At 42.3% G+C, this 144,179-nt stretch overlaps 3 protein-coding genes across 5 annotated transcripts in view; 2 read left to right on the top strand and 1 right to left on the bottom strand.

The window, feature by feature from the left end:
- The window catches only part of TMPRSS3 (transmembrane serine protease 3), an 18,331-nt gene extending 2,848 nt beyond the window's left edge, over positions 1-15,483 (top strand). Inside the window, exons 3-13 of the mRNA XM_065675699.1 lie at positions 851-961; positions 1,829-1,945; positions 3,016-3,139; positions 4,218-4,343; positions 5,039-5,082; positions 5,838-6,003; positions 6,856-7,025; positions 8,626-8,721; positions 9,807-9,949; positions 11,435-11,587; positions 13,889-15,483. Of these exons, the coding sequence (XP_065531771.1) occupies positions 851-961; positions 1,829-1,945; positions 3,016-3,139; positions 4,218-4,343; positions 5,039-5,082; positions 5,838-6,003; positions 6,856-7,025; positions 8,626-8,721; positions 9,807-9,949; positions 11,435-11,587; positions 13,889-13,909 (1,271 nt within the window). The 3' untranslated portion in view covers positions 13,910-15,483. The remainder of the gene's footprint in view (positions 1-850; positions 962-1,828; positions 1,946-3,015; positions 3,140-4,217; positions 4,344-5,038; positions 5,083-5,837; positions 6,004-6,855; positions 7,026-8,625; positions 8,722-9,806; positions 9,950-11,434; positions 11,588-13,888) is intronic.
- An 18,347-nt stretch (positions 15,484-33,830) lies between these two features.
- Positions 33,831-37,865, top strand: LOC136012606 (trefoil factor 2-like). Its single transcript, XM_065675698.1, has 4 exons — positions 33,831-34,002; positions 35,146-35,292; positions 36,848-36,997; positions 37,655-37,865. The coding sequence occupies exons 1-4, from the start codon at positions 33,831-33,833 to the stop codon at positions 37,660-37,662; spliced, it is 477 nt and encodes a 158-aa protein (XP_065531770.1). The 3' UTR covers positions 37,663-37,865.
- A 10,821-nt stretch (positions 37,866-48,686) lies between these two features.
- ABCG1 (ATP binding cassette subfamily G member 1) lies at positions 48,687-116,748 on the bottom strand. 3 transcript variants are annotated; one of them, XR_010612221.1, is made up of 16 exons: positions 98,884-99,044; positions 95,674-95,917; positions 63,946-64,063; positions 63,422-63,554; positions 61,990-62,040; positions 60,038-60,183; positions 59,217-59,340; positions 58,091-58,205; positions 57,236-57,384; positions 56,962-57,063; positions 55,662-55,830; positions 55,374-55,474; positions 54,766-54,924; positions 53,251-53,369; positions 51,084-51,866; positions 48,687-50,995 (listed from the first exon to the last, which is right to left on the bottom strand). XR_010612221.1 is itself a non-coding variant. In XM_065677018.1 (15 exons), exons 2-15 carry the CDS (start codon positions 95,891-95,893, stop codon positions 51,638-51,640), a joined length of 1,935 nt encoding a protein of 644 aa, XP_065533090.1. In that variant the 5' UTR covers positions 95,894-95,917; positions 116,725-116,748; the 3' UTR covers positions 51,022-51,637. The 3 variants fall into 3 exon arrangements, 2 of the variants coding, with proteins under 2 accessions (XP_065533090.1, XP_065533089.1); XM_065677018.1 differs by lacking the exons at positions 48,687-50,995; positions 98,884-99,044 and adding an exon at positions 116,725-116,748 and having other exon boundaries at positions 51,022-51,866; XM_065677017.1 differs by lacking the exon at positions 48,687-50,995 and having other exon boundaries at positions 51,022-51,866.
- Positions 116,749-144,179: the final 27,431 nt, after the last annotated feature.

The raw sequence follows: 144,179 nt of genomic DNA, 5'->3' as shown, positions 1-144,179 counted from the left end.
CCTTGATTCCAATTCCAAAAGGACTAATGACTTTCCACCTTCTTGTCTTGAAAACCTATTTAGTCCTTTCTTTTCCTAATATCCTGGCTCCTGTTCAAATCTTTAGGCTCTTCTTCCTAGTTTCTCTGCCTCAGCTACCCCAACTCTGGAGGAAGGTATTGAGCATTAGACTTTGCTCCCCAGTGCACAAGGCAGAACTATGTGGTCTCCATCCTCCTCCTAGGATTTCCTTTGTCCTGGACACTCAGTTGTCCCAGTGCTCAGAGAAGCATCCAGCTGGCGCTACAGCTGGAGGGAGCGCCGCGACCGCAGGCTTGGTACCAGCAAGAGTCAGGAGGCATCACAGGCAGGAACAGTCATAAGAAGGAGACTCAAACAAGGTTTTGCTACTTCCACTGAAAGAATTTATTGGTCCACTTGAGCTTTCTGAAGTCTTCAGAGAGTATACCTGTACCTTCCACACAGGCTTGTTTTCACAGACAAAACAGGTCCGAATTTCATTTTTCAGTGTGACGTAGCCCATGAAAATTAATTTAGAGCTCATATTCTTGACTGCATTTAGAACAGGCCAGGTGCTCTGTAAGAGCATGATTCAAACCCCTCTTAAGGCAAATGCTGAAGAGGTGTCTGAGAGCATCAGTCAGCCCCCAAACACTTTGAGCATTCTCAACCCCTGAGCTCAGGTTCCAAACCACTCTCGGTTAGGTCAACTCATGAAGTATATGAAGGAGTTACTACTGCCATCTAGTTTAATGTTAGATAAATGTTTTTCATTGCAAACTCAATCTTTTCATTGTAAACTCACTCTGGTTTAACTTCACAGAAGATGTTCTGTCTGTTTGGCTTCTAGGAGATATCGAACCACCTTCGATGTGCCAAGTTTTTATGTCCCTAAAGTACTTTCCATATATCTGTGGTTTATTCCTCACAGTAATCCTAGCAGTTGCCATTGGCCTGGGTGGTGAGTATAATTAGTTATTCATTAACTTCTCGCTTAACCTTTCAAATGCTTAATTTTTCATGAGCCTTTTACTTAGAATGGAATTAAACTGCTACTGTGGCTTGTTTGCTGAAGTAAAAATCTCGTTGGTGTGACGGCTTTAAATTTTATTTATGTGTAGGGATAAAACAGATCTGGCGCTCATGAGAGGATTGGTGTGATTTTTACAGCACAGGGGAACCCACAGCTCCAGGAAACCTTTCTCTAGTAAAACTTTGCTGATTCCTTTTGAGTAGCAAGCTATGGGGGAGGCTTCAGGTGGCACACATCATATTCTTGTCCTGTAATTCACATCTCTAAGTTTCTTTTCAAGGAATCAAAAAACTTTACGCTTTCACAAGCAACTTTTACAAACAGAAAGAAAATACAGAATGAGTTTAGTTGTGACTGGAAAGTGTGACCTACTCACATCTAGATGCTAAATGCATTGATGCTAGAGCAGTACCTTCACACCATAAGCCTATGGGAGGCTGAGGCAGCTCCTCAGGAAGGAAGTGCACTGGCCGTATTTTGCAAGGGTCTCCTTGCTTTGCTGCTGAGAAGCTGAGGCCTCAGAAACTTGCCCTGGAGCGAAACATAAACTGGGTAGAGAGATCTGGGAAGCAGTCAGCACAGATAGCAAGGCTGACTCATCCTACAAGTCATCATTAATGGATGAATTTAACAGCACCATGTAGCCACCTGAAGGTTGTATTTCAAAAGTTCCTAGAGTACGGGAGTTATCTTTTCCTTAGCAAGACAGAAATCTGTCCAGATAATGGAATTCAGAAGTGTTAAATTAATATCCAAGTGTATTTTCATCACCCTGTTTTCTTTCATTCTTGTTAGTCCAATACAACTGCATTGGGAAGTTTCGCTGCAGATCATCCTTTAAGTGTATCCAGAAATCAGCCAGGTGCAATGGTGTCTTCAACTGTAAAGAAGGGGAGGATGAGTACAGATGTGGTAACTTAAATTTGGTTATAAATCCCTCCTACCTCCTCCTGTAGCATCTGGCACATTATCAAGAAATTCATGTTGTAAAGAGTTTGGGTGAGACAAGATAGAGACTGATGGACTATCTAAATCACCACTTCAGAGGAACAATCTCTCTGAGGTATTGATTTACACTTTTTAAGAAATCAAACTGCTCTTAAGATAAATGTGATGATTGCTGAATACTGCTACTGCCATTTTGGGCATGTTTCTCCATTAGAAGTCTAGATCCTTCTCGACTGTTAGCATTTCCTCTACCTGCAAAGTGTACCATCACTGCACTGTGGTGTGTATATACAGTACTCTGTACTCACTGGCACACAGCTGCACTTGTCAGCTTTGAAAATTGCAAAAGCCAGTAATTATCTGAAGGAACATGGGAACAGGAGAGATCAGCACTGCCTTTTATGCACTGAGTACTGCAGAGTTTGCTGCTTCATATGCAAAACGTATGCCCCCATGTCTGAGTTTCTCTCTGTCATGAGCTCCAAACCTGTGCATCTCTCTTCTCCCCAGCCTTTATATGCTTATCAGCCCAGACGCACCAGCCCCATTTCAGGAGAGGGAAGCAGATAGGAAACTCCACAGGATTCCAGGGGTGGCTGGGAGCAAGTGCATCCACCTCTCTGACAGTTCTGTGCAGCACAGGATATACTGACCACCTGTCATCACTTATCGTGATTGTATGTTTCCTTGATGCCAAGGCATCTGTAGCTCCAACTCACTGCAATCAGCAAGACGTGCTTAGGCTCACTGGAGGGCAAGGCAGTCTTCTGTATCTGTATTAGAGCTAGCATCCCCCATCCATTGCCATGAGCATAGACTTTTTATTCCTGGCTGTTGCAGCTCAGCATATCTTGGTTCCTTCATTAAAGAGGGGGAAAAAAGTCTGTCAAAGGATCCAAGTGATGAAAAAGACAAGCAGTAAAAATTCAGTGAGCCAAGAAATGTGGATGCCACAGTAGTACATTGACACTGTCGTGTACCCGGTGGTTCTTCTTCACAGCTCACTCAGGCTTTTCTTTTCCACAATCTCAAAGTCAGGTTGAGTGGCAAGAAAGCAGTGCTGCAAGTGTTCACTTCTGGATCCTGGCGAACAGTCTGCTCTGATGACTGGAAAGCAGAGTATGGAAACACTACCTGCAAACACCTGGGTTTCTCAAGGTAGGAACACAAAATGGAAGAAGCTTTATTTGGCATTTTGAGCAAACTCTGGGGTTTTCAGTCTTTCTAACCAAACCTTGTATTAGTCTGTGCTTTAAAAGAAAAAGGACTTACCATTCCACCTCTAAATGATATGGTTGAGGAGATTTAGAATGATGTGAATACTTGTGCACTGCAAATACCATTTATTACTACTATAAATCTGGGATGATGGCTAAATATAATGGTTTCCTTAAATCTTCTGTATGGGATGCAAGTGCCTGAATCCTACTTGTCTCTCTAGTAGCTTACAGCCTGTCGGGGAGGCACTAAAAAACATACAAGCATTTTCCATTTCTTTTACTTTCTCTGCAAAGTAGAGAATAGGAATTAGGAATAAGTAGGAAATAGGAAAGTAGGAAAATTGTATATACAATTTATGCCATGACATCTGTTAGGAATTAAGCTCCACGTCACAATTGGAGAAGAACATGGCAAGGTAGTTCTTACTGGATTGATCCCATTCCTGAAAAAGCACTATGTCTTTCGCTAACTTTCGCACAATTGAGAAAGAGTTTGAAGTTGTGACTTGCAATGATGCTGTTATTTCTTCTAATGGTGTCATTCTGTTTTCTGCACACTGTAGACAGCAGCATAAAGCTTCTTTGAATAAATTCTTGCTGCTGTTAGAATAAAATACATCTCAATTGTTCAACAAAAAAAAGGACAAGAAAAACCACAAATTATTTATCCTTCCTGCTGCAAAACTTAAGTCTAGAAAAAGGAGTCAGTGAGCTTGCCAGTGCTTCAGGAAATGTGCTACCCAGTTACAGTGAAGACTTTATTGCAATATGAGAGTTAAAATTTACTTTCTCTGCCAGTTAAATGCCTCTCAGCATGTTGTGACTTCCAGACAAGGTTGTGGCAAAAATACATGCATGTTATATGTTTCTTTGGGGAGGATGCAATTACTTTATCAAGTGTCCAAGTCTGATTATTGTGGTTGCTGCACTGGGTTTTCATTAGCAGAACTGCTGAATTATTTAAGCAGATTACTGAAATGCTGCCTGAGGAAGCTGTGCTTATGGTTTATTTGCAGTTACGTGAGTTCAGGTTACCTGCCCGTGGCTGCTGTTGAAAAACAGTTTCAAAGACATTTTGTATCCCTCAGTGACTGGTTATCAGCTGATCAAGCTGCATCCCTGCACAACGCAACAAGCCTCAGGTATGCCTAGGTTTGTTCATCCTGACAGAAAGAGAGTGGTCAATAGAAGCAGAATTATCAACAGTTTGAGATTGTTGTCAGTTTTTTTCAGGCAAGTGGTAAATGATTGGTAGTGTTATCCATCATAGACCAAGGTTCAGTAGCAGTCTTACTGGAATACAAATTTGGAGCCTGATCCAAGGCCCATCAGAATCAGCAAAAGCTTTAAACTAAGCTATTTGAAAAGCCTGGTTGTCCCATGATTCTCTTTTTGCAAACAGACACCAGACACACATTTTTTTCCGTTGTGAAGCAGTTTGTTTCAGTTTACATATGTTTCCCAGTGGGCTCATGAACCCGTTATGGCCCTTTTCTTCCTCCTGAAAATGGCTTGTTTTTCTTAGTTACCTTTCACTGAGAAGCAAGCTATGGATCCAAGGAGTCTACAGATCACATGCTGAAAATCGCTGACAATCCTCCCCTTGCAGAAGAGCGAGACACTCTTCAGTGGGGCAGCATATGGTCTGCAGGCTCCCAGTGGTGTCTAAGCCCCTAAGCATTTCAGCTAAATGCCCTAAGTACATGACTTTGTACCTCTTTCAATACGAGTTACTTGTATTTACGTGCACATAGCTGTACAAGAAGGTGTCACGATATTGAAAAAACACCCAGTATTTACGAATTGGAACTAATACTGCACTGTCTTTTCATCTTAGAGAGGAATGCACTTCTGGCAATGTGATCATCTTAAAATGTTTGGGTAAGAATCGGGAAACAAAATCTGAAACTGTTCTTCATCTGCTGCATTACAAGAGTTGGGAGGAGCTGTGTATGCAGGGAATACTATATATCAGTTTATCACACCAAGGAAAAATGGTATTTCTTTTATAAAATTTAAACGAATTTCAGAAAATGAGAATAGGCTGAGAGGGCAGATTAGGAGCATCAGGTTAGGAGCAGGAGCGTTTTGGTGAGAATCACAGTAGAAAGTATATGTTTAAGATTGTGACTTGAGTGCATGGACTAATGCTGTAATTCCAGTTCTTTGCCATCTCATCAGGAAAAGGGAAATCTTGTTTTAATATTTGAACTTTCATCCCACATCTCTCCATGTCAGCTAGTTTTTGGATTGGGATATGAAAAGTCAAAAAAAAGAGCAGCAAAATAATCATCAGGGGAAAGGACATGCTTCAACTTGCCTGTCTGGGGCCCTGGCACCCTGTGCATTTAACAAGAGCAGAACCACAGGGTTACAGCTCAGCTGAGCACTGCATCTATGGGGAGAAGTGAGATTCACAGCCCCCATATGGGCTGCCAAGCACGATGCTGCAGGGATTGGAGGGAGGAGGAGAAACCTCTTGAGCAGCCACAGCTCAAGATGTAGGCCATGGGGAGGGGGATGGTCCTGCTGCAGAGACCTCCCAGCCTCAGCGAAGCTGAGGGCAGAAAGGCTGAAGATGACAGAATCCATGCCAGTGTTTCCTCCATGGACCCCAAACCTTTGCTTTCTGGCAGCGTGTGGGACACGGGCCAGCTACAGGCCACGGATCGTGGGGGGCAACGCGTCCTCCCCCCAGCAGTGGCCCTGGCAGGTCAGCCTGCAGTTCCATGGGCAGCACCTCTGCGGAGGGTCCGTCATCACCCCGCGCTGGATCATCACAGCTGCCCACTGTGTCTACGAGTAAGTCCCTACACTCTCTTGCTCAGGGTGTCCCACTGACCCCACCTGCAGCACGTCTGTGTGTGTGGCCGCTGCAGAAGAGGGCTAATGCACTGTGCTTTCTCTAAGGAATAAACTGCAGAAGAGACTGGGCTATCCTTAATTCATGGGCTTGCTCCGTTACTTTTAAACCACCTCCCTTCTTGTGTAAGTGCAAGTTTCTCCTGAAAAAGAGAGTTTCCCCAAGAAGTTGGCTAAATCAGGGGACCCACTTTTCAGATGTTATTGGCACTCCTGGATTCCTGGGAAATCAGCTTAAAACAACATTGAAGAGCTAGATTTTAGGTATCCTGATCTGCAGTTTCTGTATATTGCACCTGAGTTAACAGGTACAAGAATTTGTACTTGGTTGCTCAAATACCTTGGAGCTTTAAGATAAATTACACAATCCTTTTCAAGTTCACAGGATCAATCAGTGGTAGTCAGTAAGTTGTACTGTGCTTAGTGCCCTTTACCACATACTCACTGCTTCCTCTTATGCCGTTCAAACAGTCTTTGAGTTGTAAATAGATGCTAAACTGTAATTTAGCCTTCTCTTCTTTGTTTAATTATAAACATAGCCCTCTCTTCTATAACGAGTTGTCTGGTTTTGCAGCCTTATTTGTTGCTAGTAGTGCAGGAGGCTCTTCTCACTCCTACAAACTCCAGGCCACTTTCATCTTACTTCACTTTATTAGTACATAGGTTAGCAATTACAGCAGACTGTTACTATTTGCCTGTAGAGTTTAATGTGGTTCGTAAGTTCGGAGGGCAATCAGACAACCTGAAGGCTTTCTTGAAGGTTTTTCACTCTCTCCTACTTCTTTGTTTCAGCCTGTACTTGCCGAAGTCATGGAGTGTGCAGGTTGGTTTTGTGACTCAGCAAGACACCCAGGTTCACCCGTATTCAGTGGAAAAAATTATATACCATCGAAATTATAAACCCAAGACAATGAGAAATGATATAGCACTGATGAAACTGGCAGCACCGCTTGCCCTCAATGGTAATTCTTCCCCTTAGCTTTCACTTGGCTTTTTAAACTTTCTAGCTAAAAAATGAAGGGTCTTTCCCAGCACAGACAGGGAAACTTCTGTTGGTGCCCTATGCCTGACCCAGGACAGTTCAGTGTATCCCCACCACCTCTACAAGCAGTGATGGATGCGCTGTGTGGATGTAGCCAGTTTGCTGCTGTGACAGCAAGGCAGTGAGCCCTGTTCAGACTTCACTGGCAGAGACCCCTCAGAAATCCTCTCAATATCCACACACAGAAAGCAACAACACTGTCACAGCGCTCTGCAAATTGTTCCCAGTCTATTCTGGTATTGGCTTACTGAAGGCATTTAATAATAGGCAAACATCAACTTTATTCTTTCTAAGTATTTTTCCTATCTAAAATAAACACCCCACCTCATTTTACTTGGAGATCACAGAGATTTTTATCCTTTCTGTGAGTACGTGGAGATCCAGCAGCTTCCAAAGCTGAAAGTTAAGCTTAAATTTCAAAGAGAAGAAAAGGCAATTAAAATATAATGATGCTTTTAAATTAAAACTACTTTTGTTGCCTCAGCAGGATGCTACCTACAGCTGACACAGCTAGTGAATTGAAATGTGTATGAATTGAAATGATCACCTGCCAATACCTTCTAATCACTGTGAGCTCTCTGCAAAGGGGAGCTGGCTCTCTGACACATATAGACTGTCAGTTCCTAAATCAGTTCTCTTGAAATACTCTAGACTTCCACCTTGAACGAAAATTAATCTTGAGTTTGTTCTGCTTTATATCTCAGCTAGTGCTGTTTTCTTTCACCTGGGAAGAAGTTTGGGAGGCTATCAAGAGCAGCGATAGCACTGCACCTGAGTGAGATACCTGTTATGCCCTGTGGGGACTGGGGGCAGCCCAGGGGGCTTGGAGGCTCCACAATGGGTGTTTGGTATCTTGAGCTGGGATCATTGCACCGTGCAAAGCTGAATCACTAGGAATTGCCCAGTAATACCTTGTATCTTCCTTCCCTTTGCTCAGTACCAGGCGCCTTAGATGTCAGTTTTATCCTGCAAGCATCAAACGCTGATTATATTGCACTGCATTGCGTGCCCCAGGGCATAAGCCAAAGGGTGTGAAGCAAAAAAGATGTCTTGTTGCCCTTTCAGAAGAGGGCAGAGATGTGCACATGTGGCTTTTCTTGTGCCACTGCACAAAAGCTGTTAGAAGGTACTCTGCAGTTGTGCCATGATTAGCTAAAGCCATTTCTCTGCCCAGGCAGTGTGCTGTGGCGTCTCTGATCTACCCGTCAGCTGCACACATGGTGCATTTCTTGTTTGCTCATTCTTCAATTTATTGATGTACCAACACTTCCTTTTGCTGCTTCATACCTGAAAATAATTAGGCCTGGGGTAGGTATTGATTCAAACCTATGGAACTGGCCATAAGACAAAAGACCTGCAGAACTGCCAAGCTGTTTATGTGGGGAGTGGGTGGTGTTCATTAAGAAGTTCACTGCATGCTAAATCTTTTGCCAGTTTTCACGGCATGCCAGAAGTTTTACCGAGTCACAATATTTTGCTAAATTTTAAAAACAATTTTCTCTTTTCATTTTTTAAACCAGGTCACATAGAGCCAATTTGTCTGCCTAATTTTGGTGAACAGTTCCCAGCAGGGAAAATGTGCTGGATATCAGGATGGGGAGCAACCGTGGAAGGAGGTATTTTAAATGACCTGCTGTTGATTACACTACATCTCACATACAGTAAATACAGGATTTGGTTGTTCAACATTACATATTCGGGAATATCTGGGGAGGGGGGACAAGACTTATTCCTAAATTTTATGCTTACCCTAATATGTAAAAGTGCTGTACAAGCCCTTATCATGAGGAATGGATGGGTACACTCTGTGAAAAGGTTGAAAATGACATGAAGACGGCGTCAATGTTGTACTCAGCCTCAGTCGAACAGGTGGTGTCCTTTATAACTTCAAGCATAGAAAGCACAGGATGAATGCAAGAATCGACCATCCATTTTCTCAGAGACAGCATGTATGCATTTTTCAGGCAGGTTGGATGGTGTGGAAATCAGATCTGTGAGTAGGGAATTCTTTTTTTTCTCTTACCGTTACTCACAGCTCATATTAATCAATAATCTATAGTGAATCACGTCCGTGTGAAAATGCTTGTATTCTAAGATAACGGGGTTTTATCATTCTTCATTTGTCTCAATTGACATGTTCCCGTTGTTCAGAGAACAAGAACAGTATGTTACCTGACCTACTGGTAACAGTGAAAGGTGGGAAAAAAATGAAAGCAAGGTTTACCACATAAAAGTCAGCTATAAATGGACAATAGACGTTGTGCAAATACCTCCATTTACAGAAATGATCCGTTTAGACTCGGAAGAAAATAAATATTTATAAAATAAATCAGAGATTTGCAGATGATTTGCTGACTAACAGAACAGGTGATAAATGTGAAATGAATTCTGGCACTGGTATAGAAGACAGTGTCCAATCAACTTTGAAGTCCATTACCGTCATTGATTCTCTGGTCTGAAGTAAAAACACATAAGGTGCAGCTTTGTATTACATACTGTGACAATCCACATCTCTACACAGCCGCTAGTTACTGGATTTTGTGTGTGATGAGACACCCAGTTGCCTTTATTTGTTTGGTGTCATTTTAACCACACTACTTTCACCCTTGCTTGCCAATTCTTCACCTACTGAAACACTTTCTGTGTGTAATTAGAGATTAGTTTCTGCAATAGAGATTTTTTTCCTTTTCTCTTTTAACAGGTGATACATCTGACACCATGAATTATGCAGGTGTTCCTCTGATTTCTAATGCAATTTGCAACCACAGGGATGTCTATGGAGGGATCATAACTCCTTCAATGCTCTGTGCTGGTTTCCTAAAGGGAGGGGTAGACACGTGCCAGGTATGGAAGTTTCCAAATTGCAACTGAGCTCATTAACAGCAGCAATGGAAAAACATGACTGATAAGTTATCAGAAGGCACTCCCAGGCTTTTCTTGGACAAACATTTGGTTTTGTGCCATTTACTCTGTTTACCATGAAAATCAATCAGTGAATGTGCTTGCATTCATACACTACAATTCCCTTCTTATGTTTCTTCTGTGGCCCATATCTGCTACTTCTGAAGCCAAATTTACTTAAGACATTTTTTAATTTCTTGTATGTGGTACAGTGTGGTGCCATCCTTTCCTTGCCCTGGCTGTGGCCTCTGCACTGCGCTGAATTGTACTGCACTGCACTGTGAGCAGCTCCGGAGGCCTGCAAGGCGTAGAAACCCCATGGTCAAAAGCAGCAAAAGTGTACATCAATAAAGAAACATGAGATTTTGAAAAGAGTAGAGTGAGGCAGGGGACGGAAGAAAGGGAGAGGTGTCTGAGTAACTCCGAGGCCTGGTAATGACTCCGGAGGAGAGCATTCATAGCAGAGATGAATCAGAGCATCCTTCACAACACAGTGTGGTGATGCTTCGAAATCACTGTCACAGTCATGAGAGTGCCCACCTTGTGCTAGGTCTCATCCCCATACACGCTAATGTGGACTCACTTAGCTAGTCATGAACGAAGCATAGGAACTAGAAAGGAATTGGTGTTCCCAAGTGTGCTCAGTCCCAGTTTCACAGGGAGCAAGACAAAGAGAAGACATAAGGTGCATAGATGTTAATTTATGCCCCTGCTTGCACTCCCCCGCCCCATCTCATCACTATGCCTATGGGAGCTGCCCAAAGGCAGCACACTCAGCACATGGCTCCAAGCAACAACACAAGCCATACTCACCAAAGGGAGAGGCTTGTTCCAACTTCCCTTGTCTTCCATTGTTGTGTTGACTCTGATGCTCATAGGGAGACTGCCCCAGCAAAATAAATCGGGAGTTTTCAGTACGTAGATGTGAGTCCATTGAGTTGAATCTGCTTAGCAAAGTGCCTGGAAAGGGACAGAAAAGCGCTGTGTAAGACTGCAGGCAGGAGCAGGCAGGGAAGGAAGTGGGGTACAAGCTTGTTGCAACCCTGGGCTCAGCTCAGCTCAACAGCTAGGAGCTCTTTGAGAGAAGCAGCTGTGAGAGAACAAGGCCATGGTGTGGAGACTGCAGATCAGCAATGCCCTGTTGCAGGACAGGCATACTCCCCAGCACCTAAATGTTGTTTAACAGCAGGCTTCAACATCACTTCTCTTGTACTGTACTGCTAATTAGGAAAAGAAAGGTATGATCTAACACACATTTCTAAGAAGTCTCCAACTTCTGCTGTAAAATATGCTTTTCCCAGTACCCAGAACAGAGCAGATACAGAAGACTTTGAATTACTACACTATGCCTTTCCCCATACCCCCCCAAATAGGTTTTCCACTCCATTTCTGAGGCACTAACATTTGTTCTAATTCTTTGTCCTCCAGGGAGATAGTGGGGGCCCTTTAGCATGTGAAGATAGGAGTACCTGGAAGTTGGTGGGGACCACCAGCTTTGGAGTGGGCTGTGCAGAAAAGAACAAACCGGGTGTCTACAGCCGAACCACCTCTTTCCTGGACTGGATACATGAACAGATGGAGGTCTAGTTTTGCCCTGTCTCTCTCTCTTTGCTTGCTGCTTTGCTCCGCCACATAGCTTAGGTTGTATTTGTCACAGCTGAGTTGTGTTGTATGGACACATGCATCCTGGGTGCACATGTAGGGATTGCAGTAGGTCCACATGCAGGGCAGAGAGAGCAAGACGCAGGGAGTGCTGGGCAGCGGTATAGAGGAGAGAAGAGCATGTATCAATATGGGTGGGAATGACTGGGGAGGTGACCTGGAAGCACAGAGCAGGGATGTGTGAGAATGCTGAGTGAGGACATGAGGGCAGAGAGAAGGGAACCTAGGGGACTTTACCTGAAAGCTGTTAGGCTGCTACGGAAAAGCCTGGGGAGTCGAAGCTGAGTGGGCTAAAGGAACTGGGGAAGGCGGAAGACAGTGTTGGCTGGAAGGAGAGGACAGCAGAGTTAAGGAAATGGGGGGAAACTGCAGCCGCCTTCACCTGACCCAAGGGTGACCCACTCTCCAGAGACCAGGTTCTCTGCTGTCAGTATCCCTCCAGTGCTGCCAGGGGGATACTGTCTCCCACAGCATCCTCATAGTTAAGCTAAGGAAGTGTGGGCTTGACGATCAAGTAGTGAGGTGGATCGAGAACTGGTTGAAAGGAAGAAGGCAGAGAGTTGTGGTCAATGGCGCAGAATCTAGCTGGAGGTCTGTGACTAGTGGAGTTCCTCAGGGGTCGGTGCTGGGACCGGTGCTGTTTAATATTTTCATCAATGACCTGGATGAGGGAACTGAGTGCACCCTCAGCAAGTTTGCTGATGACACAAAACTGGGAGGAGTGGCTGACACACCAGAGGACTGTGCTGCCATTCAGCGAGACCTGGACAGGCTGGAGAGTTGGGCGGGGAGAAACTTGATGAAATTTAACAAGGGCAAGTGTAGAGTCTTGCATCTGGGGAAGAACAACCCCATGTACCAGTACAGGTTGGGGGTTGACCTGCTGGAAAGTAGTGAAGGGGAAAGGGACCTGGGGGTCCTGGTGGATAGGAGGATGACCATGAGCCAGCAATGTGCTCTTGTGGCCAAGAAGGCAAATGGCATCTTAGGGTGCATTAGAAAGGGAGTGGTTAGTAGGTCAAGAGAGGTTCTCCTCCCCCTCTACTCAGCCTTGGTGAGGCCGCATCTGGAATATTGCGTCCAGTTCTGGGCCCCTCTGTTCAAGAAGGACAGGGAATTGCTTGAAGGAGTCCAGCGCAGAGCCACAAAGATGATTAAGGGAGTGGAACATCTCCCTTATGAGGAGAGGCTGAGGGAGCTGGGTCTCTTTAGCTTGGAGAAGAGGAGACTGAGGGGTGACCTCATCAATGTTTACAAATATGTAAAGGGTAGGTGTCAGGATGATGGAGCTAGGCTTTTTTCAGTGATATCCAGTGATAGGACAAGGGGCAATGGGTGTAAACTGGAGCATAGGAAGTTCCACGTTAACATCAGGAAGAACTTCTTTACTGTAAGAGTGACAGAGCACTGGAACAGGTTGCCCAGGGGGGTTGTGGAGTCTCCTACACTGGAGATATTCAAGGCCCGCCTGGACAAGTTCCTGTGTGATGTACTGTAGGTTACCCTGCTCTTGTAGGGGGGTTGGACTAGATGATCTTTTGAGGTCCCTTCCAACCCTTGGGATTCTGTGATTCTGTGAGATACTGGGTTGAATCAGATGAGCACAAAGAGTTGTTGTGCTGCAGAGATCTGTTGCCTAAGCAGAGGCATCTAGAGCCATTTGGAGACCTCAGGCTGTTCTGCCTGGCTCACAGCTGTCTCTGCAGAAGGGAAAGGATCTGCAGCTAGCTCTGGGTTGTATCTACCATCATCACAGGGATGTCTCATATAGCCTGCTAATGAGCCTTCCAACTAAAAGGAAACAGAATAAACCCCTTCAAAGCTTCAAAGCCCACCCCCTCCCTCTATGCATGAGACCCATGCGTGCAGTATCTACCACTACTACTACTATATTCCTCCATCCCCTGTAAACATATTTCTTCATAAGCCTTATGTTCCTATCTTAGCATGGGTTGCAAACTGGTGAACTAAAGTGGTGGGAGAAGCTGCTGGCATTTGCTTGGGTTCACAGTGCACACAGCAGGAATTGGACCACATCACACCTCTTGTGGTGGTGGTGTGTTTTCCTGACACACTTCTGCTGGTAGTCCTGGCTCCAGGAGCCCTGCAGTTCCTTTGGTGACCTTAGTACAGCAGGGGAAAAATATTCATTCCCTTTCAGACTTCGATAGGCAGCAACACGAGCATTTGGATAGGTGTATAACTGGTTTTGCTTCACAGAGAGAAGAGCTGCAGACCTGAGGAGAGCGGTGGTGCTTCTGAACACCCACAGCCCTACAGAAGGACTAACCACACTCTTCTGGACACCTGCTCCGATCTTTGTACCTTCACAGACTACTTTGTACCATTTATTTTTGGTACTGGTAGCTGTATTTAATGAAAACTGCTGCACATCCAGCCTCTTTTGAATGGAAGAGGCAGCTGGATGCTGGATGATGAGCGTGCACATTTACTGTCAGCTACGAATTTCACATGTAGAAAAAGCTCTAAGACTGATAACCCAGAATGCTGTATCCCAATAAAGTTTTTCAGGAACAATGAGTAAAAGACTAGAACAACTTCAGATCAGGTTGTTAGCTGTTACTTAATACTCACCTTCCAAGAACCAGATGACAAAAGGACTTCTTTCCTGGAAGTATTCATGTATAAAGTCCACGCTGCTGCACAGGGAGCAGTAGCTTTCTTTGAAGCCATAAAGCAAGCAGGAAGTAGCAGTTGGCAAGCAGTTGGCAAGTACACTCAACTCTTTTTAGAAAAATTCTCTGGATTTTAATCTTTTATCATGGGGCTATGAACAAAGTCCCTAAAAATGAGAGTGTATTGAGGTGTATTCTTGTGCTAAATAACTCTGGAATGAGTAACACACAGGCTGTAACTTCACTGAAAAATCCTGAGATACTGAAAGTCTGAAAGGGAAGAGAAGCTTCTTTACTGCTTTTCAATAGGCTAAAGAGCCAAAATCATTGCTGTATCTCTGATGCATGATGCAGTGCAATAGCCACTGAATAATCCCAAGCGTGCATGATGCAGTACAGCTCACCAAGGCACTCATGCTCAGTCACCTTTCATGTTTTCATTCTCTTTCTCTGCAGACAGGACAATATAGATCCCTCACTCTTTGTACCTGTTAGTGACATCAGTACGCTATGCAGATGAGCTGATGTCAGCCAGGCAAAGGACAAAATGTCTGAAGTGCTGCTGTGGTTTCCTGTTTAACAAGCTGTTTTAATGTAACAGCCTCATGTTGTTGGGTTGGAAAACACCTGATCGTTCTGCACTTGCTCTTTGTAAAAATCCTGGGTGGAAGTTGTCAATTTTAGAATTGATTGCCTGGGTCTAGGTGGGCTGAATAATGGATTATATTGTTACAGCTTTTCAATATCAGCCAAAATTGATCTTACCATCTTATCAAGTGTGCTAATCTGCTTGAAACTTGGTTTTGGGTGCAACCTGTGTGCTTCTACATCAGTATCCATATCACCACTGCCATCCACCACTGCTGCAAGAAAGTGCTGGTGAAACTGGAACTGCATTTTCACTGCAATGTGTTGGATCAAAATTAAGAGAGAACAGCAAACCCACACGAACTGTCAACCTCCATGTTGTTCTAAGGATACAGACTTTGATCTCAGAGGACACTTCATCAATACTTTTCACCCTGGCTAAAGAAAATGCAGTACAATGGAAACAGCACTTACAAACCTGGCACGTTGTTGAAAAGGAGAGGGAAGCATTATTGCAGAGCTGATGTAAAAACTGGAATGAAATGGGAAATTAGACAAAACCATGATGAAATTAAAACAAAGTATGTTGAACCATTGTGTAACTGGGAAGTTTTCAGGAGAGCTTTGATGCTCACTGGTTGTTCTCATAACGTTTTCACAGCCTCAGCAGGGCTCGTGTTGTAGAATTATCAGCAGTCTGGAGATGAGGGCTCTGCTGTCTGAGCTCATGGAGTTGTTATTTCGTGTTTCTGAAAGAACCCCTGAAAATTTCGTTTGGACTCCTTTTATTTCCATGAGAAGACTGTACAATGAGTATCCATTGTGATCTTTATATTAAAGAGAAATCCAACGTAAAATGTAGAAAGGTAGTGAATCCTTCTCAACAAGAAGCCACGCTGACCCCCACATCAATGACAGACACTCATGAGTATACCTAGCTCAGGTTACCAAACCTTTTCCTTTTTTCCTTTGGCTTTTCTCCTCTTTATTCAATGAAAATAATTGGCTACACCACATGTGCATGACAGAGGCCTGCCAAACCGGGCAGGGCTGAAGGCAGCTCTAGTTTAACTAATCCTGATTAGATTTATGGTAAACACCTTGGAAGTATTGAAGATCTTTCTATTAGAGGGGTGTATATCTGCTACGCTATTAAAGAGGCTTCTGAAACAGCTTCTAGCTTGTGAACTCAGGTCTCTTGTTAAAATAGTTGCTTTATCGTATGATTATGTTACAGCCATAGTGTCCCTTTGAAATACAACCTGCTTTTATGCACAGCTCGTGGAGAAAACTTGCATCAACGTGTACTAGACCCTCAGAAAATGTACCCAACCTCACAAGAAATGTCCAGCGTGTGAAGAAAAATTCCTTTGCCGTTCATTCACCTGTTCCTGTATTCATGATACGTAAGTGTGGAAATTGAGACAAAGCTGGTAAGTTTCGATAAACCAGATGTGACTTATATTCAATGTGCAGTTTTCCCAGACACTCTGAAAAAGCATCCCATGGATAAAATCTCCTGTGGCCAACTCAAAACTCATTTTTTTTTTCACTTGAGAGGTACAAATAAGAAGGCAATTTCTGAAGATACAGAGATAAGACTAAAACCAAGCACCTAAGTTTGGTGTCCAAGAAAGCTGAAGCTGTTTCCTGAGAGGTGACGTGCTTTTAACATGCTAATACATAGCGCACCAGGAAGCAATCAGTGCACAGAGGTGGTGATGCCTCACAGCTCTGTTTGTAGAGGCTGTCTCACTGACAAGATTCATATACCTCTGTAAATGGAAATTCAAGAACTGCACATTAAACTTAAAAAAATGGATCTGGCTGGTCCATTCATTTTTTTTACTGTCTTCAACATCGAAACAAGGCAGGTTGGAATCTTATAATCTAAGTGTTGCACCATAAATCTTGCTGTAGTTTGATCCCTGAAAGGTACACCACTCCAGTGTCTCTGTGAGCGTAGTACCATTTTAAGATGTGCAGATGAAATCTCTTTTCTTCAACAAATAGCCAGGCAGCAGGAGCCTGAGATTACATCAAGCACAGTAAGAAGTGAGCTTACTTGAGCTGTTTAAGTAAGGGACAAGGAAAGGTATGAGGAAGTATTTCTTATTGGAACTGAAAGAGTACACTCAATCATTTCCTTTAATCTTTTGTGTGTTTTATGTTAGCAGAGGTTTCTGTGTTTGTTTTGTTGCTTTTGTCACGTGTTCTTGCTGTAAAGTACAGCAGATTGTGTCCCCACCATTGACACTGGTGGGATGGGTAGGATTTTGAGCAGTTTGCTTCAAGATTTGTCAGGGGAGAGGTAAAATTGCAGCCTTCTGGATGGCACAAACCAACCAGACCAATTTTTCCTGATTAAAAGAAAACTGATTCCTTAACTGATTCATTTTGCTGAAGACCACTTTGTTAGCTGCCAGTCTAAGCAATACAAGTGTAAAAGGCAATGGACAAGCGAGAAAACATTAATGATCCCCATCTCCTTATGCTGGAGTGCATTTATGCAAGGTAGATCAAGGCACATGACTGGCAGCTGAGTGAGGAGCCTATCCTTGCCTCTGGTACCCACATCAGACCTCTGCTCTAGGGCTGCCAGCACACACCTATGTGTCCCCATAGCCAGGGCTGGGTATGGCCACACAGCAAAAAACAGGTTGGCAAAATGCTACCTTAGAAGATAAGGCCAAAGCAACTGCTTTAATTCTTTAGCAGATGACTAAATAAATGGAAATTAGCTGCAGCAAGTGGGATGCTACCCTGCGCACCCATATTTCAAGGACTGCTGAGCCTGGTACAAAGCAGGGTGGTGGAGCTCCAGTGGCTGGGTGACCTGTGGCTTTCCCAAAAAAGCATTTGCTTAATTCTTGTTGGGATAAACGTTGAACTTGATTACCTTAAAGGTTTTTTCCAACTCAGTTGAATCTATGATTCTATGAATTAAAGTGGCTTGCAGTGGCAATAGCAGGAATGAAGACTTTGTCTCTCAGGTGTGGTCCTAAAACAAATATGGTCTCTCTGAAGCTTTTAGGTAGGAGAGGGAGGGAGTCAGAAGTAAGAAGAGTAAAGAACAAGACTTGTGTTGAAGCACTACAGCATAAAGCCCTTAGGGGAAATAATTTGCACTTAAAAATAAACTTACCAGTAAATCATAATTCCTTCTTACAGATTTCCCACTTTTTGAAGCACATTTTGCAGAGACGGTCAAGTGCAAGGAGGCTTTAAATCCTTTTTATACAACTAGTGTGATCGTCGTGTACCATTTATTTGGGTACCCTTACTCTCAGCAGCATTACCTCTATCAGAAATAAATTTGAAGTGCTTACGAGTAATATGAAGCCCTCAGCAGATGGCAGCATACATCAAATTTTTGTCTGTATCCTCTGTTTTAGAAACCCCAAAACTGAACAGTTCATACCTCAGCCATCACAAGCAGGTAATTAGAACATGGTTATGGTCCCTATCACACTCTTGGCTATTCAAGGAAATGTTACTGGAGAGATGAAACTCCCTGGTCAGAGGAGGGGATTCTCAGGCACCTGGGAGCATGGTGAGAGCATTCACGAGCCTCATCAGGTCTCTGGTGAGTGCTGGCCCTGGCTTCCCAAACTGCTTAGCTCTGCTGTTCATTAGTCCTGCTGGGTCCTCATGCTATGGGATGCCTGGAAATCACAGCCTTAGGCCTTCTCATGCTGTGATATTTTTAAATTCTTTGATATTTTAAAATAATATTATTTTTAAATTATTAAAGAGTTACAGTGGAATAGCAGTAAGATGTTAACTGCAGAGCTGGTTTTGATCTAGAGAAGTCTGTTGTACAGAATATTATCCATATCTCCAACTACTTGGCTGGACTTGGCTATTCTCAACTGAGACTGAAACCGTAACTGGATAACAGTGAAAAGGAACCTTTTCCCTGCAAATTAGTTTGTGTCACTCAGCAATGGCAGGAAGAAAAAAGTTTATTTAGAGATGCAGTAATCTTCCTTTTTACTAGCACTTTTACTAGGACCCAGACAGCACTGCAACTTTACCGGCCTCAGGGCAAAAATATCACTGTCACATAACAATATTTCTGTGCAGGTACCCTGTGCTGGACACTTACAGCACATACAGATACCCATCGGCTTAATTTTAGCAAACCCTTAAAGCCAGTAGGAAAATGGAAGCTAAGCTTCTCCAGAAGCAAATGACTTCATCGCACTGTGGCTGTGGCGAAAGTAAAGGGAAAGCTGTTTAAGATTTCCTTCACCTTCTGCTGCTGCTTCTCCCTGTGGGAGGAGTAAGGCACGGATGTGCCCTCTGGAGCTGCAGCCAGGCGCTGCATCCCTGACCCTCCATGGGTCTGTGTCCCCACATCCACACACACCAGAATAATCCCTGCTTTTTATAGTGCAATGCCCCTAGATCCTCTCCACCTCTCAAGACCTCTTTCTTTTAAGCCTTTTGCTGCCTCCACCCACCTGTATCCCTAAATATCCATCTTCCCTCCCCTGCCCATGGCATCTGGCTGGGCAGGAGGCAGGACAAGCAGGAGCCAGCCAGTCAGCCCAGTGTCTGGGGTGCTGATGGCACACCAAAGCCTGAAACCTCCCTGCTTCTCCTTCAGTGGGAACAGTCAGTCAGATCTCTTTCTTCCTCCCAGCTTTATCTTTATTGCTGGCCGCCCTGCCTGCTGTGTAATGCCAGAAATACTTCATGTGTGCTACACTGGGATCAGCATTTCCCACCTTTCTGAATCTGGGGGCCATGGAATCATTTTAAACGAAGCTAGGGACCATCTGGCACCATGCAGCCAAAGCGATTTTACACTTGCAAGTAGAGATGCTTCTTTATTTATGCTGGTTTCTCTTCCTGTTCATCCACTTGCTTGCTTGGGCATGTGCTCATATTTATGACTTTTTTTCCCCCTTTCTTTTTCAGCAGCTGCTGTGCAGTTCACCCTCTGGTCACCAACAGGCTGGGACTGGAGACTCAGGAATGCTGCTCCAAATGATGAATTAATTCCCCTTCATGCTGCAGTAGGACAGTAGGGAAATGCTGACCACTGACTCCTCTGGGGCCTGAAGCTCCTCATCCATGCCCAAGACATGAATGAGCTGGAGGGGAGAGCAGTGACTGCTGATTTCAGCAGCCTTCTGAGTGCTGCAAGCATCGCTTTGTGAGACACCAGGGATAACAGGTATCTACCTGACACAGTTAAAAGAAAGGAGAGGTAATAAAAAGTCCCTCTGCAAATCCATTTACATTTGGCTCTATGCTTATATGCCTCACTAAAGAAGAAATCCTATTTGTTGCTTGTTTGTTTTCCCAACACTTCCAGCCTCTGCTCATTTTGCCCCTGGACTGAGCATTATTTGAAGGCTCCCCATTACCTACATAATTTAAGAAGTAAATAAAAGATATTGCTGAGTACACACATAAAGGCATTGATTCGGTGGTTCACCATACTGCAGATAAGTTATTTAGCAGCTGGCAGAACACACACCCAGTAATGCGGGGCAGTACTGTACAGAACATGAAACGGCTCCAGCTGAGGGTCTTAGAGCCCAGGCAGGGTGCAACAAGCTGTCGTGACTCAGACATTCTGGCCCAACCTCTAGTGCCTGGGGCATCCTCAGCGAGGTGCCTGCAGCAGAGCTTTTCCAGCAGATGGAGGGGGGAAGGCCAGTTTTTGCCTCAGAGGGGGCTGAAGGCAGGCACCCCAGCAGCAGACCCCATCATCACCGCTGCACTGGAGCTGAGACTTTCTGTGTGAGCCCCCTTTGCTTTTCACATGGATCTTCTCTGACATTGCTCACAGTTTCAGTGGCATCGCTCTCATATCACAGTTAAGTCATACCCTGCTTCATGTTTACACCTAACAAGCTCTTAACACCAGATGTTTACAGCCTGTCACCACTGCCAGCAGTCTGTTTCCACAAGGAAGCAGAGCAGCACAACGTCACCCCCTCAGAGGCTCCTCGGGGTGACATTTAGAGGCAGACCAGCCTGCACAGCAACATTATGGCCATACGCACAGATAGGTGCCAGGGACTAGTGTGAAGAGAGAGAGACCATTAAACTAGGAAGATTAGCATACTTCAATTCTGGTAGCTGGCCAAGACTAGATCTTGCTTCACTAAGTAGCCCTTTGCTTAGAGGATTGACCTGTGTTGGGCCTACTTGTAGTAGCAGGCAGAGTTCACAGCTATTTTTGACATTTGACCAAACAGATCAAATATCAAAGGCAACCCTTGAGTGGCTGCACTGATTAGTTAGGAAAAATATTTCTATTAATTCTATGCTTTTATATATTCTTACATAAATATATATATTTATGTGTATGCATGTTTGTGTAGCATATAGATATATATACATGTTATTTACCTTATCCTGTGCTTTAGATAGACTGTAAGTACTACGATGTGCACCCAAAAGCAAGGGAAAACCACAGGCTTCTAGGCATCACAGAATCATCACAATGCTTAAAACTGATGTGCTGCTTTGAGTCCACTGTCCCAGATGTGCCCTGGTGCTTCAGACCTGTCTCCAGGCAGTCAGCATCCACCAGAAGCCTGCCAGTTGTCCTCAGTTTTTAATGACAGGCCCTCCTGTTGTGGGTTTCTCCCAGACCTGTGCTATGCTGAGGGCTCAGCACTGGTGATCTGCATTTTAGATCAGTGCTGGACCTTACAGAATGGATCCCATGTCAACTAAACATCACACCACCTGCAGCTCTGTTGCTCTCTGGCTGGTGGCACAATGCCATGGGTTGAAGGAAAGCAGTATGTGCTGTAGGAACACGGTTTAGTGGCGGACTTAACAGTGTTAGGTTTATGGTTGGATGGAAGGGGGGGGCCCTTTCCAGCTCAAATGATTCTGTGACCCTATGATATATCTATATGGCTACCTGCCAATGTGCACATTAGCAAGGGCAGGTATGGCCCTCCCTGACGTGAATGGGGGGCCAAGGAGAGGCTGCTCCTTCCCCTGAGCTGATGCTGGGCCCCTGTGACGTGCAACTTTCAGGTCCTGCCAAGGAGACAGCCTGTGATGTGGTGCAACCTCAGTGCCTTATCTACCGGGCTTGCAGCACGGGAGGAGGCACTTGGGAACACTGGGGAGGCAAATCCCACTGTGTACTCGAAGTGAGTACAACGGAGGAGCAGGAACAAGTGCTGGGAGGAACTCAGGGTTATCCATGTATTGACCCGAGCCAAAGGGAACCAGTTCTACCTTGAAGCCATTAAGTACACAAACTAACCAGAAACAATTGGTTTCTTTCTCTTGCAGCAAGTGGTGTGGCTCAGGCAGGGCTGTGCTCAGAGGGTGACGGAGGGAGGGAGGGAAAGGGAAGAAGAGGAGGATGGTCCTTCAAGACCCTGATACCTGGATTACAGGAACCATTTAAACAAGCAGCATTGTGTGCAGGGACACATGACAGGGAAAACGCAGATTGGGCTGCTCACACCTGCGTATTGGGTGCCCTACAACAAGCATCCCAGATCCTGTATGATACTGACCAGCACCAAGGAGTGTTGAAGATGCCATGGGGTAGTGCAGCTGGCACCAGTGGTGCAGACAACCAAACTGAGCCCTAATACAAGGCTCTCAGAGACTGTGGCATGCCCAAACCCACAAGCAAGCGCTATCAGGGTAATTTCCACAGTACAACCCACATAGTGGTGGGGTTTCTGCTTTGGGAGACACCCCACTGGGGTCTGCACCTATGCAGCTGGAGGAGGAGATTCATATCAAAAGAGGCAAGTGGTTTCCCCTGCAGAGAGGAGTTGAAGCCCCTTTGGGTGGGTGAGGATGGCTGAGGAGAGCTGGGATCAAAAGGGGCTCAGAGCAGGCAGGGCCCCCCATTGCCAGTACCTGCAAACAGCTAGCAGCCCTTCTGCAGGGGACCACCACCACTGTCTCTCCTCTTCCTCCCTCTGCACAGCTAGTCCATATGCCAGAAGAGGGAGTGCAAAGCCAACTCACAAGCAGGACTCTGTGCTTTGAATGATCAGTGCTTCCTAGATTCAAATGTGCTTAATTTATAAAGACCTCTATCTCTAGAAATTAATCCCTTCATATTTCCTGTTCCAATATAGCTGACAAAACGAAAGCAGGAGGAAAACACGGGGTTTGCAATTACCAGCCATTCCCATGGAACCCTGAAGGCTGGCAGGGCAGGAGCAGCTCTCTGGAGCTGCAGCAGCTCTCCTGGGTCATGGATGGCCCCAGGTCAGGAATGGCCCCAGGTCCAGGACTGCAGGCAGGCAGGGCTGTAGGCAGGGCTGTGGGCAGGGAGGTCAAGCCATAGCTGGTGAAGCTTCTGCCCTCCCTGTAGCTCAGTTAAAGCTGAACTGCTGCTGCCTTATCCCTGCACTCTTGTTTTCAGGGGAAGGGGGCAAAACCACTCAGACAGCACATGGAGAAGACAGATCTGCTGACAGCCCCAAAAGCTGGAAGCCTGTGGTCCTGGCTGTGCTCTCTTACAGGCAGCAAGGCATTGGTGCAGGCAAAGGCTGGGGCAGCAGAACCATGTGCTGGATGCAGGGTTAAACCTGCTATATGCAAACACTGTGACCCCATCTCTCTCCATCTCTTGCAAGGATCTTGCATTTCAGAGAGGGTTTACTCCTAAGACTTCAACTCTGAATAATTAACCCTACCCTACAGCCTGTGGAAGAGGATTTCACAAACAGTTTTGCTAACTTTTAGGCTCAGAGGGCTTGTTATGGAGGACTGGAGAAGAAAGACATCTTCTAAGTTTAACTGAATGGGAGGGGGCTGAGGTAAAGGACCTGCTGAAATCCACTTTTCTTGTGCTCCTTTCTTGCAGAGGGAGCTTGTTATCTCTGCCTCTGAGCACACTGGGCTATGCAAGACCTCGGGGGAAAAGCTAGCACCCAAAGCAGAGGCCTGATCCAGCATTGAGTCCTTCAGGCGCGAGCATTGACCCAGTGTGAATAAAGGGTCTTGAGGCACCGCTGCTGCCCCCTGGTTTGTGAAGGCAGGTGAGAAGGTGGCTGCCCATCTAAGCCTGGGGCTATGGTTGCCTTTCCCTGGACACTAGTCCAGGCTACATCAGACTGAAAGCCGCTAGCCCAAGCAGGAATGAGCCAGCAGTGTTAGCGTAAGCCTTCTGCTGGGCTGTTTGAATTAAGATATTGGCAGAACTTCTTCTTACTGCTAATGTAATTTCACTAAGTAAAAGTACTTTAAAGGGGCAAAGGGACTGACCCAGGAACTTACCTCCAGTCCAGGGCAGAGGAGAGAATGAAGGGAAAACCCCCAACCCTAAAACCCTCAGGTGAAAGCATCTGGCTGGGGTTCCCAACTTCCAAGGCTTTGCTCTGACTCACGTAGCTCCCCTCTCAGTTTTTCCCCTTGCAGGTGGCCCTCCTTAAGGCAAACAATTAAATGGGCATTAGGTGAGAGTGGCTGATCCTATTGCCTAATGAGAAGGGCATGTGGCAGGAAGGTAACAGCACCTGGCTTGTTCAGAAATCAGGCCCTTTCTTAGAGGGCCTCATGTTCTCCACATTTCTAAAGTTCTCCTTTGTTATCAAAGAAACAAATAAAGAGGTTTTGAACCTCTACAAGCAAAGTGCAGCCAGCCTGAGACTAAAACCCAGAAACAGTGCATGTAGAACAGGGTAACAGTGGCTTCCAGCAACCAGAATTTCACTGTCCAGTTTATATGTGGTTGAATCTCACTGGCCCTCTCATCAGCAATGAGTGCTGCCATTGCAAAGCCCTCAGCTGCAAAGGGCTGTGTGCCTGTGCTCTGCACTGGTAACTGGCTCAGAATGAGGCACAGTGGGACTCTAGGGGGTGGATTGGGACACTTGCCTCCAAGGAAATGCTTTCTGTGGGGCAGGACTGGTGAGAGGTCTGGGCTGCTTTCCATTATCTGCCTGGTGTGAACATGCCTGTAATGGCTGGGCAAGAGCCTGTTGCCTCTTTGGGGAAATTGGTTTCACTTTGGGAGAAAAGCCATCTTTGATCTCTGGATGGTGAGATGGTAAATACCATGGGCTCAGCCTGAAGTCCCTTGGGAATGTATAAAGTTCATCAACGAAAAGCCTGTCCTTCACATGTTCCTTCACAGTATTTGTTGCCACAATAAGCCATCCAGAAGCCTCAGTGGCTGTTGACAACAGTCACTGGATCTCACCAGCACTTCTTGTCTAGCCTGGATGTGGTTAATGTGCATTAGCCTACGAGCAAGATGCAGCTGAGAGCTATAATGCAGATACTACAGGTGTTGGGGATCAACAGCAGAAAGTTGGGGATGGATGGGTTTCTGTGCAGAGCTGATTGCAGGGGCACTGTCCACATCACCTGCAATGATGTCCTCCTTCAGCCCAGGGTGCATGTGACCCCCAGCAATCCCATGTCATGGTATCGCCTCGGGGAAGCAGCAGCCCCCAAACTCCCGAAAAGCCTTCTGCAGAGCCTGAGCTAAGCCAGGCTGCAGCGTGGGCTGTCAGGAAACGGCTACATGTTGGGTGACTGCCTGGGCAGCCGAATGTCCCTGGGGGTAACAGGGAGCCCACACGGTCTGGGGCTGTGTCTCAGTATTTATCGTCATCTTCCAAGCAGGATCTGTGATGTTACTGGACAGCGATGCTTGGTGGGATGGTTTCCTGCCCCTTTAGTTAACCAAACCACAGATGCAGTCCCTTCCTTTCAGAAAGGTAAAAGCCCACAGGACATCTCTGATTATCCCACCAAAAACTCTTCTGGAGCAGCATTAGTTAGCACTGACACCAGCATACCCCCAGCCCTCTCCCCTCCTCAGCACACCAGCATCCAGCTGTCTGAAACAGTGCCCAGCCTACTGCCTCTTCCCTTTTTCTCTCTGTTCTTACTTGTAGTCCCTTCATCATTAGTTCCCAGAGGACTATCAATAGCGTATTTGTCTGACACAGACAGTTTCACTGCTATGAATTCTCCACAGATCATTGAATAGAGACTTTTTAATTAGGTTTTAGAATTTTTCCATTAGCAGAAAGACATTGAGATTTCTGGTCTCACTTCTGAAAAGCAAAATGCGATAGACAGGGAAGCTGCTTGATTTATTGCAGCATTAACATTTTCCTTCCTGTATTTATGGGCACAAATCAATTGCTGTTTTGCCACTGTGGGCATGAATGTGTTTGGCAATTTCTTTTACTGTGCTACAAAAGAGAGATTTAACCCAGTGAGCCTTCTTGGGCTGCTGTATTGTCTGTGTAACATATACAGAAAATGTGAACAATATATTTTATCATCAAAACATGACTGCTTTCCAATTTGCATCAAAATGTCTGTATGTTCTCACTATTAAAGGGTTTTTCTGGCTTTAGCTCTCACTTTTCCTTGCAGATCTGAGATAGGACTTTATATGAAAGTAGAAAACATTGAGTTGGTGCCACCTCCTCTACAAGTATGAAAGAGCAAAGCCTTTGGCCCTAGACACCAGCCTCCATGGTCACGAGGAGAGGGCAGGCATTTGTTTCTAGCATATTCCCAGTTGCTGAGCATTCCAGAGTGAGGGAATTCATGAACCAACTGTGATATTTTCGGTTTTTTAAAAAGCCTGGATGGATTTCTCCCTTCCAGGAACTGTTGCAGATGGCTTTGTGTTGAGCTGAGCGAGAGCTCTCTTGTTTACTGTCTGTCCCATCCAAAACCACCTTCAGAGTGTGAAGAACTGTCATGGCATTGTTGATGAAGGTTTTATTTCAATCTACTCATCCTGACAAAACTTTATGTTTTAAAAAATCCCTGCCAACTCTAACGAGCAATGTTTTGATCCTGCTGGGTACACTTGATCCAGTTCTTGCACCTCATCTATAGCCCAGTGTGTTGCATCATCTTTTGTTGGGTTATACTGGGTAAGAAGGAGGCAGCAAGGGCAGCCTCAGGTGTCGTCTCATCTACTGTGGCATCCTTCATCCCAGCTGGAGACCACCAACATGCTTGGCTGGGCTTGAGCTAAAGAACTTTGTGGCTTATGCAATGCTCTCACATGCAGTAACAAATGATAAAAAACACGGTAAAGAAAAATGTTCTCATTAAGATCTTACAGTTTCAAGGGGAGCAATTTCTTTTTCCCCTTTTGTGATTCTTGATCAAACTTTACTTCATATGCTCGCTCACTCTCTTTACAATCCTTAAAAGGAAAGTTTGGAAGGAATTTTATAGCTGGCTTTCTTCTTTTTTTTTCTTCTGAAATTTCTACTTTTTCTGTCTACTTTTACATTTCATTATTTTGTTAACTCCTGTGAAGAATTTAAGTATATAGACATTTTTCCTCTGAAGTAGCACTCCCGTTAATCCTCATACGCACTTTCTAGCACTAGAGCTTACTATTTCTCCCTCTAGTTTTAAGTGCATATAATTGGTATAGGAGAAACACTTCCTGACCTCCACTCACTGTCATTAATCGAAAAAGCAACAACTGAAACTTGCTAAAAGCAGCAGTTGCCTTGACTCCGCTCTGCCACCACTGTAGGCAGTTTTTCCTAGCAGCTCAGCTGAGCCAGACTGCATCGCTTTCTGCCCTCTCATTTTTCCACAGACCCTGACACACTGTACCTGCCACTAAGCCTTCTCCAGTCCTCACCGTTATTCACCGGAGACAGCAGTTTAGGCTGTATCTTCTTGTTACCCATTTCTGAAACAGGTAGGGTGAAACTTCTCTGAAATGGCCGTTTCCTCCCACACGGTGCCTTAGCCTCGCTTCATATTTTCCAAGTTTCCTGCTACTCCTATTTCAGGATTTTCTCATTTGCATTTATCTCTTTAACTATTTGTGCCAGAAATAACCTAACAGCCTTTTGCCTGCATTGCCTGGTTTTCACAGTTTTGATCACCCACTGTTCCCATGGGAGAAAATGAGAACTATGGATTACTTTCTTTTCCTCATATGTCCTGAATGATATTCAGTGCTTGACATGTAAAGTGAAAACCAAACTTCACAATCTGCTCTAAGAATCTCAAGAAAACTTTAAGGGGAACATCTACCTTTAGCTTCGCAGGATTAATGGCTGCTACCTCCTGCGGTCTCCTATTTATGTTACTACTTGCTCTGACATTAATGAATTAATTATGCTGAAGTGATACAATATTTATTAGCTGTTCCATTCCATTGCCTTCAGCACATCCGTGTTTGGAGCTCTCTTGATGCCTCCCCAGACCTTGTGCAAGTTAGAGTTGTCGGCCTGCTCATACCCCTTTGCTACCTACACCACAGGCGGTGCAATTTCACTGCACCTCTGAGCATCCCTCCCTCCCGCCAGTCACCATGGAAGGAAGCCAACCCAGAGACCCTCCCCACTTCACAAGTAGTGCTAGATTTGGGGCTTTCTTCTGGTAATCACAACCAATTCACAGGGGTGAGAGGGTTTAGTGAGTCTCAGAAGCATCTGTGAACCTCCACCCATCCCATCAATTCCCATTTCTCCAAACTGGGACGTTTCTACCAGATTCAGTATTAAAACCAAACTAAATTATCTTGGGTTTAGGCTTGAAACTTTGACCAGGAGATTCAGCTCATCAATTCAGGGGAGTTTGAAAAGATGCTCCTGAAAAAAATGATGAAAATCAAAAGATGCAATGGTAAAATCATAGGACAGGCCAGAATAAGATAAATCCATCTCTACTGCAGTTCCCCATGCCATGCATAACCACTTACAGGTGCTTACAAGAAAACTTCAAGAAAGAGCAGAGGGAATACAGTCATACACCATATTCTCCTCATTTACAACTCCTGCCTCATCATTTTATGGGATTTGTTGTATTCTGAGAAATTATGAGTAACATTATCTCGACATGTCCCGACAGCCACAGGCAGTGATACTTGCGCAGGTTATGCTTCCAGTCTCCAGTGATTTGCAGCTTAGACCTTTCCTGAGATAGATGTGTAGTTTGGGGGTTTAATAGCCCCAAAGAATTTTTCTTCAATGGGTTCATGCAATTGTTTTTCAGACCTGTGTGAAGCCTTAGCATGCACAATGTCCTGCAGAAGGGAGCTCCACAGGGGAACTGCGTTGTACCCACATGCTCAGCGAAGAACCCTCTTTGTGTGCTTCTAACTTGCCACTCAGACTTTATGTTAGATGAGATAAGGACCTCTGCCTCCTGTGACTTGTATGGAGCTCATGATCTGGAGAGAACTAGTGTATGTGGTCATTCCTGGTGTGGATGCTGTCCCACACCGCCATCTCCATCATGGGACCTTTTACGGGCTGGACATGGAGAACACGGCAAGAAAAAGTAGCTGTACTGCGAGTTCATAAGATGCTATAACAGTGTGAATCTGTGTGAGTCTCTGTCCCTCGCCTAATAATTGTTAACCTGTCACTTGCTTTTCTTGTGGTTGCTAAGCACTGAGCTGGTGTTTTCATAAAGCTGTCTGTTACCCACCATATGCTCCTGTCATATTACACTGCACTCACGTGTACCTGAATGATCATACTCAGCTCAGGGCCCACAGTTTTATTTGAAAAGGCAGGATTGCTCCTTTTTCAGGTGTGCATCACTTCATGTTGAAGGACATTAAGCATCGCCTGCCTCTTATTCTGCAGTCATTCAGATTTGCACAACCCATCTGAGCAATTTACTACCACAAAAATAGTATGTTGCTAACAAATCTTACCCTCTCACCTCCTCTTCCAGATGGTTTATGAGTTTGTAAAGCTGCAAACATCCCAGCATAACACCCTGCCTGTTACCCCTCATTTATCCAGGAGAAAACTTCCTCCTCTGTCCTGGGACAACTTAGTCCCTAAGATCTTTACACTCTACAAAATCTTTCTTCATAGCTCATTTCTCCTCTCAGCACCTCTTCTAATTACACCTTCTCCTTTCTAATTTGGGGTGAGTGGAACACCACAGAGTGATACAGGCATGGGAGTAGCAGGGATTGCTGCAGTATCAAAATGATGTTTGCCACTTTGTACTGAGTCCCTTTCCTAATAGCTACGAAAACTCATTGCCTTTTTGACACTTTGAATATTCAGTTGGCATATCCACAGTGACGCAAAGCCATGTGAGTGACAATAGCTAACTTGCAGCCCTTCTTTGTGTTTGTATAATTAGCTTACTTTTCCTCCGTGCACTTCACTTGGCACTTCCCCACTCTACCTTTCATTTGCCATTTACCACCCAGTCAGTCTTTAAAGATATTTCTCCAACTGTTTAGTTAGCTGCACTTTCGAGAAATATGAAAAATAATTCTGAATCATCAGCATGTTCATCACTTTATTATTCCACCAAGCTTTCCTGATCATTTCTGAACAACAGAAATCCTCTCCTCTCCCTTGCGATCGCTGACCTCTGTCTCTTATCTAAAGAGAAGTTACTTGTTTACCTCTTTATGGTATTACTTACCTTCGGTCAGGGTTTTTTTCTTTTCTGTTTTGCTTATTTGGCTTTGGAAAAAAGTCTTTCTTCTTCTACAGCTTCCTTTCCTCTGCCATTTACATTTGCTGGGTCTATATGTGTGCCTGAGGACATTCTTTTCATATTCTTTATTTGATGGTAAATATTTACACTGTGTCTTACTGTGTCTTTAAATAGCACCCTGCTGTTTGTGAACATTTCACCCATTTTACTCTTCCTTTAAGTTACATTTAATAAGTCTCCTTGGTTTCTGTGTTTCCCTTTTTAGAAGGTAATAGATCAGGATTTGGTCTCCTATTGCTTGGGGCACGGTAAACTGAAATGCATCACAACCACTATTGTAAAGAGACCTTTCAATGGCCGTGTCTTGAACCAAATGTTCTGCATTTCTTGTACGCAGTTCAAGTCTCTTCCTCTCTCTGGGTCATTGCAAAACTGATAGGGTATAGAAAAGAACCAAAACACATCTTTCCCTGCCTTACTTTATTTTTCTTTATTTCATTTTTTTCTGTTTTAAAAGGAAGCTCATCTCTGTACTATGCCCTGGAAAGGACAAGCAGCATGTGGGAATGTGCCTATGGAAAACCCAAGGCTCCACTGAACAGTAGCTGGAAGAGACCCATGCCCCTAATTAAGGCCACAGCATCTTGTCCAGAGATGTACACTGAGATGAATGTCCCTATGTCAGGAGCGCAGACCCTGCCCACGGACGCAGCATCTACCGGTGGGTACCCTGAGTATACACACACATAGATGGTTTGTGTTGGTGCCATACATGTACCACCCATATAACTTGTCTTGGTAGAACAGACCCACAACATGGCTCCACAGGCCCTGTGGGAAGTACACCCTGAGAAATACACCCTTTAAACACTGTGGTGAAACAGGTCCTACCTGTGCTGCTTGTTCCCCACACCAATCCCCATGTACCTCTGAAAGGGATGGAGGAAGTGAGCTATAGCAGGGCATCAGGGGCTATCTTGAAGCAAGTAAACAGTAAGACTGAACAATGAATGATAAGGGAGGAGAGTACTACTCCTTGCTATGGCTTCTGGAAACACTCATAAAACCCAGTATTACAGGGAATGAGCGGCATGTAGAGAGGTTGACCTAAGAGGTGTTGTCAGACTATCCTTGCTCCTGAGTCTGTCCTCCTGCTGAGTGCCCCTCACACAGACGGAAGGAGCAAAATTGCTGAAGATTCCCCCCTCCTTTGTCTCTGTTTGTTTTCTCTTTTATGATGACTTAATTTAAGGAACCCTCAAAACTTGGGATTTATTTTGTGAGTTCACATGCAGTGTTGTTGGTCCAGTGACAGATTTCTCAGGCCAGCACTTATATTGTTACCAAGCAAGGAAATTCTGTTAGGACAAAGAACACCCTTTGGGATGTAAAACTGAGTTGTATTGTTGGTTGCTGGTTCTTTGTTTTTAAGTTACAAGAAAAAAAAGTTACCCAAACCCCTTAAAAGTTCTGCACTATCAGAATAAAAAGTTGTAGCCTGTTACCGGCCCACTGCAAGAAAGTCCATACCAGCCATGGTGGTTTCTTCATTTCCTTGCTGGAAAAGAAATGAGAGCACCATTCAGCTAAAAGCCCTGTGTGATCGGAGAACGGTGGTGAAGGAGGACATGGAAGCTGAAGAAGAGGAAGGAGTCCTCCAAACCCCCGTAGGCACTTGCCCTGTGGGCACCCTATGCTGAGTTACTAAAAGATCCAGGTAGATGCTGGCCTCAGGGAAGGAAATACATTTGCAGGGAAACCCCAGATACTTTTCAAGGCTTTGCTATATAAACATATTAAAAATCTGAAAGTAATCCTCTGGCAGAAAGCAAGAAGCTTATTTCTGTCGATGTATTTGTCTTAAGATAACAATCAAATGCTCTTTCCGCAGCAAAAAGTCAGTGCTGGATTTGCCTTTGTGCATGCAGTTGGGATCCCACCCAAGAGGTGACAGCTGACAGATAAGACTTAATTAATGTCCAGTAAGAAGCAGGAGGGATGAATGTTATCAGCAGTTCCACCTGACTCATATGATGGGCTGATAATCTATTGAGAACTCCATGGAGGTCTGAAAACAGTGGGTCCCCTCCTTGGGATCATAGAATCACAGAATGGTTTGGGTTGGAAAAGACCTTAAGATCATCCAGTTCCAACCCCCCTGCCATGGGCAGGGACACCTTCAGTTGACTGCTTTCTTAGCATGCACAGGCAGTGTTTCAGTCAATCTCACCCCCTGCACCATGAGAAGAAAGCTGATGGAAGAATTAGTAATGACTTGGCTGGATCAGACATCATGGTGGGCCTTTAGGAGACCTGTCAATGTTGCATATAAAGAGAAAACTGGGCTTTTAAGTTGTAAGTTTGACGTTTTCTCCCAGTGATGGAGTTAAAAGCCATGACATGAACTGCTGGAAAACAGTCCTCTTCTCCTGCAGCTTGAATTGTGTGAAATGAAGGATACACAAAATGTCCGGTTTACAAATCGTTAACTTTCCATGAGAAGCGCCATCAATATATTGAATAGGGATGAATGTAAATGAAGTCCATAAAGTATTAAACAAGTTAAACAGCAGGAAAATGAGCTCTATTGTATTTTCCCCTCAGACCAAAATTCCTGAATCCTCCCACAGGGTTCAAAATACTTTTCAACTAATGAATTACCTTAAAAACACAACCATAGAACTTCAAAGTTCTCGCTTTGAACTTTGTCAAGGAAAGAGGCACAAATTAAATTTGTATAAAAAAATCAAAGGCATGAAGAGACACTATCACAGATTAAAAAAAAAAATGTAATTAATCCCTGTTTTGGTGATACACAGGAAGAATTCCATGGTGGTTTTTCCCATGGGAAAAGGGACACTGCAGAGCGCCATGGGGGCTGCAGCTGGCCCTATCAGCTCTGCAGGTACCTCCTCTGTGGAGGGTGTGGAGATGTTGCCACCATCCCACTACTTACCTCCCCTTCCCTGGAGCTGCTCTGCTTGTGTTCAAGCCCTGGGAAGTAGCTAAGAGTTTTCCTGTTCCAAACTGGTGTAAATTGCCGCATGTGTGGAAACAAACAACAGCCTCAGCCAGGCTCAGTGCTTCGTAGTCACACCTTCCACTTTGTGAGTTTATGTATTTCTTCAGGTGCACAGTCTTCCCTGCGGTCTCCTGGAGTTTGGAAGTGTCACACCTCCAGCTCTCCTGCCTTACCTGTTTCACATTAAGCATAACCAAAATCTTAAGGGCAGGAAAAATTTGAAGCAGAATAGATACACTTGGGTAGGAAATAACTGTATGGATATTTCAGTAGTAGCAACCATTTAACACTGTCCAGAGGTCTGAAACACTTTCATGGCAATGAAATCAACTGGGGTTGCCAGAGGCACCCAGCAGCACCAATATAATAGATTATGGCATCGTGTAATAGATACGTATCTATAGGCACGTAATAGATAAGTAACCAATAGCTCATGAAAGTCCCGAAATTTATCTCAGATCTATCAAAATATGCATGGCAGCATTTCCTAATTAAGCAAAAGGAAAGCCAGCCTCTGTGTGAAGCGTTGGATGGAACAATGTTATCAGACCTCTCTGGGCAAACACAAAGACTGTATAAAATAGGCTGTTCCCAGGGAAAGCAGCACGTCTCCTCCACCCGCCTTCCGCGAGCAATGGATCTCAAAGTGACCTGTGTGCTCTCCGTCATTCTTGCCATAGCCCTCAGCACCTTGGCAGGTGCTGTACCAAGTAAGTACGTTCATGTGCTGTAGCCTTCACAGGTACGTATGCGGGCCTCGTCCTACTGACTATAGCTGCGACAAGAGCATGGTTCCAGTTTACCTATCAGACAGCGGATGTCTCTCTCTGGTGACCATCCAGCTTTGCCAAAGCTGGAGTCTACTTTATAATTTTCCAGAGACATCTATGGCAAAATAAAAAGACTGCAGGTGAACTGTTGTGTTGCTGGAATAACCAGGAACCTGCTGCAAAGGCAGAGGGACAGACATCCCCAGGAGCTCGCCAGGACTGGAACAGGATCTAGCTTTGTCTACGTAGCCTGCTGGCATTTATTTTATGCTACTTTGCCACATTAGTGCAATTGCAAAAGAATCTATCAGCCTCCTTAGCGAAAGACAAAGTCCTTTAGGCAGCTTAAGAAAGCAAGTAACTCTATGCCAGACACCTAGGATATCGCTAGAATTTCTTGGTTGTGGATGACTGTGCAGCAGACTTAAAATGTTTAAAGTATAGTGCAACTATTTGCATGTAAACCTATGTTTTTATAGACATCTGGAGAGAACGCGGATATTTTCTGTCTTTACACCCAAGATGAGGTGTGGATGCATCATCCCTGGATGTGTTCAAGGCCAGGTTGGATGTGGCATTGAGCAACTGGCTCTTGTGCAAGGTGTCCCTGGCCATGGTAGAAAAGGGTTAGAACTGGATGACCTTTAAGGTCCTTTCCAACCCAAACCATTCTGTGATTCTGTGGTTCTGTGATTCTGTGATTCTATGAATATCTACTGGATCTTTCTTTTGTCATGAGACGGGCAGAGCAACAAACATCTACTAGCATGGCATTTTGGGTTATTGGGCTTTACTGTTTGAAGTGGTCTATTTAAAGTCTACAGACCCCACTGTGCTGGGCTGGCTCGGCTGCAAGTGAGACCACAGATTCTCAAAGGGTGGAGAACAACCCTTACTGAAATCAGTGGGAATTTAAGAGCAGCTTCTAAACTGTGCAGGTTCTGGACTTAGCAAGGCACAGAAAAGGTACACTTGCAAAGTCTATGGAAGGACCATTGTTCTCAGTGGACGTCTGATAAATGCACCTCAGCTAATGGTTGTGCAGACTGACACCCAGTAACTTACTACTTCTGTCCTGAACAGCAAGATGCCAGTGTAAAATGGAGCCTAAGGAGCGGAGCAACTGTGGCTACCCAGGAATCACAGCAGAGCAGTGCAGGAAAGCTGGGTGCTGCTTCAACTCTTCAGTCCCTGGTGTTCCCTGGTGCTTTTCTCCTAAAGCAAAGAAAGGTAGTGCCTCTGATTGTGTGAAAATGTGTATAACCGCGGAGCAACTCTGCTTTTGTCTTCAGGCCAATGAAATGGCCACAAACCTCTATTAGAAGGTCACTGGCAGTAGAATGCAAAGTCAAACCTTGCTTACAAGTGAGTCTTCTGTCTCATCCTCTTTGCATAATTTATTTTCTCTTCCTTCAGTTACCAAATATTATCTCTTCTCTTCCATTTATCAAATAGCCCATGCTGATTATTCAAAACCTTTTTACTGCCATTTGTGTTCTTGTTCATCATTAGAGCAGGGGACCCTCAGCACTTATTTAAGCAGGTTTTTTGTGTAGCTGAGGAGGACTTTAGCACTGCATGTCAGAGTCCTGAGTACGTGAGTCCCTCTGTAGTCGTTTGACACCTGTACAAAAGACCATGGGCATTCTGTAACTTCTAGGATTTTTGCTCTTTTCTCCAACCTGTTTTGGTAATTGTTGCTTCTTCCTCTCTTCCTGTTTCCCAGCCTAAGTCAACTCGGTGGTTCTTTTTTTTCCCTTCCATTTTTGCTCCCAGTTTTAATTCAATGAAATCTCAAAAATATCCCTTGGGAAATCTTTTTCTCCATTAGATTTTTCCTTCTGAAGCTTCTGAAGTCCTGCTTCCGGTTTTTGCCTTTGTTTTCTCAGGGGGTAAGAGCTGCTCTCGAGTCCTTCAGGGAATGGGTGTATATTTTACATTATGCTGAATGGAAGCCACGTTTGCTGGGCTGACTGCATAACTCTTTCTTAGGAGAACTTCAGGGCAATCTCAGCAACTGCACAGGTGAAAGGAATGGAAGTGAGGGCGCAAAGGCAATGTTACCCAATGAAAGAACTTGATGTGAATCAAGATTGGTCAACAGGGCTCAGAATTGTCAGAGGAAAAAATAATCGTGCTTTTGAACACTGTTTGCATTTAATGAAAGAAATGAAAACCAAATGGCAGCCCTTACATTGCTGCCATTCTGTAGACTTGCTTTTCTGAGCAGAACTGTTTCAGGAGAGGAAAACTGAATTATTCAGTCCAGGTGGTATAACCTCTTTACTTGTGATTTTACTTTAAATGGCCTGGGTGAGCTGTGATTTCCTCCTAAGTGATCCACATCCTCAACTTGATATGCTGAGGAGGCTGGTTTTCCTCTCCCCATACTAGTCAGGCTGCTCTGGGGTTAGCATTGGGTCAAATCACGAGTATAGCCTGGTCTGAGGCCAGTGTCTGTGATACCGTTAAGGAGGACACATGGCTTTTCACCCCATTGCTGGATCTAGGAAAGGTAAAGTTGGGTCACTGCCTACCAGACACTTCTGGGGCAAATTTTGCCCCTTCTAGCCCCACACCAGCAAATCCACACCCCTTGGTATTTAGTTTTGCCTAAGAGGCAGGGTAAGGATTTGGGTGAACCTGCTGGCTGAAATTGGTACGGAGAATTTCATCACGACTGTCATGCTTGCTCACTGACCTCACCTTTGTGAATTATGCCGCCAGGTAAATAGAACATAAAGTAACACTGCCTCCTTCCTTCCTTGGTGTTGGCTTTATGCAGTCAGGAAAGTATGTCCAGCTGATTCTCGCGCCAGGATAAACTGCGGCTTCCCTGGCATCACGGCGAAGGAGTGCGAAAAGAAGGGGTGCTGCTTCAGGTCACATCCCGCTGGTGTCCCCTGGTGCTTCTACCACCGCGTGGTGGAGGAAGGTAACATCCTGCATGAGGCATCGTCCACATCCCTTTGGATCATGACGGCTCCTGGCAGGGGCCATGCTGAGCCCAGTCATGGTGTGCTGTGCCAGCCTGGTGCGGCAGGAGGGAGCAAGAAGCAGTGTCCCACTCTTCCCACTGTGGGTGCAAGAGCTTCCTCACCTAGAGCACGAGTGGGAAAGAGGTGGCTAAACTCTAAACAGCCTGGCTTTGCACAGAGGGGTGGGTGTTGCCAATGCATCTGAGTCAGGGATTTGTGGGCAACGTGGCTGCACAGGTAGCCTGGGCTCATATGTGAGCTCAAGCCCTCAGCTAGAGAAGTGATAGAGGTGCAGCTACCAAAATCACACCCACTTTATCACAAGAGATAAAAAGCTTTGCTTCAGAAATGTCGAATGGAACATACAGGAACTTCTGATCCCCTATTTTTTTAACTGGGATTGACTTTTCATCATATGTAACGTAGAGGACCAATAGCCTCAGTCAGTTCCAACCCGCCCCACAGTGCATTTTGAGGAAGTGTATCCTGGGGAAGCCATCGCTAAAAAATTGACGTTTTGGTGTCCTGCACCTAGGCAAAACACTTCCTAGCACCCTGTGTAATTTGTGGAGAAAACATGTCCCTTAATCTGCTTCTCCTCTTTACCTCCCCAGCTTGTTAAGAGAAACTTTCATCGAGAACCCTGTGATCACTGGACCTTCTCTAAAGGGAAATAACAGCTGGAGGTCCCAACTCAGACTTGATCGTTTACAACAGTTATGTTTTCTACGTAATTTTTACCTTGGATTGACTCCTTTCTGACGAAAAGTTACTTGCAGCTTTCATTCTTTCAGTAGGCTAGTACCGTGCAGGTTTTCACTGTAATAAAAGAACTATGATGTAATTTTTGAGTTCTCTGCTGTCTTTATTTTAAAGCAGTGTATTTCTCTGTTTCCCAGGAAATTTGGCATCTTAGCAACCCACCAGTGACAGAGTAGTCACTAACACTTCCAAAAGGAACATGGCACTCAGCTTTCTGTGTTAGCTATACTTCACACTCACAAGTGACTGCTTGCATTTGTTAGTCGATGCGGGGCTTCGCATGGGCGCTTGCTCTTCTGAATACTGACAACATTCAGTGTTCCCTTTATACAACTATAGCTGTGGGTTTGGACTTTTTTTCCCCTAGAGACACAGGGAAGGATGCCTTTGTTATCTGACAGCTGAGCTTTTCTGACTTGGATGCCTCCTGCTCCTCTGCATCACGCTGTTTCTGGTGCTGCCAAGCCCTTGGTGCTGTTACCAGCAGGACATGGAACAGCTCAGGAAGGCAGGTACCCACCGGGTACCCTGCCTAACCCAACATGGGCCCTGGCTGCTGGTGCAACATGCAGCTGAATCACTGGGCACTCTCACTGTTAACCAGTATCCCCACAAGTGGATCTCAGACGTCATGCTCTGGGGAAGTCTCTGCAGCACTAAGATCAAGACACAGGTCCCCCTGGCCCTGACCTATACCTGAATTAGAGCCTGCTGTGTCCCTCCAGACACAGGAGAAACTCCTGGTCTCCAGGCCAGTGTGGCTGCTTTCTTTTGGGTGTCTTTGTTGGTCAGCACAGCAGCTTGAATGCTTCCCTGCTTCAGCTGAGTGAGAGCACAGTGAAGAGCCTCTAAGAGCACCAGTGGGAACAGAACAGGTATCATGAGGCTGCCACAGCAGCGAGCCGCGCTCGGGGCTTAGCAGGAAAGAACAGTTGTGCAGGGTTGTGCTGCAAGGAGGGAGAAAAGGATGGAGACATGCGCCTCCTTAGAGATTTCGCCAGGTACGCTTTTGTGATAAATAAGTTTATCCAAGCAGGAAAAATCAGTCATCCACAAAACTTCATTACTCGTACTTAAAATAGTTTCTATATGATATGATATGGTGGGATATTGGGTATAATTTAAGTGATAAACTGATAAGTCTACTGAAGGCCTTTGAAGGTCTTTGCTGAGGAAGGTTTGGTGCTGTAGCCTGGGTGAATTTGGAAGGCCTATGCACAGTGTAATCACAGTAATACTGTGCTGCAAAATCTGGTGCCACAGTTGGGTGCATTCACCAGGTTAATGGGAGTCTCACTGGGAGAAAGAATGAGAACACAGCCAAGGGTAACCCTAACTAGTGCTGTGCGAAACCGTCTGCAGGGACTGGATGTAGGCTGCCAGTTGGTGCTTTTCAAGGGCAAAGCTCTCCCTGAGCCACACATACTCACCAGGCTTTTCCTTAAAGAGAGGCACTGACACTGTGTGCAAGAGAGTGTAAGGGGGCATGTGGGGACTTCAGAGGGAGAGGCTCGGGTGAGTAACTGCTCCCTACTCTTGTCTCACCCTCGCAGATCTCTCTGCTGGGGCTGTGGCAGTGAAGCAGGTGCAGGTCAATGGTCCTGCTGAATTCACAGCATTCTGGGGCTGTATTTGGCTTTGCAAGAAAAACTATGAACGGAAATGTCTTAGTAAGGGGGGTGGTGGGCACTGTGGTGTCCTTCGCTGCAAAATCTGATGGGGAAGCTCAGCATGGCAAGGCACAGAAGCTGAAAATCCTGGGATCTGCTTGAGCCCCTCTGTTGAAATGGTCTGCATGTTGGCATGGCAAAAACAAGCCGTGAGTGTGCAGGAAAGCCATGCTGATGGCAATCTGAGCCCAAAGGGGTGAAGCATGAAGGGCTGAACTTGCTCACTTGCTGTCCCTGGGCATGGTTTCCCCTGCCAAAACCCATTAATTGCCGTGTGGTGAGCATCAAATCACTACCAGCATGCTAAGCCAGGGCACTGTGTCATGCAGGAGCTCCAGACATTTGAGGTTAAAAAACAGAGTTAATTGTTTATAGCACAAAAAATTATGACCTAAGAATCTGTCATCATCAGTAAGTGCTAAGGGATGATGGCTACTCTGGGAAGTTACGTTAAGTAAGTGCTTGAGGGCTCTCTATGTAGACTTTTACCCACACCCACTCAAATGCACTTGAAAAGACTGCCCAGAATTCTTAAAGTTAACATTTTTGGTGAGAAAACAAGCTGACAAAACAGATTAGAAGGCACAGCTGCTGAGGATTTGGAGACGGCAAGCAGAGCCAAGGTAGAGCAAAGTGAGATCCTGAAACAGGCATGCGCACGAAAAATGAGTGTGCAGAACGTGATCCTTGCTTTCCTAGCCAACCCGGCGGCAGATGCCCAAGAAAGACAAAACACTGCATGGGAACAGAGGCATCCTGGCTGCTGGTAACTGACTGCCTTTTGGAGCTCACAGTCTGGCCAGCAAGTAGACACAAGTAGATATGTGCAGTTCATTCATTTATTTTGCTTTAATAGATTGACAATCTTCGCTATCTAGCATGATTGAGATAGCTTCAACTCACTGGATTGTGCAAAGTCTGTCCTTTCCTGTCCCTTCTCCATCTTCTTTTTCCATTCTTTTTGCTTGTACTTAGCTTTATCTGGCACTAGGAAGAGAAATTAAAACAGAAACTTTAAAACTGTTTTTAGTGTTTCAGGCAGCCTGTTTTCAGGCTGGCTACTCTACCTAGTTAATGTATGTAATGGGAAGAAATCGGAGTGTATCCTCAACGCCTTGAGACTGATGGGTGCCCACACTGGGTCATTTCAGATGCTCATCTGGCCCTTCATCCATCACTGGCCAAAAAGGTTGCCTAGGGAGAGGTGAAGAGTAAGCATATAACAAGGCTTCTCTTCTAACAAAATGCAGAACTGTCACAAATGTGAATCAGTTTTAACAAGCAAACGTGAGAAGCCCAAATGAAGACTTACCCTTTGTGGCTCTGCAATTCTCCTTGCACAGCCACATCACTGTAAGGTGAGTGAATAACTCTATAAAGTTCTGAATATTTTCCTGGGGGGGGAGGAATAAAAAATAGGCCAGCTTCATGTTTTTTGTCAACAAAGGTACCACTGGAATAGGAATCAATCTCTGACACAAAGCATTTGTGATGAGGAGGCTATTACACAGATAGTGAATGATGTTTAAAATCACAAATGACTGGTAGTCCTAAACTGACTGTAATCATGACAGCTCTGTGCAACCAATGCTTCACTCCTAATAAAGGCTGAATAGAAAACGCTTGCTATTGCAGATTGATTGCCTCTGTGGTTCTGCAGTGTGTGAGGATATTTGACTGCTTTTTAAAAGCAATTGTAGCCAAGAAAAAGGTCTTGGAAATCATTCATTTTGAAGCAATGCAGGAAAGCTGTGTTTGGCTGACATGGAGAATTAACAGGGGAGAAAATTAGGACAGACAAGGAGCACAGAGCAGATGGGTGCTAGGAACAAAGAACAAACCTGTAGCAATGTGAAAAAAGGGATATAACTGAAAACACCTCCAAAATGGTGTATTTTCATGTGCCCACTCACTCAGGACCCATTCCCAGATGTCTCTGGAAACCATGCTTTCTGCTACAGCAAGTATCACACACCTCCTCTGGGAAAGCTCCTGCTCAAAAGGAATGCTTCAGACAGGGTGCTAAACCAAAGTGAAAAAGAATACAGAAACTGAAATCTGCCTCTGTTGGGAGCAGCTAAATTGTGTAGCTCTGCCACAAGTCTCTAATGAGCTACTTGCTTCACTAAAGCTTGAAAACCTGACCATGATGCCCTCAAGCAGCTTGAAAAGCAGAAGGCAAAACACAAGAACCAAATCTGATTTCCCATGTTTAAACCAGGCAGAACGATGAACTCAGGACCCAGATTCAGTTACTGGGAGGTTGCCCTTGCGGCCAGGCTGAGTCCAACAAAGGGGAACACACTGCTCTGAGGTGCGGGTTGCAAAACCTTGCTTGTGAGCAAAGCTCAGGTTTCAGAAGCCCTCAGGTGACAGTTTCCCAAGCAGCTCTCTACTGGAAACAGAAGTCATCTCTAGGCAGATCAGCCCATTATTACTCTGTAGACTTCTCTCCTCTGAGCCTTCTTCTAAGGCATTTGAAAACTGCCAGTGTCAGTATACAAAACAATGAGCTGCCTGGCTACCTAAGACAGCACGCATGGTCACTGTCCCGGTGCACCCCACCAGGTACACAGTGGAAGGATGAGACTACAAATGTGATCTCATTACTGGAAAACAACGGCCAAACAGACAAGACTTTGCTTAAAATGTGTGTGCTGCAATGCGTAATTCATTCAAGTGCCAGAACTAATGGGTAGAGCTTGCAGATGCTATAGAAGAGGATGCTGTTGTTCAAGTGTTTGCAGTCATTTGGTGCTACAATCCTTGCTAGTGAATGGTAAAACTTCTGTGTGCCTATCAGAGGTAAGCAGTGGGAAAAAACAAAGTACTCTTTAGACAGGTGTATTTCTTAATCTAGCTATATCCGGTGCCTTGTGAGCACACTTTGTATATATTCTTTGTGGCACTCAGAAATTCCCCTCAGAGACGGCACTAGACAAAGACAGGCACCTGTAGGGTCTTGCTCACATCTGTCTCTGAGTTAGGTCTCCCAAGCTGCCTTCAACACACACTTCCATCTCTGAGCATAACGAGTTTGTTTTGAAAAACAGAAACTTTGAGGGATTTAATACTGAAATACAACAATTGAAACGAAACTCTGGCAGTCTCGAATCAAAGTATTTCACTGCAGTTGAGCCAAACAGCTTCATTGCTGAACTCGTTGCAGAAACTCTAGGAAATTCTCAGGGTTCAAAGCCTGTGGAAGTTAGATGGGTCTGACTAAACACAGGAGTGGCCTGACAGTTGTTTGAAAGCAGGTATTGTCTGTTGGATGATCTTGGTCTGTGGTGCTTCCGGGAAGCTTCATGAAGGGTAGGTTTGGTTAAGTAAAAGCCAGCCAGGACACGTGCTCTTGCAAGACTCTTGATAAAGCTATGAAATCTACTTAATATTTGACTCTATAGATGCTGGTGGGGATGAGCAAGATGGTGTTAGGAACAGGCAGAGCTTTGTCCAACCTGCCCAGCAGAGCAGATGAACTGGCAGTGTGAAAAGAGAATGACTATGAATGAGAAAACAGTGGAGGCAAATAGTGCAATACTGCAATAGTGAAGGTGGTTTTGCATCTGGAGGCTGATAATGGATCAGATTCACATTTTGATGACATTTTCCATCTGTGGGGGAGATCAAGTACTGACTTCCTTCTCAGCCTTCCTATGTGTGTGTGGGCAAAGACACAGAACCAAAATATGAGGTATCCAGCAATGCTGTTGCACTAAGTTAATACTGCACAAAAAATGCACAATGTCGAAAATATCTTCAAGGCACCGAAAAACATAAAAGAAACCAAATAAGGCTACAAAATTGAAAATAGAGAAATTGATGCAATTAGTGCCAATTTGACTAATCCAGCCCTTGACAGCTTTTCTGCCCTAAATAGAGACTGTAAGACACACTTCCCTGCCGAGCCCTTTATTAAGGCTCTCCTAAGTCAAGATGTCAATGCCAGCATCTGACAGCACAACAGCTGCTCATTGCTCACCTGGGCACTGCACAGGTCCTTATATCTTCCCATGCTGAAAAAAGTGATCATTCTTACCATAGCAGCTTTTCTGGTTGTCGGTGGCTTTCAACCTGCCTTATGAAGCAGGTTTTAAATGGATAGCTATTAGAAAATACAGTATAAATTGTCCTGTATTTTCAAACACTCTTTATGTATGAATCCATTTGGAGTACACAGTGGATGGTAATGGCATGTGAGGTATACGAATTTTTGTGGCATTGCTAATGAGTAGTTTATGGTTGGCTTATTTCACAGCATTGACAGTAATATAAAACAATTAAAAGTAGTTTATGTTGCCACTCAGGCTATGAAGGACTCCTGTTCCTTCTTTTCTCCTCCTGTTGGCATGGGGAGGCATCTAATTCTTGGGACTGTAATTCCTTCGGTCTAATAAAAAACACAGCATAAAGTATGATCTTTGTTATCATTAGCAAATTGTCTTGACATTACTTTAGAAAATGCATGCCTATTGGATCTTCAGGATAATTTATCTCTTAAGCATCACTGCTCACATCATTTAGGACTGGACAATTACCTAACTTGTAAAACTTAGGGCTGTTATCCTTGAACCGTGGTGACCAATGCAGGCAGTATTGCTACTGTGGTGGTCAGGAGGGGTGGCACAAGGACAGCGATGTTATCCGGGTGCTGTGCAACACAGACCTTTGCTCCGAGCCAATGTGACTGTACTTAACATTTTAGGAATTCTCACTGCATATTTCTGTCACCTGCCTGCATTGAGAGTTACCTGAAACCACCACAATGTACGTCTGAAACAGGCAATTCGATGTCCTTGTTGGCTGCCAGAACCTGCGAGCAGGCAGAGAAAACATGTCCCTACCAACTCACCTGCCGCTTTCCCTTGAGAGAACAGGGACAAAGGCATCTGTCTGAAAATAATAACACTTTATTTGGTTTTATTTTTTTGTTACATTATCATAAATGTTCTCTAGCCTCAGAAAACAAAGCCCTAGTTTGGAAAATAATGCACATACAAATCTCTTCTTACGAGTATTAAGTATACAGAAATATACAAAGATTTCTCTATTATTGTAATATATCATCAGAATGCCCCACATCCCACATTTTTACTCAGGTCAACTGTACCAGTAAGCATAAACTACAAAGGTAACAAGCAACCTGAAAAAGACATGGTTTAGATAATATAATTATATATATGTATATATATATATCTACAACAGTGCAAATATATCACAGCGTGCAGGCAGCAATAGTCTCTAAAGAAGCATAATAAAATTGATTCATAGTAATGCAAATGCATTACAGAAACAAGAGACAACAATGACATATTAGATATACAGAATATGCACACTTTAGCACGCTGATTTAAAATGATACCTTGCATTGACTCTTGCTTTAAAAACAGAAGAACAGATGTTAAATAATTCAATGACAGATTCAAGGGCAGTATCTCACAATAAAGTCAAATGACTCAGATAAGGTATTTCACAAATCTTTACTGACACAGGTAAAGGCTTGGCTACACTGCAGGACTTGTCTTCTTTTTAGATTTATCAACGCAGTATTTTCCTTAAATTTAATTTACTATTACCATAATTTAAGAGTGTTTTTTCCATTTTTTTTTATTTTATTAATTGCTCACAACTGACTCACATTTGTGAAGTTTGGTACAATTATCATAGGAAAACTGGTTCTTGGAAGTAATAGAAAGGAGTCTGTGAAATGATTACCCTAAACGGGCTACTAAAATAAGCTACACTGGGGTCAAAAAAAAACCCCAAACCATTACAGATGCCAAAGAAGTAAAACAACCCCACCAACCTTAAAAGCCAAGACTTCCATGTTGCCTTGCAATCTGCTTAAAAAGACATTCTAGCTTTTCTTCTTCTTCAAAGAGTAAAGCACACCCATAGATCCAGCACATTATGCATTCAGTAGCTCAAAGAAGCCTGGAAGTTATCCCTCCACCTCTACCTACCTCACACTGTTCCCAAGCAGCTGATTTTGACACCCCACGTGGACAGCAACAATGAATATCTAGCAATAAGGACACAAGCAACTGGTAAGCGTGGCCTGAGCTGCATAGAGGACCCAGAAAGAAAACGGGTTGACAAAATCTTGATGTATCCCAAAGGCATGAGCAATGCTCAGAATGCAGGCTGGCAGGCTGAGACATGGGGATTTCTTGTGCCAAAGGACACAGATTTTGACTGGTCACCCTTTGTTTTACTGTGCTGGCAATGGGTCTCCACAGAAATCTAAATCTCTTACCGGAAGGTTCTGCAGTTGACAACTGCATGAAGTTACAGTTCATTATAAGATTCCAAAACAATAAAAGCACTGACGACAGATTCCACGCTCTGCAGTACCATTTCTCCTTCACGAACTCCACATTCGATCCATACAGAAACAGAAATACACTAACAAATGCATAGAATTAGAAGGAAACTTGTTATGCCTGCAGGCTCAACCTGCAAGTTTTGAGTATGCAATATGCAGAATGGTATCTGGGGTTATAAAAACCACTCAGTGGGATTCATTGCAACAATGTCTTTCTGTAGTATGAAAACAGGCATTTAAGAACAGGACAGTAGTAGCTGATCCCTGAAAATGCTGCTGCCCCTGTCCACAAACAGCAGAGCTCATGATTAACTTCAGTGACACTCAGCACTTAATTTATGACTCATTAGCGCTGCGTGGCAGTGTCATGGGCACAGCAACGCTCAGCCTGTTACAAACCGTTACAGAGGACATGACAAGGCGTCATTTTCTGCCTACTTCTCATTCCCAGCAGCTTTTCAAATTGTCATACTTCATAAATGGCTTTCCACAGGGAACTAAAGGAAAGAAATTCCTGAGTAATTGCACCCTATCGGCCTGATCCGGTAGGAGAATGCGCACGCATGAGATCATTTTATGAAAGAAAAAAACTACGCAGGACAGTGTTTCTGCAGCTACCACTGAGATCCCCGCTGCAGAAATACAGGCCAATTACCTACTGCAGTCGACCTGCTCTAGCAGAGCCTAAGACTAGCTACTGCCACAGCCATCCTAGATGTTGTCTAATATTCCTGCTTTCAGCAGGGATCTTTGCTGCCCTGTGTGAACGTTAAAGCGAACAATCCTAACACTCAAGAGTTCAGGGTGAAGTCCAGACCTCTTCTAACCTACAACAGGGCTACAGAAACAAGGCAACTTCAAAAAATTCGCCTACTTGTTAAGTATGCTCTCGTATCCACAATGCAAGACCAGATTTAACAAGCTTTCCTTTCCTCATTACATCCTTGTAGTTCCCCTGAGTTGGCTGCCCCTTCTTCCAAAGGTCATAAACTCAACTTTTTGTCCTGAGTTCTAGCTAAAGCTCCCTGTTCAGACAGGCAGGTCTTCTTCCCCACTGGCTTGTCTCTTGGCAGATGGGGATGGCCTTCAAGATTTCTTTCTTGAAGCATGTCCAGCCTTCCTGGTCTCCTTTGCCCTTTAAGACTGCCTCCCAAGCGACTCCATCAACCAGGCTCCTAAACAGGCCAAAGTCTGCCCTCCAAAAATCCAAGGCAGCAGTTCTGCTGACTCCCTCCTCACTTCTCTAAGAATCAAAACTTCTATCATTTCCTGATTACTATGGCCAAGATGGCTTCCAGCCATCACATCACCCACAAGTCCTTCTCTGCTTGCAAACAGCGGGTCCAGTGGGGTGCTTTCCCCTGCTGGCTCACTCACCACCCTGTCAGTATGTATCATCTTCCGCACACTCTAGGAACCTCCTGGACTGTTTCCTCTCTGATGTGTTGTATTTCCAGGAGACATCTGGTAAGTTGAAGGAGTAGCCCTCAAGAAGCAGAAGCTTTCTCTTCGCAGCTTTAACCTGGACCCTCAGTCAGAAAAGCACTTAAGCCTGGACTTTAAAGACATTAGTTGCTCCTTTGATTCACGAGACAATTCAGATGTAAGAAGTTATTAACGTTAGGCACTTTGTTGGAACAGAGCTTCAAAGGATCCCATCAGAGTCACAAACATCTCTATAGTGTTGAATAAAAAGGACAGGGCCTCCTCTGCAAGGATCACTGGGGTGGTACAAGTCTGTATGTACTACACATCTTTCCAGAAACAAATGTTTAATGAAACATTTGTTTCTGTTGACAACATAGACTTTAACACAAAAGAGTAGATTTAAATGCCAGTCACCTGATACATCATAGAATCACGCAATGGTTTGGGTTGGAAGGGACCATAAAGCTCATTCAGTTCCAACCCCCCTGGTACAGGCAGGGACACCTTCCTCTAGACCAGGTTGCTCAAAGCTCCGTCCAACCTGGCCTTGAACACTGCCAGGGATGGGGCAGCCACAGCTTCTCTGGGCAACCTGTGCCAGTGCCTCACCACCCTCAGTGTACAGAGACCAGTACATCCAGTAGCTGGACTCAAGTGTTTATTACCTCCCACTCATATAACCAGCCCTCCCTATTACATGTGCATATATATTCCTCTCTTTTAACGAAAAAAAGATATCTTGGGCATCAGATACTAAGAAGTAAACAGGATTTTAGCACCAGATAATCTTCTGTTATTCCCTCTTATCTATAAGGATGAAATTTTCTCAATTTCTTAAGTGAGTAGAATCTGTTTTCCAAATCTTTTATTTAATGTTAAACAATGACTTAAATTCTTTTGAAAAACTTTCAGTGGTTTTCAGATTATACGCAGGTTTCTGTGAAGAAAACTGACAAAAATACATTTCGACGCACCTAAAATCTTAGCTGATGCGAACAGTAACCAAAGCAACATGTCAAAACCAAGTTGAAATAACACAAGGAGGCCTACAGAACACTGACGTCTTCCTGCAATCCCAACAGAAATCGTACTTTCGGTTTTCAAAAGACCTTTAAAAACCTTTAGCCTCTTAAATAAATCTTAGCCAGATTGTGACTGGTTCAAATGGTAACGATGGCATTGATTTAAATCAGTTTATGGCTATTAATATATGGCTATATAAACTGAGGATCTGAAGTCTTTAGAATCTTGGTGACCTCATTATTCTTCCACATGAAACCTCCAGAGCTTCACAATGTGCTTGCTGAACATTACAGCACATGCATGCTCAGTCCATTAACCTAGGAATGTGTTTTATAGCAGCCTGTTAGAATTTATTTCCACATAAACAGAAAAAAGCCAAGCTGAGACTATGCTAAAAATCTTTGCGTTAAAAATCTTTGCAGTGTGTAAATGGACTTTACACACTTCTGTTCCACAGTAGTGTGAAAAGAGGTATCACTGTTCAATTTCAGAGCTAAGGAGGGAAAGAATTATTATCTCATCTATGTGTAGCACTGAGTTGCAAGAAAATTCATTTATTTATTTACTAGGACACTGGAGTCTGTAAGTGTTCCTTAGAACAGTAACTTTCAGTTAAATGCTACCAGCAGATGGATGGGAAGAAGGCTATCTAACAAATAAAGGAGTGACAAAAATACTCCAGAGCATGTATTTTCTTAGGAACACCCATGGAGGACCAGACCTTTTGCTACCACAATACAATACAAAGTTATAGTACAGGAGGACATATTGCAGACTTAAGAGGTAAAATCTACAAGGTAAAGTCTACAGAGGAATAGGCACAGATAGCAGGATAGCATCAAAGGAACTCATACCTCTAAACTGGTCTGGATGGGAAAATGTCAGCAGTTACTTCATTTAATACACTGCAATGGATTTTCAATGTGATATTTGGTAAATGGTGTTGGTAAACACAAAACATGAACCCTGAAGGTATTTAATGCACTGGACATCACACTCTTTGACACTCTGCTAACCTATAGCTGGACCAGCAGTATGCAACACAAGTACTATGGCAAAGGTAGTCTTTTGCCTGCTTGCAATCAGCATTTGAACTGTCTGTAATGTTCAGAAATATTTGGAGAGCCTTGAAATAATCAAGGCATGCTGTGCCAAGGGATTGCAGCTTGTGCCTTATTTAAAAGCGCTTCATAGTTACAAGTATTATTTCGAATAACCAAAATTCTTAATTTCTCATACCTGACAGCCACACAGGTCCACATCTGCTTGTGGTTATGCCTGGAAAAGCTGTAGAGCTGTATAAAAGCTTTTTGTGAAAAAAGGTAACAAAACTATGCAAAGAGGTTGTGTGAGGATTTTTCTGTTTCCTCTTACAGTAAAGGCTGACCTTGCTTTCACAGGTGAATCTCAATTCCAGGGAAAGTTGAGCTAACCTTCCTAAAACATGTGACTTGTCTTCAAGTCTTCCAGAACACAGGCTTAAATTCAAACATCCTGAGTTTAACCGATACACATGCTCTATGTCTGTACTGGCAAATTAAACCGAGCTTGGGCACGGGCCAGAAAACCTGGGAAACAGTTGTCTTTACTGCTAAACGACAGAGCTGCAGCCCAGCACAGCCACAGCTTTTCCAGCTATGTTTGGGCTCTATTTAGGGGTTAGCATAGTACAGGGACCATTCCTGTTAGTCCCAGTTGTCTGAGGACTAACAGGGGTGGCCCTGGCACTATTTAGTTTACTACTATACACATAGCCATGGAGTGTTCAAAAACAGTCTGTGAATTGTGACTGTTGGTGGTGGCCAGCAGATGCACAAGATCTACTTTACTGCCATGAGCTGCCGAATGTTTTGCTGACATTGAGCTGCTTCCAAACTAGAAGACATCAGCATCCTGATACGCACTTACAGAATGCATTGGTTTGACCCAGAGGTCTGTCACACTAAGGTGAACACACAGTAAGAGCAGAAGGTAGTGGAATTTACACAGAAGTTGCCCAAGGTGTCCCACATGAGTATGGGCTCCACAATTTCATTTTGGGTTGAAAATCCAAACCATGAAAATCAGTGACATGAGTCACATCAACTTGGAACCAGAATTCCCCCTGCCTAGTTTACAATGGTGAAACGTGCAAAACAAATGCATGTTTCTTTTAATGGTTTTATTGGTGTTTAGACAAATTATCTATTAATTCCCATGTCGCGCATGTAGACTTCAGGATGAGAACAAAACTGCTTGGCATAATAACACTTGTAGTATTACAAGATCATTTGTGTACTTTGAGGAGAGTTATAAGCATAATGTGCTGCAGATATAATAAACACTGCTAGGTTAGGCAGTCACAAGTGTTTTAACACAATACCCCAAGCTTTGAGCTGTGGATAGCTCTTGAGCTCCATCAGGCTTTAGTAAGCTCTCAGGCTTTCAGGGATAGATTCTGCTTTCAATTTAAATGAAAAGGAGCCTTGGAGTGCTTTGATATTTTTCATTCACAGGAGGTAGATCAAACAGATTGTGAGCAGAGTTAGTATTTTAAATATCACAAATATTGATTTAAAAGACACTGCAAAAGAACTTTTTTTCATTCATTCAGCAACAGCTTGAATATGTCTGACTGCCTGTGCTATCTACTGATGCTTCTAAACACGGGCCACAGGTTTAGCGCAGACTCTGAATCTGCCTTTTCCTCCCATCATTACAGTTTTCAGATATGAGACCAGCTCAACAGGTAAAGCACCAGAATCCTAAATGTAGACAGAAACAAAAATGATGACTTGAACCGCTTGGAGTTTGTTTTAAAAAAAAGTGCCCATATTAAAAAGGTATCTTTACCTTATTAATTAATACATTTAGAGACTTTTGGCCAGAAAGGGTAATTCTGTGGAAAAGAATTGCAAAATAATACATAGAAAACTGCAAAGATGAAACTCTGAATTTAAAAAGATGAGAGAATGCTATTTTCTTTGCATTTCCCATTTAGCAGCTCATTACCTTGTCAATTATAGATGATATTATACTATTCTGGCTACCAGGACTAGTATCTTAGCGACCTTAACCCAAAATTGGTTTTCATAAGGAAAGTTCCTGCAGGCAGATTTTTTGTTACAGTTACACTGCCTGGGTTTTGATATTCTGTGGTGTAAAATTCCCTTCTATTTCTTCTTCCTAGTTAAAGCTAGAAAGTGTAATGAAAACATGACCCAACCCAACTGGACTGATTGGCTTAACACTGTATGTCCACTATCCCATTGTGGTTCTCTATGGGCTAGGTCATAACAGCATCTAGCTGGGCACTGGAGACTGGCCTGCCACAGTGAGACAATGTCAAGTGCCCTCTATTGCATGTCTAAAGATCTTCCTACTGCATTGTTTTAGCTGGTTTTCCTTTACCTCTCTGCTCGGATTTTGTATCTGAGAACAAAATAGGCAATTAGGCGCAGAGAGAAGAAGAAAATTCCAAGAACAATGAAGTCCAGGTAAAGTTTGGCATTTTCTACATCCAGTTCTCTCAGAATGGCCTCTGATTTTTGAAAATGGCAAGTGTCATCTTTGTCACAATGCAGGTCTTCTCGATCCAGTCCATAGATGGAGAGAATAACTCCTTCAAACCCGTATCTAGAGAGAAGAAAGATGGATTACAAGGAAAAGTCTTGATGATCTGTTTAGAGGAACTCCACCAGCAATAAAATCCTTATGAGAGCTTGGCTGAAACACTGAACTACTGAGTAGTTCAGTATTGTTCTGACACATGTCTCAGGGCAAGTTCTATCCCTGCTACAATCAAGCAAATCACATCACTGTTATTTTACATAAGACTGAAAAAGGAAAGGAGTTTTGCCTTTAACTGCTTCCAGCTAGTATATAATGCAATTTCTCCAAGGAAAATGTTAAAATACCAGACTAATTTCAGCTCTTATTCAGAAATTCCCCTTTTGAAAGTGACATAACTGATTCATTTTCCTCTTAAATAAGCAAAACCAGGAACACAATTATGGTTTGAAGTAAGAAACATATTCAAACAGGCATCAGTCTAGAATGCTTCCTCTCTTTCCTTCCATGCACTATAGTTTCACTAACAGTGCACAGTTCCCACATGTCTCCTGGCACAGGCTGCACTTACCCTTTGAGTTTGTGAGCAGAGTGAAGAGAGGGCTTCAGGGCTGGACAATGGCTTACGGCCTCATCTTGAATTCTAGCTACTAATTCAGGGGGTGTGGTCTCCTTCTCTTTTGTAGGTCTCTGTATAAGACCTCACTTGCTAAATGAGAGGTTACTTTAGCTTGGGCTTTCTCAGTAATAGTGCAGCTTGGGCAGGGTGGGGAAAAGGAGGATGAGAAAATTCTCCTCACCTAATTTCAGCTATGAATATTTAAGCATCTTGCCTAAACTAACCCTCCATGCCAGCCTCCAGAGGTTTCCTCATGGCAATCATCCCATCTAAAGATAGCTGTTTCAGACTGCAACGAAGACTGACACAGAATGGGATATAAGGTGCCTATGGTTCTTAAAGCACTAGTTTAGATTAGAGATGACACAAATCCCACACCTCTTGTGGTAGTGCTACTGCAAAACTTCAAAACAAGTCTTTATCCAACAAGTCTACCCATGATACAGCAGTGATTTACACAGCATTTGTCTTTCAATATAAGGTGCTCGCATCAATTTCTCAGTTGGGCATACTGTCCCTATTATTTCAGATATCCACTATTGCAAAATCTAGGCAGATTTGCATGCTGTGTAATCTCACTGAATTCAAGGAGACTGACATGGACTTGTAGCCAATAATTTAGGCTACAGATACTAAATGCTCGTATTTATTTCATGTCATATACAACATAAAATGCAGTGAGAAAATGTGTCATACATCACATGTAAATTTATACTCAAAAGAATGTGCTGTGAACATAAGTCTTTTTCCTATCCAAAATAACCAACCAAGCAAGCAAAGGTAAACATACAGCATTTCCAAATGGGAGGTTAATGGCCTCCCTAGCAGTACCTGACATAGGAAATGTAGGACATCCACTGGAGGTATGTTGGGATGGTATCAAAGCTAACAAAAAACCCAGAGAACAGAAGCACCGGGATTGCAGTAACTGGGCCCACAAAAGTGGCCACCTGTGAAGAGAAGGAACAGACAAATCTCTTGTGAGGCAGCCATAGAAAAAAATTAACTTCCTCTTTCATCTGATGTCCTGGCCTCCAGCGAGGAAAATAGCCTTTGACAGAGCAGTCTTTCATTATGGCAAATCCTCTGTTCTGTGCCAAACCCAAATAGGCGGTGCAAACTTACTCTTTAAGCAGTGGGGACCGAAGCCATTCAAGTCTTTCTTATAATGCAACTTCTCAAAATTATCACAGTTCCAAATATTAGGAAATTACTGACTTATTTATTTATGTAGACAAGATTTCTTGTGAGGGGAAGGGTAGATGCTGTTAATGGAGAAAAAGGAATTCCTCTCGTCTTCCTAAACCCTTTACTAGTTGACAAAGCTGCTGTGCTGGGATCTGTCCTTTGAAGGACTTGAACCATCAAGAAGTTTACAGAGTAAGATGGGCACGCTGACTCACTTGCTCCTCTGGGTTTGAGACCCCCTCTTTCTAAACATTACCCTTTCTCACTTCCCACTGAGGACACACAGACCTCCCTCCTCATTAACCCCACAGGAACAGTAGCTTCAACCAGTTGGTCCTAAAATGTTGTGAAGAGGATAAGGAGCATCTCCAGCTGGGTGGCTTTGGTGGGGAAGATAGATCTTGACCCAGCTCCAACATGTCCTCTCTACATCTCCTCCAGGGCAAAGGTACAGGTATCTGGGGAGAGCAGAAACACAGAGATTGCACAACTGGTCTCCACAGGGTGGCCCGGAGAGGAAGTCAAATATTCCACTGCAGAAATAGCACCAATGATAGCATCAATGATAGCATCAATGTATGCTAATGTCAGTATCACCTGTTATTATAAGGACTACAAAACAGCTCTGCTGTGGAATGGTCACCACAGCACATCTGCCAGGAAACAGAATGGAGCTACACGGCCAGCTTCCAGTGTGACAGTCCTACCAACAGATGCTTCTCTCCCTCCTTCTGGAGAAGTTGACTACCTTGGGCAAGCTTTTTCTTATCTTGCCTCCTGCAGCCTTTTTGTGCGTGTATGGAAGAACCCTCTCCCAAGCTCCTGATTCTCATGGCTTACCTCCACTTTGTAGATGCATAGAAATGCACCAGTTCCACAGTTCTAGGACCTACTCAGCATGGGATGAATAGCAAATGACAACCTACTCAAGGAGGGACAGGCACAGCCGTACTCAAATGGGTAAAGGAGCCTCATATCCAGTGTGTGTATATGCTGTTTAAGCTGATGCCAGTGGAAAGCATCGAGTAGCTGTATCAGATCAAGACAACTTTTTGCCAGTCATCTCTCAATGAATGTCTTGGGGACACAGCAGCAGTCATAGTAAGCAGTGTTAGGAGACAGCGGGGGTCCTGTGAAACCACAAAACACCATCAGTACCTGGAGGGATGTAGAGGCTGCCCCTATGAGGAGACCCAGTGACTGAGCCACCAGGGATGTCATGGTTCCCAAGGCTGCAAAGAGGACAAATCGAAGTGCATCAGATGGCTGTGAAGTCATCCAGTACACAATACTGCAGTAAGCCACAGGAAACATGATCTGCAAGGAGATACCCTTGGAGTTAGTCTATTAAAGCCAAATATTTGCTGTTACTATGACTAATAACAACATGGGGATTTCTAATGAATCCACATCCCGAAGCCTTTCCATTACATGACTGGAATGGCTGAGAAAAATACATGTATCTGCCAGAGACTGTGATACCTATTGTACTACTTGGGCATTAGAAAACAGATCCCATTTGCTTACAGCCCTCTCCAATTCCCCTTCTGCAAAAAAGAAGATAGTAATCTGTTTATTAAAATAATATTGGGTCAGGTCTAGGCTTTTGCGAGGGTGCTTCTGATTTGGACCTGAAGCTTCAGCACACACATATGGACAGTTTCTCCACTATTCAGATGAATAAAGTAGCAGTACTAATCTTTCTGGCAAGTTGACTTGCCATGAACTTCAATGGTTCTTGTTTTATTGAAGAGTAGAGCATATACCTGAAAAGGAACATCAGCCATTGTTTTGGCGAGATAGTAGGCTTTCAGGCTGTACCAGTAGTTCAGATGTTCTCTAAGAAATACTCCCATCTCAAGAGGAACTACAGAGAACACAAATTAGTAAATTAGGTTGTCAGCATGCAATAGCGTTGCACATAATAACATAGTTTATCCCTATCTAACCCTGCACTGCTGCAGTCCCATAGTGGGACTGGAACTCTGAGGCCTTTGACAGACCAGCAATAGTTTCAATGGTCTGTAATGAAATATGAGAGGTCAGGTACTCACATGTAAGGACAGTTGGCATCAGCGCAGCAAACATAAGAAACAACATGGAAAAAAAGAGGAAGCCAGAGTTGCTGAGGACTTTCTTAGCTTCATTGCCAATGCCTAAGTAAAGCAAGCCGATGAGCAGCCCAATACCAATGTGTGAGGTGATACGCAAGTGCGTCAGGACCTACAAGCAAGGGAAGAGTAGTATTCCTGATCAGAAAGTCTAGGCTCAAAAAACAATGGCAATATGACTGAAATCAGATATACAGATTGCAGAAAAGGAGTACTTATGTCCAGAAGAGCTTATACAGAAATCACAGAATCGCAGAATCATAGAACAGTTAGGGTTGGAAAGGACTTTAAGATCATCAAGTTCCAACACCCCTGCCATGGGCAGGGACACAAGAGACCATGTCTCCCAAGGCTCTGTCCAACCTGGCGCTGAACACTGCTAGGGACGGAGCATTCACACTGCTCATTTCCTTCTGGCAAACTACGCTTCAGCTAAGGGAAACTTACTGTAATGAGCTTCCCAGTGTCAATCAGACACCTGAGTATTAGAGTTCAGAAAATTGCTTCCTGCAAACTCAGGCAGAACCTGCAAATGCTGCAACCTGAAACCTTCCTGCCAATGTCATGGAGCCATTGGCACCCATTCATCAGGAGGAGGCTTTCTCTCTAACTAAAAGATAACCTTCCTAGTGGAGAAGAGAGGCAGAAAAGGTATTTCAGGCTTATCTAGACCAAACTAACTTAATCAGGCATAAATTATCCTTCTGTGCCTTTTCTGCAATACAGCATTCCTACAGGAAGTATAGAAAAAAACCCCACAACATTTGGAACAACTGCAAGCCTTTACAGTTGAACAGAAAAAAAAAAAACCAACCAAACAAAATAAAACCAGCAAGGTTCTTCAATGTCTGCATCAGAAAATAAATTCCAATTTCCCCTTGATGGGGATGAGGACAGGACCACATGATCCATGGTGAGTGTTTGCACACCTATGAGATGTGCTTTCCAAGTGTACCAGAGACTCATCAGCTCATTGAACCACATGGAAAATGTGAAGCTGTATGTTCGCTTTGGATTACAAAAGCCCTCCCACATGAACATGTCGATTTATTTTTGACCGGTTGCTCACAAAGAAGATGGTACAGTTAAAAGCAAGACTGAAAGATCAGCCTCTTTCCTTTGAAATTCTCAGATGATCTTCATGTATGGGCTGTTGAACAGGACCTTTAAGGTGTATTATACTACCTCAAAACCAACTGAACAGACCTTTTGGATACAAAAGATATTATAAAGGTAGTCTTACCGAATCCCTCATGATGGTGAGAAAAGTTCTTTTGAAGAGGATACAGAACTGGGTTAGGCAGCTGGCAGAGAAGCTGTGGCAGCCTTCTGTGGAGGAGGAATCCTGTAGAAACACATCAACTTCTTTCTCTGCAGTATCTTGCTTAGTTTTCATTCACAAAACCCTACTCCTATTGGTTATGTGTGCCCAGAAGCCTCCCCCACTGATCAAGGATTTAAACTCTCTCCCCCTTCCAGCTTCAAGCCATGCACATTAGTTGTGATATATAAAATACCTCTTCAGAAGGCCTGTGCCAGAGGAAGGGATTCAACTCGTTCTCACCACCAACTTCTCTCTTGTAGTCTGTGTCACATATCCTTTCCCGTACTGCCCTTACCAGCCGGCCATTCTGGTCTCCATATTCACCAGATGCTACTTCCATAACTACAAAAAAATAGAAAGCAAGTTATTGATTTACACTACCGACTAGTTACAAGCCTCATTATTAGATCCCCTTGACTCACCAGCATTGACAGAAACAGTTTTGTCTAGAACAGGCTCTAAAATGCCACACAAGTTCATACATAAAAGCACATAGTGTAAATGTGCCTTTCTATAAATCTTCAGAGTTTTCATTCTGGAAGTTAAATGAACCATCTTAGGGGAAAGGCAGTAAACATGGGATAGTCTTGGTAACAGCAAATGACAAAAGCCTATTCTTGTGGTCATTACTGATTCTTTGGAATTAAGAAACAACAATCAAAAAACCTCTCAATGCTATTAGCTGTACAGTACTACAGTGGTATTGCTCAAGATGAAAAAAAAACCCAGAATACTGGAGCCACTTTGAAACCACTAAGACTAATTACGAAGAATTTTATCTTTCATTCCCTGGGTCTGGACTTCCACCAGAGAGAAATACTGACTAAACTTTACCACTAGATGGCATTCAAATTACTTAGAAAAAAACTAGTATTTTGAATATTTTGAATTTTGGTACATATGTATGTGTACATGAATGTATGTATACACACATATATACACATATGTATATATGTACCAAAGTATAAAATGCACCATGGACCCTATTACCCTGAAGGTGCTAATCAAATACAAAATAAATTATATATACTATTCAAATTGTCCTTACCAAAATCTGCTGGATTGTGGTAGGTTGGACAATTCAAACCCAAATCTCTCAAGTAAGGGACAAGGTTTACTACTTTCCCACGGTAAATGCATTGGCCTTGACTTAAAACATAGAGCTGGAAAACAAGGCAAAGAAAAGAAAAGAAAAAGATAAAAACCCATGAAATAGTATGTAAATATTTGAACCTGCTACTGTATGACAGCAATCCACTAACATAGTGACCTCTTCCTGTCCCTCTGGTAAGAAGACCTTGGGAAGATCTGCCACCACTTGGAACTACCTTTGCGTAGAATTATAACTAATGGGAAATTACATGCTTAAGGTTTGACTTCTGCAAACATTCTCTCCAGGGCTTAAAGCACATTAACACAGAAACAGACTAATTGCAGACAGACACATGCTGAAAATGTGCAAGAAACACATTATGGATATTTTGTGCTGGAAGACGAGGCTGGTGAATGCAAGAATGGAAGGAACAGCACAGCAATGGGAAACAGCTTGATTATTCTTACTTTTAGCCACACTATTGACTTTCAATAAACCTCCTTGCCACACTGACAATCTGCAGTCTTTTCTTAGCTCTCACAGATCTAATTTAAGTCACCTAATAAGATAAAAGTAAATTTAAATTTAACCTAAACACATGTGGTCCACATCCTGTTGTTGGGTTGGAGAAAAGATCTCCAACTAACTTCACTTCAACTATTACTACCTCACATGAATAAACTCTTCTGAATTTACACCTGTGTAGCTAGGATGAGAATGTGTATTAGCAACATTGCAGACATTGGCACTAAAGCTCTCTTGCTCTTAAATTCATCTAATTTACTCTACTGACATCCCTGTGCCCAGGAGCAGTTGTGGGTGAAGGGGTGAAAACCACAACTGCAATAATCCTAATTTGAGAAATGTACCAGCCAGATTCTTTACAAACATTACATGTAAATAACAGAAACAGGCAGAGAAGAAGAAAAAAACATAATCAAAAAGTATATTTTGCTCTTATTTAATTTATTTGATTTGGAACCACAGGCTAGAATTGTCCATGATTTTACCTGAAGAGTGAAGCCTTGAAAATACAACCTACCTAAACCACACATAAAGAGAAAGAGTCTGAAAACAATACCTGATCGAACAACTCGAACAGTTTAGCACTGGGCTGGTGAATCGTGCAGATGATGGACCTGCCACCCTGAGCTAAAGCCTTCATCAGGGAGACAACCTGAAAACACGATGCGCTATCCAAGCCACTGAATAAAAAGAAATGTTTGTTATCCACAAGTCCATAGGCACCATGCAAAGCTAGCACACGCATTTGCTACCTCTGCCTCTCACTATTATCCTTTTATAAATTTTCTCTGTAGCAGTTTAATTTTATCATATGCCAACCTTATGCTTTTATTTCTCCGTCAGTCTTTTAATTAAGTTGGAAGCATGCTTGAGAATGAAAAATAGACTATTCTCAAAGCTGCCTTAAGGGACTTCTACATTTTAGGACTGCGGATTTAAATGCTCCTAACTTTAATGAATAGATACGTATTCATAGCTCTCCCAGCCTTTCCAGACTGGGATCACAGACTTTGATTCTAAATATGCCACATTCATTATTAAAAGTCACACTTTAAAATGCTTATATTCAAGCTATCTTTTCTTGAAAAAAAAAAAGAAACTTCATGCCACAATCTGAAATATTTTCCTCTCTCTCTTCCTTCCTGTTTCAGTTTGTGTCTCCCTTAAAAATAATTTGTCGCACGGTCTGGCAGTTACAGCAGTGACCCAAGGCACTAAGCACCTAAATCAAATTACTTCTTGTGGCATTACTCAGTACTTACAGGCAACACAAAATGAGCCTTTTCCAAGGACTTAAGAGGTCAATAACCTTTCTGCAGCACTGTTCTACTATATAAAGCAGTATTTGCCTATCTTTCATTTTTGGCCATGAAGTACCTGGTTGGTTCATCAAAAAACATGACAGGAGGATTGTTCACCAGCTCCAAAGCAATGGCAAGACGCTTTCTCTGGCCTCCAGAAAGACTCCCAGTCCTTGTATTGGCACATGTCAGCAAACCAAGGGCTGTCAATATTTCCTTTACCTAGAGGAAACACAACAATGCATCATCTAAATTTGTTACACAGAAGAAAAGCCTCTTTACCGATTTTCATGGAGTATGTAAACTAGCCCATGACTTTGTTTCACAATCCATATACCAAAGACGTTTTCCATCTAATGTAGGATTTATTAGATTCAGTGGGGCTTAACAATCTACCATTTACTGTTTTGACCCAAATTCCACTTGTTTGCCCTATACGACCTGTCTCAGCAAGGAAAACCTGGCTGTGAAAATGAGTGGAAATCAGTTCTGCCTCACCCCCTGGACATGGCACCGATATCAAAACAGCTCTGCAGCATGTGAGAAGTTATTATATAGTGAAACCAAGAAGCTTTTTCAATAGAACTTCTAGGCCCTATGTACATGGGATTGGAGAACTTTGTAACAAAAACAGTGGTTTCTATGGAGCAATGACTTGCTCTTATCCCATCTGTTCTTTGCAGACTACTCTTTAAAAGGCAGACACTGATTTTAAGTGTTTCATTCTCCTCAGAGACAGGTCAGTTGTCACACAGACTTTCAGATGTTTGGGATTTCCTCAAGGCACAGCCTCAGGACGGGCACAGCTTGTCCCAGGATCTCAGGAGCAAAAGAAGAACAATCCCAGCTGCTATGAATTTTTTGGTGTCAATGATTGTAGATCTGGCCTGGTAGACCCGTATGAGGAAAATAGCTCTTTGGCATCAGTAAAAACAAGAACATAAAAATTAATGAATCCAAGCCACCTTGCTCATGCAATTAAAAACTTTACCACTTAAAAGGTAGAAAGAAAGCCCAGATATTTAATACTTTACTGAAGTATGGGAAGAGGAGCCTGTCATTTTTTTGAAGTAATGTTGCTTGGATGGAGGGAGTTTTCAAGAAAGGGTGGCTGACATGGTAAAAAACTGGTTAGACCAAGTAGGGCCTGACCCTGCATTTGTCCTGATTTTCATTTCTAGGAGCTTTCAGTGATAGGGAGCGAAAAAAGAACAAACCCTACTAAACCTCGTCCTCAGAGAAAGGAGCCAAATGACAACCTTCCCTTTATTTCTAGGAAAGATGTTATGGGACATGAGCAGCACTAGCTAGGTCAACTAGAAACATAAACTATGGTTCAGTGGAAGATTTTTCACTTGTTCCTATTTCAAACAAGAATCTGTAACGGTGATAACACAAGTGCATAAATTCATAATATTCAGCTATGGTAAACATTTACCTTATAACTTACAACAACAAAATGAATGATGTAGTCCAGCACAGGCCAGTAACACTAACTAGAAAACGACTGCCTTTCTGGCATGTTCTGAATAAGGGCATACAGCAAAGATTTTCCCTTAAAAAGTTCTTTGTAAATACAGTAACAGAGTGGACAAGTGAATTGACTTGCTTGGCCTAGATTACTAAAGTGTAAATGAATTAAGACTTTCGAAGTACAAATAAAATTAACAGCTGTTTCTAGACAAATGTATTTTCCAATAAGAAAAAAATAAAATCCATGGTTAGCTTATTAAAAAAAAAAAAAATAATAAAACCTGAGAGAATCAAAGCAATCTTGAACTGCCGAAGATACATTGATTCTTTTAAGTTTCCCTCTCTGGAGCTCTTTCTGGTTTTTAAGGGTCTCTGAGATTGAAGAAATGCCAAATGTTCCGATTTGGAAAGAAATATATTTGAGGTTATGATTTATTCTACCATTACAAGTCCACTGCAATTCAGTGTTAAATAAAAATATCTGCTTTATAGATCTCACTTCATGGACCTCTCTGACATCCCCAGAAATTCTCTGTTTGTGGACACTATACATACCATTTCTCTCCTGCCTTCATCCTTCTCTTGAAGTTTCAGATGAGCAGATACCTGCAATGCAACACAATGGAATTTGATTTTTAACTGGTCTGAAACACAGCAACCAGTTAATGCAGATGTCTCAGGCACAACATCCCAACATACTGCTGAAACAACTTTCAAACCAGTCAAGAAAGTTTAAGTTGAACTATAATGTTCAAATGACAAGCATCACATATGCCTAGGTAACCGAGTATAATCTAATTTAAGCAACCACTCAAGCATCTAACAAAAAACATATTAGAAAGAAAAGCCATTCTGCAAGTCAAAGAGCTTGGGAGGAAGATGAGGGAGTCATGTCTTTTGCATAGCCACTGACTTCCCAGGCAATGCTAGAATCACAGTTTCTTGGTGCTTTATCCATATTCTAAGGATAACCAAACTGCCATTCTCCAGCACGTGAACAAATGAGTACAGAAATAAATAATCTTGTGAAAGATGTCATCTGCTGTCCTAAGAGGCAGCTCCACAAAACATTATGATTAACCCTTATTAGAAGCAATTAAACTGTTCACTAATTATTTTTGTCAGAGCCCTGACTGATTAATTTAGACAGCAAGTATCATCTGGGACCAGTTCTACAAAAGTGGTCCTACGGGATTCTGACTAGAATGTTCACGTAAACAAAAGAGAAGAAAAACTTCCTCACAGAGAAAAGCCTTTGCAGAAGATTAGGCACATAAAAATTACTGTGATTTCTTCTGGCCTTAAAACTTGTGAGCTGATGCTGGCATACAGTATGAGTAAGCTTAGACTTATTTTGATAACACCCTCTGAGAAAAACTGCCTCGTTCTCTCAAACTGATCAAAAGGCATTTCTAGACTGCTTGGTCAAGCCGGCAATTAGTAAACTTCCTAATGCTACAAAAAACAGTAAGAAGAATTTATGTTCCCTGTAAGTCTTGAGATTATTCTGTTCCTTTGGCTTCCTGCTAAGAACCAGGAGAGATTTTATACAAGACCTTCATTTTAAAATAGGCACAGAGGAGTAGAAGTAGCAGAGAGACCATGCTCAAGTCAAAATAGCAGTCAGAACATAGAAGATGGGGAGACACAGAGAGACAAGGATACTCATCCACCACACTAAAAAGGCTCATTCTGTGCAGAATTTCAGGTTCCACTCTCTAGAAGGTCTAAGGAGTAGAGCTTTAGATCTTCTTTCAAATCATACTGCTGGTCACAAACTGAAAATGGTAAAGCTAAGAAAGCTCATACAACACCCCTGGGAGGATGAGCCTGAAACGGAATTCAAGGCATCATCAAAGTCCAAGCACTTTCATTGAGTGGGATCAGACAGAGGTAACAGCTCGTGCCATTACCAGGAATAAGAACATATGCACAGGACACAAAGATATTTCCATTTTCTCCATCCTGAATGAATGAAAAAGCTCACCATCATAGCTTCCTGGACAGTCAGATGAGGAAGGAGCATGTCATCTTGCATGATGTAGCAGGAGACTTTGCGAAAAGAGCGTAGGTCACGAGGCTGTCCATTGATGAGAATTTCTCCTTTCATTCCTGTCTCTCTGAAAGGAACCAAGAAAACAAACGGGTGAATCTTGCCTTCACTTGTGCTGTCACAGGCCTCGCTTCAAGTGTGTATAAAACGTGATTTTAAAAATAGCACAAATGTAAGACACTGAGTCAGATTTGTTACACAGCTAGAAAGGACAATTTTTGTGTGTGCGTTTTGGACTTTAAATTGCTTCTTACTATTGGATCAGACTTGTTAACAGACATATCCAAAGTGACCAGAACAGGACAAAAAGAAAATATATAAGCAGTAAGAATCTCATTCAAAATCTGTGAAATACATGTTTTCATCATACACTGGGGTAAGATTTCTTCTGCTGTTTTCTCCAAGGAGCCATCAGGCTGGCTGATCTTACCTTTCTTGGGATTTTTATTGTTACTGACCTGTATCCTGCCAGAATGTTCATGAGTGTTGACTTCCCAGCTCCTGAAGGACCCATAATTGCAACAAGTTCTCCACTGCTGAACTTGCCTGAAATTCCTTTCAAAAGGGTCTTATAGCCTGAAAGAAGAAAGAAAAGTTTGCTGAACCCTTCACAATCATGTTTGGGAAGCAATGAAAGTTCATTTCCACTAAACAATGATGACAAACAGGCATTAGCAGATACCTACTGAGAAGCTGATGCTAAGCTCAACACACTGCAATAACTACCAAAAGCCAAATTCCGAGTGGCAGCAGCAGCCTCCTTCTGCTACACAAGGATCATGTTAAGATTCCAGCATCACACACTCTTGATTCACTCTAGGAAAATTTTCTAACAGGGCTAAGAAGCTTTGCTGCCATTTTATAAGTGTCTCCTCAGAGTATTTTACTAGGGGGTTGGCATTTCCATTAAAATACCTAGAACTTCACATTACTTAGAACTTAACATTAACTCCACAGCCTTGGAGTAGACTGCACTCCAATCACTGCAGTTTCAAAGCCAAAATTCTGCCCTCTCATCAATACAACAACTTCTTGGAGAGTAACAGCCATGATCTCAAAGGCAAAACCCTATGCTTTTCTTCATTCCTTGCTAAAAGAGGTATGACAAGAAACACAGCAAAAAGAGACATACAGATGGACCATAAGGACTCTCTTACCAGAGGAACTGTAAAGGCTTGTCTAGACAGGGAGACTGATCACAATAACTCTGTAAAAATAATTCCATGGGAAATACTTACTCCAGATTAAGAACACACAGGGTTTTTTCTCATTTAGATTAATCCACCTCAGAAGGTCATGCCACAATAATAATGTCCCAGGCAAAGCTGCTCCAGAATAACCAAATCCAAATATCTCACCTTATTTCTGAGTAAATTACCCTTGTCAATAAACCTTAATTTAAACCCCAAACTCCCTGCTGCTCTAGGTGTAAGCAAACTGGACTCTAATGAGAATTCTAGATTTGGAGTTAGTTGCTTTCATTTTGTCCTGTATGATTCCCATTTTATGGCATAAGCACACTGTGGGGAGGATGAAAAGAACCCTGACTGGAATTTAAATTCTTAAGGATCTCTTTTATTTTCTTGCTTGCTTACTTTAATTACCAGTGCTTTTATTTAAAACTTTTAATAATAAATAAGTTAAATAAGGTGCCACAAACCAATCTCATATTAAAACCAAAAAGAAGATATAAGATTCATTTCAACACAGTGTTGGGATCTGGCAATCCATTTTGCATACACAGGCAGCATTTATATTCCACATGTAAACCTTTCCCAGTCCTGCAATTACCATGAGCATAGGTTGTATCTGGATATTGAAATGCTGTAAAAAAAAAAAAAATCACATTGCCTGCAAGCTCCTAGAAAATGAATGGTGGATAATATTCTTCTGATTTCTCTTTCTTCCCAACTCCACAATTTCTTGCTTTCCTTTCATCCTCGCTTAGCACTCTTTATTCTTTTCTGTAGTCTCAGTTCACACTCTTTCAATGCCACAGTGAGCAAACTTTTGCACCAAAACCATTAATGTTAAACTGCCATGAAGCCTCCCAAATCCACAGCAAATAATTCTTGAGTATTCCCCAGCCCAGGGGCAAAGCAGTAGCCACAAAAACTCTGTCTAGAAATATCTGATCCTATTATTTTCACAGCAAATGTCCTAGAAAATGTAAATGACCAAATCTATCAAAGTAATCATTTTTTTTAAGTGCCTTTTTTAAAACCAGTAATTTTTCACTCTAAAATCCTGTCCTGGACCTGAATAAAACTACTTATTTGGAAGTTATGCGATATTATGGATATGAAAACAGCAGCGTAGTCACACTGCCTGTTAATGGCACAAGTCCTAGGAACAAAAGCAAAGGTGATCCATCAAAAGGAACAGCTATTTTGAAGAGAGAAATCCATGAGAACTTATCCCTCATGCCAATGTCACCACCCAAACCAGCATGTGAAGGAAAAGTGCAAGGAAGAGATGAGACCTTTCAAACATGACAATATTTATTAAATCTGGAGAGGGACCTTTCACAGGGACATGTGGCGACAGGACAAAGGAGAGTGGTTTTAGGCTGACAAGGGGGGAAATTTGGATTAGATGCTGGGAAAAAGGTCTTTACTATCAGGGTGGTGAGACCCCGGCACAGGTTGCCCAGAGAAGTTGTGGCTGCCCCATCCCTTTCGAGGTCAGGTTGGATGGGGCTTTGAGCAACCTAGACCAGTGGAAGGTGTCCCTGCCAATGGCAGGGGGTTGGAACTGGATGTGCTTCAAAGTCCCTTCCAACCTAAACCATTCTATGATTCTATGATAAATGTGACCTACAGAGACAAAGTCCTTTACACTATCCCTTAAGTGTAATGACAACCAGCTACCTCCCAAGCCTATTAAATTTGTACGGGACTCAAACACTAGACTGTACCACCAATTATCTGTATGATGCACCCACCACATAAACAAGTTATGTACAGCTGGGAAACTCTCACACTGGTCAAAAGCTGGCCAGGTTGGCCTGTCATTAACTTCCACTGGGATAAGGTTTCTTTCACTAGGTCCCACATGTAGAGCAGAGGGTAAAGTAGACACTGGCGTCTATCTCTGTTCCCTGTCTGCCACGCAAAGCAGTTCAACATGATAGAACATAACATGGCAACTCCATTACAACAATTTCTATTATATGGAAATCTGACCCAGATCACCAGGGTAAAGACTTCTTGTCAGTTTCATGACAGTCAAGTCATGGTGAGTTTCACTATCAGGACAGTACATATTGCTCAAACTTACAGGGGAGAATAAAGAATGTGTATTGCCATGAACACTGAGGGAAGTACAACCTAAAATACACCCTACTGGCTGAAAACATGTATCAAGATGCATACCATTACCTAAAACGGAAGCCTTTCCGCTCACTACATATGAGATTTAGCATTACATCCATTAAAGTCACTTTTCCAAACACAATTTCACAAATGATAACCAGTTTAACTGCAGTATCTTCCCCCTCATTACCTGCACTTGTTTCTGCCCCTCTGGTGTAATTTTAAGTATCCTGCACACAATGTTAAATCAGAGCAGGACACATCTCAGCAAGTCATTTGCAAAACAGCAGAGGAACATGATTTATGAAGAAACAGAAAAAACTTATGAATTTTAGATCAGGATCCCAATCACTGGCATTCTAACTTACTACAAACTCAAAACCATCTCTTCTTTTGACTGGAAGCACATAAGAAGCCTTTCTATTACAAAGGTTAATTTAGCAAACCGACAAAGGGATTTGACATTGTAGCCGTAGTGTAGTGCCCAGTATAATCTTTTATAAGGAATTAAAGTCCATAAGTAACTACAGCCTTCTCTTTCAGAATATTGAGGCTAATCTTTAACTGAATTAGTTGACCTAAAACTTCTATATCGGTCACATGTCTTTCATGAGAAACAGATTATGCATTTGGAGGGGAATGTATTCTTACAGTACAGGGACTGTTTTATAGCCATCTGCCGTATATTAGGAATTTCTGACCACCTTCAATCCCAGTTTACCTGACCCACCTCATTTTCCTTAGGCCACCAGTACATGATCCGTGCAGTAAGTTTTGGTACGCCAGAGTTTAATGAGAGGCTGAACCCCAAAGCAAACTCACCCCAAGATAAATGCATATTACAGGCAGCTCAGTTTGAGCACCAAAGTGGCTGTATCCTTTTGGACTGGACTTACATCAAGACCAAGTTTAGCATCCTGACTTTCAGTTACTTCTCAAAAACCTGTTTTAAATTACAATGCAAAATAGCTTGGATGCTTTCAGTTTTCCAGCATTCCCTCCCAAAGTTACTGTGACCTCACCCTCAAAAATGTATTTAGGGACTGAAGTGTAAGAGAATCTAAACACCAGTTTTCAGGAACTACTTGAAATACAAATTTGTCACCAGGACATTAATACACCATCACCAACCAGAATAAGAACTCAGCATTTTCCTCAGTCCAGCTCACTAAATATAGAATACAAAAGTACGGAATCGAAGCTAAAACAGAAAATTCAAGTGATGCAAAGTTTTCTGGTCTTAATTTCACCTCACATGACATTCCAGAGTTCAACTGCTTCTCCTGAAAAGTGAAATGTGTTTCATTTTCCCATGTTACAATTTCCCATGGAAAGCAAACTCCAGGCTCTAATACTAGACTGGATTCACAGCCAGAAACACATGACTAGCCTGAACAGACCCCTATTCAAGAGGTAGATTTCCCTCACTGCCTGGCTGCAGCACAAAGCCCAGAGCAGCCCCCTTCTTTAATGAGCTGATAGAGGGTGACCTCTTGTCTTTGATGAAGATGCTAAGGGAGTTCTCGTTGCTCAAGTCACCAAAGTTTTTGCTAATGTATTCAGTAAGGGAGAAACGTGTTGATGGTTTTATCTGCTTCCTCATGGATCTTACAAGGATTTCTGGGAAGATGTGGTTTTACAATACTCACAATAATTATGATTAATCTGGAAAGAAGTAAGCCACCCCCTCCTCATACTTAGGGTAGGAGTGCATGTTTATGAATGTGACTGAATCAGGACCAAAAAAACCCATAACCAAAACTCACTCCTGCTCTTACAGTGAATTTCCTCAGGTAAATACTGTCTCTAGGTTTCTGACTAAAATGCTTCATTCATTCGCAATTCACTGCAATATACTCATCTGTTACTCAGAGAAATGTCACAAAGACTACTAGAAGTTTCTAGGTGGTGTAGCCTAATTCTACATCCATCAATAGGCAGCAAGAACCCATCTTGGGTCCCAGGTGAGCACCGCAGGCTTTCCCTGCTCAATGCAATTAGAGCAGGATTTGCACTTCCCCATACATCTGAACTGTTTTATCACAAACTCTTCTGAAGGTAGGAAATATCTGTCAGTACCCTCCAAGTACCACTGGCCTGAAATTGCTCTAAGGTTTTACTACAGCAAATAAGGTAACATAGGACATTCCATCTCAAACAGCTCAAGTTTGGCAAAACTATAAACGACTGAAAACCAAGCCAAAAAATAAGCAACATCTGACACTTATATGTCAAAACTGAAGAAATCATAACCTACTCTTTCCATACTCTCTACCTGAATCCAGGTAGAAGTGCACCATTTCTTTATTTAAAAAAAATCATATGAGGACTGCATTTCTGCATCTTTCTGTGGTGTCTTTTTAGATGACGTTTGACGCATTCCCGATTCGAAACATCCAGCTGGACATATAGAAGACACATCTGGCAAGTACTATGTTACTAATGTGCCTTACTTTGATACCTTCAACAATCAACATGATTTTTAAACAACAATCTACACTTCAGTACACAAATTTGTTCTTTTACAACACCATCAGTCAAATTGTTCATTAAATCATGATAACAAACTCCAGCAGTTTCTCAGCCCTGTGTACTGACCCTGTTCCAATACAGAAACTCAATTTTCCTATTCTAAAATTTATAGGCTGAACCGTCATCTCATTTTCTTCACATTTCAACCAAAACCACTATGCCAAAGTCCAGGGAATTCTCCAACACAAAACCTGAATAAGGGAAAGTGGAATCAAGAGATCACATCCAGATCTTTCCCCGTGAGGCAGGAGTAGGCAGTCCTCCTATTACAGAAGAATGCTCGGAGCAAATTCATGCCTTTGCTGCTTGATGGCTGAAGACACTTCCTTGGATTACCTACTGCATAACAACACAAGAAAGGGAAAAACAGGCTAACCCAGTCATATATCATATTAAAGGGAAAGTTAGTGACATATGGATGAGAGAAAGCTTGCAGAAGTCCATCCAGACATGGAAAATGCCCTCATATCTGTCAGATATTTCATTATAGACTCTTTAGATTTAGATCAGAAAACTGAACAGCTGAGGAATGCTGGCAGAAACTCTACTGAGAAAAAGAGAAGCACAAGACCAGAAACACCACACACACACGCACACACAGAGATAACAGCCCAAGGCCAGATTTATACTAGAAACATTGGTAGATGTAATAAAACATTGACTAGGAAATGGATTTCTTTATAATTTTTACATCAGCAAAAAGTCTTTTCCATACACCTAGATCTAAATATGCCAACAAAAAATCCTCTTCTCTGATCCTTCTCAATTATTCACTTTGTACACCTCAGCCCCTGTTCTTATTCCTGAGAAGAAGCCACCACCATAGCAAAACATCTACATGCTTACTAGTAGAGACTATGCCAATCTGCTTCACCTAATAGTGTTTTAATCCTGTGGGGCAGGTGCAAGCAGGGAGTGGCAGCATAGAGATTTATGTGAAGCTCCTGGAGAAAGTTACACCATATCACTGTCCCATGGAGTCTCTCTTGGTCTCCTCATGCTTTACTTCCTCTGTTTCTCTCCTGCACTGAGTAACAACCTTCCTAAACCCCAGAAGCAAGTATGCATTTAGGGCAGACCAGTAGCCTGACAGTGCAGAGCACTGAGGGCAGTCACAGTAAATATCATGCATTTATTGTGCTGCTATGGAGTGCAGTCACGACCACATAGTCTATCTGCACACGTAAAGATAGGCTCCTCTAAATAATGTAATTGTGCATGTAAATTCATTCCTTATGATCAATAGTTCCATTCTACAACTGAGCAGTCAGCCATCCATCCAGTATGTGCACGTAAATATGACAGCTGGGAGATTCACAAAGTGACTAGTAGCTGTTGCGAGGTCATGGCCCAGTTTGACCGTCTGGGCTATTCAGAGCAGTTTTCTTTAATATAGTTTAAGAAGTAGCAATAGAAGATGATATTGCTACTGAAGCAAGCAGTGTCCTTCTGCCCTTTCTCCCCAGGACACATTCCCATCGCTTTCCCTGAGCTGACTTTCAAGTGCAGCTACACAACCAGTGAGGATAGCAAGCCCATCCACCTGGAAACCATTCCTGGGAAATTAAGAACAAAAAGGGCTTATTTCCACCTGCATGGGCTGCAGGACTGTCACTGCCAGGACAAGACGGCATGGTTCGCAAGGAGGGAAGAAAGGTTGGACAGCCCTTGTAGCAGCTGGGGACCTTCCAGCAGCTTGTGCCACCCAGGAATCTGTCTCTTGAGACACATTTTCTATTCTGAAACACAAATACGACTTACAGTTAAATGAAATTACCCCTTCTGCACTACTCATGCTGGGCAATTCAAACCATTTAATTTCAAACTGGATTGCTTGTTTGCTTTATTTTAGTATGAACCAAAAATTAAATCACTTCCCATCGGTAAGATGAAGACACTTGAGGCTTTTCACCTAAATCAAAGTTACCTCAAAGCCAGGCTGTTTCCATAAATTGGCATATCTTCACAGAGATGTTTTCCGTGTATTTCTAATTCTGCTATTAACTGTACCTCTATAAAGCCTGTGGGGCAAAGTCATACTAGAAACAATAAACATGTTTCAGGTAACTCTCTACCAACTAAAACCTGTATGTAATCTCACAGGCCATTGGTTCATGGCTTCCACCATAATTTGTGTATCACAAGTAAATAAACCTTTTTATGAACCATTTTTCGACTTTAGCTTTAGAATCCACATATCCACATATTTCTATTCATGTCTGTCAGAGATGCAGACATCCTAGAACAGTGTTTTACATTGTCTAAGCCCTGAGCTCTGCTTTAGAGCAATTAAGGGAATTTACAATTGTAATGCATTCTTGTACCTTGCCTCAGAGAAATGACCTTCATTATGTAAATGTCTATAAAACAGCAGGGCAGGCACCAAAACATCAGGACAGAGAGGGCAGAAAAGCTAAGTGAGTGCTTGAAGTAACTAAATCAAGTTTCTCTGCCTTTAAGTCCTTTCCAACTCAGAAATGAGGAATCCATTCCTCTCAACCTAAAAATACGCCTCTCAAGCTTTTTGAAAAAGAAAGAAAAAAGGAATTAAAAAAAGAAATAATAAAAAAAAAAAATCCCCTGGGCAGCAAAGCTCTTTTTTTGTGGTGGACTAAACTGCATTTCTTAATATAGCCCACAACCAGGCCTTCTTAAACATATTGCTCTTGATCCACAGACGATTTCCCACTTAGTGATCAGGGATGGATTATTTGTAACTCAGATGGAGAGTTTAGCCCATGCTCACAGAGAGCCTTGTAGCATTCCATCTACCTAATTTTACATATCTAAAAGTTTGATGTGTAACCTAATTCACTGCTTAGGACCCAGAAATTACCAATAGAGAGAAACAGGCACGCCTAACAGATTATTAACTCTACCTGTTTTGCATTCCTCTTCTGGGAAGGCATAAATAACCCTCTGGAAGCACATCTTTCTCTTAACTATAGTGCGAGTTCAGGATAATTAGCTTAGAATAGACACCAAACCTCTAGATTCTGTGACAAATCTCATCCTTTGCCAACAAAATCATGGCTGAATTCAGGATCAGTCACAAATAAAATGGACATCAGGACCTCTTCTGCGTTGTTTAGATGTCGATTTGATCACAGTCCCTCATTTGCTTGCATGATTGCAGTAATCAAGCATACAAATCACACTCAAAATCTTCAAGTTGGATTGGCACATGTTCAGGGACTTCCTATCAAGAAGAGCATCCTGCCCTTGTTCAGGATGTACAAATGTATCAGATGTTATGTTTTTACTGTATCATTAGTATTTAGCACTTACTCTGCACTCTGATATCTGGGGACAGTTCAAAATTCTACACATTTCTGCTTCAAGTTATCTACTAGCTCAAGAACACAGCACTGTATTGATAGCACTTGGTTGAAACTTAACCAGAACATCTCAATGCCTGAGAAATCCAAATGTGCTGGGAAAGATTCCATGTTAACCAAAAGCTAAATGTTAGAGAACAAACTCTGAAGCAGTTTTTGAATTTTGCTTGTGTGGATGCCTAAGATTTGACTCCTACCAGCACACTTCCTTTGTACTAAACATATCAACTAACTTGCCTTCTGTGGCAAGTCAGTAAAACATACAGTGAATTGGAGCCTACAGACAGATTATAAGCCTCCAAATCAAGATTTATTACATGAAATCCCTAGTTATTGTAGGCCACGTTGTATAATAAAAGAGAAGGCCAATACAGATGAGGAACTGAGTTCTACCAGAGGAAGAATCTTAAACCAAATTTTAGGTTATAAAGAATATGAAAAATCCCTTTAATGGCATTGTTCTTTCAGATCCCTGGACTAGACGCTGAACTTACGCAAGACATTGTCTCTGACAGTCCACACTGTGCAGTCAAACAAAAAAATCCCTGACTAAGTAAAGATTTCACTCTTTTGAAACTTCAAAATAAGAGTTGTGAATTGGATGCACCATGTTCCTTCTCTATTTTGCAGGCTGCTCACACATTGTTTTAGTATCTGAATACTGCTTTTCTTCAGAATAACTAATTAGATATGACAGTATTAGCCCTGCAACCCCCTAATTTTCAGTTTGAAGGTTTAATGGACTTGCCTTGTCTGGCTGTTTCACATCTCCTGGCCAGGCAATGTTTCTCTATAAACAAGATGTGGTTTACGTACAGAGAATCAACGAGTAACAGGAGACTGAAGTGCCTGCAGGTGGACACAGAATTTACAGAATTTCTTGTAAAAAGAAACATGCATTTCTCCAGCAGTACAGAGGAGCAGGAGTCAGTGGCATTCTGAGTACTTGCTCCTGCAACTGCTGATTGTATCTCACCACCATGCTGTGAGATTAACGGGGTTTGTGCCAGGCCCTTTTAGGTCTACACTCTGTACAACTATGACAGGGCAGAGCTGAAGTACATGAGTAACTCGTCACACCACTAACAGGTCTAGGTAACTACTAGACACCCTTCTTGTTAAAGGAATACCTCATATGGGTTAGCACCAGTCCCACTGGAACAGCGGCTCTGAGCCTTTCCTTGTATACACCTGTTCTGTATAGCCCCTTTACCCAGTCCTACAGCAAGGTTGCAGCTTTCTGCTGAGCCTTACAAGATGATTATCCTTATATACAGGTCCTGCCTACCAATATTAATCAGACACATCCACAGCAAGATTCAGTTCTTATCGGTTTCTCTGTTGAATGTTTCTGCCTGAGAGAGTCAAAGCTGTTCATCTTCCATACACATGCCCATGAGCCATATGCCTGCAACTGAGGATAGAGAATGACAATTAAGTGGGTCAATGAACGAAAGTAACCTTCAAAGATGAATGCAAATAAATCTGTACTTGCAGCAAGACCTGATGGCTTCAGAAGCAGTATTTACATGTTGAAGCATTTGCAGATCTGGGGCATAGCTTCTACTTTGGCTGCACAGAAAATAGCTACCCTAATTTATCTTCAACCCTTAGGAAACATGAAAGGGGAAAAAAAATCCCATGTATGAATGACGTACAGCTTTGTCTTTCTTCTGAATCTAGTGGAAATATCTTTTCAAAGCAAAATCCATAGCCTAATACTTGTTTGATAATTGCTTTTTGCTGCCTTTTTTAATTGCCTTTGTTTCTGTTGAAAGGTCTTTCCTGACTAAAGAAGAGCCAACACAATCCAAAAAGAAAGGCTGACACATTCCCTCGAATGACAAACTGAAGTCACGAGCTAGATACATACACGCTGAGAGATGAAAGCTGTTTACGTATTCCAGTCAGGCAGAAAGCAATTTCTTGTAATTGCAGTACCTTTATTCCTCAAAGTACAAATAGTATTATTCACAGCCTTACAAACAAAACCAGAGCCCTTCCTAACATCCTTTCCCTTTTGAAAAAATCTTCAAGCAGGAGATACTTCAAAGTAGCCCAGCAGCTTTTATGAACTGAACTGCCCCATCTGCCTTCATTTCAAAGTGCACATCCAGCTGGATCATTCTGCAGCAAGGGAGGCAGAAACACTTCCTCCCTCAAAGAAGACTACTTTGGGTCTCATACGGCGATGCCCAGAGTTACCACATTTCTGACTGTTGCGCTCTCTCTTCCTCCTCCCAGTCTCTCCCCATCCACATGCACACAGAGCATGAAAGCAGGACAGTAAAAAAGCAGAAGTAAAACTTTGGCTCTCTCCTCCTATTTACCTCTGTAAGGGCTAGAGAGGAAGGCCCTGGGGTTTTCTAGGGTTACAGCTGGGAACTGCTGAGCACTTCAGCCATCTGACCTTCTGAACAACCTTTGTACATCCTCCTCGTGCTTCCTCCCATCCTCTCAAACCAATTCTGCACTGCAAATTTCTGCACTTCCACCTCTTCATATTCCTGCTGCTCCCATCCCATTCTTTCCCACCAGTAGGCCGAGGAACACTGGGAGCCAGGAGGATTCTTTCAAACACACTCAGAGGCAAGTATCAGAAGTGTTTTAAAACATTTTAAACTCGAGCATTGAATCTTTAATTCCACTATACACAGCCAGGATCAGACACACGGATAGATATGTCAGCAACTGGCCTCCAAAACTGGAAGAGCTCAGTAAATGAGAACCAGTCACATTCAGAAGAACTGCTGAGGCTGAAGAAGCTCCTACAGCAGCAGGACATCCCTGTGGCCAGCCAAAAGAACTTCTGTCTTCAGAAACAGCCATACTGATTCTGCCCACTTAACACTCTCAAGAGTTTCAAGAAATAGAAACACAGGATAATGTGTTTACTTTATTTTAGCATTAATCTAATAACAGAGAAAACCTGTGTTACTGAAAGTAAAAATAAAGGAAAACCTGATGTGTGCGTGGAAATAAACCCTGGATTACCTCCAGTTCTCGCATCTTACTTGGAACAACTGTGTTTTTATCTCTCGTCTTGAATATTTACACTAATGAACTTGCCCAAATTAAAATACTTTTCGTTGTCAGCAAACTAAATATAAAATCCTCTAAACATCACTGAAGTAATTATCATCTTCTGTAGCATGTCAGTGCTGAATATGTTACAAACAAAACCCACTGCACAGGGCACTGCTGCTTCTGGAATGAAAATGAGTTAGAATGAGAGCCTTTCAGCAGTCTAATTTCTGCTTTTTTCCTCAATTCAGAACTGGAGAAGTTGGCAGCCTTGCAGGGACATACATCCATCGAACTACCATAAACTACTATATTTCTACCTGTTTTAAAAAGCTCCAGCTTTTTATATTATGGATTAGCTGAAGTTTATAGAGTAGCATGAACAGAGCTTGACTCTTGCTGCTAACCACATATGCTAAGCAATTAAATGTTCTATCAATAATATGTCCCATGTAAAGACGAGTTTTCAAGAGGAGAACTCTGACATTTCACACACAAACTAGAAATGATCTGACAGATGCACTTAGATTGCAGTATAAGTATCATCAAATTGATTAGCTCATTCCACATACCAAAAAAATTTAGATGTACATATTAAAATTACGTGATGTTTTGAAGAAAGGCTAATGAACTTTAATTCCCAATTTCAGAACATACTAAATAAGGCATCAGAATCATCCAGCTTTTTGGAAATCCTGTCTTTTCTATCTAAAAGAAATGAAAATATTAGTAAAGCAAGTTGGGAAGCAGTAGCTCATTTCACAAAAGCATGATTTCCACCTCAAGTTTCCATATTGTTCTTATTCTGAGGCAGAGGGAAAGCTCAATTTTGAGTTTTGGTGGCAGATTTTTTGTTTGTCTGTGTTTTTTACAAACCACTAACATGTCAATCCAGGGACCAATGGAACGCACTGAGATGAGGGTGAACCAAGTCTAAGCCCCTGAATCAGATCAAGAACTACAACTTGCGTCTCTTAGGTTTTCAAGTACCCTCATCATCAGCTTGATTGCATTTTCTCTCTTCCTAGCTAGAAAGTCCTCGACCCAACAAATCCCCATGAAAATATAGTCAGAAAAAGATAGTGAAGAAACTACATTTCTACTCCGATGCACTACCATTTTCTAATGACATGAGGATGTAAAAAATTTCCAGAGGGATTTTCATTATAGGTTCATTAGGAGACCCTCTGTGCCAACAGTATTTTCACTTACACTGTACCTCTGCATTGGTTTATCTCCCAGTAACACCTGTAACTTCTTTTGACACTTTTTGTCCTTCTTTAGAATTAGGTTATTCAACTGCTCAATAAAAAGGAGAGGGGTAAGCTATGGACTGACTTAAGCTGGACGTTGGAAATCCATCAAAAGAAATTAGCTACGTTAGTGGTCTGAAGACTCATGTATACCACTAGTAAGAGACACTTAAATAAAGACTATTGGTCTTCTCACATTCTTATAATTAGATGAAACCACATTTCAAAATACTTCTGTTTTCTAAAGTCACAATATTTCCATTTTTTCCTGATCACCAACTAAACTGACAATGACATTAAAACAAAACAAATCAAAACAAAAAGCTGGTTGAATACATTACCGGAGAAATTAAACTTGACTTGTCTTGAGGTTTCTTTATTCTCTTACCATATGACTTCTACATGGCTGTAAATCACACTTCTGTAAGTCATTTATTAACACACCCATACATACAAGAAAGAAAAAGCAGATGAGAGTCCAGGCTGTTTACATGTTTTTTCTTGCAAATACTGTCACTTTAAACAAAATAATGAAGAACCACAGTTAGAACAATATCCTTGCTTCTCAAAACCCATGCTTTAATCCTAAAAACCACAGGCATTCTCCAGACACAGTTCCTGTAAAACAGCAGGGTCCACTAAAATCAATGCAGCAACCGAGGTTTATTCTAGCTCCGTAGCTGACACAGGTGAAGGGATCAAAAGCAAGGATTCATGACAATCTAGACGTACAGTAATACTGCAAGATTCCAAGACTGGAAGGTAGAAACCTTCTACATAGGAATACTGATATATCAGGAACTCAAATCTCAGAAGTTTGAACTAGATAATCTTAAAAGTACTTTCCAACCCTAACCATTCTATGATTCTGTGATTCTGTGAGGATTTATTTTAACCAGCAGCAAACATATGCAATGTAAACATTTGCATTAGAGCTATTCTAGTGGGTCTGGCTGGGATGGAGTTCATTTTCTTCAAAGCCGCCCCTGTGGTGCTGTGCTTTGGATTTGTGACTAGAACAGTACCGATAACACAATGTGTTTCGGCTATTGCTGGGCAATGCTTTCACAAAGTCAAGGCTTTCTTTTTTTAGAGTAGGTTGGCACGCACAGGAAGCTAGAAGGGAACACAGCCAGGACAGATAACCAAAGGGATAACCATACCATATGACACTGTGCTCAGCAATAAAAGCTGGGTGAATGGGGAGGAAGGGGGGATGTTTGAGGTTACACTGACCCTTCCACATGCTTTTCAAAAAGCAGCTAAACAGCTGCCTGCCAATGGGAGCAGTGAATAAACTCTATTTTGCTTGCTTGTGCATACAGCTTTGCTTCACTTATTAAACTGCCCTGATCTTGATCCATGAGTTTTCAACTTTTGCTTTTCTGACTCTCTCCCCTGTTCTGGTGAGGGGGACTGAGGAAGTTGTGGCTGTGTTGGGTGCTCAGCTGCTGGCTGGGGCCACCCCACCACAGCTATTCCTCCTCCAATCTTTTGTCTATAAAGAGACCCTAGGTTGTTGTCTAACATGGACACAGCCTCTCACACAGTAGAAACCTACACGGACACAGGTGAATGTGACTGTCAAGCCTGTCTCTCACTGCTATGAGATGTCCAAGGAAAAATGTTGTCTACTATCTATTAGGTATGACAGTTTATCCATGTTTTTAAAAATAGCTGATATACCTAAATCTCAGTGTGAGACAAGCAGCTTCATTACACACAGTGATAAAGCAATAGTAGTATGCCATGCTACAAGGCAGTCCTATGGGCAGTGCACTCAGTGCCATACAGGAGACGCACAAGCACGAAGTTTTCATGCATTTTTTCTAAGTGTCTGTGACAAACCAAGGGAAAGTAATGACAGCTGTACCCTGTGCACAAATGGAAGAATAAGCACAGCTCTAACAGTCAGTTGCTAGTTTTTAGTTCAGTGCTGGCTAAATGCTTTCAACAATCACGTACAAGGGGTGAATGCACCATCAGTGTCTTTTTCATCTTTGTGCCAACAGGTGAGATTACATTATGCTGACAGGGGCTGCAACAATCTGGGTAATGGCACAAGTACGGAACATTGCTCTGCCACTAGATCACAACATTTTAAATGTAATACCATTTTCTTACTTTTCTGTATGTACGTGTTAAAACTGTCACCCCTTCCAATGAAGACCTAAGTGAAACTCAGCTAACTGCTTTTAAGCTCTACTAGCACCCAACAGATGAGTTTTTGCTTCTGTATTTGTAATATTTGTAAGAGTTCCTGTGTATCTCACAGTTGATATTACTGTTACACAGTAGCCTCCACATGCCCTGGTCAGACTCATGGTCCCATGACATCAAATATAAAGATGAAGATTTTGGAGCAAGGACAGAATCTATCTATCTACTCCACTGTTCCCTCTCACATTCTCCACTTACTTGCTGACAACAAATTTTCTCAATACAATGAAAGGGTTTGCTACCATATGTTTTCTTACGGTAACCCAAAGCACTGCCCTAAGACCCTTATATGTCAGTAAAGCCAAGGTCACACCACTGGGATTAGTTTCACATAAACTCAAAACTTAATCAAACCCACAGTTTGTCTTTGCCCACAAAAATCCCACCATCTGTTATGTTAGAAGAATGCTTGGGGAAACTGCACAAGACATATTCTTCTAGAGGGATGTTTGCTGAACCTAAACCAGAAACTAATTTCGGAACTGAAAATTACCAAAATCAGAAAATCAGACATGAGTCCCAGTGCATATAAACATCAAGAATGGGTCCTACGAATTGTGTAGCAACAGCCTCAGCTGCAGCATCTCCACATATTCAAACTATCTTGGCCATTTTCTGCAGTAAGGCAGAGCAACTAACTATTGGGTGACAAGAGTCCTTGTTCAGGTAAACAGCCTTTTCTGGCAACTGGGAAGAATTCTCCACTCCCTGCCATTCCCTCTCCATCCAGCTTATCACAGCCCAAATTCCCTGATAAAGGCTACCTGTGTTGGCAACAAAATAGCATGGGTGACTCAAAACCAGCAGATCCTCTCCTCAGGGTCTGACCCACTGAATTCCAGCAGAGCTGTTCTGTCTCTGCCCCAGCAGCGCAGGGACAGCAAAGGGATCCCCACACGGATCAACCAAGAGCCAGTGGTTCAGGAAGCAAGAGTCTCTTTAAAGACAATGCGCAGAAGAAGAACATGCAACTGCCTTTGGGGAGGTTTACATCTGTCATTTTTTCTATCTTCCAAAGCCACAAAGAAAATGGTGTAGGTGGACGGCTGAAGATTGCTCTTCTTTAAGGCTTCCTCCTGAAATGGGTGCCTACGCTCTAATACTGACTAAGCCACAGGGCTTTGCTTCTGATCTAATTAGATAATGATACTGCAGTACAAAAGGAGAGGTTAATCTTGACTATATCTTCAATCTCCTTTCCTTGTGTACAGTTGTAAACACCCTGGAAGCATTTGGAGCAACTTCTTCCTATGTGTTCTAGTGTCAGAATGGCTACAAGTGTGGATAATTAGGGGAGCTAGAGAGCAGACAGAAGAGACAATCTTTCCAAACACCCTGGACAATCCACACAAATCCTGAGGTGTATTAGTGACAGTGTGACTAGCAAAAGGGATGATTACAGCAACGTCAGCTCTTGCCAGCCTATTCCATTCCCTTCATCCCTGTGAAGAAGACACCACAGAGTACTTCCTGCTCACACCACCAAGACATGCCAGGTGTGAGAGGCACACAGAGCGGATCCTCTCAAGGCTGACCATAACCAGCCAATATCCCCACTAGCCTTTTCCCCACATCAGAAGTGCTCAGGGAAGGCAAATGCAGCTAGAAGGAACATGGACACACTGCTATTTCTGGGAAGTGCCCTCTATTTGCAAATCTTGGAAGCTGATATTTGCCCTCCTTGGTGCACTGAAGATACATTTCTAGCCCCCAAGAAACTCAGCCAGACAAACATCTCTACCATATTGCTGTTCTTTGCACCACTGTCTCAGTGGCTCTTGCAAGTCAAAGCACATGTTCCCGGTAGTCTGCATAAAACCTTTGTATTTTCTTTCTGCACCCCAAGATACACACTCCTTCCGAGTTTTCTGTCAACAGCAAACCGCTATTCTAACAAAGAGAAGTAGCACACATCTGTCATGTAAGCATACTCTCCTTTACACCCAGCAGGAAAGTGAGTTGCAATAATGCTCAGCTATTAAAGAAGGAAATGCAGACAATGATGTCAGCAGTTACAAACAGGCAAAATTGCCCAAACATATGAACTGGACCCACTGCTAATACACACAAGAGTTCCAACCCATTCTTTCATACAACTTCTAAAGAAAACAAGAACAAAGCATAAGCAATCTGATTACAAGGGAAATGACTGAGAGCAGTAAATAACTTACGTAATGCAGTAAGTCCCTATTGAAAAGCACCAGCAAAATGCTTTCTTTTCTTTATGCCATTCTTTACACTGCTGGCATTCAGGTAGATAAAACAGCTTCCATTTTGCAGTCATTTTTCCTGCTATTTTAGCTTGTTATGCTGTTAATCCAGTAGCAACAGCCTTGAACCACTTCCAAGCAACTGATATTCTCTTGCTTTTAATTTAAAAATACATCAGGTTCTTACTACTTTTCTTTAATTGTAATATTGTGTCACTACAAAGGAGGAGGAATGGGCACCTCCATAAACTGCTATCTTCAAAATATCTGTTATGGTGATACATAGTGAGTTTTTGTACATAAATAAACATACCTGAGTGTCTGACCACATGTGCATATATACACATATACATATATGAAAACAGAGATAGTATGTATATATATACCCATATGCTTATATTTACACATATCTATATATTAGATTCATCTATACATTATATTGAGCATATTTTTACAGATGTAAAGACAATGCAATGCAATGCAGCAGATCTAAAAATAGATCACTAAACCAAATTTACAATTCTTGGTAAGAAGCAATATACTATTCTTTGCACTCTAAAAGGGGGGTTTCTGACGCTTTGAGACATGCCTATATCAGATGTTGTCTCCTGACACATTTCCACCCCCATATAAACATGCCTTGCACTCTCATTTGTAATGCTGAGTATCTGGACAGGAGTTTCAGTCCAAGTCAGGACAAGTTTTCTTAGGTTAAAACTATGGGTGATAAGAAGGAGTGCGAGAAAGATGTCATTTGCTTTATTATCTTGACAGTCAAAAGTCTAGTGTGGCTCAAACAGCATAGGGGTTGCTCTCTGATATTCAACACTGACATTTCATGTGAACTGCATTAGCTTCTGCATTATTTAGAATGCAGTTTAAGCAGAAAACCATATTAATAGTGAAAAAGTGTGGTTTAGGTATTACTCTTCCTTCAGCAAGCTTTACTCATTTTGGTTAATTTATATCAGGGATAAATTTGGTCCAAAATGCTCAATCATAAGACAACACTCCTGGCAGACTACCAGTACCTGCTCCTTGAGGAAACTATCCATTACGCTATTGTGGTGACTTCAAAGTTCAGTTGGCCCTGTACTTTAAAAGTGGCATAGTACGAACATCTGAGATGAGCTGTAGGTTGGCTTCAAAGTTAGTTTTCTTACTGCACAATATGTGTCAGTTTTTGCCCCAACTCACTGCTCTTGGGGAGTTTATTTTTGCTACCTACCAGTAAGAATGAAGTGCTGGGGTTTAAAGTGCCTCAGCCATGTCCTGTATGGGAGGGTCTGCTTTATTTTTATTTATTTGTGTGTTTTTTCCATGTGTACATGGCATACTTAGAGCATACGGGTTTCAGGAAACTGATGCCAATACTTCTGTTTGGAGGCTAAGGAGTATAATACATTTTTATATTAATATATAAAGTTTAATATATCAAGTGTTATTATGAATATTCTGAAGTTTCATCTTTCTTTTGGTGTCCCCAGGTGTCATACAATTACTGGATGAGACACAGCCATTCTCTATGAACACTTAGTCTTACAGTAATCCTAGGATTCATAGACTTATGACTACTTCGGGTAATGTATTTCTCCTTGAGGTTTACATCACCTCTTTCCCAGACAAGAAATCAAGTAGTCAATCTTCTTCAGGAATACCTGTCAACCTCCTCTGACTTTTTTGATATAGCAGCTTGCACACATAGTCATAACTCAGCCTTTAGGACAGCAGAACCTGAGTAATAAATCACAAGTGGCAGCAACTTGCTGCCCTGTTCGCAGTTACTCACAACTTCCTGAAACTTTCACGCGTAATAATGTGCTGGTGTAAGTTCCACTTCAATGATGACTTACATCAGAGGGAAACTTTCCATGGGCTTAAACAAGTGACTGGCCAGCCAGCCAATTTCACTTATTTTTAAATGGAAAGCTCAGAAAAATCAGGTGAGCCAAGAAGTTCAGAAATTGGACTTTGCTCAGTTACGAAATTGAAGGCCAGTCACACTGAGCACAGAGACCAAGTCAAGGCTCAGAGCAACAACCCTACTAATGTACCCACAATACACAGACCCCTGAATGAGTCAGTCTGAAGACGCTCGAAGGAAAAGTACGGGATTGCTGTTCCTGATGTACAGGATGTACAAAGAGGGAAACTCTCTCCTTGGAATCCCGAGCAAGATAGAGGGGGCAATGGCCTAGCTGGGGTATAGACTTATGACGCCATGCAGGGGGAACAGAAATTTGGGACAGTGTAAAACCAGGCACAGGCTGGCTATGGGAATTAGGGCCAGTGAGAAATACTTAGGATGTTTAGGGGAACTGTCAAAGGCAGGAAAAGGGATGGATCAAGGACTGAGGAGGAAGAAGTCTGAAAAAACAGATGGAAAAGGAGATTAAAGGAGACAGATGCATGAACAGGCTCTACTGTGAGCCCATGTGCATGAATACTAGCAATTATCATGACGGTTTCACCAGTGAGTAACAGAAGTTTGCATGTCAGCTACTGGAGTGAGAGACTGCAAACCTGATTGTTTGCAGGTCCAGGTACCAACAACTGGAGAAGACCAGAGTCTGTGTCAGTGACTGGATTAGCAGTGTCCAAAACTGTCCAGAAACCTGTCTTGTGTTTGTGTGCAACCCGCAAGCACCTAGCAGGGAGGAATGGCAGCGAGCCAACAGTTCACACTGTTGTCAGGTTTGCGCAAGTGCTGTCTTGTCTGTGTTTAGGTGGGTGCTCTAAAGGTACTTCTGTGCTTGTGCTGGTCCATATGGCTGGCTGAGTCCACTGCATGTATGGACATGCGTGTGTGCCTGTTGGGAATACGTGCCCTGCCTTGTTATCTGCTGGACCTGTAAATACAGAACAAGGCTGCCACATACCAACTGGGCTGGGGCTGGAGTAATCCCCTCTGGTCCCAAAGCCCCACCAGATCTGGCTACTGCCAATAGTCTTGTTTTACAATCACCACAATTAGAAGCTCTCGCAAACTTCTTGTTGTGAAGAACTTGCAGTTCTGATTACAAAACAGATCTGACCCAACTGGTTTTCAGAAAGGTCCCTGATCCAGCGTATGCACGCTTAATATTTACTGTCAATTTGGTCCTCTGGGGCAAACTCTCCTTTAGTAATTCTCCAAGACTCAGGGTCAAATCAAAAACCCAAGAGAGTAACTTGTCATGGCTTCAGCTGTGCACACATGCACCCCTCCACTTTTTAACTTGCCTTTCTGACTCCCACATTTCATTGGTGGCAGCATATGACCTTCACCTTTCCGAGTGCAGAAGGAAAAGGAGCTCCATCCCAGACAGTCACCACATGCTTCAGCTTCATGAGCCTCAAATAGTTCTTGTAGACAGCTGGGCCTCAATATTTGTATTCAATCAGCTGGCTGAATTTCATGGTTTTTTGACCCAGAAAAAAAAACCTGACCTCCCTCTAATAGCAACTATTTATCTTCCATCCCCTACCTTTTAACTGTGTACTCATTTACCAATTTTAGCCCTGCCATGCTGGTGCTATTACAGTGTTTAATTTCTGAAGCATTCAAGGTAGTAACGGAATCATGACTGAAAAAATTATACTAGCCATGTTCTGTTGCTGCAGCCTCATCCACATGACTGCTTCCACAAGCAGAGAACAGATGCAACAGGGCAGAATTTAACTTTATTGCTTAAAAAGAGTATCAAAAACTTCAGATTTTTGTTCTTCAAATTTTATATTAAAATTAGGTGCATCACTTCATCTGAAATTCCTCTTGTCTGCAAGAGACAGAGCAGAGGTCTTAGTTACCCAAGAACCTGACCACTGCATGCTCCACCTTCTCCTCTCTCCTGTAGCAGATGTACTGCAATTATAAACAGCATTTGTTATTATTCTAAACATGCAAAGCAGGAAGAAGTATGATTCTTACACAAAAGATGTAGGCTGTAGATACTAGATGAGAGGCAGATGGTAAATTATCGTGTAAAGCCAAGGTCTCTGCTGTTATTTTTCTTTGGAACAGATATGTAACAAAAAATGAACAAACAAAGAAGCGGTTAACTCAGTTTGACTACTATATAATTTCATATACTTCTTCCTGATAAGAATTTGGATGGCTTCATCTGTATAGCCTCTGACGAGAATTAAGTCTTCAGGGTGCACCTGGTTCTCCCCCTGAAATCAGCGACATCTAAATGAACTGTAAATGAGAATACAAACCTAACAGCAACAAGAACGTCCAACTGGGAAATGCAGTTACAAAGGTTCCCCCAGCATGACTCAAGACATTCTGCAGCATGCGTTTCCAGCCACATCATTTCCTAGACAGAACTATTTTGTCCTCAGTTCCAGAGATAATTACACAGCAAAAGTCCTCCTGTATTTTATATTACCACTTGTATTCTGTATCAGATATTCATTCTAAAATCTTCTTCTCTTATACAGGAAGTATCCAAAGATCAAATTAAACGTCTACACTAAAGCACATAATTCACAAGGGAGCATTTTCTAATACCTAAATCATCACCGATGGGATATTTCAATAGGCCTCCTGATAATTATTTCAGGAACAGGTGAAACATATATAAGAACATCTACTTGCAGGAAGCTATTGAGATTTAAATAGGTACTGAAAACAATTAAAATTGCTTGGCCTTCTAGAACCCTTTTCCATCACACTTAACATGTTGTTTCGGGGATGAACAAGTTAAAGAATTGTTTGAAAAGGGAAGTAAATCTTCCATACATATTTTATTATATATTCTTTTCATATATTTGAAGATTGGTGGAAAAGTGACTACGTTTGAATGGATTTGGGGACCTTCAGTCTTTCTATTTCCTACTTAACGTAGGCTTTGAGATCAAGACGATGCCTGCTACACCTTGGTCCTGTGCTTGATGAGGACTCTGACAGTCCTAGGCACTAAAAATGTGCTTACAAATTACCTTCTATTAGATAACTAAATTTTCCACATGGCACAATGTAAGTAAGGGATAGTGGTTTCGCTGTCCTCTGTATCAACAGTGGTAAATAAAAACTGCTAGCTTCTAGGTTCAAAGACAGCACAGCGGTGAGGCAATGGGAACTCCTAACACCTCAGCTTGCTACTGTCCCAATGCTTTTCATAAAGAAAAAGGGCAGATCTTATACAGAAGTCTCTGGTATTACTACAGAATTCTGGTAAATTACAAGATTTCTTAATATAAATTGCATGTAATGCCTTTTGGAAGTAATACCTAAAAAAAGAGGGCCACTTTGTCATCTTACATGAATGTCATGTTTCAACAAGGTCGGCTATTAAAGTTCTTAAATAAATTAATCTGACAAGAAGGTAGATGGCCAGTTCTCAAATAAATGAGACAGCAGATAAATCAACAGGAAACAAAAGAGTAGGGCTCAATGGTCAATCAATAAAGAAAGCTTACCCCTGAGCCTCAGGGAATCTTTACTGGGCTATGTTCTGTCCACCTTACTCCTGAATGGTTTGAAAATCGAGGTAAATAGCAAGGTAACAGCATGAACACTAAAAGCTCACTTAGGTTCAGAGAGCAAGTTAATGGTTTTACAATAGAAAAATCAATCAAGAGCTAGTAAACACAAAAATACTACACCTAGTTCAGGAAACCTCTGAGCTGCAGGATGCAAGAACCCAGGGAAACACTGCTACACGCTTGCCTGCACTGGAACTCTTCCCCAAGTATTCGGCTCTATCTGCTGTCAAAGAAAGGACATCAGGCCAGGTGGACTTTCTCTTAACTTTCACAATGGCAAGCTGACCTAAACTTCCAGCTTATTTTTGTCTTATTTTGTCATTTATATGGCTTATGTTAGCCATATATCCTTACATACTTCAGAAGTGTGTAAGTCACAGAGGTTCTGGGGATAAGGCACGGCCTTTTTGGCTACTTCATTTAGGTTTTGCCTCAGGGACATTCCTCTTGAGACTGGACACCTGCCCTTCAGTTTGCAGTGTTTTAATTATAAATCCAAATCAATTCATTGCCATGTGCTAAACTACCATGCAAATTTTGATGGGATTCTCCTTGTGTGTTGTTTCAATTAAGTCCTGAGATGATAATTTTAACAGTAAGACCAAACACTGTTTTCTAATAGAGGACAAATGTAGCCATCGGTTTAATGAGCTGTGAATTATAATGCAGTTGAGTAGTCCTTGGGAGGGTCTGCCACATTTTGAGTGGTATCATGTTTTCTGAACTCTGACTTCCCAAAGCCAGCAGTTTACCTACAAGAACAATGGTACAGCAAAGTATGAAGCAACTATTTTTTTTAGAGAATACACAGCTGAACTCTGAGACATTAAATCCCCTGAGAACAAAAGACCTACCTTAGTAAGCAGGTAAGTTTAAACACCCACGCTTCCAGAAGGCACTTCCCAAAATGGTGTGTAAATGCACATGTAAAAATGGACTCTTAACATCACTTCTACTTTTGAGCTAGCTTCTGTTCATGGTAGCTTTTGTGATTTCTCTTTTCTTTTACTGATCAACCATCTGATCAATCGTATGATGGCTGAAGCCTTCAACTGCAAAATGACTCTTGCCTCAGTTTCCTTCAGACTTCAAGTATCTTCAGACCGTGGACTGAATGCTACTTTGAAATATGAAAAAAGTACACCCATACAATGGTACATGCTGTCCCTAGCTCCTCAACACCTCGAGCAAGACATGACTGTGTATGGGCAGAGGACAGCAAAGCATGTCATCAAATCCCACTCAGTGTACAGGAAGTTGTAGTGGAGGGTTGTCAAGGTGAGTTACAGCCATCCCACATGCTTACTGTAAGATGGAAACAGCAGAGACAACAGCTCAAACTCCTGCCAAGTCATCATCACCACTGCCATCACCATATCCCTGGCATATAAATTCTGAAATGTTTTGATTGGTACAGCTCTAAAACTTACTTTCTCGGCCAAAAGTTTTCACAATGGCAACTAGTATTAAAACATTAGCTAGAATGAAAAACAGGTCAATGTATTATTTAGTTCTAATAAGCAAAAAAGCAAAAGGAAGAAGGATATATTCTACTCACACAAAGTCTCAGTGACCCAAATTCATGGAATCAAACACATCTCCAAAAAAAGCTTCAGGTACGCAAAAAAAAACACAACACCATAAAACAAACTCGCAACAATAACAACGGATTCTCCTTGGAGGAAAATAAGTAATGCTGAAGTAAGGTCATACTCGGCTGGGAAACAGAAGGATCAGAGACAGGGGCTGACCAAGACTTGTCCCCAGTAACCTCTATTTTATACAACTCATGCAAGAAGTTGCTAGGAAGAGTTATATACCACTTAATAAAAAACTGTGAACAATTCCGGTAACAGTGACTACTCGGTATATTTTTACCATCATGAGAGAGCTTAAGTGTTAAAAGAAAAACTGCACATATTTTAACAAGGTTGAAACATGCATTGAGAAATCTTCTTGATAAAAATCATGTTAGTGAAATTAACGAAAGTAGTGAAACATTTTAAGTCACTGAAAATTAATCCACAAAATATTTGCTTGAAGAGCTTTTTATTAGTACTGCAGTTCATTTCAACCAGCTTAACTTGTTTATTCCTTCTAACGGATCTTAATTTGCATACATGCTGCTCTCCAAGATGAAAACACACTCTCTGACAAAGCAGTCAAACAATACACCCCATCTGTCAGAGAAAAGGCAGAAAAAACCCACCCCAACCCAAACCCTCTCTCGGGAAGTGGTTTTTGCTCTTTACTGTTCTGCATCTTTTCCTCCTATCTTAGCAACAGCGCTTGGATCAGCCAACCGGGGCTCAGGCAGCACGTTGAGAGCATCACCGCCGGGTTACTGCAGTGCATTGCCCGCCAGTAACCGCGCCGGGAGAGACCCAGACCGTGCATGCGGCACCTCTACCGCAGTGCACCTGCTGGGCATGAGGACAGGCTTTTTCCGAATCCTCCAGCACGGATTAGCAAATAATTTAGGGCAAATCCTCCCCTCCCTTCCCCCCCCCCCCCCCCCTTCATTTGGGTATTCGGATATCTAGCGGGGGGGGGGAATCTGTTAAACGAAGTCACAGAAAGGATGCAGTAAAAAAAGCCTAACTAAAAAGAAACAGGTCTGTTTAAGTGTGCACACCAGAACTAATTTGTAACAGAGCACCGAAGCAAATCAGCAAAACCCAGCTTGTTTAAATCTCTGATGATGATTTGACAGGGGGTTAAGTTCCCATCTTATGCAGGAATCCATATTAACATAATATACAGACCTCCTAGCTGAAATGCAGGCATGTTCTCATGACACTACCTCAGACCGTGATGACCACTTTTCGCATTTCATGAATATGAAGCAACCTGCCAAAGGCTCCATGTTTCCCCGTTGGACATAACAGAGTCATCCAGAATATGCATGGTCCTTCCTTCCTTTCCTGCCACTCCTACTGTTTAATGTGCTGAATCTCAAAGCTATGAAGCAACAACCTTGACAGAGAAGACAGCAACTCTAGCTGATTGTTTCCACATGGTCTGAGCCATTAGAACAAACCCAAATTAACAGAAATATCGCATTTTCTGCTGAGCATGCATTCTGAATTGCTACTAAACCACTCCGAAAAAAACCCCTCGGCTGCATTTTGTCTGTCTGGATCCCGTTCCCTCAAAGGTTACTACAGACCAAATCCTAACAGAACTTACACTCTGTGAGTGCAGCACAAATGAGTCATTATGGTACTAAAAATAACAATGGAGAAATTTCCAACTAAAATGTTGCCTAATTAACCATGAATACTGACAAGCATGAGAGAAAAAAAAGTAATCCCTGAGTTGTGGAGTTCTGAAATTTATTACTACTTTCTTCCTGGATGCACTCAAGTTACGTAGAAACAGTATTTCCATTTCCATCCTACATTATAGCAAAACCACCTAAAAACAATAGAACAAACATCCTCTGGTGGGTATATAAAATGTATCTATCTTTTCAAAGCAAAGCTAAATGAGTCTGACCAAGACAGAAAGCTCCAAAGAACTTGTGATGCCCTATTCATATTTGGGACTACCCCTGATTTCATCCCCAAAGCACTCATTCTATTCAGACTACTTTATGCTGCTTTTAACAAAAACGGCAGAAACCTAAGGCACTGACTTTCCTCCAAAATCCTCCTGCAAACAGTTTTCAGACAGTTCTAGCATCAAAACCTATGCACCTATAATTTGTTTATAACCTGGTAAAACCAATATATGTTTCTGTGGTTTGCATTTCAAACTGCAGCTTAAACAGTTCAGAAGCCCACATAAGATCCACTTTCAGATCCCCTTCTCAACCCTTAGACAAATGGCTCTCTGACAAGGCAGTGAAACTTTGGCCACATTTTGTTCTGAAGCTCTGCAGATCTTGTTTTTCCACACTCAAGCAGCCCACACTGGATCTAACACAGGACTCTCTCTTCCCCTCCAAGCCAGCTGGCTCCCACGTCCTAAAAGAAAGGAGAAGGTATTTTCGGACTAAGTGGCTCTATGTATGCTGAAGTTTTGTTTTTCTGGCTTTACCAGTTTGTCTTGATCTTGATCAGTGTCTCCACTCCAGGACTCCTGTAGCTTTCTTAAGCAAACCTTGAACCTTGCTGATCCACAGGAGACCCCTGAGACATGCCTGAAGATAGGCTGGATTCAAAGACTGAGACACTCTCCCAGTTCTAGAAGACCCTTAACCTCCCACGATCTCTGGATCAATCTCTCTCCTTCAAAACTGAAGAAACAGTTGATTCTCCCAGTTGACTGATTCCATAAAAGCTCTGTGCAGAAAAGTCATCTGAGACCCTGCGAAACTTTTACCTCTGTAACCTTTTCCAAATTTCCACATTGGTAAGAGCTCCTGCTGAATGAAATGGGTCATATACAGCTGCTCTGATCAAGGACTCACTGGCCAGATTCCTTCCCTGTTAATATCACTGACTTCAAGAGGAATTACATCATGAGTGAATCAGGTCCAGAGTCATACCAACCTTTGCTATGAATCTGATAAAACCTCATTAAAATGAATAGAGTGGCATTTGTCATATAAATATGAGAATGAAAATTCCCTTATTTTTGAAGAGAGATTTAATAGATAAATTTAGCATTTTAAGGCTGAGACACAAATCAATAAAAATCCTAATTTGAAGTCTACTATGACTTATTTAGCTTCTTTGTTGTTGACAAGCAATGCAAATTCATGTTTCATTGTGCTTTTAATAAAAAGTAAATGATGTTACACACCATGAGTGTCATTGTCTGAACAACAAAACTAAGTACAGAACACAATGGCAGCATTACTAATTATTCTTCCTTTTGTTAACTTAGAGCCTAACCTTAACATTACTTTGAAATACCATTTTTACTGATGGGAGTACATTTCTTTGTTGCTCTTTAGTTGAATTCCTCCCCAACATGCTGGCACAAACTGTCTTTGCACGGGAACTATACTTCTCCTTTTGTGATCTAACACTCATAAAAGGTTTTAATTAATTCATTACAGTCATAGAGGATGATGTAGAAATAGCAGAACTTTTTTCCAACCTCTGCTTCAGAACAGAAACACCATTCATTTAAAAGGCACATTTTCGTAAAAGCATCCCTTACTGCTTATTGCCACAACCAGCACCCAAGAATAATGCGAGCTGGAAGACATCACTTTTTATCTTCATCTTGTGCATACAAGTGTATTGTTTTTTAAAAATCAGTCATATTTCCTACACTGGATTTGTACTTTCAGGAGTTTGTTTTCTGCTATTCTTGTAAAAAAAGATTTTAAGTATTTCACGTCACAGCCATGAAAGATCCTTTTAGCATGGGAAACCCACAAGGAGTGTAGAGCTACAACAACCACCAGTGTTTGGAGGCACAATATTGCCCTTCTGTTGAGCAGAGACAGATTAAAGCCCATTGCTAAATCACAGTTTCCCATTGGAGGAGAAGTAAGAGACATTCAAAACAGTTCTACATGTGAGGCATTCATCTACAAGCCCATTCCAAATTACACACAAACAATTCTACTTGCAGAACCACTAAAACAATTCAAGGAATCTGACTGTTTGGTCATTACCTTCATTTGAGATCATTCAGCAACTCAGTTTTCTATTTCTCTGGTGTATTTCTATTAAAATCAATGTATTGTGTCAGTCCCTGGAGTAGGCAACATGGCTGGGAGGAAAGTTTGTTTCTGGCACATATCTATAGTCTGACTAGCAATTCATTGAATCATAGATGGAAGAGACCTCTGGAGATCACCTAGTCCAGCCTTCTACTCAAAGCAATATGACCACCACCACCAGATCTGGTCAGCTGCGGCTCTGCACAGCCAAATCTTCTACATCCCCTCTTGCATGGAGAAAGCGCACCAGCTCTGGGTGACCTTTGCAGTGCTGCACCAACCTCGGGGTGAACAGGTATCTCATAAGGACTACCATAAGCCATCCAGACTTCAGTATGTGGCCACTGGTGACCTTTGCAGTGCTGCACCAACCTCGGGGTGAACAGGTATCTCATAAGGTGACCTTTGCAGTGCTGCACCAACCTCGGGGTGAACAGGTATCTCATAAGGACTACCATAAGCCATCCAGACTTCAGTATGTGGCCACTGGTGACCTTTGTAGTGCTGCACCAACCTCGGGGTGAACAGGTATCTCATAAGGTGACCTTTGCAGTGCTGCACCAACCTCGGGGTGAACAGGTATCTCATAAGGACTACCATAAGCCATCCAGACTTCAGTATGTGGCCACTGGCTCTTGTTATGCATCATCTAGTGCTACTGACAGGAGTTCAGCTTCACTGAGTTGCCCTCTAGTTAGAGGTACGCCAGAATGAGATCACCCACCAGATTCCCCTTCACTAGACCAAACAAGCCCAGCTCCCTCAGCCTCTTTTTGTAGGCTTCCTGACCAATTTTTAACCTCTCTGAAAGACCCTTTCCAGCTTCTTAACACCTCTGTTGATCTGCAGGGCCCAAAGCTGAATACATTATTCTCACTGTGCACTCACTGATGTTGAGAAGGATAACAACTTGCCACATCCTTCAAAGGTGACACATGATGTGGTTTCTTTTGCTTGCAGTGAGAGCACGCTTTGGCTCATAGCCAGCTTGGCATCAGCTGTACATCTCCCAAGTCTGTTCTAGATCCCTGGTGAGCAGAAGAGTGCCAAGACCTGCTGGCAGGCAGTATGCCTCCCAGGCTGTCCTTAGCGGCCTGAGGAAAGACATATGGTGCAAGACCAGGTAAGAAGAGAATATGAACTCCTGCTTATAGATGGCAAGAGAAGTTTAATCTCCTCTTTCATATCTAAGCATAGTGACCTACTCATAGACATACCCTAGAGTTAAATGCCGCAACAGGTCTTTTTCAGCAGCAGGACATTTTGCCAGGATGTGCCATTGTGTTCAAGCCACGTCACTCAGGCATTTCAGCAAATGTGGACAGAGGTTTTTGGCACAGAACTCCTCAATCATTTCAGGCCAATGAGAAAGAGATCCAGTTAGAAAACTCAAGGTTTTAGATCTTACGTGAGACACTTTAACCTAGCTCAGTTTCTTGGGGAAAAAAACTTCAACACTTGAGTTTCTTCTGCAAGATAAAAAATAATTCTGAATGTACAAGACTTGCTGCCAAATCAGGTTGTTCACCTATGGACAGTATGGCTACGTGCAATTTTAATCAATAATTAAAATAAGGCAGGTGTGTGTACATACAGTTTTGATGTTGAAAAAAAGCCTTTAAAGCCTCAAGTCAGCACATCCTTCAATAAATGAATAATTGTATGCACAGGCTGTCCACACGCAGCAGCACTTTCATGGCCACAGCTCCAGTGTTTTTCATACCACGCATTTTTAGACTATTCAAGGCTTGGTGCTGTGATAATTACACAATTTCCAGACAGCAGCAGTGTACTTTATGAAACCATTTCAAGTAGAACCTTTAAGCCAGTGGATTTATAGATTCAGAGCAAGTGCAGGTGTCAAGTATGGCTCAGGTAAGCAGCATACTGGCAGGGGCTTATCTCTTAAAAAGAACTAAAGCACACAACCATACTAATTTACATTACTAAGAGAGAATTCCTCAAGGAAAAGCAGTTACACCATTTAGTACACAAAATTCTGCTTAAGATTTTCTCCTTTCAGTATTTTGTCTTGGGCTTACTTCTTCGTGCTACGAGGAATGTACTGCACAACCCAGTTTTCATTTTGGAGATGACTAGTCACACACACAAAACAGAAACTACGAAACACATGGCTACACAAAGCAGATGAAGGTATAAAAGGAATGCATACAAAGCAGATGAAGGTATAAAAGGAATGCATACAAAGCAGATGAAAAAGGACAGAGCCACCTTACACCCACCTTTCAGAACTGGAATAGACCAAGAGCACATAAAGAAGAGAGCTGAATATGCCTTCCTTATTGCCATCAGTAAATTAGCACCAGAAGAACTCTTTCAGAGCAACAGTGTAAGTGCAACTGGATTGTGAAAGTGGTAACACATCCCTTCTTTGAGATGCATCCATTTGATGTGCCTTGTGTTGTAGACTGTGAACTCTTTGCTGTGTATTATTAGCAAAGTAGCTAGCAAAAGAACATCCTAGCCCTTGACTAAATTCTAGGATTTACTCCTAGCTATTATGGAATATGCTAGGATTCATTCCTAGCAATAGCCAGTGCTTTCATCAGTTAGAAGAAATGGTAAGCTTAGAGAGACCCATCACAGAACACCAAGCGATAGGCACGGTCTGACATTCCTATAGCTCACAGCATTTATTTTCAAACACGTCACTTTTAAGAGAATAATTTTTACCCTGGTTTCAAATGCCTTCTGAAATTCTGCGACGCTGTCTGTTCTGAAATAGTACTGAAAAAATAACCGTTTCACAAAACAGCCAATTGCAAAAGTAAAAAAAGCATCCTCTTTCCCCTCACCCCCGTCTTTAAACTACTGCATGCTCCACCCACTACCAACAATAACTTGTAGACATACAAGATCACAGGACACATACTTGGCAGCACAGCAACACTATAATTACTTCAGATACTTTAGAATTAGGAGACAAACATATGCAGTTGTATGAACTATCGCACCTACGTTTCTTGGAGTGCAAGAGGCCACACACCCTACTGCATCAGGCTCCAGGAAAGTTCCCCGGTGTCAAGGGGAAGTAGTGGGTATACCAAGAAGCCAAGCAAAAAGCAACTCTGAAAATGTGCTTCCTCTACTTGCTCCACAACAGATTCATTACACCTAGCATGAGCACCCACATGGGCAATAATGTTTATCTGTTAGCCAAAACATTACATTTTCCTCACCTTTCTTTCTCCACCATGGCCCTTCTTGGATAGAGTATGACAGTTCTTTAAACTCAATATTCACAGCTGGTCTTCGGGGTAGGTAGGAGAAACGATGAGCTTCTGTCAGAGTACTGTCCACTTTTTTAAAATGTCCATTCATCAGTCGAATGTCTTGGTTATCTGTGCCATTGGACACTACTTCATCCACCGAAACACACACCGACTTTGGCTCAGCCATGGTACAAGCAGAATTGCTGCCGTTCTAGAGAGAAGTTGGAGAATGGACAAAGTTCACAGACTTTTGTTTAGGAACGTGTTTCCAAACCTTCTGCACTAGAAGAATTATTACTTAAGTAACACAAGAATCCAGCACAGTAATGCACTGAAAGGTGAAAGGGGAAACAAAAAATAATCTGTTTGTTCTGCCAGTGTCTTGACAGAAGAGGTAAAAGAGCTCTCGCATTCAGCAGCACACAAAGGGCAGTTCCTTTAGCACCAGTTACCCCTCAAAGGGTGTATACAAAGCACATTAGTATCGTCAGAACAGAGTAGCTCTTGCACCAGAGTAATACATTTATAAGTTCAGTCCCCATTGTGTTTGGTTTCTCATGCACCCAAAAGAATTTGGTTCTAGGTACTCTGATTCCAGGGCTTGTATTGGGACAGAGCTGAAGGGGGAAGGGAGCTGCCAAACAATTATTTGTGGAGACATTTCAAAAGACAACCACTCAAAAAGTCTAAGAGCTGCCATTCCTTTAGATCGGCATGTAGTTCCCTAAATGTGAAGCTGCACAAGCTATATTTCTGTGAATTTTAAAATGTATGATTTTGTGCCTTATTTGCTCCTGCACTGATAGTTCTGGAGACTTTGCAGCCTCGAACAGTACTTCTTTCCTAGACGTCTGTTAGAAAAGCACAATGCTTTCCACCCAAAATCCTTGCACGCTTTCCTAGCTTGACAGTGATTCCTAATGGAAATCTTATCAGCTACATAAACATATTAAACCTTGCTAAAGTACTTGCACTGTTGACATTGTAAGGTCAATGCTCCATGCTTACAGCCATACTTCTTACTACACTTTGCCCATTGTAGCACTCAGTGTAATTCCACTTGGCATTTTTTGGACTGAATCTCTTTCCCCTCTTCTCCTGACCATGATGATGGCCTGCAGCCTGCCTTTCTCTTCTATTATGCACACAAAATTTGAACTTTTTCTATTACTTTCACCTGCACAGGCACCTTGCACCAATATCAAGAGGCTGTGTACAAAGCCAAAAGTGAAACAATAGTGAATTTTCTTCAGCTAAACACAAGTTTGAGGAGTTAGGCTGTTTGCTGTCATCTATTGTTTGGAGTATGTCCTAAGCAGGGCCCAACATCTGCACAGTTGTTTATTAGAAAATACTAGTATTTTTAATGTAGATCTGTATTGGAGAAGACTTTTTTTTTGTGCTAGGCTTCCCATGCTGTCACATCTGCCCAATAACCTACATGTCCCCAAAGGTTAACTGTTGGAAAACCTATGAGGTGCACTACTTTTCAAGGCATTAGTGTTGGAATACCTCCAAACAGAGAGCTGTAGGTCAAGCCACCGTCTCCCCCTACTTATCCTCCAATGCCACAGAGAAGTCACATTGCCCCCTTTTCTCTGTGCCAGTTTCATCCTCTGTCACGGTTACTGTTCTTTCCCTTTATGTTGTAAAAACAGTGCTGCTCAGATCAGTCACTTGACATGAATGCAGATGAAAAATATTAAAAGAAAAGTCCTACATAATCACTGATGGAAAATATTTTAAAAGTAGCCCTAAATAACCACTACATAGCGAGGGTTGTCTTGCTCTCCATGCACATGCCCCAGGTTCTGGATGTTAAAACCAGCTCTGCTTACTTCATTTTCTCAAGAGATTTTAATCATGCCCTGAACTTACTTAAAGGTCAGGTATTCAGTAACACTTACTCCCGATTTCTTACAGAGCTGACTATAATGCTATGTAATTTGAACATAACAAGAGTAATGTAAAACATCCTAGAACTGAACAATTAAAGTAGAGGAACCTCCCTCTTCCCTAAAAAATAAGAGAAGATGAGTTAGCAGTATTCTTTCCTGAATGCTTTCAAGGTTTGTCACTCATAAGCTGTTTGGTTCAGAAGAACCACTTCACACATCAAAGGGAATATCCAAAAGAACAAGTCTCAGTGAGCCAGTCACCTTGGGCATCCAGGTGACGGTCAGAGTTTCTCTAGTTCAAATCAATTCATATAGAAATATCCTTTGGACAAAGTCCTTGTCCGCCTACTTATTCATCTGGCAGTATGAAGCCAGAGACTTTTATTCTGGGCACATAAAACAAACCATTTCAATCACTGGCAGACTGGAATGCCTGTTTTCAGTGACAGTCCTCCCAGTCCTTGGTCACAAGCCTGCTTTCTCCAGGGATCACCGGCCGGGGGTGAGGATCCTCCCAGGGCCTGGGGTGGCAGAAGCAGCTCCCAGTCACGGGATCATCTTTGTTTGCGAAGAGATGGGCAACCCCCATGGATACGACAGCCACAGACTTACCCAAGCCCTGTGTAACTAACTCATCAAGCACACCCCAATTCCCTCCCCACACGGGCTAACACCAACAAACCCTTCAAACTGGTACCCACTTGAACCCCCCTGCGCATCAGACACGGAGAGCGCTACGCTCTCAAGAACTACGCTCACACCCCAGCCGCTTTCGTACAGGTTTACTTCCCCTATAGTTTTACTCTGCCGCTAAGGAACTGAACCACTTCCCGGCGCCCACCGTGCAAGGCCCCACGGCCCCACCGGGCAGGACGGTCCCGCCGGCTCGGCCCGCTCCTTGCCTCATGCCGCCCCGGCTGTTATGCAAAGGTTACGGTCCCTCCGCAAATCTGTTTTAAACACGACGGGCGCAGCAGCGCAAGGAGCATGCTCGGAGCAGCATGCTAATCCCCCCGTCTTAGCGACAGCACTGAGGTAACTAGCGGTCAAGCGCCGCCGTCCCCTCACGCTGCCCGCCGCCAAACGGGGGCTGCCTCGCACCCCGCACCCCGCACCGGGACGCAGCCCCGGGACCACCGACCAGCCCCGGTTGTCCCTCAGGAACAGTGGGACATTACCCGCGGAGCCCTCGCTCCTTGTCCCCCCAGCCCCGCACCTCGCCCGCCGCGGCCGCGCAGCACCCCGCGGAGGTAGGCAGGGAGGGCAGGGCGCGCCTTACCAAAGCGGTGCCCAGGGAGAAAGCCGCCATCAGACATGCCATGTGCCACGCTGCCCGCCCGGCCGCTGGCTGCTGCTCCAGCTCTAAGCCGCCGCCGCGCCGAGCCCTCGAGTGCCGCCTCTCCGCCCGGAGTGGCTGCGGGAGGCAGGCGGGCAGGGAGGGAGCGGCCTCCCCTCCCGCTGGGGCCGCCTCCGCCCGGGGCTGCCCGCCCCCCGGTCGCTGCTGCGAGGCTGCAGAGAGCTGGCGGAGCGGTATCGGGGGGCCCAGCCCGCAGGGGCCCCTCCGCGGGGGGCCAGGGCCGTCACCGTCCCTCTGCCCAAACAGGCGGCAGACGCTTCCGCAGGGGACTGCGGGCGAGGAGCGCTCGCCCGGACACCACTAGGGAGGGCTGCCGGCGCTGCCTCCACACCCGTAACCAGCACAGGTCCTGGCCCGGCTTCCTCATGGCCTCTCGGAGGGGATGCGCGGTGGCGTTCCCCGAGGAAATGGGGAGTCGAGGCACCTTCTGGTGTTGTCTTGTGCCATCCTGCCCGCATGAGGAGGAGATGGCTCTTCTGGCCCTGGGACTTGCATGCCATTGATTTATAAGCTGTTGGGTTCAGAAACAGAATGAAGGTTCTCACTGAGTTTCCATCTTCATTCGTTTTCCCATGAAATCAAACACCTGCATTTCAGCATGGTCATGCAAAGATGGAGCCTAAACCCCACGTTTATGAGGTGCAGTGGGTTCTGTTCACCTGCTGTTAGGGTTGTTCTAGCGCTGCCGACTCGAATTTAGATCCACGATGAGGTTGTGACATTAGATTCATGAGCCATGCAAGCCAGTGGCAGGAAGCTCTGCCCAGCCAGTTCACCAAGAAGCCAGATAATGGAAGAGCCGCCAATTGCCTGAAGTGCCTGAGAAGTTACATACCTGCTGGGCCGGTTTTTGGTGTGTGCTGATGGCTCCCTCTCTATTCCCCAGGAAGCAGTAGGAAGAGGTGATAAATTATAGCAGGGGTCCAAGAGCAGGATTCCAGGTGCCTACCGAATGTTTTACACGAGTTCATAATCTCTGCTAACCAGGGGGCTTGCTATAATGGTTGGTGCTCGTTTAGCATTGTAAACAGAGGTAATCTTCACAAAGCCCCTGGAAGGTAGTCAAATGTTTTATCCTTGCTGAGCTGTGGAGGGGTGTTTACTGCAGGAGGCACAGCACTGCAGGGAGGCAACTGCTGCACAGAACATCTATGCCGGGTCAGATAAGAGTCCTTCTCCCACAGTACCCACCCTCCTGAGAATGGCCGGTAGATGGATACTCGAAGAACTTAAACTCAGGCTGGCTTATATTAGGTGTCACGCTGATACTCACCCAGCCTACAGCTGATTTTGTCTCTTCTTTCAGCATCTACCTGCTCTGGAGTACCAGGCCAAACACAGATAGGAACATACTCACTGAAGGCTTGAACTGTGTTTGTGAAGAAATTTGAAATGCAATTCTGTCTTAATGTTAGAAAGAAATTATGAAGCAGTCTTCCAGTGAGGGTCCGGGGTTTTAATTAACTTGATTTGGAGGATGTGTCGATAGCATCTAAAATTTGTTCAAGTTTGTCTTACTTATTTTCCCTTAGAAACATTGAGAAGGCTGCATTATCTCCCTACAGGACCTGAAAAAGGCTGTGAAATAGAATCAACAGAATGGTTTGGGTTGGAAGGGACATTAAAGATCATCTAGTTCCACCCTCATGCTATGGGCAGGGACACCTCCCACTAGACCGGGTTGCTCCAGGTCCTGTCCAACATGTCCTTAAACATTTCCAAGGTTGGGGCAGCCACAACTTCCCTGGATAACCTGTTCCAGTGTTTCAGCACACTCATAAGTGAAGAATTTCTTCCTAATATCTAATCTAGATCTACCCTCTTTCACTTTAAAGCCATTTCCCCTTGTCCTGTACAGCTGTGTACATTTAAGGCATTTACAGAGTAAAATAAACTGCTTAAAGATATCATTTATTTTAACTGTGAGATGGAACAAGATACAGAGAGCAAGAGATACTCTGATCTTAGTGAATGTGTGATACCGATCCAGCACGATGCTTATTATCCTCTGTTTTAACTTCGTAAAGGCTTAGGACGAAGTAAGGAAAACAACATAGAGGCTGTAACGAAACTCAAACACACAGTACCGAAATCTGCTGCACAAACAAAAGTTTTCGCTCCATCTGTAAGCAGCTTACAGCGCTAAAGGCTGTGCCTTTCCCAGCCCAGCCTTTCACAGGAAGGCATGCACTGCCTGTCAGCTGCAGGGCTGCTTGCGCTGCCCACCTGGGCTCCCATGCCACCAGCTCAGTCACGTTACCGACCGCCCCTCGTTCACAGCCCAGCAGCATGCAAAGAGGAGCATTGCTCCAAGTTCATGAGACATTGTGTGCCCCTGATGAATGAATTGACAGTTTCTCTATCAATGTCATGGCTGAAGTAGCATGGGCTCAACCATCTATTTACCATACTTCTTTTAACGGTGTATCTGAGAGCTACCTTTCAATGTATGAAGTGTCACAGAGGCGTAGAAACTGGGCATGATACGAAGACAAGTGATGGCTCGACCCTGCAGCCTCTAGCACCGTTCCTGTCACCTTCCATGAGAATTTTTCCTGAGCGAGAATGCATGATCAGATCCTGAGGACTTACTTTTCCAGGGTGGCCACAGTATCAGTATCTAAGGGAGCTGTGTGTGAAAAACTGAGACATAAAACAGGTTTCTCAGAAACCAAGTTCTGTTTGGTATCTATTTTGATACCGCACAGGCAAAAAATGATTACATAAGACGAAGCATGATAAAAATAGCAGTCTCCTGCATTCCTACATTCCCTCATTAACTCTTCCATTAACTTTACCAGTGATCCCCTAGTCCCTGCAGACAAAAATATCAAGAAGACAACTCTGGAAAAAAAAAAAAAAAGGGAAAAAAAGAATAATAATAATTATTTTTTTTTTAAGATATAAAACCACGTTAAAAAAATCCAGGACAAAAAAAAAAAAAAAAAAAAAAAGAGAGAAGCTGCAAATGAAGGTGAGGACAAGCAGGCAGGCACAAAACTCTGACTCTTAAAATAGAATAGGAAATAGTAGTAGCTTCCAAGCTTTACAGCAGGGTAAGCATTGCAAGCAGTAGACTGATACAGACCACAGGAAAGAAAAAGGACATCCACTGCAAGCAGAAATGCACTGGGGAAGGGCACGGTGAAGTGGAAACTCATCAGTGGCAGGGGACAGCAGATTTACAGCACAGCCAGGGGAGGCATTTCAATGCAGTACTGATAACTCTGGTGCCTCTGTACAAGAACTAGTTCATAGAAGTAGCCTGGGGAAATGGAGAAGCCAGCATGGACATAACTGCTGAGATGCTACATGTAGGAAAAGTTCAACTGAGAAGTGTTGAAGAGGCAGATGAGAAAAAGAAAGTCTCAACTATTGAAGGCAAAATGTTTTAGATGGAGTGTTCATAAAAGACCAAACCACCACGAACCACAACAAAACCTTGGTTTTAACTGTTTGCAACTTGCCGTTAATTTATGCTGGTCTGGGCAGAGCTGAAGGAATTCTAGGGAAAAGATTTAAGGAGCTTTTGACAATCATGTCCTGTTCTTAGGAAAAAAAAAACAAAAAACACAAACGTTTATAAAAGAAAAACATTTGGGGTTTTCATTTCAGAATTGTGCTTCTAAGTCTACCTAAAAAGTTGAAGGATCAGAGAACACAAAGAAACACATCCCACTGTGAAACGCTCAGACAATTACTGATTTAAATAAAGCCCCAGCAACAACAATTTATCCCAAATGGAGTGTCACTTTGCCATTTGAAAATATACACTGTTTTGGATGGTTTCTGAAATATAATTTCTCTCTTTTCATGCTCTATCCCAGTTATTTCCGTAGGTTTAGTGGAATAGGAGCAGAAAGGATATTGGAAGGTTTGAACAGCCTAAAGATGAAGTTGAAAAAAAATTATGGTCTGATTCTGAGAAAGGCTGGGTTCTGGCAGCCATGAGCCTGCATTGTGCTTTAAAAAGAAAGGACACAGGAAAGGAAAGCATCAAGGGGAAGAAAATCAGTATGTTACTGGAATATAATTATTTTAACTAAAGAAATACTGTTCTCTGTTCAGGTTCCCATGTATTGAACTTGTAAGACACCAACATATATATGACTTTCAGGTGATACATCAAACAAATCACCAGTGACATATTGAACTTTTCTTTACTACTACAAAGTTATTAGCAGCTTTGCACCCAGTCTCCAACTAAAAAGTATATCCCAGTATTTTTGGCAATGACTGGAAATTTGAAGAAGCGTCTTACTAAAATACATTAAATCTCTGACTTAGATCACATTTTTCTTCTCCCTGTTGTTCCCCTTCCATATTTGTTGGAACAACAGTTATAACCCCTCTCAATTTTGTCATGTCTTCTTGTACATGACACTAATATATCCCTTGCTAAACTGGAAATATTCACGTAACGCTATTTGAGCAGAATGTGATCAGTCAGTTTAAACAGATCTGCCTTCGGATCTCTTTAATATTGAAGAACATAATCAGTCATTCCTTTCAGGTTAGGTATACTCTGTATAATGGGTGGGATTTGTCTCTAATTTTAGCTGCCTAGAAAATTGGAATCAAAGCTAGTCATGCAAAGTCTCTTTCAGTCAGTGGAAATGGGCATACCCAAAAGAAAATTCAGTCTTTCCTTGAATATTTACCTTGCTTTGGAATGGATTCTGAATTCATCTTGGCTTCCCTATCAACTGGGGAGGGCTCAAGATACCTAACTTCGAATAGCCATGGTCAGTGTTATAGAGACAGAGACCACCTAAGCTGTGTTCTTATGCCATTTTTGTTTTCAAGTAACATTTCCAGGAATAACACAAGAGGTCTCACCTGTTTATTTTCCCTGAGATTTTGTCAGTTTTTTACATTTGGGTGCTCAAACATCCCTCTTCTGGGATCCAAAGGCAAGAAATTCAAGCAAAACACCAACCTATTTCTGACCAGTTTTAGCTGCAGTTTAGCTGAAGTTAAGTATTCTATGGGGAAAGCATTGGGTATCTTTCCCCTTGCAGTTGTTCTGATTTGAAAAAACAACTACACCAGCTGGGGAAGGGTTGTGAATGCCCCCTCTCCTCTGTTTCTGTGTGGAGTTTCACCCCAGGAGACACAGCTCTTCTATAGAGGACAGGGGACTGAATAAAGCCACCTGCTCCAGGTTAGGCAGAGCAGTTACTGTGCCTGCCAGAAAAACACTGTAACTATCTACATCATAAGGAAAAAGAGTCCTTTTCCCAACCCTGTCTGCCTCAGGTGGTTTTGTACATGACTGGCAGCAGAAGTGCAGAAGATGTGGGTTTTTAGACTCTTTCTGAGAGATATGAGACTCAGCAAAGAAACCCCAATTATTCCACTTGACCATGCCATCTGGCACATCTCAAAGTTCACTTTATGAGTGACATGAGCCTCCTTTGGTGCTCCCTGCAGCTGTATTACATTTATTTCCTGCAGCACTGAAATTCCTGGGAGATAATGACCATGATTCCTAGGTAACAAAATGAGCCTGTTAGTCACATAGAGAAGTTGCATGTTCTCCTTTAGCTCAGGGGAAGAAAGCTACAAACCCTGTCGAAGCTGTATAGTTACTAACAAGGCATTGAAAAAGCTGTCCCACTCCCTCCTTCCAGTAGCCCACATGAGACTGAGAGAGGAAAAAGCAACAACACACTTATATCATCCAATTAGGATTACATGCAGAAAGGAGTATGGCAGGAGCTCATAAGCTTAGTGCATGCTTGTTTGCTTGTTACATGTACTTGGCAATGCTTTTGTCCAAAAATACATCTAGAAACAAGAAATAAGTGCAGTGCACTCTGCGAAAAGTGCCTGGGCACCGGAAGGCTCCTGAGGAAGCAGAGCTGTCATTACCCATGAGGGAGCTAAATTGCAGGCCCTGAACTACATACAAATTTGTCATGGTTATCAGAGTGACAGTCTGTCAGCTTGGAGAGATGAGCTCCTAGGAGTCCCTGGCACAGCTCACAGAGGTTTGAGACTGGTGCACTGGTAACCCTGCAAATAATTTGGCACCATCACAAACCTCACAGCCACAGCCTTCAGTAGCACCTGACTTACGTAGTCAGTCTACAGACCTGACATGAAAGCCTTTCATGGTGAGCCTTTCCTAATTCATACATATTTGGCCATTGACAAGTTGATACATGTCAGACTAAGAGGCCATACCTGCTAGTCTGGTCCGTCATATGTCACCAGCCCTTCAGCCAGTCTCCATTACCCTGTATGGGAGTTGGTAATGTTCAGCTCTCTTCTGTACAGGTATTCTAGCTTTATTTGAAAATACCAAATCAAGGAAGGGCAAAGTTACCTTTGATAGTTTATTCCACCACGTTTTCATTTGCTGTAAAATCATTTGTAGAGTATTTACATGTATACTCCACTTCTCATCTATTTATTTACATGTGTAATTAACCAGGTTAATAAGCCCTTTACAGTTTGGTACTTTTCCATCCCCTGGTCCCAAGAAGGGCATGTACTTGGACATGAAAAGTTTTATCAAATCTTTTTGATAAGCTACACACACTGAACTGTTTAAGGCTCTCTGTAAGGCAGCTGCCATCTAACCATTTTTGGGTCTTTTTTTATACCTTTTCAGCTTCTCCGTAGAGTAGTTGATACCAAAACTTGATGTAGCATTCCAGTGTTGACCCCACTAATGCCATGTTCAGTGTTAACATTACCTTACTTATGCCCCGCTTATGCACTGCTAATTCAAACATCTCATTAACCTTTCTTGGCCACAGTGAAACTGTGGGAGCTCATGCTGGTTTGCTTATCTTTCAGTTGCCAGATCCTGTTCTGGGTCCATTTCTGCTGGGATACAGCATCCTATTCTGTAGGCATGACCTTCACTCTTTGCTCCCAAAAGTGTATCTGTGCAGTCAGCTACTTAAATACATTTCACATGAGTCAAGCTTATCAAGAAGTCAAGATCATTGCATGCAACAGTTCTAGCCTCTTTGTTTACCATTCTGCATAAGTCACACACCTTAATCAGTGGAGGAGTTATATTTATTGCTGAATCACCGATGCAAATATTTAATCACTTCAGGCCTAACACTATCTCCAGTGCAATCTTAATCAAAACATGCCCATTAGAAGCTTCCCCAGTGATAACTGCTTTGGGGTATGCTAGTTTACCAGTTGCTAAACTATTTATTTTATGGTATTGGACAGATTGTTATAGGACACTAAGTCAAACCTCACAAGAATGTAGCTCTGTCACTTGTGAACATGCATATATTTTCATAAATCAGGCTCGTACCTCCTCACAGAAAAGGATAGTCTTCTCAGTGCATGGCATTGTGCATCTTGTTTGATACTGTAGTTCATTATTAAAGCCATTTCATTACTGTGCCGTGAGCTGGTGTCACAGACCCCAACCTCATCCAGCCTTTGCTCCAGCCTATTCTGTTTCTGGTGCAACATCTTTAGGAATAATGACATTTCCCCAGGACTCCAAATTTTATTCAACATGGTCAAGGTTCTCTGTAGAGATATTTTTAGGAATCACAACTGCAAGTAATCCAGGCCAATGATTTAGCAGTTTAGTGCCAGCAAGTGCTATGTAGCATTATTTTCCATCCTAAGGGCCTGAAAAATACTTCTTTGTCTTCATTGATTTACACCATGCAGCTTCTTTCCAAATTTCGTTAAATTACTCTGCTATTTTCTGCACTTTTATGAATCATGTCACGTTTACAGTGGATCTGTCCCATATGTGGAGCACTACTGGGACTCTTCTGTTGTTGACTTACTTGTAAACAGGCAGACTGTTATCAGCGGTCCCACAGCAAACACTGGCTTCCAGTCCAGTGAGAAAGAAAGTATCTAGCTACTCTACATTGGGCATAATGCTTTTAAATGTTACCAAATCAGTACTTTTAAACATTCCAGGGGTGGTTCACTACCAACAGCTGCAGAATACAGCATGTCTCCCATGTTAAAGTCTTTCTACTTTCATTTCCACCAAGGTACACTCAGTGTAGTGCATGGACACTAACACCTCTGTTTCCTTTTTCTGTTTTGAACCGTTGTAGTGCATGGACACTAACACCCCTGTTTCCTTTTTCTATTTTGAACCATTCAGATCTACTTTCCTCATCATCTGTGCATGCACTGTGAACAGCTGGAGTTCCCAGATGTAGAGCAGCCCTGGTGAGAAGCTCCTTGCAACTATGCATGCATATGCTTCTGGTATAACATCTGTTCAGTGGAAGCAGGCTGTGTCGTTAAGGGCAAGACCACATACCTGGACATCACAAACTAACACAGCAATTCCTCAAACTCAGCTTAGATAACTTTTCTGCATAGAAGAGGACAGACCTGAGGGACATTAGAGATTTTTACTTCTCTAAAAGGATGACTACAAGGACATGTAGTGACAGGACAAGGGGGAATGGCTTTATGCCTTAAGAGGGGAGATAAGGAAAAAATTCTTCCCTGTGAGGGTGATGAGGCACTGGCACAGGTTGCCCAGAGAAGCTGTGGCTGCCCCATTCCTGGAAGTGTTCAAGGACAGGCTGGACAGGTCTTTGAGCAGCTTGATCTAGTGGGAGGTGTCCCTACCCATAGCACAGAGGTTGGAACTGGATGAGCTTTATGGTCCCTTCCAACCCAAACCATTCTGTGATTCCATGATTTTATGGCATGACAAAGTAACCCTAGAGTGGATGGATATGTCTCAGAGTCATTTTATTCAAGATATACTTTATGTTTTGTAGCAGCCTACTAGATTTTTGTTGGGAAAGGAAGGTGAAGAGGAGTGTTAGGGAAAGGAGCCTTCAGGGAAGTCATGGCACAGTAGATTGCAGCCTCCCTGGCCAGAGTCTGAGCAAGCTGACAGGAAAACAAGCGGGATCCTGCAGAGCCTTTTAGCTTTGGCAGTTTTCCAGTGCAATGCTTTTGGTCTGAAAAAATGACATCTAGTTGTGTACTCTGAGTCTGTGTCAGAGGTAATTCCAGAATTGAGTAGCCATTTCATTCTCTTTTAAGCCCCTTAACTCCCCCAGCTCTTTTAAGAGCTGAGTAGTCAACTAAAAAAATAAATCACTAAACGTGGTGCTTATAACCTTAATAAAAGACAGGCTAATTAAAGTCATCATGAAATAATTGCAAACTGCGTTGTACAAAGTTGAGAATGAAAGGGAGACTGCTCCCAGCTACCCATGGACAGATTATTTGATAAAAGAAAATGAGACAGAGACAATTGCGATACAAGCTGTAGGACAAAGCAGGAAACTCCATTTCCTCATATTTAAGATATCAATCACTTCTGACATTGCACAAGCAGAATAAAAATCAGATTATCCTTTACAGTGACCCAAGAGCTTCCTTTGCGAGGTTTTTTTTGGCAGTGACAGCTTAGACCATACTTTCCTTTAAGTGAACTGTAAATATACCTTGCACACGTTTGCACCATTGTGTTCAAAAGGCATTAAGGACAGCCCAGCAAATACAGAGTTGTAGTGAAGCAGAAGCCAGTTCCTAGCACAAGACTGAGCAACTCAGGGAAAAGGGAATTTTCAAGCATAGCATAAACTTCAAGCTCACTCTCTTCTAACTATATTTTTCAGCAATTTTTGCTAGAATTGAAGAAATTGTTCACAGACCAGTGTGACCACACTCATTATTAGAAACAGGCCAACCACAAGGCTTAGAGACCATACAAAAGAAGAGGAGGAGGAGTTTATTTGGTTTCTGTCACGCTACTGCTTGAGACATCTGCTGCTGCCAGATTGCCTGTCCAAGGCAGGTTCCTAGCAGCAAGAGTCAGAACAGGCATCTCCTTGTCAGGGTTGCACGGTAATAACACATCCCTGCTTTCTCACTGCTCTGAGTACCCCATGCAGTAGGCACAATGAGTTTACAAGGCTTGGCAGTGATCTGTTGTAAAGTAGTAAAGCAATCACAACTGTCCTTAACTAGTTTCCTTAGCTCTACCAGTACACTGACAAGTTAGCATTAAAGGAATTATCAGCTTGTCTTTGCATTAATCCATTTCTTAGTGTCTTCCTTACTCCTCCTGCATAACCTGCACACACACATACCTTTTTTGGGTCTGGGGTTGCCCAGTGTTTGCTGATACACATGGTCTGGCTGCAGCTCTACATGCAGGCTGCATCAGAGTGGAGACAGCAGCACTGCGACAGAGACAAGGGCTTGTGCAATACTGCATTTGTGCCACTGCTGTACATCTTCTCTAACGTGCAAGTTGGGGTCAAGATGCATTCTGCTGAGAGGGATACAGGATGGAAAGACATGAGGGATATCTTCCTCAAAGGCCAAAGTCTTGTTATTGAGACCTCCATCCTGGTTATACTTGAAGCGGGGACGAAAGGCACCAGTCTTGAAGGTTGCTGCAGTAAGTAAACCTTATGGGCCATTATTGACGAAATCCTGGAAAAGAGAGAAAAAACTTTTGTTCCAACTGTGTGCTTGCAGAGACACAGGCTCCCAGTTAGCTGCTGCTGCTGCTGAACTCCCAATGCTTGCAAAAATTACTGCCTTTTCACCAAGACCCAGTATAATGCCCTGCCCAAGCCTGTAATGCCATAGATCTGCCGACCCACGTCACTAGATGTTGGGATGATGGACAAAGTTGTTAACTTCTTCCAAAGCATGAAAGTTGTGGAGGGAGGTTTCTTCTGAGCACCTGCAGCTGCTTTACAGTATAGGTATCGATGAATCAATGTTGCTCTATGTTGCCTTCAGTGGAGAGAAACAGACATTTCTGGGTGATTTCATCTTATCTGAAGTAGACATCTAAAACAAGGCAGATGAATCATGTCCTGAAGGTGCTCATTTTTCTCTGCTGACAACAGACGCCAGCCCAAGGCAAGACAAATGGCTTCATCCCTGTCACAATGTCACACAGCAAATACAGCTGCATCTCTGAGAAGGGACAAAGCTGTGGTTCCTGCAGGGAGGGCTCCTTCCTCCCAGACAGACCTGCTACGTGGCAGCCCCAGTCCCCACCACTTCTTCTGGAAGGACAGAAAGGAGGGACGAGAGATTATACCACCCATCCCTTTGTTCCTGTTCACTAACTAGCACATGGCTATAGGGATAGCCATAGCACATTACTTCCCTATGGACTGAAACAGCAGTGACTAGCCTGAGGCAAGCAGATAGCCTCCTGTTGCTATGTATTACCGATCATGAATTCTTATTTCCTTATTCAAGCATGACTTCAGTGAGTACCAGACACAGATTTAGACACCTTTCAGCAGAAGTAAAGGAAAAGGATCTTTTCCTTAAACACTAATTAGGATTTAAACCCAAATGGCACAGTGCTCAGCCTTTTGTATGTGATACTCAAGAGGAAGAAAGCTCACTCCTAGCTGGCGCTCTGCAGCTATCCATTTCCTTAGACAAGAGGAATAATTAGACATGTGAAATCACCTTAGTGATAGTTAAGGAAAATGACAGTTGAAATATGACATTTTTTAATTAGCTGAGAGCTAATATTTAATTACATTTTTGATTGATAGGTTGTTTTTTACACAGATAATTTGTCCATGCTCATAAAATTGTGGGGTTTTTTAATATTAATTTCCTTAAGTAATTGATTCTGTGAATGCAGTGTAACAATCTCCACAAGGAGTAGCTGGAGAGATGAAGAGTCCATAAACTGCATAACCCATATGAATGTGAAAAGAGAAATCAAATTAGGATTTTGAATGCACTTGATGTCCAATTAACCTTTTAATCAGAAGAATAGGATGTTCATTGTTGCAATCAGATAAATACAAGTTTAGGAGGTGCTATCAAGACTGGATTACAGTGACAAGAAGGTGGTGATTTGCATTGCCACAACAGCAGTGGAAAAGTCCAAACACATCAGTCCCTTGCCTCAAGCTGCAAGTGACTGCTCATTGATCCCTGACTGCTGCACTGGCTTCATGTGTTGCTGTTGTTCTCACTTTACCTTGCAACAACCCAGAACATACAAAACCAAACAGAATCACAGAATCATAGAATAGTTTGGGTTGGAAGGGACCTTAAAGCTCATCCAGTTCCAACCAACCTGCCATGGGCAGGGACACCTTCCGCTAGACCAGATTGCTCAAAGCCCCATCCAGCCTGGCCTTGGAATGAAGAGGAAAGCATGAAGGAAACAAAACCTTTTTCTTCAAGTGTTTTTACAGAGTTCAGGGCTATGCTTTAAGCTGATATTTAGGCACTCAAAGGGACAGGTAGGATCACTCTGATGTTCCCACAGACACCTTTATCCCTTCCTTTTTTGACTGTAATTCACCCGTGAGCTCAACGGCATGTGTAACTAGAGCTGCATGGTTCTTTGTGCCTGTGACAGAGTCTGCAGCCAGGGCCACAACCAGGGTTACCTGCAGGCAGCAAAAGCTCCTACTCCCTGTCCAGTACCTCTTTGCTCCATGTCACTTCACGCCTTTAGGATAGGAACGGAGTGCACTTTAGCATTGCAAAGGCCGTTGAAAGGGAAGTGAGTTTCGAGGCTGCCCTGTCCGACAGCCAGCCAAAAATTCGGAAAATAGTGAATATTCAGTTCAAAGAAGTGCTGGAGCAGCTGATACGGGTACAGGGAGCACCATCTGGTGGCTGCTGCTGCACAGTGCAGCATCTTCTTGATCTGATGCCTTCATGAACGGCTAGTTTCCATGCATGTCTAATAAAGGTATTAACAACATTTTGGAAGTCGGATGTAATGTTACATTCATGCAGTCTTGTCATTAAAAAACCCTTTGTTTATGAAGTCGGACGTGGAGGAGAGGGAATAATTACCACTAAAGCAGCTTTGGAGTCTGCCCACACACACTCACACCCTTTTCTGATTAACTCTAGATTTTTTTTTCCTTGACTGAGCATCTGCTGTGCAATCACACAGCTGTGCTTACTGCAACAACTCGAACCGAGCTGGTATAGCACAGAACTGCAGAAGTGAGCTGAACTTCTCTTCAGTGACTTAAGTGGTCGTGTAGGCAATGGTCCAAACCCCTACAGGACCATGTCTTGCTAAAAGCATCCTGAGTTGTTCATAACCCTGCCTAATCTGCACTAATGTTGCTGCCAGCTGTGCTGGTTTTGGCTTTGGTAGAGTTAATTCTTCTAATAGCAGCTGTTACGGGCTGTTTTAGATTTGTGCTGGAAACAGTGTTGATAACACTGGGATGTTTTAGTTGCTGCAGAGCAGTTGCTTACACAGAGCCAAGGCCTTTCCTGCTCCTCACAGCATCCCACCAGTGGGGGCTCGGGGTGCACAAGGGAGCTGGGAGGTTACACAGCCAGTACAGCTGACCCCAACTGACCCAAGGGATATCCCAGACCATACGGACTCATGCTCAGCGTGTAAAGCTGGGGGAAGAAGGAAGAGGAGGATGTCCAGAGTGATGGTGCTTTTCTTCCCAAGTAAACATTACCTGTGATGGAGCCCTGCTCCCCTGGAGGTGACTGAACAGCTGCCTGACAATGGGACATTGTGAATGAATTCCTTGTTTTGCTTTACCTATTAAACTGTCTTCATCTCAACCCAGGAGTGTTCTCACTTCTACCCTTCAGATTCTCTTCCCCATCTCACGAGGGGAAAGCAAGTAAGTAGCTGTGTGGGGCTTAGATGCTGGCTGGGGTTAAACAACACCAGCACAGAATCATGGTGAGCTTAGAACATGGCAATTAACAAAAGCTTGTGTTTCTCTGAACTAAAATATTAATTATTGCTGCAGTTTCTAGCACAATTTCACGTATATTTGACCATGGAAGATCAGGTGTCCCCCAGCAGCAAGAGTAATTGAAGAGAGATGTGACCTACAGCACAAATATGCTTCAGCTGCTCAGGGCAAACTTCTAACTGGGGCCCTGAAACAGCCAAGTGGATGTGAGCTGGCCAGATCCCAGTTTCTCACTGCAAATTTTCTAACTGCAAGTTGAGCACAGCCTTAAATTTCTCAAATATTTGGAAACTGAGCCCTTAAAAGAACCATTTAACACTAGAAACAATTGGTAAATGGACATGTCTATATAACAAAAATGTTTAAATCCAACCTTTTTGCAGCATCTGTGCTGTATGACTCTTCTCATGAAGTGGAAAACAGGTTCCCAGCAGGCAGATCCACAAGCTTGATCCAGTTAATAGTAGATAAACAGGTATATAGATTTGGGTCCCCAGAATGCAATGTCTTGGAACAACCCAGCTCTCATAAAGTAAAAATGATGCAGGTCTGCTTGGATTACCAATGGTGATATTTCTATTGCTAGATTATTTCCACACTCTTACACTTTAAAGCGGATGTCAGCAGTTCCTTTATTATAAAGTCAATCATAATGACTAGCTGCAGTCCCTAGTCAAACCAGGCAACATCATGTGCAGGTAATGTGGGCCTGAAGGGCTGTCTGGCTGGCTGATGTCACCGCAGCTTGTGCATGCTTCGTGGCACCAGCTGCCAAGGTCCTACCCAGGCCCAAACCCTGCATTTTTCCAGGCCATGCTGAGTTCATGCATGCACTCCTTGGTTTATTGGTCAATATATAATTAGGATATCCTGAAGTCTTTGGTAAGGCATATTGCTGTGCTGTTGGGCTTAGATTATCTGCAGCTTGGACTCCTCTTCTTGATAGTTTGTCTAATTTGACTGTCTTTAGATGCTTTAGTGTCTCACTTCAGTGTCTATTTCAGCACACGGTAGATCCAGCAGAGGGAAATTCTGGTCCAGTGGCTTCCCTGTGTTTATCAGCCAGGTCCTTCTGTTCCTCTGGCACCTGGCTCACAGGCTGGAGGTAAGCAGGCAAGAGATGATATTCCTGCTATTGCCCAGGCCTCTCTTGTTCAATCTGAGAGCATGTCCTATTGCTTTACTCCTCCCTTTTAAAGAAGGTACAGTTCCCATTCTCCATCACAAGTCTACAATGACGAGGGCACTAAAGGAAATTCCTAGCATAGCCCACACAATCCCAATGGGATAGAAGATGGTGACTGCACAACCTGCTCTTCCACGGCATGACTAGATCCAGTCCCAAACTGCCTATGCCCATGGGAATGCTGTGCAACAGCTGAGTATGGTCCTGGTTTTGTAGTACCATAATTTTCATCATGCCTCGTAACTTACTTATGAAGCTGCAGCAAATCTTTTGGTTATTGACAACAACTGGAATTATAAGTTGTGGAGAATTGAAATTATTTAAAACACAATGGAAGACTTGAGTCTCATCAGTTCCAGGGACATGACATGACAGAGGCCAGAGGATGGCTGGGTGGCTGGGACCTCAGTCTCACCAGGAAGTCAGCTGGCAGACTACTATGGCTTTCAGTAAGAACAGAACACAGTATTTCCTAAGGCCTCAGCCTTGATGACAACATGCATGAAGGGCACAGTAGCTTAGGCGACCAGCACTTAGAAGCTAGCTAAAAACTTGAACAGCACAGACCAGAACCACCCACCGTAGTATGAGGCCTACAAAAGATTGATGAGAAGGTGCGTCACTGCAGTGATGGGGTATAGAGCATGCAGGAAGTCAGCCCCTGGGAAACCAGACTTGTGTACTTCTGCTGTTCAGACACTGGTTCACCCCTGTCTCTTGAAGCCAGAGCAGCTCAAGTTTTTCTGGGGGATAATGTCAGTTCCAGGGAAAAAATCAAGTCTGAAACAAGCAAAGTGCCTTTTATTAGTCGTATAGACCCCGACCCACAAAGATTAAAGGGCTGCTTAAATCCCACTGATATCAACAGGAACCAGCCTAGATACCCTTGAGTATCTTACCAGCAGACTGATTTATTTCCCTGTCCCACTTACTGTGTCTGCATCTCTCGGAGCAGGGAGTGTGCACAAGCCTGTCTGAATGCTGCTTGGAAGCGAGGAAGCAATCACCTGTGAAGAGGGGAGATCTGGCTACTCCTGCTCTCGTTTTTATAGAGTTCTCAGAGTCCAGGCACCACAGCATGGGGGTAAAGGGATTTTTGTTGGAGTAGGGGAAAAATAGGCTAGATCCATTAGATTTGGCTTCTCTTGTGTAATCTAGTCCAGAGAGATCATACCTCTGTGTAACCACATATTGGACCAAGGTTAGCTCTGTTGTTGATAGTGGCCACAGTCTCCCCTCCTGCAGGTAGGGGAGGCTTTGAGTTACATGACGTAACAGTAGATGCCTTTGGAGTGCAAAACCTTTAAAATAAAGATTTTATTTGTAAAGACTTCTTCAGAAAATCATTTAAAATACAACTTTCTTCAGACAGCTTCAATATATTTTGCATAAACAAGTCCCAGGATTCCATAGTACAAGCCTGCTGCACATGGTCTTTATTTCAACAATATTTTGCATGAACATCAGAAAGGTTTATTAACAATGATAGTCTGCTACTCAAAGTAGAACACTCTCCCCCCAAAAAAAACCCCAAACAAACAAACAAAAAAGAACAAGAAAATGGTATTAACAGAAGCAAGAGAACTCATTTATATTTTCAACAATAGCTCACTGGATAACTTGTGTTTACTGACAGAATGCATTGTCAGGTGACTGCTCAGTGAATATAGCACCAGAGCTAGCTATATTTAACACCCACATAGAATAAATTTAACAAGTACTAATCACACTGACTTTTCAACAGCAAGGTGGGCTGTGACTCCATAGCCCAGACCTGAGCAGAAGGACAGCCAAGCTGATACTACATGGAAGAAAAGGGAGAACAAGTCATGCAAGACCCCTCTTTCATAGGTCCCTGCAAAAAAAATAAACAATATCCTGGACAGGAACATAAGCCACCAACAGGACTTTGTGTGCAGACACCCCAGGTACTCACACAGCCTTCACTTCTCAACCAGCACAGCCCATTGGCCTCACAGAGTGACACCGTAAGCCAAGGACAGAGGAGCAAGGCTGGATGTGACTTCTCTCATCAGAGTGATGATACAGCCTGAGCTAACTCAACCTTTCTACAGTAAGGCCAGCTCATAAGACGGCTTCACCCTTCTGCTTAACTAGGGTTCTCAGCAATGTTCCCTCAGGAGCCATACTGTATGCAGGAAAGGAGGTATAAAAAAATTAACACTGCCTGGATCCAGAGGACAGAAGAGCTGCTTGTACACCACCACTCCTGCTGAGGTCCTTTATCTGCTGTGTCCCATAGCATGCTACAGTTCTAGATGCCTCCTTACTCTAATCCATGTCAACTAACCATAACATAGTCCACAACAGGCCCAAACTGTTCACGAAGTAGAATCCATGGCCTCAAGATGAGTGCTAAGCATAGGCATACACACAAAATACACAGACACAGAGAGAATTGGTTTGAGATGAAATACATAAATTCTACTGAAAACATGCACATCAGTCTACTGCCCTTTATCATTTGTTCAACAACATTCCCCAAGCAGAAAAAATACATCACAGAAGAAACAGACTGTAACCTCATCAGGACTGCAGTTAAGAGGGGTGAAAAAAGATAAAGGTAATTTCTTTTCAGTGCCTGAAAGCACAACATCTGGTCCAATGCCACAGGATCCTTCAGACTGCTTTAAGCAGACACGACTTTGGGATCATCAAAAGCAAGGCAAAATGGCACTGTGTGACACACCCTCACCTAACCAACCATTTTTGCCAGGCAAAAATAGATGAGCAAAATAGTTTGGCACAAATTAACCTTTTTTCTCCCTTCCCGTATCTAGTAACATGTTAAGGCTGTCCAATTACATACACCTGTATTTAGCATACTATACATCTTTCACATAAAGGCAGTTGTTTCTTCATAACCAAACAATTAAAGAAACTAACCTTGAATTAAGAATCTTCCAGATCAAGCTCCTGCTCCTCCGGAAAGCTCTATAACAAACCCACATAACCCAGCTCTATCACTCTTCCTCTAAAGACTCCTAACCAACCTGCATATGCTAGAACCCTAATTACCCTGAACTCATTCTGCAGTCACTGGAGAGAAAGAGGCATCTTCGTATGGTGATAAAAATCTCAGGTGAGGTGAATCACCCAAGTGTGTAAAGCCTCACGGGATGACTCTGGGCTCAGCTGTGTGAGCTTAGGTGACCTGCCATGAGTAATAAGATTAGTTGCTGCTTTTGCTGTGTCATCTAAGTATGAGAATATTGAGTAGTTTGGATTATATCACTCTTCATACCCAATGGTTAGGAATCATTGCAATAGCTATAGTTGATAGTCCAAACAGAAGTTTTTCTGTACCTCACTCTAGCACATGCACAATAGGGAAATTTCACCACTCCATACCTGAGAGCAATGTTAAAAGGATGATTCATTCATTAAAGGTTGTTAGGCACTCAGGAATTTGGTGGTGGATGTTGGGAAGGAGTGGGTAGGGTTATCTTAAGTTAACATACACAATTAGCATAGAATTTAAGAAAAATATATTAATTTCCCCCCTTACCCAAAATATGAAAATGAAACTGAACACTTTTATTATATGTGCTTGAAGACAAAATTTCCCAGGAGTCCTTTAGGTTCAACCAGATTTGCGTCCGATCTTTTCTTCATATAAATGTAATACAATGTTATCAGAAAAATCAGCACTAATGCAACTCCAAGTAAAACTCCAAGGACAATCACTGCCACTTTCCAGGTGGAACATATTTCAGTTGATGACTGAGCAGACGAAGCTGGAAATTTAAAATACAATTTAGAAATGTCAGCTAGAGACTCCTAGGTGTAAGAAAGCCTGGAGCCCTAAGGGACAGCATTTTACTCTTTGGCAGCTTTGGAAATTTTGAATGATATTAAAACTATTTTTGTATGTAGTTAAGATCTGATAACTGGAAATTTTATGGACCCCTCTCTGTGAACATCCCTGTGGTCTACTGGTGACATCCATAATCATCAGCTCTGAGGATCTGCTTGATGGAGAATATCCAGAAGGTTCTGTGATGAGAGAACTCCAGTCTGTACCTCAACAAAGAGTTGCTCCAAGGTGTGAAAAAGGGCCATGAAATGGAGCTGTATGTAATTTAACCCTCACACTCCTCCTTATACTTGCACAGTGAACTCTGTGAAATTAATCAGGACCTGGTCTGCCAGCTGTACTCACACCTCCCATTATTTGCTCCACAAGGCAGTCCACTGAAACCAGCCTCTAAACTGATAAGCCAAAACCAGAAAGCTTTCTGATTGCCAGATAAAGGCAATGAAAGGCCTGTAGCACATGTAAGCACACCTCATCTCTGAGGCAGAGATGCATGTAGTAATGGTGGAAAGGCACATAGACAAAATAATAGTGCTAGCCAGTATTTTATGAAGAAAGGGCGTTAACTGGAGCAGAAGGAGCATCTGTGTTGCATGAAAAGCCGCCAGCTCATAGGAGCTCAAGGCAATAAGCATATCACCACTACCATGAGCATGACAGATACTGTATTTTGGATTAATATCCTGCACAATGTCTACTTTAGCTATCAGCCTCTCTGCATCTCTGCAGTACTTTGTGTTGCTAAGCCCACACCACCTCTGGCCAAGGAAGCAGGGGCCAAAGAGGATTGTGCAACAGAAGTGAACCCTTCCATCACATCTCTAACCAGAGGGAAGTGTCACAGATGCCACTACAGAAGAAGTCTCCTCATCCCCTTCTCCACTGAAAGCCAATCATTTAAAATCATCATGGAGGGTAAAAAGGTGATACATGCTACAACAAAAAGCCCACCTAGCCCTCCTGCTATGTGAAGAGAACCCACCAACCATCTAAGTCTGGAACTGGGTATGTGTTGTGGCTCTTTAAAGCAGATCCATAATCTACATGACATCTAGACTATCTATTCTGTGACTGTTTAAATAGGTCATCTGAAATACTTGGATCTTTTAAAGGAAAGAAACTAATTTATCATCTTTCGTGAAGAGCAGGTGATATGATGACCCTTTAATCCCCACACCATCACAGAAAAGCTGTTTCAACAACACTTACATTGTATAGTTACTTCAGTTTGGTCACCAAACTTGCTCTTCAGTATTTGACTTAAGTGTGCCTGCATAACATTCACACCGATGGAGTCTTGGGTTTGCAACAGAGAAATAAAATCAGCGATCACACTCCCAGGTCTGAATCCAAGCATAATGATACTGAACTGGTCATCTTTCAGTCTAATGCGCATTTCTCTAACAACCTGTGCAAATTGAAACCAATATTTGTTCCATATGTCAGTCAACTGAGGCAGTGCAGGATGCACACATCAACATACAGCAGGATATTCATTTTTTCCATTTTTATAATTCTCTAAAAAAAATACTGAAGGAGGATTCTGGAACAACGCATAGTTTGTGATTGAAAATATGAAATCTAAGTTTGACTTTCAAAGCAATAAACTGTTTACCTAGTTATCAGTGAATAATGCACTGAAACTAGCAATCCTCCTCCACAGGCTACAAACCCATGTGGGACCCTGACGTTACAATATTTGAAATTATTAGGTGTTAGGTGTACAAAGTGCACCTAACATTTCTAAAGATACCTTCACTGTCCCCTAGCTTTTTCAACATGTGCAGCTAAACTTCAGGCATGGTCATGCACACACTAACAGCAAAAACTCGATGTTAGAGGTTTAGAACAGATAAAATGCTTTGTCACCAGATCATCAAAATCATAACATTACACAATAACTATGCAAAGACAGACAAGGATGTGATGTGTCTTTCAGCCATTCTAGCATAAACTAAGTATAATCCCATTACACCAATTGGAATGATTTAGGTTTACACTGGTGTCTCCAAAAGCACAGTTTTGCCCAGTGCTCATGTGGATATAGGGCAAGAACAAGCAGTCCTCCCTTCTAACTATGTAAGACTGGGTGAAACATTTCTGTCAGGACTAATCTTTACAGAAAATTAGGTGTTTGATTCAACCCACTAAGAAAAAAGTATATTCTTGCTGTGGATAAGTGTGATATTTTACCTGAAAAGTCTGAAAGATTGCTGTGTTTCATGGATGATAATGAACCTTGTTTTTGCGTCACTGCTGAGTTGTTTACCTTCATCTTTCTGTGTGGGATAAACCGTTACCCCAAACTGCATGTCGCATTAAGTTTGCATTAAAATCCAACACAGAAATTGACTACATTTTAGAATCATAGAATCATAGAATAGTTAGGGTTGGAAAGGACCTTAAAGATCATCTAGTTCCAACCCCTCAACCATGGCCAGAGACACCTCACACTAGACCATGGTGCCCAAGTCTCTGCCCAGCCTGCCCTTGAGCACTGCCAAGGATGGAGCATTCACCACAATTTTCAGTGATGTTAGTACAGCCTCCATTTGGTTTAGCCATTTTATAAAGAAAAGTGTAATAAAGCTCATGCTGACATAGTGCACAAGACCTGAGTGAAATCTTATTAAAACACGATAACAGGATTCTTGTCGCATATAGTGAGGTTGGAGGAAGCCTCTTAAATTTACTAAAATAATATTTAACCACAACGAAATGGAGATGCAGGCAGTTAAAAGTCAAGGTTACCTCTGACTTTGTGTTGTGAGAACAAATTAATTACTGCTTATGAAACCTGTGGAGATTCTTAGCTAAGAGGTATGATACACTAAAACCCAATTTTCTATGCTAGTTATTTAAAAGCAGTCTACCCCAATTTTACAGTAGTTTTACCTTTCCAACAGGCTTATTATACAACAGGATTCCTGAGAGGTGTATAAATTATTAGTCCTTTTCTTTAGCATCCTTATATAGACAGCTAAGTGGCAGACCACTCCTTCTGCATGTCAGCTTTACTAGGCTCACCCAGGCTCTGTAAGCTTCCACTTCCCTTCCTCAGTTCTACCCTGATATGAAGCCCTCAAAACTTTCTCCGGTCTTGCAACTGCTACCATGAAGCAAAATGACATTGATCTGGACAAACACTGCGCACTTGTAAAGGTCTCATATTTCCAAGTATGTGTTGAAATGATTTTTTTTTTTTGAGTACTATTCCTTTTCCTTCTCCAAGGCATGTTTTTAGTGAGGTGGAAGAAAATAAACAAAATGGGGTGTTCCTTGTGCTTGCAAAAAGATAATTTTTAAGTGCCTTTCACTAAATATCTTACATTTGAGAAACAGAACATACCCCTTATTGGACATCAGCCTTTCTGTCCTTCAGTCAAGACAGTTGTGCTTCCTATACTGTTTCATCAAGGAGAGATTATTTTTTTCTCCCGAGGGATTATATTTTTCTCCTGTCACAATATTGATCTAACAATGAATCTAGGAGACTCTGTTGCTAATCATAAAACTTTTCTTAGCTCATTCATGATGGCAAAGACGATTGCAACAACTTACTTCTGTTCTGATTCTTTCAGACATTGTTTTGTAATCTTCACTTTCAGAGTCGTAAAGTGTATGATTAAATGTCTGGCCTTTTAACAAAACACTGCAGGCAAATGCTTGATAATCTGAGGAAAAAAAACCAAAGTGAAATAATTAGGTGCACCTCAGGATGTCACTCCACAATTGCTTTTTGGACTTTATTCTCTCAGGTATTTCTAATGCCATTTGATAAAATCAGAGACTAATCAAATAATAAGAAAGTGTACCATATATGTCTAATGTACTAGATTCTGAACCTCCAGAGTTGAATTGCTTCTTCAATTGTCAGCCATCACAATTCTCACAACTTGTTAGTCATTCCTGTATTATTCAGGATGCATCTCCCTAAGTCAACAGCCACTCTCCCATTGATTTCAGCAGAAACAAGATTGTTTTATTACATTTTCCAAGGCACTGAGCATGTTTAAATCCTCTTGAGTAGGTGGATAAGCCCTAAGCCAAAACAAGTATGCTTTACATAGAATAGTCCAGACTAAAAATAGAGGTGGAAGCTGATGCTGAAGTTTGATGAAAGCAGCTTCCTTACCAAAAAAAGTGTGAACTTCAAGTGCTATGTGAATTGACACAATAAAGCTGATGGCAAAATACTCATGGAAGATATTACATATTGTGAAATTACCTCCCATAGTTATGAATAAACAAATTTTAAAATTCTGTAAAACTTACATGAGCATACAGTATCTTTTAAGTCAGAACAGGCAGTATTCTGTGGTAAGCAAAACTCAGTTCTGTTGAAACAGGAAACAGAATCTGTAAAATAAGTTTAAAAGTCAAGATAATTGCCTCTGTGCATGTGTGATTGTTGCTAGTAAGAAAATGACTAAATAGGAGAAAGCATTTAATCATGGCCAAAGAATCACTTAAGCAGCAGTTCTTTTTGCCCTGGAGAATTTAGAATTGCAGATTATAAAAATGGAGCATATCAAAAGAGAGGCAGGTGGTGGGTGGGTAGCTGGCATTTGAGAACTTCAGTGGCATAATGTTGAGAGCTCTAATTTCTTATGGGAGTTAAAGATACAGGTGCCACTGTTACATGCTTGTAAAACTCAGGTAAACTAGATAGAGTTTTCAGAAGTAAAAGTCACCTGCAGTTTCATTTGGAAACAATATGCATCATGGAGTCTCAAAACCTCAGTACTCTTGTCTGGACTGGCTAATCTGAATTATTTATAATGGTTCAAAACAGTAGTAAAGAGTGGTACTGCAGTTTTTACGTGGTTAGCTCACTGAGCGTAGCACTAGTTCTCCTCACAGAGTTGAACATAATATTTAACTCCACATAAATTCCATGTGACTTGGTCTTTATTGCTCTTTTTAATTGGCTCTCAAATGCTTTTCTAGTAGGGCAGATACCTCCAGATTGCAAAAGAAAACAAAGGTTTGTGGGTTTGTTTTTTTAAGTAAGGAGGCTAATAAATGAAAGCCACTGGACTGAGATATTGAAAGATTTGAATGGAAATAATGATAATTCCCTGGTTCTGTGGTTCTAAAGCCTAAGACAGAGGGTAAGTCACTAAGAAGGAACCCCACATTTAACTGCTGGAATAATTGTGCTAGAAAGGTTTTGAGAATGATCAGACAATTCACTAGAGAACGGAAAAAAAGGTTACAAAAAAAGACAGTTGTATTTTAGGTCAAGAAATGCTGAAAGGAAGCAACAATTGCTAAAAGGCAAGTTAGATCTTTCAAAAGATATTAAAAGAAATTATGAGCGTTTTCTCAACTGCTGACCAAGTATGATAAAGTGCAATACAGTTCTACCAAAAGAGGATCATGCCAAAATAACCTTTGACAAGCTGACTTTCAGATCTCTTCCAATAGGAAGAGTTAGGAAAACAATACTATACAGTGCCAAGTGGTAAATTTTTAGCGGAAAAAGGTTTGTCTAAAGAAACTGGCTAATGGGGAGATGGCAGCTTTAAAAGAATAAAGCTTGCTTTAGTGGAATATTACTTGTGGTGTTCCTTGAGAATCAGTCCTGTTGTAGAACTTGATCAACATTTCCATTATAGACCTTGCCAGCAATTGCATGTGTTTGCTCGTAAAATTTGTTGATGACACAAAGTTAGAAGGTGCCATTAACACAGGGGAGAATTGAGATCTCTTCCAGAATGAATCTGTTGAAGCTAAGGTTGGAGATGCAGCACTGGGATGACGTTCGCTGAAAGCTGTGCATCTGAGGATTAATAATAAAAATGCCTCCTCTAACCTGACAGCACAAGCATTGAAGAGAAAACAATTAAACAGCCTGTCTTAATGTCTATGTCCTAGGATGAAATGAAAAGATGACCATGACAATTAAGGACCGCCTGCATTCACAAAAGCATTTACAACCTAAACTTCACCAGAATTTCTACCACAAATGCTCGCAGAATATTTCCTGTTAAATTCACAGTCAGAATATCCTGACTTCCGTACAGAATTACCTGGTTTAGAAATAGAGCATGGTCATAAATTTTACAGAATAACCACTTGCTCTTGCAAACTTCTGTTTAATTCAAGTAGTCCTATCCAAGGGGATGAGTCAGATAAGTGAAGATGACTTACAGGAATAATAGTCTGTGAAATTAAATCCAAATCATATTGCAAAAGGATATTTTTAGTGTATACTCATTAGAAAGAAATAACAGAATGATTGTGGAAATACCTGTTCGAACACTAACTGAAGTCCTGCTCTCCCCAGCACAAGACTGTGCTTCCACAGATATCCTGTATACATGACCAGGAAGTAAATGTTCAAACACAGTTTTTGTCTCTTTTGTAGTTGTTTTGTTTATCTCCTGATTTCCATCCATGAGGGAGATGGTGTGGAGGCTGCCTCTCCTGCCACTAGTCCAGCTGAATTGTATTGCGTCCCCAGTCACATTCTGAACTTTGATGGACACTGGCACTGCAAAGTGAAAAGTTTCATACAGCTGAGGGTGGTTCATTTCACTTCTGCAATTCTACACATTTAATATTGAAGCAAAAAAATTGCAAATTGAACTAATACCATTTTTTGGTAAGTTTTTATAGGGCTTGTTTCATCCTTTCCCCTCATTCACCCACAAAAGCAAAAATAAACTGTTTGCTCTATAGATGTAAATCATACATTAATGTACAGTGATTTCTCCAAATCACAAATTATGTATTTTTGGTGGTTCTCTCAGGTTTCCCATTCTGAAATTATATCCAGAGATTTTACTTCACAGCTGATATGGCTGATAAACAAGAATATTGTATCTGATTTTAATAACTCAAATATTTTTTCCTCTAGTACTGAATATCAAATATTTACTTACTACAAGGTCCTGATGCAAATGTGGTGGTGAAAATTGGATTAGCTGTGGATCTTGTAAATCTAGCCATAGCACTTTTTGGAGCGACTGTGGTCATCTGTACTGTAAAATAGTAATTTGGAAACAGTGAGTAGAATTTCTTTTAAAGTTTCACCGAGTTTCTACTATTTATTTTCACAAACAACCCATGTGCATGACCTTGCACTTGGCCTTGTTGAACTTCATGAAGTTCGTACTCAGGCATGTCAAGGTCCCTCGGGATGGCATTCATTCCCTCCAGCATGTTGACTGCACCACACACCTTAATATCATCACTGAACTTCCTGAAGGTACATTCTACCCCACTGTCCATGTCACCAACAAAGATGTTAAACAGCACCTGTTCCAATAACAACCCCTGGGGAATGCTACTCATCACTGCCTTCCGTTTGGACATTGAGCTGTTGTGAAATACCAAGCTTTACCTTATGCATGTGCATACCTCCCACTTAATTCCATGACAGAATTATGACTCACAATCAGGGTACAATTGACTCCTTAGATCTGCATTCAAACTAGAATACGATTATGCTATAAAAAGAGAAAACACAGCACCAGTTTTGGGTTTGGGGTTTTCTCTGGTGCCAAACAGAAAAAAAAAACCTCATTCTATTCTTTTCCATTTTGTTTTGCCTTTCCATTAAAAAAAAAGAAGACACATTAGCACATGCACTTAGCAACTTGGAAAAAAGTAAAGATATACTAAAAGAAAATTACTATTACCCATAATGGCAGGAGTGGAGGAAGGAGCAGAGGACACGAGTGCTATGGATAGGTGGGATGTGGTGGCCAAGCTTTCCTTGGTGGTGCCGCTGGTGCTGCTTTGCTGCAGGGTAGTAGTGGCAGCTGTGAAGCCATCAGGAGAGGAGAAGGAGGGATGGCTTGCTGCTGCTGAGCTGGGAGCGGGACCGTGTGTCAGAGCGTTTGTTGAGGGAGTGCCTGACCCAATGCCCATAACGGCAGGAGTGGAGGAGGAAGCAGAAGATGCGAGTGCCATGGATGGGTGGGATGGGGCTGCCAACCCCGCCTCAGTGTTTTCGCTGGTGCTGCTTTGCTGTGGTGTGGTAGTGGCAGCTGTGAAGCCCACAGGAGAGGATGATGAGGAGGAGAGGCTCGTTGCTGCTGAGCTGCGCTGGAGGGACAGGGAGGCAGCAGTGCCACTTGCTGTGTCCATGCTGGTGGCAGTGGTGCCGGGACTGGGTGTTGGGATGGTGGCATTCGTCTCCTCGCTCCTGGCAGGCACCTTTTGTGAGCTCCCTTCCCCAGCTGGTGTTGTGAGTGCAACCTCTGTCCTCGTTTCTCCTTCCATCACTGGCGGTGTGGAGGGGGTCACCAACAATGTGGCAGGGAGTGAGCGGGTCATCTTGGTGTTGGGATCGGTTGTCAGGCCACTCCCCTCATTCGTGTTGGGAGTTTCAGCTTTGCTGGGAAGAGCTGTGTCTGGGTTAGCGTCAAAGGTGGTGGCCATGGCAGCCAAGGGGCTCTCTGGGGTATATGAAGTGGCCTTCACCTCTGTCGTGGCCTGTCCCTGCATGATGGGCTTGGACGTGAGCTGCACTGCGTGCATCTTAGTGCTGCCAGTCTGTGTGGATGACAGGCTGGCATCAGTGGTCTCTGAGACAAGGGACGTGCTGGAGGTGGAAGCCGATGGCATGGAGCTGGGCGTGCTGGGAGCCGAACCATCTGTCTGAGCATATGTTGAGACAGTGCCTGACCCAGTGCCTGTAGCAGCAGGAGTGGAGGAGGAAGCAGAGGATGCGAGTGCCATGGATGGGTGGGATGGGGCTGCCAACCCCGCCTCAGTGTTTTCGCTGGTGCTGCTTTGCTGTGGTGTGGTAGTGGCAGCTGTGAAGCCCACAGGAGAGGATGAGGAGGAGGAGGAGAGGCTCGTTGCTGCTGAGCTGCGCTGGAGGGACAGGGAGGCAGCAGTGCCACTCGCTGTGTCCATGCTGGTGGCAGTGGTGCCGGGACTGGGTGTTGGGATGGTGGGGCTCGTCTCCTTGCTCCTGGCAGGCACCTTTTGTGAGCTCCCTTCCCAGGTTGGTGACATGGGCGCAGCCTCTGTCTTGGTATTGGCCTCAATCTGTGTGCTTGTTGTTTCCCCCAGTGCTGTTACATTCTTTGTACCTGGTACAATTTTATAAATGTGAGTTGTGGACATTTGCAATATAACTGTACTTTAATATTCTACCAAGTATTACTTTTTTCCTGTGTGAAGATTTCATTTTTCTTTCTCACCTATGATCTTTCTTTTCTTTTCTGTCTTCATTTTCATGTACCTTCTTTGTTCAACATTCTTTAACCACCTTGAAATTCCTATGCTTTTTCATTTACGTAGAGCATCTTTTTACCTTACTGATTTTATGGTAATAATGTTTGTCTGTCAGTTTACAGTTTTAAATTACCATATTTTATGCTCTCCTATTGCTTTCTACCTAGTCTTCAATTTTTTTATGTTTTTTTTTTTGTCTTGTACAATTAGATACATAGTTCAGTTGCCATCTTGCAGTGCCATATTAATGGTTGGACTCGACTATAATAAAAGTCTTTTCCAACCTAAATGATTATACGATTCTATCATCTCTATAAACTAAAATATCTTTAGAATAAACAAGGAAAATTAATAATGAATGGAATGCATTTTTTCAACATCATTTTCACCTCGGCTTTTTGTGTATGTTTTTATTATTTCTTTATTTTCAAGGTCTTTCTTATGCACTGGTTGTCAGGCAGGAAATAAAGCTTTTTACAGCTGAACCCAGGACACTTTGCATACATTTATGTTGATGTCCTAAATCATAATAATCATGGGAGAAAATTCATTGCTTTCCTGTGTTTACCTGTATTATCTATTAGTAAATCTTAGCTACATTAGTTTGCAAGAATGAAGATGACAACATTTCTAACACTCACAAAATTTCTTCAGAGGGAAAATCAAATACTTTTTTTTGTTGTGATTAAATACTCAGGCTAATTTGGGCTTATTTCTCTCACTTGGTCAAGTAACATAACCTCTGTTTTGAGGAGTGGTTTTGTTCCTACTAAAAGCAAACACAGCCTTCGGTCTCATACTAATATTACTCTTTAAAAACACTTAGTTATTATCCTGTGTTTTTGCTTTCGGATGTATAAAACTTTAATGATTCTTGAAGAAGGTATACTGGAGTATCTCTATCAAACTCTTAAGAATCACATTAATTAATTTCTTTTGAATCTACTTACCTGTAAAACCAAAGTGGTATTTTCATATAATTTAGTGTATACACAAAAACCTGTAATGTAACATTAGGTATTTTGCAAAATTCTTCCTACAGAGTGGTATATTTTTGTATTTTCTGCATCCCAATACAGTTTGAGTTGTAAGACCTGGTGCTTATATCCTTTGGCTTATTAACAGCAGGTACTCATCACACAAGAAACTTACACTCATCTGCATTGAACGACATGAAACTTGACAGGAAGAATGAAATAATGCAATCTTCTGGATTTCTGGGTGTTATTTCAAAGACTCCTTGCAGTACAATGAGAACACAGGATAATTAATACATAATTAATATATGTTTCTTATGAGTCTTTTCTTAAAGAATCCCTCAGGGGAGAAAAATAGTCAAAATAGATCATTTACTGGCCTCATATCTAATCTTAAGGCTAAAAAAAGGCATAAAATCAGGTCAGACACCGCATGTTTAATCTTTTAGACGACAGTTTTCCAAATACTTTGCTCTCACTCTTTTATCTACTTACAGCTCTATGTGCATACTAAGATACCTGCTGAAATTCTACACATTCAAGAGAAATCTTAAAGAACCCAACTGTAAATATTCCATGCTACTGCATTTATATTGATTTTTAGCCCTCCAGACCCCACCCCCAGATTATCCGGTGTATCTCAAGGTCATCCTTTAAATATATAGCAATGGTAAATAATCAAATACATTTTAACTTACAGAGAAAAACAGAGAAAATGAAATGCCAAAAGTAGTTCTGAGTCCCCATGTTGAGTTTTCACCTCCTTGCGGTACGCTTTCCATTCGTGAAACTGACAGTTGGAGTTGAAGACTTCAGTAATTTAAACAGGGGTGAGGCTGCATTGTTACATCTCAGCCTCAGTTAATCCTCACACAAGTGGGAACAGTGCCAATGTAATGAAATTCTCGCATCTGACCTTTACTGTAATAAATTTTGAAGTTTTCTGTTGATATATTCTTGCTTTTCTGTAATAGAACAAAGTGCAAGTGTGATCCAAAGGCTAGTGAGTCAAAAGGAAAGACAAAATTCAGTGGGCAGTGCATCATACGTGAACATCTTTTTGTTCAGGATATTCAATAAACAGAATATTTTAACAACCTTGGACCTGGGCAACCTATGACTAAGACACAGAACTGAGGAGCCTTGAATCTGAAAGTCCTGCCTTTACGTTTTCCTGTATTTTTAACTATTTAAGGGTAAATGTTGAATTATTCAGTTATAACTTGTATTTTTATTGTATTAGAATGGCAAATTACTAGAAGTGCGCCAAGCAGACATCAGCCTTTGGTTCTCCAATACTATAAAGAGGCTGGAGTGGTTGTAAACCTCTACTACTTCACCTTTTTGAACTATGTGGAAAATACTGGATAACCAAGCCTCTCATTGTTAGCTGAGTTTACCCACATTTTCTTTAGCAAGTAAGCTCCTCCTAACTATAGGCATTTGATGTGGACAGTCACTGCTGGTCGCCTGCTTTGGGTCACAACCTTACCCCAGTGATACCATACTCACCTTCCTTCTCTTCACTGACAAATCACTGTAGAGACCCCAGGCCTGTGTGCCTGTGGGCTCATCAATGACTTAAACATTTATGTTATGTCATATTTTTAATACCCTTTCCTCCCTGGGGTTTATGCCGATAAAAGCCTTCATAAATCATTTTCAGTGGGACTTTTTTTTCAGCCACACTGTGTGCAGAGGAATGCTGCTAAACAGACAGAGCATTTGTGGTGCTTTTGCAAAGGGAAGCAGGTCCCTCTTACTCTGCACCATACCGGGAGTTAATACCTGCCTCTCTGGGGCGTGCTACCAGTGCTGGCACATCAAGAGCAGTGAATGTACTCAGATTTCCTGCTTTCCCTGTCTGGAGTGGAGTGAGGTAGAGTAGAGCAGACTAAGTCCTGAAGAAGGAAGACTACTACCTATCTGAACTTTTTTAAAGTTTTTTATATGATATGCCAAGATATGATATGCCAAGATATGCCATGGCACATCTGTAACTACAGAAACTCTAGATTTTTCTCCAACAGCTATGTTACTAAAATTGGTTTCACTTTGGCAGGGAAGTAAGATGAAAGGAAATAGTCCTCGAAATGAACAGGAGAAAGGGGATTGTTGTTCTCTGGTGAGAGGTAGCAGCTTTCAGATTTGTGCCTTGCTTGATGTAGGAACTCCTGACACAGTCAGAAGTTTTTTTAGCAATCATTTAACTGAAATGCTTAACGAATGCATATGAGCTATTTCCTCTTGCATAAATAATTGGAAATCCCATCTTCCTTTTACAGAGGAGGCCGATGTCTTCATGCTCCTCTCTCTCCTGGGCTCCCATCAGGCTAACACCAACTTTTAATTCATACTCAGCTTGTGCGTTTAGGGTGGTACCAATCTACACATGAGGGTATTGTTTGGACTTAATCTGCTCTCATGACTTCTTCAGGTCCTACTCATCTGTGAACAGTTTGAGCATCAATGCTCTTGCGAGCTATAGCCTTCCGTCCGTTTCAAGGAAAAGGCAGGATAGGCCACTCCCTACCTTTCTTAACCAGGATCATCTTCGATGAAGTGACAGCCATAGAAAATTGGCTGCAAAGTCTACTAAGTCAGGCTTTAACCAGCCTAGAAGCACCAGTGTTTTTTTAGTCTACAGTGACACTTAACGTATGTGAAGAGTCCTTTATGAATCAAGAGAACAAACCAAGTTCAGATTTAGGAGAGTAAGCTCACTTTTACTAACATACAGCAAATGACATATTAACTTTAAAAAACCCCAACCAAACCAAGCTTTTCAGGGGAATAGACCCAGCAGGGTGACTGGTTGTTTCATTACAGCCTGTCATTAGAGCTGAGGTTCAGGTAAGCTTCTCTGTTAGGCAGCCTTGATTCCACACTTTCTCTTTTTATACCTGTGACAATTTATGCCTCAAAATCATGTATTTTCCATTACGCCATATATTTTCCCATCAAATTTGCTTTCTGGTAAATGCAGAACAGGTTTTACCACGCACCTTGAAGATATGAGAGTTCCCAGTAAGAAAATTATGACCCTTCCAAAATGTTTTAAATTCTTTTTGACTCATCTTACCAACCTATAAAACTCAACTTCTTACATGTATATTTCAAAGCTTGTGAGGAAACTCGTGTTTCACCTAGAGGTAGGAGGTGAAGATACACAAGGAAATAACACGACTAAAATGCCATATAGCTCACTTTTTAAAACTTTGGCATTTTGGAATGCTCAAATGGACTTTACATTGCAAAAAAAAAACCCAAAACCTTAAGATATTAATTTCCATCTGCTTAAGAATACGTTGTTAAGAACTTATGTTTAATAAGGCCTTAGCTTTTTAGCTTCTTAGCTAAAAGAAAAACATAATTAATTGGCAAAGGCAGTATCTTTTATTAAGTCAAAGAATACAATGGCGAGAAAAACAAAACTCTTGTGGGCATCCAAGCCCTTCAGCCAGCTTGAGTCACAAGCAGCAAATACTGGAGAGAAATGCTAGCTATTTCACAGCTGAAAGACAAGCAACCTATTTTGAGGTACTCAGTTTTCTAGTGCTCCCTTCTGCCAGCCATCACCAAACACTTCCAGACTCTCACTGGCCCATTTATTAGTCAAAGATGGAATTTCCTGTGGAAGTCACAGTTTAGGAGAAGAGGATAATACTGGTTTTAACTTCTTTTATGATACTGTAGAACCAAACTAACATATCCAAGCACCTCCAAAACCAGATCAGTACTGCCAGTGAGAATGTGTAGTGCCCTGTGGGTATTGGGAGTGAAAGAAAAAGGGGGGCTTAGGTAGGAATTGTACTTTCCACATTGATAAGAACGTCTGTGAAGCCACATAACTGTCATTGCTAAAAGTCAAAATCTGTTCCACCATCTTTATAGAATAACACAAAAGGAGCTCTGTAATCAACCTGCTCCTGTACAGTAATGCCTCTAAATGAAACAGCTTTTGTTAGAAGCAGGATGTACTTGCAGTGTCACAAAGTGCAGCCATAAGCATTCAAACCCTCCTGCTTTCTACAGCCACTCAAGAGGTCCTTGCTATCAAGAGGGATAGTTCATTATTTTTTTGATACTAGCTGAGGGTCAGTGGCATTTCCAGCTGACATTCTGTACCATTTACAACTTCACTTGTGTAAGAAGTGCCCTATCACTGAGTTTTTCAAGTACTTAATGTGTGAAGATCATTTCAGAGAGTGTGTAAAGCTACATTATTCAGTGTAAATCACTGTGTTTATTCTAATGTCAGCCTATTATATATATTAACTCAGGACTGTCAGCCTAAGAAGGTTGTTATTTTATGTTTGCTTTCTCATTAATCATGAATGGAAATGAGGTTCGTGCTCGCTCAGCTTCCGGGTCTAACTTCTCATTTTGCAATTTCAGAGTCAGAGAGAATGTGGGTTTTTTTCAACAACTTCACCTATTTGCAACTGATTCATGCATTTCTAATTCAGTGTGATTCCAAATAGCACAGGTGTGATATCTATTTTCTGCTGGTCCTAAAAGTCCAAAACCATTCAAAGTGTATGGGTCTAAATGTGCACTAAAAATTTTCCATGAGGCTTTAAGGTGTTCCAGAGCAAAAATGCAAGAAGCAATGAGCAAAATGCTGAGAAGCACTGAATGTTAATCAGATATAAGGAAATTAGATGATATTAGCTCTAGGCATTCAAAGACTGTAAACTGTCATGACCAGAGACCTAGACAGCACATCATGTTCCAACAGGATCCATGCTCCCACATCATCCATACTGAAGTCCTGGTTGAAACAGCCTGGATTTCCTCTTTGTCTCTTTACGTTTGATGAGAAAGCAATCAGAGAGAGGTTCAGGAGTGTTCCTATCCCTCACCTTAACAGGAAATCTGTAAAAAGGGGGCATTTCATGGAACATGAGGACCATGTAATTCTCTCAATATAGATATCGTGCAAATGTGTACTGAGAACTCTGAGAAGCTACTTGCTTTTTAGCACACAATATGAGCTATGTGTTGTGAGACCACTCTTATACATTGACAAACTAAGGGCTGGAGGCATTTATTTACTCACAGCATGATTAAGATAAAAAATTTCTAACTGGAAGGCTTCTGAACAATCCAGCTGATAAAAAGGAAGGAAGTTTTTCCCTTATGCTACAAAGAACTTCCAGATGCCTTTGGAAGGTTCCTGCTCACTGAGGCTCACCTATTCTCCACTGAAGATAAGGCTGTCCCTGCAGTCTCCCTGCTTGTGTGTGGAGGAACTACAGAAGACAAAGTCATTTACGATCCCTCAGACCATAAACCATGCTACCTTTTCTGAAATGATCAGTCCATACTCCTTGACGAGTCATAGTATGCTTTATGCACAGCCCATGTCCCATGGTGAGCCCATGGTGAGACAATTCTGAGGCACGCTTTGTGAAAACAAAGACCCACTAAAAAACAGAATTGCATGCATCTTGGCCATCTGTGGGCTCCATGCAACATGGAGAGAGGAAAGGGGAAAGACACTTCCAGATGGCTAAAACACTTTTGTAGATCCATGACCACAAAATGAAAAAAAAAAGAAATAATAATTTAAAACCAAAAAGAGACGAATGAACAAACAAGGAAACACTCGGAGAAATAATTCACAAGAGCCCTGAACCCTTTTAATTTCCACCTCCCCATACCTACCTATCCAAAACTCAGCTCCATCAGTCTAAGAAAAATCATTATCTGGGTTAAAAAAAAAAAACAAAAACAAGAGAAATAAAAAACAAACAAAGAAGGGCAAGAGGTGCCTCTGTTTGCCTCCTAGATTTGGGGAACTTTGAAGTTTAGTTGCTTTTGCTTCATTATAATGGGTGAAAATTTAGGGTAGAAGAACTAGGAATGCTGAAGGCCTATGTTTCTATGAGAGCTTGTGGCTTAGAAGCCCGCAAGTGTCGTCAAACAAGAAGGCTTGCAATGAAAGAAAAATGGTTTCCTAGAAACTATTTTGTTTAGAGTTGGCAAAGCAGAATTCCTTTTGTGAACAGCTAATGAGGCAAGGTACAAAATAGAGAGCTGTAGGGGTAATAAGAGTGCTTTAATTTGCTCTTATGAGATAAAAACTACATTTTTCTTCCCAGACTTGCATTGGATTATCCTGGAAAGAACAAGCGTGAGAGAAATCAAAAGCAAAATGCAAGGACAATAGCAAACAGCACAGATAAAGAGTTGGAGATACAGCTGAAACAAACCAATACCTGGAGTTCACAATCCAACTTGGAAACACTGTGGCTTCCAAACAGGCATCTCATGGATTTGTCAAAATGTCTACTCTGGAAATAAGAATAGCAGAAAATAGAGAGAAGCATTCTGTGCAGAAGAAGAGGTTGGACTTCTTGGAGAGCAGAGGTATGTTCTGCATTTAGGCATTCCACAAAACCAAAAGCACACCATCATCAGAAACTATGTCTCTCACCCAGTAGCACTCCACAGAGGGATCATTGAGATAGGACCAGCCAAGGTAGCTCTAGAACCAGAATCAGAAAAACGCTAGTAATCTCAATGTTTCACTACAGATAATTAGTCCTGAAAAAAAAAAGGTAGCACTATACCAATTAGACTATGCTGCTTCTGTGACTTCATTAACAACTTTTCTTGACTCCATTCTGTGCTGTGCAGTCTATGAAATTAGCTCATTTTCCAGGTCTGTTACAACCATCTTTTGAAACCCTGTACATACAGTCCCATACTCTATCTGCAAAAGGAAGATCTACTTTTTCTATATGGGCTGTTTGAATCTTACATGCTATTTAAGGCAATTTTCTTACAGAATCTGTATTCTTTAAGATAGCTGCTGGGACTACTGCTTCCATGTATGAACACATACAGTTTCTAAGCTTGTGTCTTATTGCTCATTGGGGATCTCTTTCTGTTCAGAGAGGACATTTGTAGAAGTTTTTCTATGATTTTTGCAGGTAAAGGCGCTGATCATGCCTTTTCCATTGTTTCGCTGACGCGTGCAAGGTCTGGAAGATTTTAGGACCAGAAGCAGAAGATGACACCACCATGAATAAAACATCCTCATGCTAAGGGTATGTGAAGATCTCTTTTGGCTGAGGACTAAATGCTGAACATGAATTAGTCATGGTGTTAAATAAGCAATTTATTTCCAGTAATTCATTCTATACCTTTGGCTTAACCAACTGTGTGTAGCAGATAACTATTTCCTGTCTGAACACCCTTGGAATTCAGTTGAGTTCTTACAGTCTGGGTTGGAACCCCCTGCATAAATAGCAAAAGGCAATGGAGCTGCTCCCTGCTGAACATTCAGATCGTCTGACTGATGCTGTATTTCTCACTAGTCCAGCTTGAAAAGGAACCCACAGGTTGTTAGTTACATTTTCTTTCACTGGTTTAATTTGTTTTTCACAAGTAATTATTACTTTTGTTCACTAGCTGCAGACTTCTTTTCCAGACAGGTAGCCTTTATATAGAATCGTTCCAGAAAAGTCTTGATCTTTCCTTCTTATTTACAGTAAGTAAATGAAGGCATAGATCAGGTAAAAAGCAACATAATGAACATTTTCAAAGGAGTGAGCATATACGAAAATGACATAATGATTCATATAATTGTACAAACATAGATACTATATGCATTATAACATGCATTGCCTCGAAGGTGTGCGCATCTGTATGAATATACAATATGACTCTCCCACCCCTCTGCCTATCCTCAGTACCATGACGGAATGTCAATGCCAATTGCTACAATTAGTGAGAAAGTTAATTCCATGAGCATGTAGATTATTGAATGCTTCCAGCTGCTTTTTTGCTCCCTTGGAAATAACAGCCCCAAGCTTTGTGAATTTTGAAAAAAAAGAAATAAAAATATTACCTGTAATGACTGCTCGATGTGCCGGGCATGGCAGCACAATCCCTTTTTGTACTCTAGAGCCGCATAAAAAATAACCCTATGCAACACAGCTGTGGGAACAAGAAGTCTGCAATGTTTGTGAATAGGGTACAGATAGTTTAAACAGCTTTGGCTTGCTACCATCGCAACTGGGATAGCATATATTTTAATCCTCTGCATAGGTTCGTAGAGGATGATGTAGGTTAAGGAATGATTTTTGATTTTTCTGTGACATTGACTGGAGCAACTCAAAGCCACCAAGCTCCTTTTTCTAGGTTAATATATCTGCAAGGCAACGGCAGCTAGGCTTTAGCTATCCATGCTTGTTTTGATGTAATTTGTGAGGAATCGTTTTGCAAGTCAGATATGGCACCAGTAAGGGCTTAGCTGGAATGCAAATTACTCTTCAGCAGTCTGCCAGAATTAATGGGTGGAGTACAGGATCAAATTCTTGGCTTATTCAGCTTCGAGATTTAATATAATGGAAGGCTCTGTTTCCTTATTACTGTCTTCCCCTGCAGACTCCGGTGCGAGATCAATGACTAAGATTTATTCCCTGCAGTTATTTCTTTGTATCTCAGCTCTTTAGAATGCTCTTTTCTTTCCTCCCTTTCTTTAATTTGGTCTGATTTGCTCTCCAAAGGGATATTAATTTAATACATTTCTAGCCTACCTTTTGACTTTGGAGACCTTCTCCACAAGCCTGTCGGTCCATAGCTCTCAAAATACACGTATAATAATTTGGCATCTTTATCTAGAAGGGATATTCCCAGAAACAAAGGGATCTTATTCTAAGCAAATTTAGCTATTGATCCTTCTCTAAGACATAAATTCTATAAAAAAAAAAAAGAAAGGAAAAAGAAAAAATCTTCAAACTCCTATAGGAGCCCTGAAAAGGAAGTAAGCCTGAGAAAGTGCAAATGAAACAACAGACAAAATACTTGAATCTTTACTGCAGGTTGTGTATTTGAAACTAGTCATGACTACAGACCTCCTCTTGAATCCCTCAGGTATTTAAGCATTTTGCTGCTTTTTGAAACATTGGTAGTTCAGCAGAAATACCGAATGCCCTTCTAAGTAACAGCGGTGGGGAAAACTGCACTGGTGGGTGAGGAGAAAGGGAGCAGGAAGACAAGCCAAGGAAGGAGCCTCTCCCTCATTGTATAATCCTGAGTGCATACCTCACTTTGCAGTGCTAATAGTGAGCTGAAAGCTGCCTTCTCACCTCCATGTCCTGTTTGTGACTCAAACAGCATGTGAAAAAGATTTACGGGGAAGGATTTGTATACAAATGTGACAGAAAGTACATGCCCAGGGTATTTAAAGCAATACAAGTACTCTTAAAGTACAGTTCTTTACAGGTTTCTTAGTTAACTACAGGATGGTTCTTTTTGGCTGAAAGTATTTTTATAAACCTGACTCCAGCGTTCACTGTAGGGACTGTCCAAATAAGCAAAACTACCTGAAAGTTAACGTCAAGTCTATAAAATTAACTTGCAAACGTCAGAACCCTCATTCATTTAAGGAGAAAGAAAAAATGCAGGTGTCAGTTCTGATCTTCTTGCTGATCTGTGTTTGGTTTTATATCAGTACATTTTTTCTCCTTCCTCTTGGAGCTAAGACATGTTGAAGTGCCTCATGACAGCACGATTGTTGAGGGCTTTTCCCATTGTCCATTACTATGGTGACATGTTGTGGCTGACTGAACTTCATTGGCACAAGGTATACATGAGGAAAGAAGGAGAGGACTGGGACTACACTACTTGAGAGCAAGGTGCAAGTGTGGTTAGATGAACTTGAAGGTGGCTTAAACCGGAAAAGCTTCTGCCCTTTCCCATACAGCTCACTAGTTCTAGTTTGAGTGCATCCTGGACAGGTGTCTTCTGCTTTCACTACTCAAACACAAAGAAAGACGACAATACTAGTATACAGAGAAAGGGCATTTTTGTGTTTAGAGAAGCCTTATTGGGTGTCTTCACTAAGAAAGACCATCAAAAGTTCTGGGAATATTGGGGGTTGCTATTCAGAAGCAGCTATATGGCCTTTACTGTTTCCCACATACCATTACTCTCCAGCTGGACACGTCTTTGTGAGACCCACTCCACTTTCCTTCTCTTCTGCTCCCCCATGTTTGGCTGTGACTGACATTGGAATGGAAGTCATGCCTACACACACCAAAAGCCTACGGGAAGAGATGTCAACAGAACAAAGATTAGGTTTGACCCAGAAAAAAATTGTCTGGTGTTTCTGAATCAGTCAGTGCATCATACTTATAAATATGTGTTCATATTTCTTTTTTATTTGTTCAGAAACTGTCTATTTGCTTTGGTGTGTTACAGCACTGTCACTGCTTGGTTTGTGTCTACTTTTGTTCCTGTCTACATTACAAATTTATTCTTTACAGGACAATTATCTGTCTATAGCTACAGGCAGGCTGCTTGTTTTCCTTGTTTCCTGTGTAATAGCACTGGAAAACAACACTTTCCCAAACCCTATTTTACCATGTCACTTGAAATTACTAGTTATTAATGCTGCTGTCAATCCAGAAATGAGCAGTGGGGGGAAACTAGAGGTTCATTTTCTGACTGGAAAGGCAGGTTTTCTGTCTTTGGCTAATCTGCTAAATTTTTAACCCAAAGGCATCCTCTCATAGGTTCCCAGAAAGGTCTCACTCTTATGCCATGAAGCCTGAGATTTGGCTCAGTTTGGTTATCTCCCCAAACTCCCTTAACATCCAAAAGCTTTTCCCCCTTTCTCCAAGAAAGTAAAATTTTCACTTCTCCAAGCATCTTTCTTGCTGGATAAGAGAACACAACGATGGAGGGTTCTGGTGAGATTTACCACCTAAACTATAGTTTCTTGCCACCATGGATGGATTCATTTGACTGGCGAAGTGAATATATCTGCGACATTCCAGCCTTGCCAGAAGCTCTGTATTCTCGATTTTGAAAGTATTTTCAGTCAAACTATTGTTGACTGAAGGTGAAGAGTGTGTCCACCCCAAGGGAAAGGGCGGAAGAGGGGAAAAGGGAGAGCTTGGAATCAGGCATGAAAAAGCAGTTTTCAACAGTGATACAATCACACAGCATGTTACCTCAAAAAGGCAAAACTAGAAATGCATTCCAGTTTTAGTTAAGAAAGTTCCTGCTCACCTTCTAGCTGGTCAAAACTGGAAAAAAAAAAATGAACAGGTGTGGGACAGAACTATCGACACACCTAATCTTGATGTTGTCTCACTCATACCCTTCGTTGGCTTGTTCCTCTAACCCGGGGAAATTCCCTTTAATGGTGTGAGTAAACAGTTAACAGCTTTGCAGATGGTTATCAGCGGAGAAGTAGAATGGTGTCATTTTGTCATCTCTGAAGAACAGTGACAAATAAATGTCTTATTGCATGTAAATACGGGAACATGCGTCCACATCTGTTGATGCAGAAGAACGAAAATACTGCATACGTTGCATCAAGCCTCAAACCGTCTTTAGGCTGTGGAATGTTTTCCAGAGAGGTTATGGGCAGGAAATACATTCAGTAGCACAGCAAAGGCAAATCTATGTGGAGGAAGGCTCACATTATTCCTGCCCTCCAAAATCTGGGCCTTCAGTTCTACCTGAAGTCATACTGTGTGCTACATCGGGCTGCATTTCCTCTTTGATTTCAACCCATCTGACCATAAATGCTCAAATCGTGCAACTAGCTGCAGTAAGAGTTATTTGAGTGACTTAAAGCTATAGAACAGGATTTGTATTACAGAAAGTATTTCCATTTGAAGAAGAGTAGAAATTACTCAGAATCCGGTTCTGTAAAGAAGTGATACGGCCTTTGATCTGTATAGCAGTGTATAGAATGTGTCATTCACCACAAGGCAAAAGAAGAGAAAGCCATAATAGGCATTGTGTATTTATCAGATGAAACTACACAGCAAGCAGCAACAAACTGTGAGCAACTAAATTATGATATCTCTTGCTATTTTAAAGGAGAGGCTGAGGAAGGTGTAGAGGAATGAGAAAATTCCTTCCTGAGGTCAGAACCATCTGCACAGACCTAAGAGGTAGTTACAGATCAGGCAGCTAGCGAAAAAGCTTTTTACACAAAACCTTTTATGTGTTTTGTGTGTGACCTGTGTATCACACATGGATTATCAATAATGAGTGTTTTGTGCATGGCTCTGCAGGTGCTTTTGACAGCTAAAACCACACATAGAGAATTTACATGCACCTGTGGTACAAAAGAATATGCCATATATCGTGTGGTAATAAATTCACCCTGCCAAGACATGCCGAAACATTAAAAATCTTTAAAATCTGCCAGAAAATATAATACTTTAAATAGCTTGTGTTAGAAATACTAAACATGCTCACAACAGAAAAAAAAAGAGAAAACAAAACCCCATCTTTTGTTTACCTGTAAAGAATGTGCTTAACTGTGGGATTCTTAGCATCTGTATCTAGCACCAACTCAGCAATGCAGGAGTATGTATGTAGGGGCTAATCACTTCCTGAGGTCTGAGTTGACATAAAGTCTGTGGGAACACTCACACTTTCCCTGTCAGCAATTACCAAGAGTCTTGGAGGCAATTAGCACTGGGTTTGACAGTCTTCCTCAGTGAGGTTTAGGATTAATTAGCAAACACCTCATTAAAAGTGTGCCCTGTTTTTCCAGGCTATACAAATGCAGGGTGGATAGTCCCTTTCTAATATGTATACATGTATCTAGCAGACAGAGCTTATAGTAGGTGTCCAGCTTTCCCGCAAGTACAAGAATTCTTCCATACTCAGCCTCAGTGATTATTAAGTGCAATGCAAAAAGTGACTTGGTTAGAAATGAGAAGTTAAACTTCTCCAATGAAAGTCTGCTTTTCTTAGTATTAAATGTTCCAATTTTTACCTTAATTCATTTATACACCATCCATATAGCCAGGAAATAAAATTTAAACATGCATTGATTGATATATTTGGGGCATGGTTTGAAACTACTTTGAACAGTTAGTTACATATCCTCTGCTTAGTGAATTAGCAGGAATAATGTGCCAAATCAGTTGAAAATTTTCCCTACAGTGTTTCATTCTGTAGTGAGAACGAAACAATAGTTTCATTTCAGACACTGAACAGCTTCCACCTTGTGCTGGGAAACAAAGTGCATCCGTGCAAAATCACACAACAAGGAAATAACATGATAAAAGCACTTCCTTCATGCCTAAGTTATTGCTGGCTTATCTTAGCATGTGTAGCACAGTTGTCACACCTTGGTTTTGTAATTATGATATCTGGAAAACAAAAAGAGGCAACTGACTTTGCAGTGTTACACAACAGGGCAAGAATTGAACATAAGAGATGAGCTTTAGGGCTTGTTTATACTTCTGCTGATCTGAAGAGGACATGTACATGCTTTCCATGCCAGCCTTTCTTCAGCTGAAGAGATTTATCTTGCTAATTATAGACTCACAGAATGGTTTGGGTTGGAAGGGAAAAGGGTTCCTTTGAGAAAATCCAAGGGGAAAATAGGAAAGTTTGATATAAGCACTGAGAAGTGTTACGGAACCCCAAGTTCCACTACAAGCTGGCATTATGGAGCTACTTTCACTGATATATGGAAGCGGATCAGGTATGGTGTGGTAGGTTATGGGACAGCAGTATTCTCGACAGGCTAACACAATTTTACCCCCAGCCACCAAGAAACTGTGAAGGTGACTCTGAATTCCAAGAAGAGCCTGCCTTTCTGTCAGACACATTTGGGTAGAATTTTCATTTAGGTGAAATCTTTTCAGCAAACAATATCACTATATCCTTGGGAGCGTGCCGGCGGCTAATAGCACTGTTGACAGTGTGGGTTATTCATGGCTAATATTCAGTAATACCTGAACTCTTCAAATCCACTCAGGAAATGTCTGGTTTTGCCTCTTGTACTGTCTAGAGCTTTGATATGAAATGCCAGCCACAAACAATGTTCCTATTTAGTAGTTGTCTTTGGCATCTGGCAATTTGAAAGGCTGGATCAGCAATCTTTTGAACAAATATGGCTATTACTAGTACATGAAAATAGAAGGATGTTGTGTTTGTTCTAGTGCCAACTTTGAGGGACTAATTACTGAGTGTTATATATGAGCACCTTTATTAAGCTTAGTCTCGCATATTTAATTGTGCACCGTATCATACATGCTCTGTGAGGATATTACATTGTCCACTGAGTTACTCAGCAAAGAATATGAACATAAGTGAATGGGATGTTTACTGAATGCAACTTTAATTTTTACAGCTTTTCTAGCACATGAGACCAAACCAAATGCCACAGCTGTTAGGTTGTTTGAGGCTACATTTTGCAGTCCATTTCAAAGTCAGCTCATAGATAATAGAGATATTTGATACTGCTGGCAATTTTCTGAGTTTCCCAGCGTTTATTTGACTACCTTTTCACATGTTCTCGTCCTTTTCACTTGTTTGGCTGCAGCTGTAACATCTTATCTTTGAACAGGAGGAAGGCACCTCTGTTGTCTTACAGGTGTATGAGAAGTACCACCTTGTAAAGTTTAGTCTCTCACCTGAAATGGCATCTGACTCTCACCTGACTTCTATGAAAGCCAAAATCTGTATGCAGGGATGTCCAGACTGTGGTTCTTGCCCTATATCTTGGATGTCCTGTATCCTGGACTTCTCTTATGAAACAGGACTTCTGAAGATAAAATAGTGTCCCTCTTCTGCAACTCACTAATACAGACCACTGGAGATTTCATGGCCTCCCTGGGAACATATATGTTTAGTAACTTCCAGGTTTGTTACTTCCAGCACTTCCCCCCAGAGCTGTTTCTTAGAGTAATATTGGTATTTTCATGGAGTAAATCCACAGACATCAGAGAAAGGCCTGAAATGGCCCTGTGCTATTGAGTTACTGCATTCCTTTGTTGTAATCATGAATGCAGTATCTTCTCAGTGATAAGAGCAACCGATATTTGTGCCATGTCTTGGTACAGTGCATCTTTGCTTTTACTGCTGTCAATTCCCCGGCAAAGCCATTCTTATGGTGGGGAATGTGAAGTTCATTTATATGGTGAGGAATGTGAAGTTCAAGGACAGCCTTGGCTGCAGTGACCATGGAATGGTGGAGTCTGGGACACTTAGGATGCCACAGAGGGTGCACAGCAAGCTTGCTACCCTGGACTTCAAGAGAGCAGACTTTGGTCTCATCAGGGGTCTGCTCGGTAGAGTACCATGGAATAACGCCCTGGAGGGAAGAGGGGCCCAAGAAGGCTGGTTAATATTCAAGGATGACCTCCTCCAAGTTCAGTAGCAATGTATCTTGACAAAGAGGGAGTCAGGCAAAAATACCAGGAGGCCAATGTGGATGAACAAGTAGCTCCTGGACAAATTCAAACACAAAAAGGAAGCCTAAAGTGTGCAGAAGAAAGGACAGGTAGCATGGGAGGAGTATGAAGCAAATATGATGCTTATGCATGCCCTACGAGCAGGCAGTGGGAATTTGTCCACTTCCAGGGGAATTTGCTGTGTGTGGAAAGGTGCTGCATTGACAAGTCTCCTGTGTTACCCCCTGGCAGACAGTGTCACATCCAGACTACATGCCCAAGAGCTTCTTTAGCGCAAGATAGCAGCTGTCCACACAGCCAGAAAGAGAGGTGAGTTGAAGAAAGAGGCAGAGATTCCCTGAAAACTCTGAAGAGGTGTTCACAGGTGGCCTCCTGAGACCAGGAGACAGCAAGGAGAGAAGAGAAATCTGAAAAACAAAAGAGAGTTGTCTTGAAGAGCAATAGTTATTCTACAGAGAGGAAATTACTCAGTTGCAGGTTCGCCACAAGCCCTGCAGGACAGACCCCCAGGCAGTGTAGATGCTATGGAGCAAATCAAAGAAGCCGTTAGGTGGCTCTGTGCTCTCAGCTTCCTACCAGATCCATACCAGTAGCCAACATCATGTTTTTAGATTAATTGCAGGTAGACATTTTCGGTTCCTTTAACCTGTTTCCTTCCGCAGCCTACAAGAAAACTTTCCAGACAGGCATTAAAAAGTCAGCTCCTTTATATTTTAATGGACAAGGAAATTTTCCTATTATATCAGCTTTTTCCCAACCCTCCTGGGACCAGAGTTTGGCAACATTATGAGAGAAAGGACTAATGATGTGTCTTTTTATCAGGTGTCAACAGTGTTGTGTTCTCAGTGAACAATAGGGACATTAAGCATGCATACCACTGATCTTAAGTGCTTCTTAGGAAACAGTGTAAGAGGTCAAAACTAAATCTCCATTTCTCCATATTTTTATCCATTGTCTCAAATTATTATCTAGAGCCGGTGATTCCGTAGCAGAACAAGAGGTGTGCAACATCAGACTGGAAACGGGGTTGGTCAGTGTGCTTCTCTAGAAGATTCCTCCTTGGTCTCAGAACGACTTGGCTGGTGAAATTGCCTGATCACTGGTATGGGGAGCTGACCACAACAGTCAAGCCATAAGCCCTCCAAAGCAATCAAA

Source organism: Lathamus discolor, chromosome 4 (genome assembly GCF_037157495.1).
Source record: "Lathamus discolor isolate bLatDis1 chromosome 4, bLatDis1.hap1, whole genome shotgun sequence".
Classification (NCBI taxonomy): Eukaryota; Metazoa; Chordata; class Aves; order Psittaciformes; family Psittacidae; genus Lathamus; species Lathamus discolor.
Note: the sequence above shows the minus strand (reverse complement) of the source record. Positions and strands in the feature narration are given on the sequence as shown.

Coding starts and splice junctions, on each gene's coding strand:
- LOC136012606 (XM_065675698.1), top strand. CDS start 33,831: ATGTTATCAGACCTCTCTGGGCAAACACAAAGACTGTATAAAATAGGC. Junction 34,003..35,145: donor CTTGGCAGGTGCTGTACCAA/GTAAGTACGTTC, acceptor TGTCCTGAACAG/CAAGATGCCAGTGTAAAATG. Junction 35,293..36,847: donor TTCTCCTAAAGCAAAGAAAG/GTAGTGCCTCTG, acceptor GGCTTTATGCAG/TCAGGAAAGTATGTCCAGCT.
- ABCG1 (XM_065677017.1), bottom strand. CDS start 98,925: ATGGCATGTCTGATGGCGGCTTTCTCCCTGGGCACCGCTTTG. Junction 58,206..59,216: donor TGTTCGAGTTGTTCGATCAG/GTATTGTTTTCA, acceptor CTTGTTTTCCAG/CTCTATGTTTTAAGTCAAGG. Junction 51,867..53,250: donor TCCTACATTTCCTATGTCAG/GTACTGCTAGGG, acceptor TCTTCTCTCTAG/ATACGGGTTTGAAGGAGTTA.